This window comes from Ranitomeya variabilis, chromosome 4 (genome assembly GCF_051348905.1).
Source record: "Ranitomeya variabilis isolate aRanVar5 chromosome 4, aRanVar5.hap1, whole genome shotgun sequence".
Lineage (NCBI taxonomy): Eukaryota > Metazoa > Chordata > Amphibia > Anura > Dendrobatidae > Ranitomeya > Ranitomeya variabilis.
The window spans coordinates 581,009,250-581,153,428 of record NC_135235.1 but is presented as its reverse complement, the minus strand read 5'-3'; the positions used below and the strand labels follow the sequence as shown (position 1 = coordinate 581,153,428).

General features: G+C 44.8%; 2 protein-coding genes across 3 annotated transcripts; one reads left to right on the top strand and one right to left on the bottom strand.

The window, feature by feature from the left end:
* Positions 1-34,777: 34,777 nt before the first annotated feature.
* LKAAEAR1 (LKAAEAR motif containing 1) lies at positions 34,778-64,406 on the bottom strand. Its single transcript, XM_077252960.1, has 4 exons — positions 64,265-64,406; positions 47,151-47,501; positions 37,787-37,909; positions 34,778-34,965 (listed from the first exon to the last, which is right to left on the bottom strand). The coding sequence occupies exons 2-4, from the start codon at positions 47,457-47,459 to the stop codon at positions 34,903-34,905; spliced, it is 495 nt and encodes a 164-aa protein (XP_077109075.1). The 5' UTR covers positions 47,460-47,501; positions 64,265-64,406; the 3' UTR covers positions 34,778-34,902.
* Positions 64,407-64,510: 104 nt separating this feature from the next.
* LOC143765853 (uncharacterized) lies at positions 64,511-114,189 on the top strand. 2 transcript variants are annotated; one of them, XM_077252958.1, is made up of 3 exons: positions 64,511-64,606; positions 112,758-112,905; positions 112,992-114,189. In XM_077252958.1, coding segments are annotated over exons 1-3 (1,224 nt in total). In that variant the 5' UTR covers positions 64,511-64,605; the 3' UTR covers positions 114,067-114,189. The 2 variants fall into 2 exon arrangements, with proteins under 2 accessions (XP_077109073.1, XP_077109072.1); XM_077252957.1 differs by lacking the exon at positions 64,511-64,606 and having other exon boundaries at positions 112,296-112,905; positions 112,992-114,129.
* The last annotated feature ends 29,990 nt before the right edge of the window (positions 114,190-144,179 follow it).

Here is a 144,179-nt window from a genome sequence, read left to right as displayed (position 1 = left end):
TCCCCGATCGCCCCCCGATACTCACCCATCTCCCCCCGGTGCTCCTCGTGGTTCCCCATGGGCACCGCCATCTTTTTCCAGCAAAAATGGTGGGAGCATGTGCAGAGCGCCCGCCGGCACCCGGAAGACCTTTGGGGTCTCGGCTGCCGGGGGTAGCCGAGACCCCAAAGAACATGATTGGGATTGGTTTTTACTGACCCCTGTTTTGTGATCACTGGTAAATAACCGTTTACCGGCGACCACAAAAAAAATACGGTGTGTTATTCTCTGTCCTCTGGTGTGATCGCACATCAGAGGACAGAGAAATAGGGGGATCGGGGACCCTGTTATACTTACCGGTGTCCCTGGGTCCTCCTGCTTCTCCTGGCCGCTGGCATCTTCCTCTGGAAAGAAAATGGCGGGCGCATGCGCAGTGCGCCCACCGTGATCTGACGGCCAGCAGAGGAAGATTCTTCCTCTTGTTTTATTTTGGTCACTGTGAGATCCTATCACAGTGATCAAAATAAAAAAAATAGTAAATATTCCCCCCTTTATCACCCCCTTAGTTAGGGAAAAAGAATAAAATAAAAAAAGTATGCATTTCCATTTTTCAATTAGGGTTAGGGCTAGGGTTGGGGCTAAAGTTAGGGTTGGGGCTAGTATTAGGGTTGGGGCTAAAGTTAGGGCAAGGGTTAGGGTTGGGGCTAAAGTTAGGGTTGGGGTTACAGCTAAAGTTAGGGTTAGGGTTGGGGCTAAAGTTAGGGTTAGGGTTGGGGCTAAAGTTAGGGTTAGAGTTGGGATTAGGGTTGGCATTAGGGTTAGGGTTGGCATTAGGGTTACGTTTGGGATTAGGGTTAGGTTTGGGATTAGGGTTAAGGTTAGGGTTGGGATTAGGGGTGTATTAGGATTAGGTTTGAGATTAGGATTAGAGGTGTGTTGGGTTTAGGGTTTTGATTAGGGTTATGGTTAGGGTTGGGATTAGGGGTGTTTTGGGGTTAGGGTTGTGATTAGGATTATGGATTGTGTTGGGATTTGGGGTGTGTTGGGGTTAGGGTTGGAATTAGAATTGGGGGGTTTCAACTTTTCAGCTACATCAGGGGTCTCCAAACGAGACAGCCAATTTTGCGCTCAAAAAGTAAAATGGTGCTCTCTCCCTTCTCAGCTCTGCCATGCGCCCAAACAGTGGTTTACCCCCACGTATGGGGCATCAGCGTACTAAGTACTAGTTGGACAACAACTTTTGGGGTCCAGTTTCTCCTGTTACTCTTGCGAAAATAAAAAAAAAATTGGGGGCTAAAAAATAATTTTTGTGGAAAAAAAAATGATTATTTATTTTCACGGCTCTGCGTCAAACTTCTGTGAAGCACTTGGGCGTTCAAAATACTCACCACACATCTAGATAAGTTCCTTGGGGGTGTGTGTCTAGTTTCCAAAAATGGGGTCACTTGTAGGAGGTTTCTACTGTTTAGGTACATCAGGGGCTCTGCAAACGCAACAAAACGCCTGCAGACCATTCTATCAAAGTCTGCATTCCAAAATGGTGCTCCTTCCCTTCCGAACTCTGCCATGCGCCCAAACAGTGGTCCCCCGCACATATGGGCTATCAGCGTACTCAGGATAAATTGCCCAATACATTTTGGGGTCCAATTTCTCCTGTTATCCTTGTGAAAGTAAAAATGTGGGGGTGAAAAGATCATTTTTGTGGAAAAAATATGATTTATTATTTTCATGGCTCTACATTCTAAACTTCAGTGAAGCAGTTGGGGGTTCATAGTGCTCACCACACATCTAGAAAAGCTCTTTGGGGGGGTCTAGTTTCCAAAATGGGGTCACTTGTGGGGGGTTTCTACTGTTTAGATACATCAGGGGCTCTGCAAATGCAACGTGACGCCCGCAGATCATTCCATCAAAGTCTGCATTTTAAAACATCACTACTTCCCTTCCTAGCCCCGATGTGTGCCCAAACAGTGGCCCCCCCACACATGGGGTATCAGCATACTCAGGACAAATTGGACAACAGCTTTTGGGGTCCAATTTCTCCTGTTACTCTTGGGAAAATAAAAAATTAGGGGCTAAAAAAATCATTTTTGTGAAAAAAAAATATATATTTTCATGACTCTGCATTATAAACTTCTGTGAAGCACTTGGGTGTTCAAAGTGCTCATCACACATCTAGATAAGTTCCTTGGGGGGTCTAGTTTCCAAAATGGGGTCACTTGTGGGGGGTTTCTACTGTTTAGGTACATCAGGAGCTCTGCAAGCGCAACATAACTTCCACAGACCATTCTATCAAAGTCTGCATTCCAAAACGGCGCTCCTTCCCTTCCGAGCTCTGCCATGCGCTCAAACAGTGGTCCCCCCCACATATGGGGTATCAGCGTACTCAGGATAAATAGCCCAATACATTTTGTGGTCCAATTTCTTATGTTACCCTTGAGAAAATAAAAAATTGCGAGCTAAAAAATCATTTTTGAGGAAAAAAAAGGATTGTTTATTTTCACGGCTCTACTTTATAAATTTCTGTGAAGCACTTGGTGGTTCAAAGTACTCACCACACATCTAGATAAGTTCCATAATCTGTCTAGTTTCCAAAATGGGGTCACTTGTGGGGGGTTTCCACTGTTTAGGCACATCAGAGGCTCTCCAAACGCGACATGGCGTCCGATCTCAATTCCAGCCAATTCTGCATTGAAAAAGTCAAATGGAACTCCTCTTCCAAGCTCTGCCGTGCGCCCAAACTGTATTTTACCCCCACATATGGGGTATCGACGTACTCAGGACAAATTGCTCAACAACTTTCGTGGTCTAATTTCTCCTGTTACCCTTGTGAAAATAAAAATTTTGGGGCAAAAATTTTTGTAGAAAAAAATGTGATTTTTTATTTTCACGGCTCTACGTTATAAACTTCTGTGAAGCACCAGGGGGTTCAAAGTGCTCACCACACATCTAGATAAGTTCCTTAAGGGGTCTAGTTTCCAAAATGGTGTCACTTGTGGGGGGTTTCCACCGTTTAGGCACATCAGGGGCTCTCCAAACGCGACATGGCGTCCAATCTCAATTCCAGCAAATTCTGCATTGAAAAAGTCAAACAGCGCTCCTTCTCTTCCGAACTCTGCCGTGCGCCTAAACAGTGGTTTACCCCCACATATGGCGTATTCAGGAGAAATTGCACAACAAATTTTGTGGTTCATTTTCTCTTTTTACACTTGTGAAAATAAAAAAAATGGGTTCTGAAGTAAAATGTTTGCAAAAAAAAGATAAATGTTCATTTTTTCCTTCCACATTGTTTCAGTTCCTGTGAAGCACGTAAAGGGTTAATAATCTTCTTGAATGTGGTTTTGATCACCTTGAGGGGTGTAGTTTTTAGAATGGTGTCAAGTTTGGATATTTTCTGTCATGTACACGCCTCAAAGTGACTTTAAATGTGAGATGGTCCCTAAAAAAATGGTTTTGTAAATTTTGTTATAAAAATGAGAAATCGCTGGTCAACTTTTAACCCTTATAACTTCCTAACAAAAAAAAATTTTGTTTCCAAAATTGTGCTGATGTAAAGTAGACATGTGGAAAATGTTATTTATTAACTATTTTGTGTGACATATCTCTCTGATTTAAAGGCATAAAAATTCAAAGTTTGAAAATTGCAAAATTTTAATTTTTTTTGCCATATTTACATTTTTTTCATAAATAATTGCAAGTAATATTGAAGAAATGTTACCACTAACATGAAGTACAATATGTCACGAAAAATCAAACTCAGAATCAGCGGGATCCGTTAAAGCGTTCCAGAGTTATAACCTCATAAAGGGACAGTGGTCAGAATTGTAAAAATTGGCTCGGTCATTAAGTACCAAATTGGCTCTGTCACTAAGGGGTTAATGAACCTGAATATTTAAGAAAGTAAAAATGAGGTTTAGTTTTTCTTAGATTATCTATGAGTGCATAATAATTGGGCAACTATCAGTGTGCAGAAATGTTATGCAAGTAAATGAAAAATTAATTTTTTTCATTTAAATTGTTTATTTTCATCTGTTACAGTAAGAATAATAACCAAACAACTCAAAATGTCCAAAAATACATTTCAGACACTTCAAAATAATATCAGTGATCAATATAGCCGCTCTACTTTTCAATAGCAGTCATACATTTCATCAATGGTGTTTGTCAGTTTATTTGTTGCCGATCAGCACGAATCAAAGCCTCCCAGACACTGATCAGACAGATGTGTGTTTTCCTTCACTGTAAATCTCTTGTTTAAGAAGGGCCCACAAGTTCTCAGTAGGGTTTAGTTCGGGAGAGGAAGGGGCCATGTCATTATTCTTTCATCTGTAAGACCTTTACTGGCAGCTGGGCAGTAGTTTTCTTGAGAGATACAGACTTTTTCCTGTACCACTGAATGTAGAAAGTGTCATAAAATCTGGTACTAGGTTTGGGAGTTGATTTTGAGTCCATCTTCAACACAAAATTGTCCAGCTATTTCATCTTTAATAATACCAGCCTATAACACAAAAGGAATGGTACAAAGGCAAAGTCATTTTCTTCCTAACTCCCTGTCTATTTGATGTCGTAATCTAACTTATTTTCTAGGGGACAGAGCAAAGACCGTCCCCTGAAACCAATATCACTGATGATGTTTTGTTTCAGGGCTGTGACAGTGATCATAGCCTCTGCCTCCTACTAGACTGCACTGGGGGCTCTGAAACGAATAGTCATCAGTTAGTAAAAAATATAGAATAGCTATTAGAAAGTGTAGATAGTTAACAGTAGGGAATTTTTAAAACAAGTATGTTAGAAAATAGCTTAGATTGTGGCATCAGACAAGGATTTAGATAAAATTTACTTTTGCCTTCCGACCACCACTTTCCTTTGCCAACCACTACGGGCTCAAAGTTGCCCATTTTGTGATGCTACTTCAAAAGAACTTGGATAGAATATCATGAAACCCCAGTCTGCTTTGAAATCCTTGCTTGGGAGATACCTTAAAACCTACAAGAGAAAATGTAAGCAAAAACCCTGATGTAACTAAGTAAAAAAGCTAAAGTGCATTTAAATAACACAGAGTTTTTAGTAATACTGTTTTTTGATAAAAAAAAATAGCACAAAAGCCATTCCTCCGTGTCAAGGTGACTCTGATCGGGACAGTCACATGGTAAGGTTTTAATATTAGACAGTGTAGGGCTGTCCCGATCAGAGTTACCTTGACGCGGTGGGATGGCTTTTGTGATATTTTTTTTAATAAAAAAAACAGTATTACTAAAAACTCTGTGTTATTTAAATGCACTTTTGCTTTTTTACTTAGTTACATCAGGGCTTTTGCTTACTTTTTCTCTTGTAGGTTTTAATGTTTTGTGGCCAATGTGAACATGCCTAAGCTCAATTTTTGTGTTTTTTTTTTTTTTTTTTGGGGGGGGGGGGAGATACCTTGCTGAAGCTTGAGACTTGATGCTTTACTCAGTTTTGCCATGGTGTATGACATGAGACATGATAGTGTTACAATGTCCTGGAGGTTTTGATATGACCTACACTAAGCCCTGATCTTAACATTATCGAATCTGTTTGGTATTACAGGAAGAGATAGAAGGATTTGCACAAGCGACATCCACAGAAAATCAGCTGGTAGTTCTTCATGATGTTTACAACAACCTCCCTGCTGAGTTCTTTAAAGGGAATCTGTGACCACCCAGGGACGTTCTTCACCTATTAATATGGACATACATGTGATAGAATGGTTAAACTAGTCATACCTATATGTCCATATCTTCAATCTTGTTGAGAAATTGTCTTTTATTTCTTTATGCCAATGATTTCTTGCCTCCGGTCTTCATTTGCACACCACCACCCTCCGATGAGCGTCATAGTCTCCTGTGATGTGTTTTGGTGGTTCCGAAACCCTGCAGTAGCACGATTATACAGTACCTATTCCATTCTTCTATAGGCATTGGCTTCAGTGTTCTTCTGCGCAGGCGCCTGCGAGTCGTGCTTTATTGTATAGCATATACTATGGTCAGGGGCATAGATAGAAATCATGGGTCCTCATACCAACAGTTCATTTTGTGTTCTCAGTAGTGATGAGCCAGTGCACTCGTTGCTTGGGTTTTCCTGAGCACGCTCGGGTGTCCTCCGAGTATTTGTTAGTGTTCGGAGATTTAGTTTTCATCATGGCAGCGGAATGATTTACAGCTACTTCCCAGCCTGAGTACATGTGGGGGTTGCCTGGTTGCTAGGTAATCCCCACATGTAATCAAACTGGCTAATAGCTGTAAATCATGCTGCTGAGGAGATGACAACTTAATCTCCGAGCAGTCATAAATACTCGGAGATCACCCGAGCGTGCTCAGGAAAACCCGAGCAAGGAGTACGCTCGCTCATCACGAATCCTAAGGCCATGTTCACACGCTGCGGGTTCCTCTGCGGGTTAATCCCGCAGCGGAATTGAAAATCTGCAGGGCAAAACCGCTGTGGTTATCCCTGCAGATTTATCGCGGTTTGTTCCGCGGTTTCCGCTGCGGGATTACAGCTGTACTATTGATGCTGCATATGCAGCAATATGCAGCATCAATAGTAATGTAAAAAATAATAAAAATTGGCTATACTCACCCTCTGACGTCGCGATCTCCCCGGCGCTGCAAGCGGCTGTGCCGACAAGGACCTTCGTGACGTCACGGTCATGTGACCGCGGCGTCATCACGGTCATGTGACCGCGACGTCACCACAGGTCCTGTTCGGCACAGCAACTGAGACCGGACGGCTGCGGGCAGCGCTGAGAGGTGAGTATAGCTTCATTTTTTATTTTAATTCTTTTTTTTACACTATTTTATGGTTCCCAGGGCCTGGAGGAGAGTCTCCTCTCCTCCACCCCGGGTACCACCCGCACATTATCCGCTTACTTCCCGCAACGTGGGCACAGCCCCATGCGGGAAGTAAGCGGTTCAATGCATTCCTATGGGTGCAGAATCGCAGCGATTCTGCACAAAGAAGTGACATGCTGCGGGTTGTAAACCGCTGCGTTTCTGCGCGGTTTTTCCCGCAGCATGTGCACTGCGGTTTGCGGTTTCCATAGGGTTTACATGTTAATGTAAAAGCTATGGAAACTGCTGCGGACCCGCAGCATCAAAATCGCGGCGGTTCCGCGGTAAAAACCGCAGCGTGTGAACATGGCCTAATAGCCAAACTCAATTATTTACCAATCAAAAAATCAGTATATAGCAGCAAGGTAAACATATAGGTCTCAATTATTAAAAATGAACCTTTAATAGATCCCACTAAAATACCGTACGGTATTTTAGTGGGATCTATTAAAGGTTCATTTTTAATAATTGAGACCTATATGTTTACCTTGCTGCTATATACTCATCACTAGTCCTCAGCTTTCCAAAAAAGACATCTATTCAGCAGAGTAGGCGGGGTCAGGACACAGGCGTAGTCACAAAAGAGCATACATCAACTTTTAAACACAGGAAGAGGCACCTGTATTACAACACAGTATGAGCTCACCCACTATGATACCCCTTTCATAGCACCTATACACTATGTCACCTAGAAGGCCTCCCACACAGAGTATGATGCCCACAGTAAATTCTTCCACACAATTTGCCCCGACAATACCAATCAAACACACAAAATGATGACATCACAGCAAGCCCCCACAGCTTCATGCCCCCTCAGTCAACCCCAAGCAGATTAATCCCTACACAGTGGTCCCCACACAACAGTTTGATGCCCCCATAGCTCCCCCATCTACCTGTTTTGAAGCCCATAAAGTACATCCTCCACAGAATAATGTAAACACAGTGATCCACCCCACAGTATGATCTCCCCACAGTACATCCTCCATGCACTTTGATGCCCTGACAGTATATCCCTCACAGTATAATAGCCCCTCCAGTATGATGGACTCACAGTTCGTCTCTACATGGTATGATGTCCCCTACAACCCATGATGATGTACATATTGAAATTCTTGTCCCAATGGTGGCAGTGCGGTCTACCGTTTTGAATGGTGCGCCCTTGACTGTGGTTAATACACTACTTTTTCTTCCACAATTCAATTTTTTTGCTATGGTATTTAAGATGTCTTTCGTGTTCCACTAGTTCTCCGGAATGTCTTACCCTGGACAATCAGGCTAAAGGGATTTTACCAAAGCTATTTTTTTCTTTTGTTAAAAAGCAGGCAGCCGGCTCCAATGCAATAAAAAAATAAATGATACTCTCATTACTAATCTCTGCTGCTCCTCTTGTAACACTGCCAGATCTCAGTCTATAAATACTCTATAAATACTCTTCTGACCGTAAAAGACATGAGACTGCTGCAGGCAATCACTGGCCACAGCAGAGACTTGTTGATCTTTGCTTCAGACAATGATTAAATGCAGCAGTCAGAAGGAGAGTAACGGAGAACAACAATAGAAGAGTAATGTTGGTGATTGATAAGGAAAGTATATATATATATATTTTAAGACTGAGGCTAGTGATACCGCTGCTGCACCACTAAAACAAAAGTGCTTTTCAGGGCTACATACTGTCCTCTCTAGTAAAACTACTGTTACCTACATTCAGTGTAGGCATAGCTGGTGGACGAGGAATAGTATTGGATTAGAGGCATATACAGTAGACAGGGTTTATTGCCTTACAGCCCTTCTATAGGTATAAAACTGCTGCAACCTAAAAAAAAGTTTTCAGGGCTACATCTTGTCCTTTCTCTAATAAAACCACTGTCACCTGCATTCAGGGCTACATATTTTCTTTTCCCAGACATATAGTATATACCTAAAATATATTGCAGACATATAATATATACCTACTTTAAAATGCGCAAGCAAGGTGTGTGGTGCATGGACATGATGGTGCATACAGAAGTCGAGGCCGTGCTAGTTGCAGCATAAAAAAACACTTATCAACGAGAACTGCCTTTCTGTCCCACTTTTCAAGTGGGCGTGTGGCACTTTTGAAGCCAGAACAATGTGAACATGTGGTTGGCACCACCCTGTCTTCCACATGGTCCAGTCTCACAGAGTCTGGGCTGCATAATTCTCACCCTGATCCTCCCACCATGGCATATCCCAGGAGACAAGTGGTCCCACACTCGGACACTCCAAGGAGCTCTTCACATTTCCATTTATTGATTCTGGACTCTCGCCCCGGGACATTTTAAGGACAAGAGTAGATCGTGTGTAGTGATGCCCAAATATTTGAGCAGCCACGGTCAGAAGAAAATGACGATGAAGTCACTGACCCAACCTAAGAAGGTACCATGCAAAGTGAGGACAGCAGTGCAGAGGGGGAAGAATCCAAAGAACAGCAATAGGCAGAAAAAGGCAGTGGGGTCACCACAGGGAGATGGCTGGAAACTTGTCCCCAGGGCACCCATATGTGGCAAGTACCCAAGCTAAGGGTTATGTGTTCCCCAGACTGGCGCTTTTTTAAAGAAAGTGCGGACGATAAAAGACCGGTCATTTGCAACCTGTGCTGTACAAAGATCAGGAGGGGCCTGACCACTCACAGCCTGACCACCAGCAGCATGCTCAGGCACGTCATCAAGGCACCCGACTAGGTGGACCAAATACCTGTGTCCTCCATCAGTGTATGCGGGTGACACCACTGCCTCTTCCCATGTGCTATGTGCTTGCCAATCCAGTCTAGGAAATATATGTCGTTGCACATTCACAAGCACAATCAGCAACCATGACCAATTCATTATCTCAGAGCAGCGTTCAGCTGTCCCTACCCCAGGCATTGGAACACAAGCAAAAATACCGAGCCACCGACCCACAGGCCCAAACACATTGCCAGACTGCTTGCCCTGGAAATGTTGCCTTTTAGGCTTGTGCACACTGGGATGGTCCACTTAACGTTCAACATGTGGACAAGTGCTTGTGGTCAGAGACACTACATTGCCCTGAGAGCACACTGGTTAAACCTTATGGAGGCTGGGACGGAGTCAGACCATGGAATGGCACAAGTACTACTGACACCAAGGATTACGGGCTCTAGTTCCATCAGGGTTTCCTCCATCACCTAACACCAGTTCCTGCTCTCCCTCCTACTTCATCTCTGAATTGTCATCTCGGAGCACATCGTTCATATCAGTCGCAAGCTGGAAGCACTGCGGTACTATCTCGGTTGGTGAAGCGGCAACAGGTTCTGCTGAAACTAATTTGGTTAGGTGACAAACAGCAACCCCCCTGCAGAATTGTTGAAAGGTGTAATAGACTAGAGAGATCTTTGGCTATTGCGGCTGAACCTATAACCAGGCATGGTTTTCCTTAACTTGTGGTGGTTCTGAAGCTTGGAAAGCTCACACATGTACTGTGCCTGGCCCACATGCTCAACTTAATGGTTCAGGGGATTCTGAAAACCCACCCAGATTTGCCTGAGCTACTTGTATGGTATGCCGCATGTGCGCCTATTTCTGCAAGTCAGCTACAGTTGTCGCCGGTCTGGCAGTGTTGCAGTAGCGTTTGCAACTGCCAGTTCACCAGCTGGTGTGTGATGTGACCACGAGCTGGAACTCCACATTACACATGTTGGCATGGCTTTGTGAGTAGCAGAGTGCAATAGTTGAATACCAGCTACAACATGCCTGTTGGTATTCGGGTCAGCATTCGCACAAAACAACCAAAAGTGGATGTCTGACATCTGTTAGGTTCTCCAAAACTTTGAGGAATTAACCAAGATGGTGAGTGGCAATGACACTATAATCAGCGTAACCATCCAATTTCTGTGTCTACTCAAATGCTTGCCTCTCACAATTACAGTTCCAAAGGTTTTAGAGGGTCATCATGTGCCTCTGGCTCTTAATTTTTCAAGGGTGCGTATGAGGCCCTCCTTCATAATTTGTACAGGATGTGTTTGAGACCTACCTCTACAATTCTCATATCAATAAATGTATGGGTAAATGTTTTTCAGCCCTTGCACTTAGTGCATAAGTTTTACCAGTCTAGGAGTCCCACACCTTAATAATGGGAAAAAATGTTTTTCTACATGTCTTCCAGAGTGTACTGTAATCCATCCTTCTAATTTTGCACGCACTTAGTGAATAGGCTTTATAAGTCTAGGAATCTCACTACCTAGCAATTTTAACAGACTGTATAGAAGGCAATCCTTTATGTCTAAAACAGGCAGTATCAAAGTCTCTCTTCCTTCTAATTTTTGGCAGTTTGCATAGGCTTTTTGAGTTTCAGGGTCCCTCATATATTAAAAAAAGATGTGTCTGACCATGTCACACACACTACATGCCCAGATAAGGTTGTAAAATGTTAAAATTATATTTACCGGTGACTACCGGTGGGCGTAGTTTTATATCCTCCTCTACTACTGTAGTCATAGGTGATGGGGAAATAAAGTGAGAAATGGACCAGATACAGTATTAAGGGGAGGAGGAGGCATTTTTTTCCCTCTTTTCAATTTAGCTTTATACACAAGTCATTATAAATGAAATAATGTTTGCTAACATTTTATCTTCGGTTTTGTAAGCTTTATTATTGTCAGTAAAAGTGGAGTAATACTCTGACAACATTGTAGAGAGCTGGGAGACAGATGTGTCCATGAGTCTTCACCATGCTGTTCCTATTCCATTTGAGTGCTGTTTCCATCCATTTAAGCAATTTTCCTGGCTCACCAGCCCGACTATTAGGGTCTTCCAGAAAAATGAAAAATGTTCGAGTTTCCCATTGACATCTATTATACAAGTCGATACAATAGGACTTTAGAAAGGAAACATGAAATATTTAGTATTCAAAAACACGGAGGCAACACAAGCATGAAGGCCACTGGATGAATTCTTTTGGCACGTTCCAAAATCGTTTGTTTAACCAAAATATACATTTTTTTGGAAGAGTCATAATTTGGTGGATAGCCATTCAAATTCCAGGGATTTAAAGCTAGCGCAGAGTCACTGAGCGTTCTCTCTCCAAATATGCTATCCTTAGGAGTAATTCCACATTTTTCCAAAAGAGCACAAGAGATGCAATTGGCTACTGACTCCTTGGACATGTAGGCCAGAAAGGCGATTAACCACCATAATTTATACAAAATAGAGAAGGCTAATGGTTTAAGAAAATTCACCCATTGCACAGTTATGTTGATGATCACGTAAGAAATCCATACACACACATTTTTAGTCAAACTATTTGTCTGCATTTAGATTAGGGTTGATACGTAGAAGAAAAATTGAGTATGATGTAGAAACTACAGGGACACTACCAGAATATAGCTGTAAATTGCATCAAACAAAGTTCAGGATAACCAGGCTCTATATATTCATTAGTGTATCAGTGTAAAGAGGAAGGCAGATTTCAAGAGTGGCAATTTGCATTAACTCTAGCTTGATATGAAAAGTGGTCAGATGAATTTGCCAAAAAAATTGCAAAGTCATTACTTGCCATGCAAATTAAATCGATCACAAAAATCCCATTTTCACTGAATTTACAGGCTTGCCACAAAATGACCGGCTTACATAATTTCAGCTATCTTAAGCTAAGTTCACATTTGGGTTCGGGAGCTTTGCGGAGGGCTGCGTACATCCTCCGTTAAGCCCCGCCTACTTCTGCATACGTCCTGCGTACCTATCTTTAACATTGGGTACGCAGGACATGCGGATGCGTTTTGACGCGGCCGCCGACCGCACGGGAACACAACAAAAAACTACCACATATATATCTACATTCCTCAACATTGAAACTGGGACTTCAAGAAGGAAAAGTTAGGGAATTATGGAAATCACAGGATGGATAGACAGTTTAGTTAATGATATGTAAATGATGAAAAAAGGACATTTTTTTTAAAACATCTAGACTTATTCAGTATGGAGTATGTCATGTGCAGAAATCCCGGCACATCAGTGAGGTTTTTAATGGCTGTGCGAGGAAAGTTCTTCTGTGCTGAATGCACTCAAGAAAATCATCAAGATCCACTGCTGGCAGCTCCCTGTACAATTGCCACCCAATTACGTGGCACATGATATTAGACAAGTCCAGAGACGCTGTAGAGGCTACAGTGTAGACCATGGTTGCAAGTATAGGCCTCGACTGCTCACAGAAGCACGATGAACATGTGGTCTAGTGTTATATTGAAAATGTTTATGGTATATTTATATGGTTATTCCCCAAAAAGAAGTTATAAGGGTTAACTTGCTGCTGGTAGTTCGACCACTAAGACCCCCAATATCAGGGCACCGCAGTAAATAGTCTATGGCACTGCTGTAAATAGCTGAACGCTGTATTCGGCATTCCTATGGGCAACGAATGGAGCGGAGGTCAGGCATGTGCACCTCCACTCTATTCAGGATGGGCCTCATGACCTCCATTTTTTGGATTCCAGAGCTCCGATCTCAGGATCACTGCGGGTCTAGAGGATGGACCCCTCAGCGATCAGCACATTTCCTACATCCAATGGATAGGCAGTAACTTGATTTTTTGGGAGTAATCCTTTAATGGTATTACGTTTTACTTGGAGTTTCATTTTAAGTTGTTTGTAAATGTTTTAGTAGTGTCATCTAGCTCCACATCAGCAATATACTGATTATGATCTTTGTTAAGAACTTCCCAGGCTGTTTCTCTGTTCTACAAACTGTAACAAGTTATTAAAAAAACAAGAGCAGATCTTTATCTCTGCAGTGACCAGGGTCAGATTATATCTTCGCATTTCCTCTTTTTTCTTCCTGGATGTGTTGTGCTAAATAATGGACCCATGTTCAAAGTATCATCTGTATTTTAATTAAATATTCAGGATTTGGGGTGGTCGCTTATCTGCTATCCTGGTTGGGATGTGCACATTTTCTTAACGCCATGGATAACGGTCAACAACTAGCTGTTGTCATACTGGTGCAAGCCAGAAGTGACCATCTGACTAGTTACTATGACGTAGAGCAGAGAAGGTTCACTGTCACAGGGTGCTTCTCCGGTATCACACAATCAACAGAGCAACAGATGAGTGAAAAGATCCAATAACTTTTATTTAGGCAAAAATACGAAAGGTCCATATATCATCCACCACAAAAAGAATAAAATAGTCCAGAACCCGAATGCAGTTCAGTTACAGAATAAAGTCCAACAATCCAGCACAGAGGACAACAGTCCATATTCCATTCTTTCTCTCTCTCTGGAACCATGATGTGAAGACAGCACGTCACACAGGATGTGATCTGTGTCTCACCTCCCTCATTCACAGGTCAGGAGGGGGAAGGTCTCAGGGGCTCATTGTTTCAACAAGCTAGGTCAACATGTCATTAGCATATTAGCAAACAACATTATTCACTGACCCTGTGGAGAGATAACAATGCAGAACTGTGGGGAGAATATCACATGGCAAATAATTCATCCTACAAGAGAACCCCATGAAAATAAAATAGAAATATACACAAAAATGATACCCACATAGCATATCACACCATCACAACCTCTCCCCCCTCATAATAAGTGAGCACGCCATTAGGTCTACACAGACCTCTGGCCTGCTCACTTTAGTCCACTTTGCTCCACTGTTTATAGTTTCTTGTACAGTGGCAGGGGTTGCAATAATCATGAGCACTTGTCCATAAATTTCCGGGTCCTGGTTTTATGGTCATACCAGGCTTTTTGACTGGACTGGGCCATTCGGTGATGTTCATTAGCCAAGGTTGCTAGCTGGGCGAGACAGTCTCTGAACTCTAGAACGTAGGGAATGATGGGCGTTCCGGTGTCTGCGATATCTTCTTCCAATTGTTCTTTCAGAAGAGTGAGAGGCCCACAGACTTTCTGCTCCCACAAAATGACTTTGCAACTCCCCAATGTCATTTCCAAGGAGGATATCTGCAGGAAGTCCTCCCATAATGCCAATCCAACACAGTTTTTCTCCAAAACCATAATCCAAATGTACCAAAGCTCGCTGTATATATTTGCGGACACCCCCTGCCAGGACAATGGGAATTCCCGGGCCCTGGTGAATTGCCTTGGGTCGAACCACATGGGGGTCAGCGATAGTCATAAATGCCCCCGTGTCTCTAAATCCCGACACTTTGTATCCATCAATTAAGATATCCTGCAGGTGGCAATGCCGTTGCTCTGTATTTCTGATGGACAAAGGCCAGAGTCCATACACTCCAGGAGGGGTATCTATGGTGCCATGTTCGGTGGTCCACTCTGGTGGGGGTAGCTCTTCCTCAGGTGGGATGGAGTGCACAAAATGCACTGGACGAGGTTGGGCTGCGTGGGGCTCCCTCCGAATCTTTGAGGGACAGCCAAACTGCAAATGTCCAGGTTGCCCACACCTGTAACATCTCCTCTGTGATACCCCCAGGTCAAGGTCAGAACTGTTGGGGCCCAGGATTGTGAGCTGTGATTGTCATCGGCCTGCGGCTGGGTGGAGGGGCAGATATAATCGGAGGGAGACAGAGTGCGGGAGAAGGCCGTGGTTCATTGTCCAGAAGCCTCCACCATTGAGGTTGGATAGTAAGGGCTTCATCGGCCACGGCTGCAGCTCTATCCACGGTGCACGGCGTGCGTTCCCAGACCCATTCCCATACCTCTGCAGGGCACTTGGCAAGAAATTGTTCTATTAGGAACGCCTGTATAACATCTTCCACAGTAAAGGCGTTTTCTGCTTCCAGCCATCTCCGACATGCCTGGGACATCTTATGTGCATACATCCTAAACGATCCCCCCGTAGTGCATGGGAGGTCTCGGAACTTGGCCCTATATGAGTCTGGGGTGATAGCATGGTAATCCAGGATAGTCTGCTTTACAATGTTATAATCCCGATTCTGCTGTGAGTCAATGGTTCAGTAAGCCTCCGCCAGGCTACCGTTCAGGAGTCCCAGTAAGAAACGCATCCAGCCAGAGTGGGGCACCTCCATCACAGCACACTGCTGCTGAAAGTCCTTGAAGAACCCCTCCACATCTCCGGAAGCCTCATCAAATGGCTTAAACTCTGTCCGGGTGATCCGTACAGGCTCTCGGATCATTGGGTTTACATTCCACATTGCGTTACTCCCTCTTTCAAGCTCTATTGCTTCTTGTCTCTGCTGTGCCCGGCGGGCAGCCTCCTCCTTGTACTCGTGAGAGACGCCTGGGCCTAGAACCGCCATCTCTTCGTACCACATCACCCACTGGCTTTTTGGGGTGGGGGTCCTCGTCTCCAGTGCTCGTCCTTCAGACATATGGGAGGAGGGGGCCGGGCTGGCACCCACCAGTAGGTCAAGTAAGGCCTCTTTACTCAGTCCCTGGTAGTTCAGGCCCAGGTCTCTGGCTCTCTCCTGTAAACTGCATACAGTCCAATTTCTGTACTCACTCTGTGGGTGGTTCTCCATTAGGTTACGCTCTGTTGATCCCGCTGCTTGCCACCAGTTGTTATAGGGTCCTTCTCCGGTATCACACAATCAACAGAGCGACAGATGAGTGAAAAGATCCAAGAACCTTTATTTAGGCAAAAATATGAAAGGTCCATATATGATCCACCACACAAAGAATAAAATAGTCCAGAATCCGAATGCAGTTCAGTTACAGAATAAAAATCCAACAATCCAGCACAGAGGATAACAGTCCATATTCCATTCTTTCTCTCTCTGACTTGCTGTCTTCACATCATGGTTCCACACAGGATGTGATCTGTGTCTCACCTCCCTGATATTTGCAAGTCTCCCTCCTCATTCACAGATCAGGAGGGGGAAGGTCTCAGGGGCTCATTGTTTCAACAAGCTAGGTCAACATGTCCTTAGCATATTAGCAAACAACATTATTCACTGACCTTGTGGAGAGATAACAATACAGAACTGTGGGGAGAATATCAGATGGCAAATAACAACTCATCCTACAAGAGAACCCCATGAAAATAAGTAAAATAGAAATATACACAAAAATTATACCCACAGAGCATATCACACCATCACATTCACCATGACCATGTCCACTGATCCTGGCCTCTTTCCCTTGACAGAATGCCAGTGCTGTAAGTTGCATGCTTTCAATTGCCCCTGGCACGCTGTCTACGGAAGCTATGCATGGAGCCTTTTAATTAAAAGAATACCTTTTAGTTACCTTCTGACAAGTCATTATTGGCTTGTGAGCTAGGACCTTCTACTGAGTTCCAGAATAAAGGGAACATAGAGCAGTGCAAAGACCCCGAGACATTACATTACCTGTTGTCCCAACATTTTCTAGCATCTACATCATGGGTCCACTTTTCTTCCCATCTAGTGACTACATTGCTGGATTGGACCATCCCCAAAGATGGACCAATAAAACTTTAAGGGTTATTCCCTTTTGAGACACATTGACATTAGATGCCATAAACATCTGGTAAGATTTCAATTTCTTAAATATTTGGTAGGCCCGTGTTTTCTTCTATGGCACACTAGCAAAATGAGTCAAAGTGACATTCCACAAGTGCAACTACATCTGTTGTAGTTTGTGTATTACCACGTGCACCATTACTAGAGCACCAAATATAAAGAGGTCCCAAATGTTGGGGTGCCAGATCTCACTGGGGTATGCACAGATAGGAATGAAGGGACACATTGTCGCCCCTGTGTCAGTGTTGATGTTCAGTGCCAGTACTGAAGAGATTCAGACTGAGCAACACATTTCAGTCTTTCTGGGACTGAGCAGAGGGTCTCCATGAATGTCATCTTAATTAACGGTGTTATCCGCTTTAACTTAAACAAAGCAGGTATCCGCCCTCTCCGGTTCTAGCTGCAGCTCTGTGTTCCTGTCCATCTTAGTGCTTGGCTGCATTAGTGGCATCACATCAACAGCTCCCATCACTGTTGCAATCACTGAGCTCAGGAGCTCTGCTAATGTAGAAGGCATGAGTACCTGCTACATTTCTAAGTGAAAAAAAAACCCTTTAAGCCAAAGATTTGCATGCCAAAATAGTCATTTGCGTATGGAAATCTGATGCAATGTTTCAGCCAGGTGCCTTGTGGACACTTTGGATACTTTTGTGGTTTCTTTGATCACAAAGCCATAACTGTATTGTCACTGATGTAAAGGTTGCACACACGGCCGGCACAAGGAACCTGATAGCTCATTATGGAAATATTTTAGTATTTAGTTAAACAAATGATAGAACAAAGGGTCCCGCACAGTTGCTTTCCTTTCATGACTTTTGAGGGATCAAGCAAAAGGTAGATTAGATTGGGAAATTGATAGTGTAAGTGGAAATCTAGTATTAATCAAAAATGCAATTTGTCACTCATCTCAAAATTTTTACCTGGGACCTGGAATAGATATGTTGGGGGTTATTTTGTCCAGCAAGGACCTCGTTATGGATAGCCTGGTTATCTACACAAGAGCCTAATACTGCTGCGCTGTGCATAGGCAGAGGCCAAGATAACTTTGTTATTTCGGTAGTTACAGTGACAAATCATTCTCACCTTTTGTGCCCGCATAAGTAACCCTAGACGATCACTCACTAGTGAGCGAAATTTTGTTCCCTCATAGACTGGCCCAGTGGAACCGCAATGTTATGACTCAGACCCTGGGGCTTCAATGCAAAATCTGTAACATCTCCCCTTACAAACTAACTACTGCCGTTTACAATACATGGTGTTTTGGGTCCCCTTAGACACCATGTTTCATATGCAACTGCTATCACTGCGCCCCCAAAGCTATGCTCCCTGTAGCTGAAGTTACACATACAGCTAGACAGACACATTTTGAAGGCCACTGGCATGGAGAAAAAAGGCAGCAATCACAGTGGCCTATTTGTAGTAGGATCTCAAGCCACACTAAGGCTACTTTCACACTAGCGTCGGGAACAACCCGTCGCTGTGCGTCGGGCCGAGGTTCCCGACGCTAGCGTGGTCTCCGCCGCACAACGGGGGCAGCGGATGCATTTTTCCCACGCATCCGCTGCCCCATTGTGAGGTGCGGGGAAGTACGGGGAGGTGGGGGCAGAGTTCCGGCCGCGCATGCGCGGTCGGAAAAAGTGGACCGTCGGGAGCAAAAAACGTTACATGTAACGTTTTTTTCTCCCGACGGTCCGCTACCACACGCCCAAGCGTCGCAAAACGGACGCGACGTTTTGCAATGCGTCGCAAATGCGTCGCTAATGTTAGTCTATGACGAAAAAACGTATCCAGCAAGAACTTTTGCTGGATGCGTATTTTCGGCAAAACGACGCATTTGCGACGTATTGCAGTTAACGCTAGTGTGAAAGTAGCCTAATACCCTTCTAACTTTTGCCCGGAGTTACTTTTTAATCAGACAGCAAAAGTAACAAAACCATAACTTAGTTATTCATACCTTCACTGACGCTACCCACCAGTTTTGTAGGTTTGATTTTTGCCTCTTAATCCTCAAGACTGTAGAACACACCAGCTAATTCTACATATACTTCTACAGACTAGAATAGAAATTAACTATGTCTTGAATTCCTTTAAAGTACATGTATGTCCCAAATGTCCACATAGAAGGCCTAAATTGCCCGAACCACACCCCTAAGTCACCAACAAACTTAATTCAGTGCATTTCTACAATGTGAGTTAAGACAAAGATGCTACCTGGGCGGCTTGCAGGGCATGGGCAATGTTGGAGGATGATGGCTTCCGAGCAGGCACAAGTTTAGGCATTATCGTCCGAAAACCCACAGCTTGCTGTATGAGCGGCAAGGGTTAACGTTTGCAGCACAGGGGGCAGGGTACCCAATTCTTTTTCCACTTCCTCCTTCTGGCTTTATGTTTCTCTATATAGTTTCATAGATCAGCCACCTCAGCCAGTCATCCAGCCATGTGCCCAATCAGCTTTTTTTTGGTTTCTGCATTTATTGCAAAATTCATACATGTTTATTTCTCCAGCAACAGCAAAAATGCCTAAAGGTTATTCAGCACCAATCCCAGCACAGGCAGAACCCCACATTTTATATAATTTCACATTGATGCCGCAGATTTGTAGACTGGACAGGCTGCATTATCAATGATATATTAAAGAGCAATTCTAGTTACACATGAAAACTGTCATATCTGTAATTATAGTTATATCTTTATCCATAATAGACTGTATTATAGTAGTTATATCCTTGTACATGGGGGCAGTATTATAGTAGTTGTATTCTTGTACATAGGAGCAGTATTATAGTAGTAATATTCTTGTACATAGAGGACAGTATTATAGTAGTTATATTCCTGTACATAGGAAGCAGTATTATAGTAGTTATATTCTTGTACATAAGGGGCAGTATTATAGTAGTTATATTCTTGTACATAGGGGGCAGTATTATAGTAGTTATATTCTTGTACATAGGATCAGTATTATAGCAGTTATATTCTTGTACATAGGGGCAGTATTATAGTAGTTATATTCTTGTACATAGGGGCAGTATTATAGTAGTTATATTCTTGTACATAGGGACAGTATTATAGTTAACAAGAACTGACATTGCGGATATACATACATATATATATATATATATATATATATATATATATATATATATATATAATGTCTTAAATAAACCTGTTACTGACAGTGAGGGCTACTCCCAAGCATATATTAATCCTGTAAAGAAAAATGGAGCAATGATGCTCTCAATAATTGTGGTGAGTCCGGTGTATTTATCAAAAAGTATAAATTTTGTCACTCACTCACGAAAATATATTAGAATACCACAAATAAGTATACGGACAATAGAAAAGAGAAGGATTTTAGATACCAAACGTCTGGATCTAATTCCCTCAAAAATAGTTCTTACCCATGTGGGGGGGAGAAAATAGTGAATCGATGGTCAAAGACGTGTGTTTCGGTAGTCCCGACGTGCGTTTCGCGTATTCGGGCTTTCTCGGGGGGCAGTATTATAGTAGCTATATTCTTGTACATAGAGAGCAGAATTATAGTAGTTATGTTCTTGTACATAGGGGCAGTATTATAGTAGTTATATTCTTGTACATAGGGGCAGTATTATAGTAGTTATATTCTTGTATATAGGAGCAGTATTATAGTAGTTATATTCTTGTACATAGGGAGCAGTATTATAGTAGTTATATTCTTGTACATAGGGGGCAGTATTATAGTAGTTATATTCTTGTACATAGGGGGCAGTATTATAGTAGTTATATTCTTGTACATAGGGGCAGTATTATAGTAGAAAAGAAAAAGCAACAAAGATCAGGTCACCTCCTCTCAGTCCCATCGCGCGGATCATGCAGTGCTGCAAGTAGTATAAAGGTGAAGCAGAAGTCCAGCGTGGGTGATATCCATAAAAAATACCTTTTATTCCATTTTCATTAAAAGCACATAAGTCCAAAATCTATCTTTATATCCAGAGACACAAGAACGGGTGATTCCTACCAGTGACAGTCACAGGCTTAACGTGCATTAAAATCATACGTGTTTCAAAGGTTGTGCCGCCTTAGTCATTGTGACTATGTTTTTTAGATGAGACGCGCTTCTTCAAATTTATGGGTGGGCAAAAAGCGCACATATTGGGTGGACAAAAATACGGATATATTGCATTTGTTTTTTAACATAGGACACTATATTTTGGTCATGTACATTTTTTAAATAATTGAGATGTAAAAACAAAAGCCATGTGGATGGGAATAACGGAAGAAACACGATCGTTGGGATATTGCTGGAATGGCAATGGTGCAGAACATGCATATAAGGCTTTTTTATTTAAAACTGGTGGAATATACAGTACAGTGGGGCAAAAAAGTATTTAGTCAGTCAGCAATAGTGCAAGTTCCACCACTTAAAAAGATGAGAGGCGTCTGTAATTTACATCATAGGTAGACCTCAACTATGGGAGACAAACTGAGAAAAAAAATTCCAGAAAATCACATTGTCTGTTTTTTATCATTTTATTTGCATATTATGGTGGCAAATAAGTATTTGGTCAGAAACAAACAATCAAGATTTCTGGCTCTCACAGATCTGTAACTTCTTCTTTAAGAGTCTCCTCTTTCCTCCACTCATTACCTGTAGTAATGGCACCTGTTTAAACTTGTTATCAGTATAAAAAGACACCTGTGCACACCCTCGAACAGTCTGACTCCAAACTCCACTATGGTGAAGACCAAAGAGCTGTCAAAGGACACCAGAAACAAAATTGTAGCCCTGCACCAGGCTGGGAAGACTGAATCTGCAATAGCCAACCAGCTTGGAGTGAAGAAATCAACAGTGGGAGCAATAATTAGAAAATGGAAGACATTCAAGACCACTGATAATCTCCCTCGATCTGGGGCTTCACACAAAATCCCACCCCGTGGGGTCAGAATGATCACAAGAACGGTGAGCAAAAATCCCAGAACCACGCGGGGGGACCTAGTGAATGAACTGCAGAGAGCTGGGACCAATGTAACAAGGCCTACCATAAGTAACACACTACGCCACCATGGACTCAGATCCTGCAGTGCCAGACGTGTCCCACTGCTTAAGCCAGTACATGTCCGGGCCCGTCTGAAGTTTGCTAGAGAGCATTTGGATGATCCAGAGGAGTTTTGGGAGAATGTCCTATGGTCTGATGAAACCAAACTGGAACTGTTTGGTAGAAACACAACTTGTCGTGTTTGGAGGAAAAAGAATACTGAGTTGCATCCATCAAACACCATACCTACTGTAAAGCATGGTGGTGGAAACATCATGCTTTGGGGCTGTTTCTCTGCAAAGGGGCCAGGACGACTGATCCGGGTACATGAAAGAATGAATGGGGCCATGTATCGTGAGATTTTGAGTGCAAACCTCCTTCCATCAGCAAGGGCATTGAAGATGAAACGTGGCTGGGTCTTTCAACATGACAATGATCCAAAGCACACCGCCAGGGCAACGAAGGAGTGGCTTCGTAAGAAGCATTTCAAGGTCCTGGAGTGGCCTAGCCAGTCTCCAGATCTCAACCCTATAGAAAACCTTTGGAGGGAGTTGAAAGTCCGTGTTGCCAAGCGAAAAGCCAAAAACATCACTGCTCTAGAAGAGATCTGCATGGAGGAATGGGCCAACATACCAACAACAGTGTATGGCAACCTTGTGAAGACTTACAGAAAACGTTTGACCTCTGTCATTGCCAACAAAGGATATATTACAAAGTATTGAGATTAAATTTTGTTTCTGACCAAATACTTATTTTCCACCATAATATGCAAATAAAATGTTAAAAAAACAGACAATGTGATTTTCTGGATTTTTTTTTCTCAGTTTGTCTCCCATAGTTGAGGTCTACCTAAGATGTAAATTACAGACGCCTCTCATCTTTTTAAGTGGTGGAACTTGCACTATTGCTGACTGACGAAATACTTTTTTGCCCCACTGTATTATTTAAAAAGGGTCTTCCATGTAATGGACAACTCAATACTGATCATTCTGCCTTTTGCTACACGCAAGGATAGCACACTCATCGAAAATACATTCATCTGATCGAGGCCTTAGGTTAACTGCTTGGCTGTTGTTATATCCCAACTATTCTCACGGTGATTTGTACATTCGGACAAGTTTGTTTGGGTAGTATGGCTGCAATTTACTTGACTGAGTGACGCTGGTTCATCAGAACAATTCTTGACATCCTCCTCTGACCCATTCTACTGATGAATTTCTTATGTCCACCGAATCCACTTTCGCTGGATTGTTTTCCTCAAATCACACCTATCTTGCTATGCTCTTTGACCACTGCAGAAGGGAAACCCTAACAAAGTTTGCAGTTTTTGAGATACTAGCCCCAGCTAGCCTAGCACCATGACTATGCCTTGTTCAAAGTCCTTCAGGATAGAAAGTTTACAAGAAAAAATAGATAGAGCTCTCCTTTTCATGCTTGGTAACCTCCGTCCAAGAAAGGAGAGCTGGGCACTTGTGTGCCATCATCTCACCTTCAAGGAGCATTACTATCGGGGTAAGGCCGGAATCACACACAGCGAGATACGGCCGAGTCTCACAGGTTAAAAAGAAGCTCTGGCACCGGCACTCCAGAGCGGAGCGGGCGGCCGCATAGCAATACATGGAGCCGCACGCTCCGCTCCGGAGTGCCGGAGCTTCTTTTTAACCTGCGAGACTCGGCCGTATCTCGCTGCAGTGTGACTCCGGCCTTATGCTGGGTCTACACATGTAACAGCTGTAGGCCCTTCGTTCATTTTCAATGGTGAAAGTGAAAAAATGAAATTGCCATAGAGAGACATTGACACCTTGGAATATTCCTTCTAATGTCGGCCTATCATTGGAAGGAGAAGTTTACACCACCTTAATGAGCCCCCTTCATTATTAGTTTGGCTGACTGTTTAAAATTTGGCAGCCTGGTGTGGTCCAAATTAATTATTTGGTTGCCCCTGGTAAGTAGAAAAGAGGTAGGTCCTTTTAAAATGAAAATGCACTTTTCTTGTGCTGGGTTAAGCCACCAGAATCTCGGGAACACTTGTTTAATTCCCTTTGTTGTAGGTACAAAAGGTAAATTGACCTGTGGGGCCAGGACAATGATAAAAAAAGCAAAAGGGTATTGGAGATAAAAAAACAGCTTGGGCCCCTGTGTCTCATAGAGACACTTGGACTCTGCAATTATTTATTTATTTTAGAAGGATCAGTATTACATCTGTCGTAACATTATGCAAGTGTAAATGGCAGTAGCATGTTCCCTCATCCCTAGGCCCCTGCTGTAGGAATATTCCCGGCAGTGGATATTTCGCCGCTCACCCTTTAAATCAGTTGCTATTTTAACAATAAGAACTTTAAGTGTCCAGATAAGAGTCATCCAATTATAGACAACTTCCTGCTGGCCGAGTCCAGGAAAACATACGGTGTAGTCTCCGAAGGAATCCGAGGAAGTAGGCTACACATAATAGGTCTAGATCCTACAGCTCCGAACATAGCTTCACACATCAGGCGGAGAGATCAGAAAACAGGATCACACATGAAAGGCTTATGCTGACCATGCACTTTAGATACCTGTTGGCTGAAAACACGTTCAGCTGACAGCGAGATCTCCAGAGAGCGCAGGTGTTTGAGTATGCATACATTAGGAGTAGGAAGAAGGTAGTACGCTGCTGCAAGGCTCATACGGCGGCTGCTTACCCCCAAGAAAAATCAGATTGTTGCAATCAAGCTGCCTATCTTCCCAGACATCTGCTGTAGGAAAGTCAGGATGCACCCATACACATCAGATGGTCATCTGCTACTGCCAACATACATTGAAAGCACTACTCTGTTTCATTTTTGTTAATTTCACATCCCACAGTGGTATACTAATGCATATTACCTGTCCATACTAGATTACTTACCAGTAGGGTTGAGCGAAACGGATCGGACATTTTCAAAAGTCGCTGACTTTCAGCAAAGTCGGGTTTCATGAAACCCGACCCGATCTCACTGTGGGATCGGCCATGCGGTCGGCGATCTTCGTGCCAAAGTCGCGTTTCATACGACGCCTGCCCCGCCATTTTTTCAGCCAATGAAGGAGTGTGGACAGCGTGATTACATAGGTTCCGGCTTGCGGAAAACCGCCATCTTAACGTTTGGGATATAGCGATTTGCACAGTGAAACACGAGAGAGAGAGAGAGAGAGAGAGAGAGAGAGAGAGAGAGAGAGAGAGAGAAAAAAAATCCCCATTGACCTGCATTGGGTTTCGTGTTTCGGTTGGCCCCCGACTTTTCACAATAATCGGCCGATTTCACACGATCCGACTTTCGAGACAGTCGGGTTTCACGAGACCCGACTCGATCCTAAAAAAGCAAAAGTCGCTCAACCCTACTTACCAGCTGCCATCTTCTTCTGTTCTCGGCGCTGCTCCAGTCATCTTCTGATGTTTGCAACCAGCCAGCTCGCTCCAGTAATTCCTAGGCGAACCGGAGGTCACTTCTCAATGTAAGTCTATGAGATCCAGAAGGAGGCCAGAATGAAGCTCTCATAGACTAACATTGGGAGCTTGGGACCCTTGGCTGTGACGTCTGGTCACTCAGGAGCTTCAGTCATAGGATGGCGGAGTGGGATAGGAGTGGCGCTGGGAAGAACAGAAGACAGCAGATAGTAAGTATATTACTAGAAGAAGGGAATATGCGTTAGTAATACGATAATAAATAAAAAAAAATGCTGGAGTGATGCTTCAATATGTGTTCTTTAGGCCTCACTCAGACATCTGTGATTCACATACATGTTCTATTTATGCTTTTTACAGCTAGAACACAAAGCCATTATGGTCTGTGATGCTGTTCACATGTCGGTGTTTATTTGTCCACAAAAACAACAAAGACATGTCTGATTTTGTTCCGTTCTGTTGCACATTGGAGTCGATGGCCCTATAAAAAGCTCGGACAGCACACCGAGACCATCTGTGTTGTATCCGAGTGCTGTCCTTTTTATTTCCGTTGCACCATACCACGCTCTCGCTCGACTGGGAGATGTTCCTGCTGTGGACACCAAACACCCGTTGTTCCAAGCCACAATTCTGGGTGCAGCTTTAAATGTGATTGGAGAATACTATAAGGAAAATTACATAATCATTCAGTACTAACGGAAGTTCTTCGCAGCTTTTTTTGGCGATTTCAGTACTGATTTTCCAGATGTTTTTTTTTTTAAACTCCATTTAACAATGAAGACGCTGTTAGTGATGTTTCAAGCAAAAACACAGGTAAAATGATCAAAATAGCTTCCTTGCATTTTGTGAGCCTTCCCATTGACTTCTATTATAAAGTATGGAGCATCTTCAGAGTGGAAAACACCAGAAGAATGGTCAGGTCACTTCTTTTTACCGCTTTACCGCTTAGCGGCTTTGAAACCTTGAGCTAGTTTAAAGGACGCTGAAAAGCCTGAACATAAGAACAGAGAGTTGTTTTCATGTAGGACTTCATATGTTCATTCTTTTGGGCGATTTATGGGTTCGTTTTTAGACCTGCATGAAAAACATGCCATTGTGATCGATTCACCAAAGCTTAAACGCCACAAAAGTGTCGTAAAAGTTTTGAAAAGTTGCAGAATGTTTGTGCGACGTGGAATTGCGCAAGAATTTTGCGACTTGGCGATTTTATGCTAGTTTGGATAGTAAGGAATGTGGCCACGCGCGTCCGTCAAATGTGCCGGTGTTTTGTATGTCAAAAATGTTACTCCATTGCCTGACTGGAGTACCATTTCTGCCATGGTGTACTTCACCAAGAAGGGACACCAAATTTATTAAGTGGCATGCATCTCTTAATGAATTTGGCATCTTCTTCTTCAGCAAGACTTAGGGTACTGTCACACAGTACCATTTTGATCGCTACGACGGCACGATCCGTGACGTCGCAGCGATCGTATGAATATCGCTCCAGCGTCGTAGACTGCGGTCACACGTTGCAATCACGGCGCTGGAGCGATGCCGAAGTCCCCGGTAACCAGGGTAAACATCGGGTAACTAAGCGCAGGGCCGCGCTTAGTAACCCGATGTTTACAGTGGTTACCAGCGTAAAAGTAATAAAAAAACAAACAGTACATACTTACATTCCGGTGTCTGTCCCCGGCGTTCTGCTTCTCTCCACTGTGTAAGCGCCATAGCCGGCAAGCACAGCGGTGACGTCAGACGTCACCGCCGGGCTCGCTTTCCGGCTGGCAGACGCTCACACAGTGGAGAGAAGCTGAGACGCTGGAGGACAGACACCGGAATGTAAGTATGTACTGTTTGTTTTTTTACGTTTACGCTGGTAACCACGGTAAACATCGGGTTACTAAGCGCGGCCCTGCGCTTAGTTACCCGATGTTTACCCTGGTTACAAGCGAACACATCGCTGGATCGCTGTCACACACAACGATCCAGCGATGACAGCGGGTGATCAAGCGACGAAAGAAAGTTCCACACGATCTGCTACGACGTACGATTCTCAGCAGGATCCCTGATCGCTGCTGCGTGTCAGACACTGCGATATCGTAAAGATATCGCTAGAACGTCACGAATCGTACCGTCGTAGCGATCAAAATGGTACTGTGTGACAGTAAGGCAGTATTTGTGAAGTAAACCTTCTCTAAACTGCACAGAAATACATCTATAGAAGACTCTCTAATTTTCCAGGCTGGTCACTATGGGCATGGGCCTCCCGTTGCTTTCTGATGGGCCTCACATAAATCCCTACATTGCCTGATCCCATTTATCTTGGTGAAATAATCCTGGCCTGTCAATGTAAAGTCTTTATCTCATTATTAGCTGAAGACAACAGCAGCAGATCATTATCAGGCTGATTATAAAGGGTCAGATGAAAGACGTTGAGATGTTACATGGCTGAACGTTTCCTCTTGATGACAGAGCTGGGCAGGAGGGGGTTGTATTATCTCTAGTTATGGGGACAGGGTGATAATTGGATAACAGAGAAGCTGACGCACATATAGTTGTGGGGCTAATTTTGCATCCTCTCTTCTCCACATTCCACTACAGTTCTGGTAAAAATAATATGTCCTCAGGAACAAAATAAACAACAGTTTTGTTAAACTGCCAGAAATGTTCCAGAATAAACAGAATTTTAATGAAGTCGATTGTTTAGAACATGAACTTTAAGAGGAAACATAGCTTCTTTCCCCCAGCCATGGTACCACGCTTGTATACAGGTTGCATGTGGTTTTACAGCGGAGAACTATTTCAGACTCCGGTGTAAACCACATACAATTTGTAGACAAGTGCGGAGCTGCACCTGCAGGACAGTGGCCATGTTTTATAATCTTATACAAACCACTTAAGGGGGTCATCTACTTTGGACAATCCCTTTGTCATAAAGTGTACCTCCTCTGTACTGTAGGAAATCCCATCACTGAGTAGCATTGTAAACAATAGAATTGTCAGGATAAATGTCCATGTTTGCTGGTATGAAGCGATCTCTTCTTGTCATATAGCCATACTGAAAACTAGTCAGATCTGCCAGAATGGATGTTTTTTTTTTCATTTCAGATGATTATTGTCATACTCATACTTGAAGAGTTATTGCTTTGGATAAAATCACCCTTTTTGAAAAAACTTTGTAGCAATTGGTATGGTCTCCATTACCTTTCATCATACTGCAGGAATGTGGTCGGCTCCGAATGGGAGGGTGTAAAACATCTGCGGCGTTACCTTCATACAATCACTTTTCCTGTGAACATAGTCTCTCAAGCCATTAGCCGAATGTGTCTTCCTTGGATTCTTACTGCTCTGCCAGTACAAAGCTTGCACAATCCCTAAGTGGAAAGTGGACCATCAGTTCAAACTTGAGACTAAGGCCGGCCTCACACTCAGCGTATAAAAATACGGTCCGTTTTTTACGGCCGTAATACGCAGAAAAGTCCCCAAAATAGTGGTCCGTATGTCATCCGTAGGCAGGGTGTGTCAGCGTATTTTGCGCATGGCATCCTCCGTATGTAATCCGTATGGCATCCGTACTGCGAGATTTTCTCGCAGGCTTGCAAAACCGACATCTAATGGATTTATGTGCTCAAATGTTCGGTAAAAAATATATACAGTATATATATATATATATTCTGTTTTTATATTTAATTCAGCGCGATATATGTGAAAAGCCGGTAATTCAATTGCCGGCTTCTCATTTCTCCTTCCCAAACCCAACATGATATGAGACATGGTTTACATACAGTAAACCATCTCATATCCCCTTTTTTTTGCATATTCCACACTACTAATGTTAGTAGTGTGTATGTGCAAAATTTGGGTGCTGTACCTGCTAAAATAAAGGGTTAAATGGCAGAAAAAATTGGCGTGGGCTCCCGCGCAATTTTCTCCGCCAGAGTGGTAAAGCCAGTGACTGAGGGCAGATATTAATAGCCTAGAGAGGGTCCATGGTTATTGGCCCCCCCTGGCTACAAACATCTGCCCCCAGCCACCCCAGAAAAGGCACATCTGGAAGAGGCGCCTATTCTGGCACTTGGCCACTCTCTTCCCACTCCCGTGTAGCGGTGGGATATGGGGTAATGAAGGGTTAATGTCACCTTGCTATTGTAAGGTGACATTAAGCCAGATTAATAATGGAGAGGCGTCAATTATGTCACCTATCCATTATTAATCCAATTGTATGAAAGGGTTAAAAAACACACACATTATTAAAAATTATTTTAATGAAATAAACACACAGGTTGTTTTAATATTTTATTGCTCTCTCAATCCACCTGAAGACCCTCGCTTGGCAAAATAATAAACCAACAATATACATACCTTCTGATGAACTGTCACGTCCCACGAAGTAAATCCATCTGAAGGGGTTAAATCAATTTACAGGCAGGAGCTGTGCTAAAGCACTCGCTCGTACCTGTAAACCCCGGGTGCTGAAAGGAAAGCTGGGTGATCTGTACTTACATTGAGTCGCGGTGAGGCGCCCTCTGCAGGATGAACTCACATGAACTCGAGCGTGGGAACTTTTCCAAGGCTGCAGTTCATGAGAACATCCAGCAGAGGGCGCCTCACCGCGACTCAATGTAAGTACAGATCACCCAGCTTTCCTTTCAGCACCCGGGGTTTACAGGTACGAGCGAGTGCTTTAGCACAGCTCCTGCCTGTAAATTGATTTAACCCCTTCAGATGGATTTACTTCGTGGGACGTGACAGTTCATCAGAAGGTATGTATATTGTTGGTTTATTATTTTGCCAAGCGAGGGTCTTCAGGTGGATTGAGAGAGCAATAAAATATTAAAACAACCTGTGTGTTTATTTCATTAAAATAATTTTTAATAATGTGTGTGTGTGTTTTTTAACCCTTTCATACAATTGGATTAATAATGGATAGGTGACATAATTGACTCCTCTCCATTATTAATCTGGTTTAATGTCACCTTACAATAGCAAGGTGACATTAACCCTTCATTACCCCATATCCCACAGCTACACGGGAGTGGGAAGAGAGTGGCCAAGTGCCAGAATAGGCGCATCTTCCAGATGTGCCTTTTCTGGAGTGGCTGGGGGCAGATGTTTGTAGCCAGGGGGGGCCAATAACCATGGACCCTCTCTAAGCTATTAATATCTGCCCTCAGTCACTGGCTTTACCACTCTGGCGGAGAAAATTGCACGGGAGCCCACGCCAATTTTTTCCGCCATTTAACCCTTTATTTTAGCAGCTACAGCACCCAAATTTTGCGCATACACACTACTAACATTAGTAGTGTGGAATATGCAAAAAAAAGGGGATATGAGATGGTTTACTGTATGTAAACCATGTCTCACATCATGTCGGGTTTGGGAAGGAGAAATGAAAAGCCGGCAATTGAATTACCGGCTTTTCACTAACACCGCTGCGTATTTCTCGCAAGTCACACTGCTGGTCCGTGTGGAATCCGTATTTTTCTCGCCCCCATAGACTTTCATTGGCAATTTTTTTGCGCAATACGGTGACAAACGCAGCATGCTGCGATTTTCTACGGCCGTACAAGACCGTATATTACGGATGCGTAATATACGGCAGATAGGAGCTGGGCTATAGAGAATCATTGGGCCGTGTGTAATGCGATTTTTACGGACGTAGTTTATGCGCTCATACGTCCGTAAAACTCGCTAGTGTGAGGCCGGCCTAAAGGTACCTTCACACTAAGCGACGCTGCAGCGATATCGACAACGATGCCGATCGCTGCAGCGTCGCTGTTTGGTCGCTGGAGAGACCACACACATAGGTCACACAGACAGCTCTCCAGCGACCAACGATGCCAAGGTCCCCGGGTAACCAGGGTAAACATCGGGTTGCTAAGCACAGGGCCACGCTTAGTAACCCGATGTTTACCCTGGTTACCAGTGTTAAATGTAAAAAAACAAACACTACATACTTACATTCGCGTCCAACGGCGTCCGCTTTCCTGCACTGTGTGAGCGCCGGCCCTAACAGCAGAGCGGTGACGTCACCGCTGTGCTTTGCTTTCCGGCCGGCACTGACACATTCAGTGCAGGAAGCTCTGAGCAGCAGCGCGGACGCCGGGAGACGTGACAGACATCAGAAGGTGAGTATGTAGTGTTTCTTTTTTACTTTTACAATGGTAACCAGGGTAAATATCGGGTTACTAAGCGCGGCCCTGCACTTAGTAACCCGATATTTACCCTGGTTACCATTGTAAAACATTGCTGGCATCGTTGCTTTTGCTGTCAAACACGACGATATACGCCGATCTGACGACCAAATAAAGTTCTGAACTTTCAGCAACGACCAGCGATATCACAGCAGGATCCAGATCGCTGCTGCGTGTCAAACACAACGATATCGCTATCCAGGACGCTGCAACGTCACGGATCACTATCGTTATCGTTGTAAAGTCGCTTAGTGTGAAGGTACCTTTAGGCTACTTTCACACATCAGGTTTTTGCCGTAAGGCTCAATCCGGCTAAATTTCAAAAAATTTATGTTTTTTTTTTTCACATAGACTTGTATTAGTTCGGGATTGCGCCGGATGACATTGCGTTTTGTCCAGTTTTCGCCGGATCCGGCAAATCTGCAGTTTCTGGAAAAAAAGTCCATAGCAATGTTTTTTTGTCTCCGGCAAAAAAGCCTGAAGCGCTAGAATGGAAGCCTATGGGAGCCGGAAGTTGCTGGATACAGAAAATGACGGATTCCGTTTTTTTTAACGGAGCGTGCTCCAAATTTTTTTTTAATCCAATTATCTGGATATGCTAGTCGGATCTGTAAAAAAAAAACAGATCCGTTGCATAACTTTTTCACAATCTGCGCCGGATCCGTTTTTCCAACATTCGCCAGATTGATGCAAAAAACCTGATGTGTGAAAGTAGCCTAATACAAATTTTGTTTTTCAGAAAGTTTGCTACTTCGGTGTTTTTTGTTTTTTTTTACCCTTTCGTTAGATGTTTCTATGATTACTGAAGTGCAATCACCATTTCATATGTTTTTACATTTTTATTGACAAATACATCAAGTTTATGGAAAGGCTCAACATGTGGTATGACATGCTGGAGGGGAGGCTTAATCAGCAAAAAAAAAATGTTTGCAGGAAGTACATGGATTGCATGGCAGAGGACAGGGATAAGTTATTTTATCTGATGAAGCCCCTTCAGACTGTTTGGGACATCTGTATTAGGCTACGTTCACATTTGCGTTGCGTCGGGCGCAGGTTCGGCGACGCATAGCGGCGCATGTCTCATGCGCCCCTATATTTAACATGGGGGCGCATGGACATGCGTTGTCTTGCGTTTTGTGACGCATGCATCATTTTTGGCGCAAGAGTCAGGGCGCACAGGACGCTGCATGTTGCATTTTTTGTGTGCCGAAAATCAAGCCAAAATTGGACGCATGTGTCACAAAAAGCTGCGTTTTGCATGCGTTTTTGCATGCGTTGTGCGTTGCGAGTCGCCGACGCTGTGCCGCACAACGCAAATGTGAACGTAGCCTTAATGAGTGTCCAGAAAATAAAAGTTGAGCACTATAATGAGTCCTGTATCTGCCAACAGTAAAGCACCCTGAGACCATTCATGTGTTGGGGCTTCTCATCCATGGAGGGGCTCACTCACAATTTTGCCTATAAACACGGCCATGAATAAAGAATGAGATGTAACATCCTCCAAGAGTAACTTCTCCCAACCATCTAGGAGCAATTTGGGGATAAACAATGCTTTTTCCAGCAGGATGGAGACCATGTCACAAGACAAATGTGATAATTAAGTGGCTCGGTGAATAAAACATTGATATTTATAGTCCATTGGCAGGAAACTACCCAGATCTCAACCATATTAAATAAAACTTGCAGCATATCAAAGAACCCCCTGACTTCTAGATCATCTGAAATAATCCATATCTCCCCTACATGACTTCATTCTTAACTCTCTGATCAAAAGTGGCTGAAACATCAGAGAAACAACAGATATGGTTCTAATGTGACAAGCTGGACTTACCATTCATTCTCGAATCCCTCCATTTAGGCAAATATCCAGATGATTAATAATCTGGACAAGAGCCCGAGTTCTGTATTTACATCCAGAGATATTTTGCTAGGACTGGCAAAGGAAAAAAAATTCTATCCAGGCAAAATACATTGTGGGGTATTTTTTGCGATGCAGTTATTATTTCAATAGAGAGGGGAAGTGTTAAAAAGATGCAGGCGCCACTTATCTCTAGGATTAAGGTATATGATCCGCCAGGTTAAACTCCACCCAGCCACACCATGGTTTTACAGCAATGGGGGGTTGTCAGGCTGAACTCATCTATATCACATAGGTGGCAGATTGCGCTAAAATATTTGCTATAGGGCACACATTGAAATGGCTGGCAAAGGCAGCCGAAATGTTAGATTTCCACTAGTTTTCTCAATTGTTAGTCATATATAGTCAAATGTCAGATAACAGATCTATCCTCCAGCTCTTAGATAGACATAAAATGTGAACCAGCTCTATGTCCATCTATACTAAACCTATATAAATGATTAGATGTTGCCATCTTATTGCGGTCTCTGATTGTGCGGCTTCACTGATGTATTTCGCTGATGTATTACAGACCACTTTGCGGAGAATATAACCCTCTGGGGGAAGAAGTCCAAACAGTGAAGGAGGGAGCGTACAATGGGCTGTCATTAGAAAGTGAAGCAGTAGGTGGCGCTCAAGCCCAGAGTTACAAGATGCATATACTGTAGGTAACAGTTTAACTATGTAGCCCTTGTTCCTATAAATGGAGATCCTTAGGCTGTGACTATGCATATGAAAAATATATTTTATCCATATGTCAGTAAAAGTTTCCAGCTTATATCCGACAGAGAGCACGAGAGAGTCCTTGTGACCAACATCAGACCGTTTTCTTCAACTGTGCAAGAAATTCTGCGTTTCTACAGAGGGTCGCCACAAAAAAAAAAAGCATACCCTACTGTACACAACGGATCAGATATGCCACTGTGTGTCACAGGTATGCGTCTGGAAATCTATTTTACACGTCCACTGGGAAGACAGAATGCAATGTGCACAATGCCTTATCTACCATGGTAAGAACAACTCACAGAATGATCGCGGTACATGCAGGCTTTTATATGGAGCGGCTCCAGGCAGCACCTACAGGATGTATACGAGGGGTTACACACTATAGTGGGACATGTATGGATAACAATGCACGCCAGCTCCGGCCGGGTCACTCAGGGAATGCGGCTGGTCATCAGTCCTTCATCATCTTCCAGGAGACTTTCTACTCGCTCTCTCTGGAAAAGAGCACAGGACAATACTCACTTGTGTGTGGCTCTCTCTCCTCATCTTACACTAACCTACTATGACTGAAATATCTGGAGACAACACAAATGGACCTAGGTATTGAGCTGCAAGGATGTCATGGCTTCTCTGGGAGGGCTGGGATAATGCAGCAAAAAAAAAAATCCAAACTCATGAAAAATATATACTATTTAATAAAAGCTAGTTAGAACCCCCCCACCAAAAAAACAAACAAACAAACATGATAGCTCGTTTTTGCACTAATTGTTTCCTCCCCTTTAATAAGAGGGCTTATTTTTTTTGTGGGACGAATTGTAGTTTTGAGTTATACCATTCACTTTACCATATATTGTACTGAACACAGGGAGAAAATTGGGAAAAGAACTAGAAATGGTGGAAAAATCCCATGCTTGCGCAGTGTATCACACAGGCGCGCATGCACCGTGACGAGCGGCTCCCCACGTGTGCGCACTAAAGCAGTGTGTAGTACCAAGTGCAGGGAACCGATCGACACTGCGCAAGTGCGGCCCCAGGATACAGGATAACTGCGGGATTTTTCAAAGTGGATTTCAGTGACGCCGGCACAACTCCGGGGATATCATTCAAATTGCGTGGGCGACGCCAACCATGACGGAATAAAATGCAGCTCACCCCTACGACTAAATGAGCATGTACGATATAACGATATAAAGTGCTTTTTGCACATGATTAGACCACCGTCTTTTAATGAAAAACACATGCTAGTGATGTACATTGTATCACTAACAACGCACTGGGGACAGTTGACATCCTAAAAAAGACATGACAGGTTCCCTTTAAGTGGTTAAACAGCAGCGATCGCTGCTGTCAGAAGCAGATGCAGGCTGTAAAATACTGTGTCCAGTGCGGGCTCAGCTCAGGAGCCCGCTCTACACACGCACACAACATATGTAAGGGTTAATGCTATCTAAGCCTAGATTTAGGCTTTTATATTATCTTCTGACATTGCTTGTAAACTTTCCGCAACAAATTTCAGACTATGCCCCCATGTTCTTGTGTTTAGTTTATTCTAAAAAAAGAAAAAAAAAAAGTTACCCGCCTCCTCCTAAAATAAAACGCTAATCCTAATACACAGAGGTCTTGCAGTCTCCTGTTTTGCAGAGGATAGCAGCTGCAGTAAGCAGACCTCACAAAGCCCATTTAATGTGAAGCTCTGAAGTTGCTGCATAATTACATCATTTCCCGATGTTATCAGCCGCCCAAGCGAGAGAATGTCACTGATAGCATCAGCTCATAGTGGATAACGCAGATCATGTGGTATATTTACAGTGGCGGATAAGGAAAGAAGGAAGAAGGGAGATGGGCAGAAGCCCAGGAGCCCAAACCTGCACCTATGGCCCCTGATTCCAACAGATGTCTATCCCATTCGTTTTCAAAAGGCGGAGGGCCGGTGATTAGCGACTGCTGGTTATCTAATGGAGCAGAGTCCCCACACATCAGACTGCTTGGTAACAGTCATGATCCACTAAAAATATAGTGTGAGCCAGCAATAGATCTCCAGCTGTCACTGCTGGGCGACAGGTCCATGTACATATATCTGTACAGCCAGCATATCTCAGCAGGTAATATAGGTAGGCATTGTATGACTCTCTACACACTCTCTGTATTAAACATGAAAACATGCTTAGTATTTCATGCAGACATTTCTGCATCAAAAACATCTCGCTTGGCAATAAAAAATGCCTCAAAAACACACTTTTTTCTTCTTATTCGTCTTTTTTCTATTTATTAGAATGGGTGAAAACTGCTGAAAGAATTGACAGTGAAAACTGGTTCAAATCTGCAAGGAAAAAATAAGCGGCATGTGCATGCGATTTCAGAAATCTCATTCATTTCGCTGGGATAGTAAAATGCTGCATTTTTCTAGGCAAAAACACTTAGCCTAAGGCTACATTCCCAGGACAAGATTTTGGTGAGTTTTTGATGTTGTAGGTTTTCTGCATCATTTCTGCGCCTTTTAAGTAAATTAGGTTACTTTTGTTTTTTCAATGCGTTTTTGACGCTATGTTTGTTTGTCGCAGTCGAGTTTTAAATAAAGCTGCTTTGCTTTTGATACTTCCTGGTATTTGCCTTTTAAAAAACTTTATTGATATAGCTATGTGCGGAATACATGAGTTTTAGTGCGGAAACGCACTCAAACTCATGTGCGTTCTTTAAATACAAGTCTGGGGGAAAAATCTGCACATAAAATTCAGTTTACCTGACCTGTGCTGCCAAGAACGTGGCAGCCTATGAACTCTGATCGATCTACAGATCGCTTACTTCCCAACATTTAGCGCTGCTGGCCTGTGTGAACAGGCTACTTAAACGACAGCCGATCGATAAATAATTTATCGTTCAGTGGTCGTTTAGGGTATGTGCACACGCTGCGGATTTTGCTGTGGAACGGCAGCGTTTCCGCAGCTGCGGGTCCGCAGCGGTTTCCCATGAGTTTACAGTACAATGTAAACCTATGGGAAACGAAATCCGCAGTGCACATGCTGCGGAAAAAAACGCGCGGAAACGCAGCGGTTTATATTCCGCAGCATGTCAATTCTTTGTGCGGATTCCGCTGCGGGTTTACACCTGCTCCAATAGAAATCTGCGGGTAAAAACCCGCAGAGGAAACCGCAATAGAAACCGCGATAAATCCGCAGTAAAAACCGCAGCCGTTTTGCACTGCGGATTTATCAAATCCGCTGCGGAAAATTCCGCAATGGAATCCGCAGCGTGTGCACAAGCCTTTAGTGTTGCTGGTCAGAATGTGCAAATGGACCCGTATATGAACAGGCTCACCTCAAGTCGGCGTAAGGGATCACAGGTTTTGTCTGCATGTGGCCGGGGTGGCAGGAACACTTCCAGTCTGATGGCGTCACGAGCAGTCAACTGGCAGGAGATCAGATTATTTATCTCCTGAGCCTATAAAACAGTGTTAAATTAGTTACGAAGAAAAAAAATTAAAAAAAGGGGGTTTGGTATCGGGTTAGCCAGATGAAAAAAAGATTGCTCTCAGTGGGAAAAACAAATTAATCTTGTAGTTATGATACCTTTTAATGGCTAACAAAAATAAAATAAATGATGTTACAAAGCAAGCTTTCGAGACTTCTTATATGTCTCTTCCTCAGGCTTGGTATAACAAAGTTTCTGCAGAAACACAAATATATGCACAAAATAAAACAACAACAGAGGCAATGCATAATAATAATTTGTTACGAGGGTAACGTAGATATTATATATATATATAGAAATATATATATAGAAAGTCCTCGTCCCCTTTATTGATCCACTTTGGTGAGTTAAGGGCAAATCATACTTCTAGAATTAGGAATCCCCCCTCCCCCACGCCTCTGGCCCTGTAGGCATTGTTCCAGATCTAGGACTGGGCTACACACGGCCCCTGACACATTCCTGACCCTGTCTCAGTAAGAGGTATTTCTGGCTCTTGTGACATGAGATGGATGAGGATAAAAGCAGGGAGGGAGGCCTTCTTATTTTGGATATCTAAAAATAGCTCAGAGGGGATCTCGGAAGGAAATGTAGAAGACATTCCAGATGTTTTAGGAGATAGGGCTCAAACAATGTCACCCTGTGCTAAACCATGCCACAGGCGTTAACTGTTAGCTGGAAGGAAACTTAAGGAAGAAAGTTGTTAATGAAGACATGCTTTTCCCTACTACTTCAAATAAACTACTGTTCTACTGTTATAAGGACAAACACGAAGGGAAGACCATAATCGATTGTTGCAGAACCTCTTTGAATGAAAACATATGTTTGTCGATCACTATTTAAAAAAGAAATAATAATAATCTACAAATTACTCATGACTCTCAAATACCATCCATTATAAAATCTCATCAGATTATCAGGTCAGTAACTAGCCCTATTCTGCTCGACAAGCTCGTACAAGGGCTCTATCTTCTTGTAAAAAATGGATCTGATATAATGAGCTCAATTTTATGCAAGTCCCTGGAAAAAATGTTTGACCCTTAGGCTGCCGTCAAACTATCAGTATTTGGTCAGTATTTTACCTCAGTATTTGTAAGCCAAAACCAGGAGCGGGTGATAAATACAGAAGTGGTGCATATGTGTCTATTATACTTTTCCTCTAATTGTTCCACTCCTGGTTTTGGCTTACAAATACTGAGGTAAAATACTGACCAAATACTGATAGTGTGACGGCAGCCTTAAATTGTTTGGACATGAAGTAGTTAGAAAACTAAATCATGTGAATATGAATGACGTTTATGTGAAAACACAGCTACAGCCCATCCCAACTGCATTATAGGGGCACCAAGCAGGAATTTGAGGGATTACGGAAATCCTGAATCAACTTTGTAATGGTCAATAACCCCAAAAACTTCTAATAGAAATTTTGTATAAGGGGTGTAATTAACCTACTTTTGCAAACTCATGGTATTTTTCTGCAACTCTGAGAAAGTAGCACAGAAAAAATACATACGGTACATGGGCAAAGCAACCTTTCCTTGGACCCCATAAATAATTGTGGGGTACAAGAATAAGTTTTGGGGGAAGCTTCAATTGAAAGTGTAGCCCATTGGTGCCCGATTTTCCACCACACGCACAGTGCACCTAGTTTCCCAGATTCTCAGGAGCGTACAGACTAAGGCCGGCGTCACACTCGGCGTAAGACAATACGGTCCGTATTTTACGGCCGTAATACGGCCGAAATACGGTGAAATGTTCCCAAAATAGTGATCCGTAGTCAGGGTGTGTCAGCGTATTTTGCGCATGGCATCCTCCGTATGTAATCCGTATGGCATCCGTACTGCGAGATTTTCGCGCAGGCTTGCAAAACCGACATCTAATGGATTTATGTGCTCAAATGTTCGGGAAAACATATATACAGTATATATATATATATATGTCATTGAGACACATATATATATATTCTGTATTTAGATTTCATTCAGCGCGATATGTGTTAAAAGCCGGTAATTCAATTGCCGGCTTCTCATTTCTCCTGCACAAACCCGACAGGATATGAGACATGGTTTACATACAGTAAACCATCTCATATCCCCATTTTTTTTGCATATTCCACACTACTAATGTTAGTAGTGTGTATGTGCAAAATTTCAGCGCTGTAGCTGCTGAAATAAAGGGTTAAATGGCGGAAAAAATTGGCGTGGGCTCCCGCGCAATTTTCTCCGCCAGAATGGTAAAGCCAGTGATTGAGGGCAGATATTAATAGCCAGGAGAGGGTCCATGGTTATTGGCCCCCCCCGTGGCTAAAAACATCTGCCCCCAGCCACCCCAGAAAAGGCACATCTGGAAGATGCGCCAATTCTGGCACTTGGCCACTCTCTTCCCACTCCCTGTAGCGGTGGGATATGGGGTAATGAAGGGTTAATGCCACCTTGCTATTGGAAGGTGACATTAAGCCAGATTAATAATGGAGAGGCGTCAATTATGACACCTATCCATTATTAATCCAATTGTATGAAAGGGTTAAAAAAACACACACACACATGATTTAAAAGTATTTTAATGAAAAAAACACAGCGGTTGTTGTAATAATTTATTGTACTCTCAGTCCATCAGGAACACCCTCGCTTGGAAAAATAATAAACGCACAAGATACATACCTTCTGCTGTCAGATCAGGTCCCACGAAGTAATCCATCTGAAGGGGTTAACTAATATTACAGGCAGAGCTGCGATAAACCGCTCGCTCGTACCTGTAATCCCCGGGTGCTGAAAGGAAAGCAGTGATCTATACTTACATTCAGTTGCGGTGATGCGCCCCTGCTGGATGTTCTCATGAACTGCAGCCTGGGAACTTTTTCCCACGCTACAGGTCATATGAGGACATCCACCAGGGGGCGCATCACCGCGACTGAAGGAAATGTAGGTCATTGACCTACATTTCATTCATTCGCGGTGATGCGCCCCCTGGTGGATGTCCTCATATGACCTGTAGCGTGGGAAAAAGTTCCCAGGCTGCAGTTCATGAGAACATCCAGCAGGGGCGCATCACCGCAACTGAATGTAAGTATAGATCACTGCTTTCCTTTCAGCACCCGGGGATTACAGGTACGAGCGAGCGGTTTATCGCAGCTCTGCCTGTAATATTAGTTAACCCCTTCAGATGGATTACTTCGTGGGACCTGATCTGACAGCAGAAGGTATGTATCTTGTGCGTTTATTATTTTTCCAAGCGAGGGTGTTCCTGATGGACTGAGAGTACAATAAATTATTACAACAACCGCTGTGTTTTTTTCATTAAAATACTTTTAAATCATGTGTGTGTGTGTTTTTTTAACCCTTTCATACAATTGGATTAATAATGGATAGGTGTCATAATTGACGCCTCTCCATTATTAATCTGGCTTAATGTCACCTTCCAATAGCAAGGTGGCATTAACCCTTCATTACCCCATATCCCACCGCTACAGGGAGTGGGAAGAGAGTGGCCAAGTGCCAGAATAGGCGCATCTTCCAGATGTGCCTTTTCTGGGGTGGCTGGGGGCAGATGTTTTTAGCCACGGGGGGGGGCCAATAACCATGGACCCTCTCCTGGCTATTAATATCTGCCCTCAGTCACTGGCTTTACCATTCTGGCGGAGAAAATTGCGCGGGAGCCCACGCCAATTTTTTCCGCCATTTAACCCTTTATTTCAGCAGCTACAGCGCTGAAATTTTGCACATACACACTACTAACATTAGTAATGTGGAATATGCAAAAAAAAAGGGGATATGAGATGGTTTACTGTATGTAAACCATGTCTCATATCCTGTCGGGTTTGTGCAGGAGAAATTAAAAGCCGGCAATTGAATTACCGACTTTTCACTAACACCGCTGCGTATTTCTCGCAAGTCACACTGCTGGTCAGTGTGGAATCCGTATTTTTCACGCCCCCATAGACTTTCATTGGCGATTTTTTTGCGCAGTACGCTGACAAACGCAGCATGCTGCGATTTTGTACGGCCGTAGAAAGCCGTATAATACTGAACCGTAATATACGGCTAATAGGAGCAGCCCCATTGAGAATAATTGTGCCGTATGTTATGCGAGTTTTACGGACGTAGTTTCTGCGCTCTTACGTCCGTAAAACTCGCCAGTGTGACGCCGGCCTAAGGTTGCTGTGCAGAAAAACATTTGCCCTACATAGGATTGTATAGACTTTTGCTCAGGGATGAGAAAATCACTTCCACCATCTACTCTTGAAAACTACATTTATAGATCTGTGCAGTCGAAATATAATTGCTGTGCATTTAACTAAAAGCACTGAGACCTCTCTGGAAAGCACAAGAGCTGTATTCAATATAAACTGTGGGAAAAAGATGAAAAGCTCCGACATTCTCTGCAGCGGGGTTTTTGCTCTGTGTTGTGTAAATGGAGGAGGAACAGCCCTTACATGACCTGTCCGGTCTCCACTGTTGCTGACAATTAGAGATGAGCAAATAAGTTCGTCTCCCTCCTTATTCAGCAAGCTATAGCGCTTACCGAATAAGCTACAGAGGGAACCTGGATCGCTCTGATAATCAGCTGTTCGGCTCCGCAGCTGCATGTGCGCGGCTTTTTCACTGTCACAACACATGCATGGAGAGCCTGTGTGTTGTGACTGTCACAGAGTCGCGACACATGAAGCTGCGGAGCCGAACAGCTGATTATCAGAGCGATCCAGGTTCCCTCTGTAGCTTATTCGGTAAGCGCTATAGCTTGCTGAATAAGGAAGGAGACAAACATATTTGCTCATCTCTACTGACAATGTCTCTACACTATGGACAGCTATTCAACCAGGAGCATTAGATGTCTAGAATAACTAATATGGACCCCAAAAAGAGGAGGACCCCAGCCCAGATACCTCCATCTTCCCTTCCTCATGGTTTGCATGAATCTGAAGGCCCCCTTTAAATGCAAAATTTGGGAAGCAGTGACATCACCCACTTTCCTACCAAGTTGAGAAAAGGGTCACATTAAAAGGTGATGTCCAGTATGAAAAAAAAGTTATAATGTATGAAAAATTATAAAAAGGTGAAACTTATTAATAAACAGTTAGGTCCAGAAATATTCGGACAATGACCAAATGGTCGTGATTTGGGCTCTGCAGGCCGCTATTCTTTTTACTTAAAATTAAACAACTGAGATGCAATTGAAGTGTAGACCTTAAGGTTTAATTAAAGGGGTTGAACAAAAATATCCTGTGAAACATTTAGGAATTGCAAGAATCTTTCTAAGGCTGGGGTCCCACTGGCGATGAATACGGACGAGTGCTATGCGATAAAACATCACATAGCACTTGGACAAGCATTCATATATAAGCCTATGGGTGCGAGTGAGACCACGCACATCGATATCATCTGAGTGATGTGCGATATACGCTGACCCCGACAATGGAGGAGATGGAGAAATTCATTTCTCCGCCTCCTCTGCAGCTGTGCTCCGATCCGCTCTGTGCGAGAGGCTCGGATCACAGACGCATGACACTCGGCTCCCGCTCGCAGCAGCCGAGGGTCATTAGCATATCACATCTGATGCTCTCGCATCGGATGCCAAACGCTAGTCTGACCCCGGCCTAAAAAGCCTCCTCACTTCAAGGCTCAAAAGTAATTGGACAAGTTAGCTTTATCATAAATGAAATGTTCATTTGTAATACTTTGTACAGAATCCTTTGCAGGCAATAACTGCCTGAAGTCTGGAAGCCATGGATGTCACCAAACACTGGGTTTCCTCCGCATCCGACTTCAGTGGTTGGCTTGATTGTGGGTCTTTCTGCCTTAAGTTTTGCCTTAAATATGTGAACTGCATGCTCCATGGGGTTGAGATCTGGTGACAGACTTCTGGTGACTGACTTGGCCATTACGGAATATTCCAATTATTGGTCTTAAAAAACCCCTGGGTTGCTTTCGTAGTATGTTTTGGGTTATTGTCCATCTATGCTGTGAAGCACCATCCAACCGACTTTGCTGCATTTGGTTGAGTTTGAGCAGAAAGTCTCGCCCTGTACACTTCACAAATCATCCAACTTCTTCTGTCTTCAGTCACATCATCAATAAACACTACTGACCCAGCGCCATTGGAAGTCACGCATGCCCATGCGATCACACTGCCTCCACCAAGTTTTACAGAGGATGTGGTATGCTTTGGATCATGAGCCGTCCTAGTTTCAGCTGTCCAGAGAATGCTTTTTCAGGACTGGGCTGGCTTTTGTAGATTTTTTTTGGCAAAGTCTAATCTAGCCTTTCTATTTTTAAGGCTGATTAATGATTTGCCCCTTTTGGTGAACAGAGAGTGTTCTTCACTTGGGTGGATGTTGTGAAGGGGTTTTTCTTAACCATGGAAAAGATTCTGTGATCATCCACAGCTAATAATAATAATAATCTTTATTTTTATATTTTTATATAGCGCTAACATATTCCGCAGCGCTTTACAGGTTGCACACAGCTGTTGCCTTCCGTGGATTTCCAGGCCTTTTTAAGTTCCTGAGCTCACCAGTGCGCTCTTTGTTTGCAGAATGTACCAAACTGTTGATTTGGTCATTCCGAACATTTCTTCTGTCTCTGATGTATTTCTTTTTCTTTTCAGCCTAATGATGGTCTGTCTCTCTTACATTGAGAGCTCCTTTGTCCGCATGTTGTGGATTCACAGCAACAGCTTCCAAATTCAAATGCCACACCTGGAATCAGACCTTTTACCTGCTTAACTGATGATGGATTAACGAGGTAATAGTCTATTAAAGAGATTTTGAGATAACTATCCAACTACTTTTGGTCCCTTTCAAAAAAGGCAGCTAAAGAGCTGTAATTCCTAAACCCTAACAACAATTAGGATGTTAAAAACCTCAAATTAAAGCTCAGAGTCTGCACTTTAAGCCTATATTGATTATATAACTGTATCTCGAATATGTTTTGGTAAACAGCTAAAATGCCAAAACTTGTGTCACTGTTCAAATATTTCTGGACATATTTGTGTATGAATAAAGAAAGCTGTCCAGATCTTGACATATTAGGGTCAATCTCAGAAGCTCCATTTCTGGCTTTGCATTGACACGGGAGAGCAGGACTGTATATGAAGGGGAATTGCACACTGCTTATTTCAATAGCTAGGCCAACCCTGTTCTCTGGTTATAAATCAGCTGTGACAGAGAAAGGATCTGACTTAGGCTACTTTCACACTAGCATCGGACGACGCACTGCGTCGTTGCGACGTACCGACGCTAGCAGTGAATGCGCCGCACAACGGGGGCAGCGGATGCTGTTTTTCAACGCATCCGCTGCCCCATTGTGAGGTGCGGGGAGGCGGGGGCGGAGTTCCGGCCGCACATGCGCGGTTGGAAAAGACGGGAACGACGCACCAAAAAACGTTACAAGCAACGTTTTTTGGTGGCGACGGTCCGATGCGTGGCAATGCGTCGCACTGCATCGCTAATGCAAGTCAATGGAGAAAAAACGCATCCTGCAAGCACTTTTGCAGGAGGCGTTTTTTCTGCAAAACTACGCATAGCGACGTGCAGTGCACGACGCTCGTGTGAAAGTAGCCTAAGCTAATGAAATAAGTCCTGCAGCCAGTCCCGTTAATGCACATTTCTGGTCACAGTCTAACGTAACAGGCTTGCTCATGTGTTGAATGAAAGCTGGTAGTGGAGCTACCAAAAAAGGTGCCGATAGCTCTGGATTGGGGCAACTTTCTTAATTCAAGTGTAATAGTAAGTTTCAACTTTTTGCACTTTATATACATTTAGGGCTTGTTCACACTATCCTTTTTTTGTTGCGAATTTTTCAGCTGCGGATTTTGAAAAACCGCAGTGCAAAACCGCGGTGCTTTTCTCTGCGGTTTTTTGTGCGGTTTCTACTGCGGATTCCACTGCGGGTTTCCAACTGCAGTTTCCTATTGGTGCAGGTGGAAAACCGTTGCGGAATCCACAGAAAGAAGTGACATGCTACTTCTTTTTTTCCGCTGAAAATCCGCGCTGATTTTCAAGCGGAAAAACGCAAAGTGGGCACAGCGGTTTTTGTTTTCCATAGGGTAACATTGTACTGTACCCTGCATGGAAAACGGCTGCGGATCCGCAGCTGCAAATCCGCTGCGGATCCGCAGCGTGTGAACATAGCCTCAGAAGAACTTTTTTTTTTTAAATGTAAAGACACATTAAAGGGACTCTGTCACCCCCTCCAGCCGTTAGAAACTAAAAGAGCCACCTTGTGCAGCAGTAATGCTGCATTCTGACAAGGTGGCTCTTTTGGTGCAGTCAAAGCAGAAATAAAGCATTTTATAATTTCGCAAAAATACCTGTCTTTAGCCCTGGAGGCAGGTCTTAACCTCCCTGCTGCACACGCCACACTGCCGTCACTCAAGGGTTCTTCGGCGCCGGGAAACGCCCCCTCCGCGCTGTTTTCAAATCAAATCCAGCGCCTGCGCAGTTTTGTTGTGCCTGGGGCAGGCGCAGTGAACGCTGCCCGTCTGACCTCAGATGCAGTCTCGCAGACTGCGCCTGTGTGGCCGCCCTGCTTGTGAATCCCGGCCCCGCACTGTGCATAATGCATAACACACTGCGGGGCTGGGAATCACAGGCAGGGCAGCCGCGCAGGCGCAGTCAGCTGGACTGCATATGAGGAAAGACGGGCAGCGCTCACTGCGCCTGCACCAGGCAGGGGAAAAGAGCGCAGGCGCCGGCTACTTTTGAATACAGCGGTGAGGAGGAGGCGGCGCCCGGCGCCAAGAAGATGTGAGTGACAGCTGTGTGCTGTCTGAAGCAGGGGGGAAACGCCGGCCTACCTGACTGAACACCAGGTATTTCGGACAAATTATAAAACAGATTATTTCTCAAGTTACAGCACCCAGAACTAAAAGAGCCACCTTGTCAGAATGCAGCATTACTGCTGCACAAGGTGGCTGTTTTAGTTTGAAACGACTGGGGGGGGGTGGTGACCGGTTCCCTTTAAGGCCTGCCATGGATTGTGGTGGGACGACAATTTTTATGGTTCTGTATGCAAGTCCAAGTTCATTATAAAACAGTAGAAAAGCAAATAACATATGAAACCTCAGGATATCTCAGGATGGACAGTGTGATAATATGAACCCCTCCAATGGAGGGCAACTATTTTTACAGGACCCTGTGTTCACAGAATGATAGAGAAGCAGATAACATAGGAAACCTCAGGACATCTCAAGGGACATTTGTGTAAGTGGATCTTACTCGATTGAACTGAAAGCGAATTCTCAAGAGGCGTATACGGTTGCGAGCTTCGGCGGCTTTTAGCTGCCCTACCACCTTCTTTTGTCTTTCTTGTTCTGGGTCTAGGACTTGCTGTTTTGGCCCTGACACAGTCTTCAGAGCATGTTCCTTCAGTCGGTTTTGAGTCATGACCAAAGAAGCAGCTATCGCTTTGCTCGGTTGTTCATAAGCCATGTATCTTGCTTTCTGCATTGGATCCATTTTCTTGATATCTCCATGTCCACTAACCTTCTTGACCTGAAGCCCTGGTTTGCCATTTCCTGAAGCCATCAATATGAATTCTGACTTCTTTATTTCAGAACTCAAAAAAATCTGAAAAAGAACACAATAAGGTCAGAACTGGAGCTATAATAAACTTTGGGTGCCTCAATGTAGTAAGGAACCATAAGATGGAAAGAAGGGGAAAGGATAAACTCAAACTATTGCAGACTATGAAAGCAAGTTAAACACCTTTTCCAGTAGCTAAAAATATGCTCTTAAGCTGGTTTTACACTTGTTTAGGCTGTGTTTTTTCGGCCTGTTTTTGCAGCCCCAATGCATTTCTATGGGGCCGCAAAAACGGGCTGCAAGAATTCGAATATGATGTAAGGGTCATATTTACGGCCGTGAAAAAACATCGAGCTTGCTGGATATATTTCACGGCTTACGGACATGGGCCCCATTGAAAAATGGAAGGTTGTTTTTGCGGTGCGCTGTGACTTCCGGTTTTGCGGACCACCGTTTTTTTTGCTATAGTACTGGGAACCCAAAAAAGGGCGATCCGCAAGAACATTAATTTACATTAAAAATAAGCAATTTTCTAGGCACACTGCCTTTATTAAGGTAACCATATGTTACAGATGGAATTTGCATACATGTTTTGATTTTGGTCAGAATGGCCAACAAAAAGATAACCCACTGCTAGAGGTGTCTGACAGTAGCTTATTACTCACTACCGTTTGAAAAACACATGCCTAAGCTGAGAATGCATAAATATGTGGAATTATGAGGTAGTGGGGAAGAACAGTCGATTGACAACTATCTAAAGTGTATGGTAACCTTAACTGGATTTTTTTAAAATTCCAGCCAGTACGTATCAGCCTACACTTGACACCTTGCGGGACTGACTTGATGCCCCATACACATTAATGTTGGCTAAACCAAACAATATTGGCGGAACTGGACAACCATCTAATATGTATGGGAGCTTCAAGAATTACGTATTTCTCTATCTTTTAGTTACCCAGAATATAAGCTACTTAGTGTCAGCAGCATGGTCCACTCTCCTCAATGACCACATATTCATGCTTGCAAGCCTTTGGGAAACTCAGGAGGAATAGCTATCGGCCAAATGAGAATTTAGCCTTTGAAGGTGTATGGGCATCTTTTCCACATCAGGCACCAAAAAAAATCCACTGGTCATTTATTTTTCTTAATTGACACAGATGCTGAAGATAGGAACTACCATAAGAAAAGTAGAGTCACATTTCTCATTTTATGGGGTCAATCTTTCTTAAAGATAAAGGAGAAACTTTCCTCTTGTGGATACAGGAAACGTTTATGGATTTGGATTGCATTGGAATTCTTTTCAAAGACCAAATTGCTCTCAATAATAAAAAAATGAATTGCCTAAAGAACAATATTATTATTATTATTATTATTTATTTATTGTTATAGCGCCATTTATTCCATGGCGCTTTACAAGTGAGGAGGGGTATACATAATAAAAACAAGTACAATAATCTTGAACAATACAAGTCATAACTGGTACAGTAGGAGAGAGGACCCTGCCCGCGAAGGCTCACAATCTACAAGGGATGGGTGAGAATACAGTAGGTGAGGGTAGAGCTGGTCATGCAGCGGTTTGGTCAATATCGAGAATTCCACTGGGACATGTTCAGATTGCCTCATAGTTTGGATTTGCAAAATGCTGGAAGGAATATTTGTTACTGGAACAACAGATTTACCAGGACTTTCTTTTATACGGTTTTGCTTTTTGCAAGTATAAAGTGTAACCTACTCAGTATCTCTCTCCCTGTGCCCCCTGAGAACTAGCACTGAGCTGTAAACCACTCTGTATGCTGCAGCCAAACCATCACATGTGCGAGGCAAGGGAGGAAGGGATCTTACAGTGAACACACATCGGATCATTAAGAGAACAAAGTGCCTAGGTCTGAGTGTAGCCCGGGAGGCAACAAGCTAGGATCAAACTGGAAAAGCAAAACTAGCGCTATGGATCAGGGATAAATGCTGTCCTCAGTACACAACAGCAAAAGGTGATAGCAATGCAGCTCACTGTTTTTACTGTTAGGCAATACACTTAGATACTGCATTTCCATCTCAAAGTGGTCTATCGCTAGTACAGGTCCTTCTCAAAAAATTAGCATATAGTGTTAAATTTCATTATTTACCATAATGTAATGATTACAATTAAACTTTCATATATTATAGATTCATTATCCACCAACTGAAATTTGTCAGGTCTTTTATTGTTTTAATACTGATGATTTTGGCCTACAACTCCTGATAACCCAAAAAACCTGTCTCAATAAATTAGCATATTTCACCCGTCCAATCAAATAAAAGTGTTTTTTAATAACAAACAAAAAAACCATCAAATAATAATGTTCAGTTATGCACTCAATACTTGGTCGGGAATCCTTTGGCAGAAATGACTGCTTCAATGCGGCGTGGCATGGAGGCAATCAGCCTGTGACACTGCTGAGATGTTATGGAGGCCCAGGATGCTTCAATAGCGGCCTTAAGCTCATCCAGAGTGTTGGGTCTTGCGTCTCTCAACTTTCTCTTCACAATATCCCACAGATTCTCTATGGGGTTCAGGTCAGGAGAGTTGGCAGGCCAATTGAGCACAGTAATACCATGGTCAGTAAACCATTTACCAGTGGTTTTGGCACTGTGAGCAGGTGCCAGGTCGTGCTGAAAAATGAAATCTTCATCTCCATAAAGCATTTCAGCCGATGGAAGCATGAAGTGCTCCAAAATCTCCTGATAGCTAGCTGCATTGACCCTGCCCTTGATGAAACACACTGACTGTGGGTACTTGACACTGGACTTCAGGCATCTTGGCATTTCCTTCTCCCCAGTCTTCCTCCAGACTCTGGCACCTTGATTTCCGAATGACATGCAAAATTTGCTTTCATCAGAAAAAAGTACTTGGGACCACTTAGCAACAGTCCAGTGCTGCTTCTCTGTAGCCCAGGTCAGGCGCTTCTGCCGCTGTTTATGGTTCAAAAGTGGCTTTACCTGGGGAATGCGGCACCTGTAGCCCATTTCCTGCACACGCCTGTGCACGGTGGCTCTGGATGTTTCCACACCAGACTCAGTCCACTGCTTCCTCAGGTTCCCCAAGGTCTGGAATCGGTCCTTCTCCACAATCTTCCTCAGGGTCCGGTCACCTCTTCTCGTTGTACAGCGTTTTCTGCCACATTGTTTCCTTCCAACAGACTTACCATTGAGGTGCCTTGATACAGCACTCTGGGAACAGCCTATTTGTTGAGAAATTTCTTTCTGGGTCTTACCCTCTTGCTTGAGGGTGTCAATGATGGCCTTCTTGACATCTGTCAGGTCGCTAGTCTTACCCATGATGGGGGTTTTGAGTAATGAACCAGGCAGGGAGTTTTTAAAAGCCTCAGGTATCTTTTGCATGTGTTTAGAGTTAATTAGTTGATTCAGAAGATTAGGGTAATAGGTCGTTTAGAGAACCTTTTCTTGATATGCTAATTTATTGAGACAGGTTTTTTGGGTTATCAGGAGTTGTAGGCCAAAATCATCAGTATTAAAACAATAAAAGACCTGACAAATTTCAGTTGGTGGATAATGAATCTATAATATATGAAAGTTTAATTGTAATCATTACATTATGGTAAATAATGAAATTTAACACTATATGCTAATTTTTTGAGAAGGACCTGTATATTCAATCAATTTATGATTGGGGTCCAACCCCCATCAAAAGTGAGGACAAAGAGGCTACGGAGCTAATTTAGCACATTGTCCCTTTCTAATTTTTCCCTGCACAATAAGGGAGACCTCTGAGACCACCAATGATAAATTGACTGCATAACCTAACTTTACAAGATGGAAATAACCAATTAAATATGTTTTATATCCATACTTTTAAGTGGATATTAAAAAAAAAAACGCTTCACATGATTGCAAAACCCTTGCCAATTGCATAAAATGAAAGAGCATAAGGTCATAGCTCGGGAAGACAGGCTTGCAGACTTTCTATAGAGGTTGTCGTCACCTAACCCGTCTTCCCAAAGAGCAGTAATCTGCTGAGAGCTTCCGAACCCTTTATTTCAGTGATCATGGGGATCTCAGCACACAGACCTCTCCCACTGCATAATTTTGAGCCATGACTCCGATCAACAATGGACATCTCCATGATTTTTTGTATACACATGACTGGTAAAAAACCCACAAAACAAAAACATGGACATGTGAGAAGACCCATAGATTTTAATCCACGAAAATCAACAATAGAACACGTACATGTGAATGAGACCTTATTTCAAGTTCAAATGGCTGTATTATACGCTCTATATAAAGACTGCAATGCTCGAAATGACACCACGTGTCCTGACCTGAAATTACAGCCTGAAACAAATTGTTTCCAAGGTACCAGAGAGATAATTTAATTCCTTATTATCCAAAATGCATCATAAAAGCAACATTTCAGCCAACAAGCAGCCTTTTTCAAGCATAAGCAAAAATGGAAGATACAGAAATGACAGCCTCACATATGCCTGCAGTTGATCTATATACGGACTGTGAAATACAGCCATCTGAACCAAGCCTAAATATAGTTTTCAGACTTCAGGATCTGTACACTGGGTTAAGATGTGGTGAATGAATGGCATCTTCAGCATTGTGTTTTCTTAAAGGGAACCTGTCAGCAGGATTGTGCACAGTAACCTACACACAGTGTCAGGTCAGCGCCTTTATACGGATTAAAATGCAACCTTGGTTGATTAAATCCGTCTTGTGGTTGTTGTTTAATCTTTATTTTCAGTTTTGAGTTAATGATATGCTCAAGCTCTGGGGCGTGTGTGTGGGGTCTGCATGTGGTGCTCTGCTTAACTTTTCATAATGAAGACTGCAGACAGGTCAATGATCCCTCACTGACCTGCCCTCTAGTTTGCATAATGAATATTATATATACACTAGATGGTGGTCCGATTCTAACGCATCGGGTATTCTAGAATATGTATGTATGTACATTGCGCTTAGGACAGCCACGTAGTATATAGCACAGCCACGTAGTATACACCACAGCCACGTAGTATACACAACTCAGTGAGAGAAACTCACACTGTCACATAATGTCCCACAACTATATCAAAACCTCCCAAAAGTGGACATTAGACCAAGGTATCAGAAACCACTGTTTAAATAGCTTATTAGATATATTTTAAAATTAAAAAAATGGAGAAACTGACAATAGTCCACAATACATATCACTTTGCATGAAAACATCATATAGGGTACAGATCAACTAAGCATACTGGATAATAATCCCCAGTGAGACAAACCTACAAGTATATACATATATCATAAACGGTCTAAAAAGGACCAACTAAAGTGCAAGAAAAAAAGTCTCTGAACAAACATTAATACCAGTGAAAAGATGATCCGTGGTTCCCCTCCAGAAGCGTGCCGCAAACTTTGTCCCTCTTTCCCATCTTCAAAAGTTGGGAGTTATGTTAAAAGTAGTAGGGGCGCAACAAAATAGTTTCGCCTAGGGCACCGTAATCTCTTGGGCCAGCCCTGAACACAGCCCACGTAGTATATAGCAGTGTGGGCACCATATCCCTGTTAAAAAAAAGAATTAAAATAAAAAAATAGTTATATACTCACCCTCCGGCGTCCACCAAAGCCAGGGCCGGACTGGGACTAAAATTCAGCCCTGGCATTTGAAGTTACACAGGCCCACTTGTCACATGGTGACTGTATAATATCTTTGTACACTTGTAGGCAGGGCCGGTTTTAGGCAAAGTGGGGCCCTAGGCAAAGTTTAAAATGGGGCCCCAAATGCTAACATATTGCACATCACACAGAAGCCTTTCTGTTGTATTTACGTGCGCTGAGTTCAGGCCGCTAAACGAGTTTGATCGACAATACTGAAGTTGTTCAACGCTTGTTTCTCGGCCTCTTTCCACCAGCTGAGGAATAATGATGAGACAGAACGATCACTAATAGATCACCATACAGTATCATGTTTTCAGCAGCACATCTACAGTTTACACTGGCAATGTGCTGCTGACAACAAGGCTTTTTGTTCCAGCAAAAACAATCCGAATATGCAGCATTTTACTTGTTTAGTAAAATACACCCCATAGTCCTCCATATATTATAATGTGCTCCATAGTCCTCCATATATTAAAATACACTGCTCAGTCCTCCACATAGTATAATACACTCCTCATAGTCCTCCATATAGTATAATACAATCCTCATAGTGCTCCATATAGTATAATGCACCGCCACAGTCATCCATGTAGTACAATTCACTTCCCATAGTATAATGCACCCCATAGTTCTTCATATAGTATAACGTATTCCCCATAGTCCTCGATACAGTATAATGCAGCCCACATATAGTATAATGCAGCCACCCCAGAGTATAATGCAGCCACCCCAGAGTATAATGCAGCCACCCCACAGAGTATAATGCAGCCACCCCAGAGTATGTAACCCCCATAGAATATAATACAGCCCACCTCCCCATAATATATAATGTAGCCCCCCATAGAATATAATGCAGCCCCCCATAGTATATAACGCAGCCTCCCCCATAGAATATAATATACCCCCACAATAGTATATAACACAGCCACATAGTACATAACATGGCCTCCCCCATAGAATATAATATACTCCCCATAGTATATAGCAAAGCCCGCATATTATATAGCACAAACCGCATAGTATACAGCACAGCCTGCATACTATAGCACAGCTCGCGTAGTAGATAACACAGCCCACACAGCAGTATTCAGCACAGACCACACAGTAGCATACAGCACAGACCACACAGTAGTATACAGCACAGCCCACGTAGAAGTATACAGCACAGTCCACACAGTAGTATACAGCACAGCCCACAGAGTAATATATACAGCACAGCCCACAAAGTAATATATACAGCACAGCCCACAAAGTAATATATACAGCACAGCCCACAGAGAACTATATACAGCACAGCCCACAGAGAACTATATACAGCACAGCCCACAGAGAACTATATAAAGCACAGCCCAGAGTACTATATACAGCACAGCCCAGAGTACTATATAAAGCACAGCCCAGAGAGTACTATATACAGCACAGCCCAGAGAGTACTATATACAGCACAGCCCAGAGAGTACTATACACAGCACAGCCCACAGAGTACTATATACAGCACAGCCCACAGAGTACTATATACAGCACAGCCCACAGAGTACTATATACAGCACAGCCCACAGAGTACTATATACAGCACAGCCCACAGAGAACTATATACAGCACACAGTAGTATACAGCACAGAGCACAGCCCACAGAGAACTATATACAGCCCACAGTAGTATACAGCACAGAGCACAGCCCACAGAGAACTATATACAGCACAGAGCACAGCCCACAGAGAACTATATACAGCCCACAGTAGCATACAGCACAGAGCACAGCCCACAGATAACTATATACAGCCCACAGTAGTATACAGCACAGAGCACAGCCCACAGAGAACTATATACAGCACAGAGCACAGCCCACAGAGAACTATATACAGCCCACAGTAGCATACAGCACAGAGCACAGCCCACAGATAACTATATACAGCCCACAGTAGTATACAGCACAGAGCACAGCCCACAGAGAACTATATACAGCACAGAGCACAGCCCACAGAGAACTATATACAGCCCACAGTAGCATACAGCACAGAGCACAGCCCACAGATAACTATATACAGCCCACAGTAGTATACAGCACAGAGCACAGCCCACAGAGAGCTATATACAGCCCACAGTAGTATACAGCACAGAGCACAGCCCACAGAGAACTATATACAGCCCACAGCAGTATACAGCACAGAGCACAGCCCACAGAGAACTATATACAGCCCACAGCAGTATACAGCACAGAGCACAGCCCACAGAGAGCTATATACAGCCCACAGCAGTATACAGCACAGAGCACAGCCCACAGAGAACTATATACAGCCCACAGCAGTATACAGCACAGAGCACAGCCCACAGAGAACTATATATAGCAGAGCACACAGTAGTATACAGCACAGAGCACAGCCCACAGAGAGCTATATACAGCCCACAGCAGTATACAGCACAGAGCACAGCCCACAGAGAACTATATACAGCCCACAGCAGTATACAGCACAGAGCACAGCCCACAGAGAACTATATACAGCCCACATCTCTTCTCTTCCTCCCCTCACCTCCTCCGAGAATGGCCCCACAGTCCAGAAAAAAAAAAAAACTCTCCTCACCTCTCCTCGTGCCCAGCGTTGCTTCCTGGTTCCTGCTCCTGTCTCAGCAGCTGCAGTCTGCCCGGGACACAGCAGGTGCGCGATGATATGACGTCATCGCGCACCCGCAGTGTCAGAGGCAGAGCGGGGAATGATGGGAGAGGAGCGTCTGTAGACGCTCTCTCCTCCATCATTGCATTCAACTGTACCGGCGTCTATACGCCGGTATAGTTGAATGCGACGGCGGGGGCGGCGGATTGAGCGGCCCCCCACTGGCACCGGCCCTTCTGGCATTTGCCAGAAGTGCCCTATGGCCAGTCCGGCCCTGACCAAAGCTGTCCCGATGCGCGCGATGCGGCCGCCAGCTTCCGTTCCCAGCGATGCATTGCGAAATTATCCAGATAACTTAGCGGTCTCGCGAGACCGGTAAGTCATCTGGGTAATTTCGCAATGCATCTCTGGGAACGGAAGCTGGCGGCCGCATCGCGCGCATCAGTGGACATCGGAAGGTGAGAAGAGCACAAATTTTTATTTTTTTAAATTATTTTTAACATTATATCTTTTTACTATTGATGCTGCATAGGCAGCATCAATAGTTTAAAGTTGGTCCGGGATGGGGCGACACACTGGCACTGACTGGAGGGGAGTAGGGACAGACAGATGGAAGTACCCCTTAGACGATTATATAGATAGATATTGGAAAAAAATTAAAACCCTTCCGCAGGCAGGTGCCAGCCGTGGCACCTGCGCTGCAGCATGATCACATATGGACTGTGTAATTACCGTAATATATTTGAGGTTCTTCTGATAGTAAAAAAAAAATCCATTTGAAAATAATAGCAGCTGTTGGCGATCGCCAATAGCTGCTATTGCGCAGGCGGCACCATCTTGCTACATAAGAAAAAAACGTTTCCTCCTTCAAGATGTTGCCGCTGGTGTTTGCACAATAGCAGCAATCAGAGATCACCGGTAGCTGCAACTGTGCAGGCGCCATTTTCAAATGGATTTTTTTGAATAATAGAACCTCAAACATATTACGGTAATTATATACACAGTACCATATGCGATTATGCTGCAGCGCACGTGCCACGGCTGGTGTCTGCCTGCAGAAGGGTTTTTTTTTCAATATTATAATATTCATTATGTAAACTAAGGGGAAGTTCAGTGAGAATCAGTGACTTGTCAGCAGTCTGCATTATGAATACCTAAGCAGAGCACCACATGAAGACCCCCCACAGGCCGCCCCGGAGCACAAACATATCATTAACAGAAAAAAACGATTAAAACAACCATAAGATGGATTTCATCAACCAAGTTATCATTTTAATCAGTATAACGGCGCCAACCTGACACTGTCTGTAGGTTACTGTGCACAATCCTGCTGACAGGTTCCCTTTAATGGGGAAGTAAAAGATTTGCTGAGAATCCCACTGATTTCCATAACAAAAGGGACTGTGTGCACTGCAGTACTTTGCTCTGCCCTCAACAGGGCAAAGTACGTCTGCGCCAGAGCCGCAGCGTGAATACAAAAAGAGGACGTCATCTGATGAAGATAGGAGGCGCCGGACCGCGACACCCATCAAAAGAGGACGTCATCTGATGAAGATAGGAGGCGCCGGACCGCGACACCCATCAAAAGAGGACGTCATCTGATGAAGATAGGAGGCGCCGGACCGCGACACCCATCGGACTGGACCGGGACCACCCCTGGGTGAGTATAATACAACCTCTTTTTCTCATCTTTGAGGATACATCGGGGGCTTATCTACAGCATTACAGAATGCTGTAGATAAGCCCCTGATGCAGGTGGGCTTAGCTCACCTTCGATTTTGGGGGTGACAGGTTCCCTTTAAGCTCTATTTCAGGCGCATCGCTAGCGATGTGCCGTCATTGAGTGACGGACCCTGGGACGCGGGCTGCAGCGTTTCCGGGTCTGTCACCGCTAGCGCAGATAGAGCATCTGCTAGCTTTATCTGCGCTAGCGACATGACATGTTGGCACTTTAACGCATGTATTGAACGGGCTGCTTTGACGCAATGTGAACCTAGCCTAATAATAATATCCCAGCACAGGACCTCTCTCCGCTCCAAGTCTCATGCCAATACTTCTCCCAGTACTTAATCCCAGCACAGGACATCTCTCGGTTCTCTATCCCAGCACAGGACCTCTCCCATTTCTTTATCCCAGTGCAGGACCTCTCCCAGTTCTTTATCCCAGCACAGGACCTCTCCCAGTTCTTAATCCCAGCACAGGACCATTCACGGTACTTTATCCCATCACAGGACCTCTTCCAGTACTTTATCCCATCACAGGACCTCTCGCAGTTCTTTATCCCAGCACAAGACCTCTCGCAGTTCTTTATCCCAGCACAAGACCTCTCTCAGTTCTCTATCCCACCACAGGACCTCTACCAGTTCTTTGACCCAGCACAGGACCTCTACCAGTTCTTTATCCCAGCACAGACCCTCTCCCAGTTCTTTATCCCAGCACAGACCCTCTCCCAGTTCTTTATCCCAGCACAGACCCTCTCCCAGTTCTTTATCCCAGCACAAGACCTCTCGCAGTTCTTTATCCCAGCACAAGACCTCTCGCAGTTCTTTATCCCAGCACAAGACCTCTCGCAGTTCTTTATCCCAGAACAAGACCTCTCGCAGTTCTTTATCCCAGCACAGGACCTCTCTCAGTTCTCTATCCCAGCACAGGACCTCTACCAGTTCTTTGACCCAGCACAGGACCTCTCCCAGTTCTTTATCCCAGCACAGACCCTCTCCCAGTTCTTTATCCCAGCACAAGACCTCTCGCAGTTCTTTATCCCAGCACAAGACCTTTCGCAGTTCTTTATCTCAGCACAGGACCTCTCTCAGTTCTCTATCCCAGCACAGGACCTCTACCAGTTCTTTGACCCAGCACAGGACCTCTCCCAGTTCTTTATCCCAGCACAGACCCTCTCCCAGTACTTTATCCCAGCACAAGACCTCTCGCAGTTCTTTATCCCAGCAGAGGACCTCTCTCAGTTCTCTATCCCAGCACAGGACCTCTACCAGTTCTTTGACCCAGCATAGGACCTCTCCCAGTTCTTTATCCCAGCACAAGACCTCTCGCAGTTCTTTATCCCAGCACAAGACCTCTAGCAGTTCTTTATCCCAGCACAAGACCTCTCGCAGTTCTTTATCCCAGCACAAGACCTCTCGCAGTTCTTTATCCCAGAACAAGACCTCTCGCAGTTCTTTATCCCAGCACAGGACCTCTCTCAGTTCTCTATCCCAGCACAGGACCTCTACCAGTTCTTTGACCCAGCACAGGACCTCTCCCAGTTCTTTATCCTACCACAGACCCTCTCCCAGTTCTTTATCCCAGCACAAGACCTCTTGCAGTTCTTTATCCCAGCACAAGACCTCTCGTAGTTCTTTACCCAGCACAAGACCTCTCGCAGTTCTTTATCCCAGCACAGGACCTCTCTCAGTTCTCTATCCCAGCACAGGACCTCTACCAGTTCTTTGACCCAGCACAGGACCTCTCCCAGTTCTTTATCCCAGCACAGACCCTCTCCCAGTACTTTATCCCAGCACAAGACCTCTCGCAGTTCTATATCCCAGCAGAGGACCTCTCTCAGTTCTCTATCCCAGCACAGGACCTCTACCAGTTCTTTGACCCAGCACAGGACCTCTCCCAGTTCTTTATCCCAGCACAGACCCTCTCCCAGTACTTTATCCCAGCACAAGACCTCTCGCAGTTCTTTATCCCAGCACAAGACCTCTCGTAGTTCTTTATCCCAGAACAAGACCTCTCGCAGTTCTTTATCCCAGAACAAGACCTCTCGCAGTTCTTTATCCCAGCACAAGACCTCTCGCAGTTCTTTATCCCAGAACAAGACCTCTCGCAAGTCTTTATCCCAGAACAAGACCTCTCGCAGTTCTTTACCCCAGCACAGGACCTCTCTCAGTTCTCTATCCCAGCACAGGACCTCTACCAGTTCTTTGACCCAGCACAGGACCTCTCCCAGTTCTTTATCCTAGCACAGACCCTCTCCCAGTACTTTATCCCAGCACAGACCCTCTCCCAGTACTTTATCCCAGCACAAGACCTCTCGTAGTTCTTTATCCCAGCACAAGACCTCTCGCAGTTCTTTATCCCAGCACAGGACCTCTCTCAGTTCTCTATCCCAGCACAGGACCTCTACCAGTTCTTTGACCCAGCACAGGACCTCTCCCAGTTCTTTATCCCAGCACAGACCCTCTCCCAGTACTTTATCCCAGCACAAGACCTCTCGCAGTTCTTTATCCCAGCAGAGGACCTCTCTCAGTTCTCTATCCCAGCACAGGACCTCTACCAGTTCTTTGACCCAGCACAGGACCTCTACCAGTTCTTTATCTCAGCACAGACCCTCTCCCAGTACTTTATCCCAGCACAAGACCTCTCGCAGTTCTTTATCCCAGCACAAGACCTCTCGCAGTTCTTTATCCCAGCAGAGGACCTCTCGCAGTTCTCTATCCCAGCACAGGACCTCTACCAGTTCTTTGACCCAGCACAGGACCTCTCCCAGTTCTTTATCCCAGCACAAGACCCCTACCAGTTCTTTATCCCAGCACAGGACCTCTCCCAGTTCTTTATCCCAGCACAGGACCTCTCCCAGTTCTTTATCCCAGCACTGGACCACTCCCAGTTCTTTATCCCATCACATGACCTCTCCCAGTTCTCTATCCCATCAGAGGACCTCTCTCCCAGTTATTTATCCTAGCACAGGACCTCTCCAAGTTCTTTATCCCATCACAGGACCTCTCCCAATTCTTTATCCCAGCACAGGACATCTCCCAGTTCTCTATCCCAGCACAGGACCTCTCCCAGTTCTTTATCCCAGTACAGGACCTTTCTCCCAGTTCTCTATCCCAGCACAGGACCTCTCTCCCAGTTCTTTATGCCAGCACAGGACCTCTCTCAGTTCTCTATCCCAGCACAGGACCTCTCTCCCAGTTCTCTATCCCAGCACAGGACCTCTCCCAGTTCTTTATCCCAGCACAGGACCTCTCCCAGTTCTTTATCCCAGCACAGGACCTCTCCCAGTGTTTTATCCCAGCACAGGACCTCTCTCCCAGTTCTCTATCCCAGCACAGGACCTCTCCCAGTTCTTTATCCCAGCACAGGACCTCTCCCAGTTCTTTATCCCAGCACAGGACCTCTCCCAGTTCTCTATCCCAGCACAGGACCTCTCTCCCAGTTCTCTATCCCAGCACAGGACCTCTCCCAGTGCTTTATCCCAGCACAGGACCTCTCCCAGTTCTTTATCCCAGTACAGGACCTTTCTCCCAGTTCTTTATCCCAGCACAGGACCTCTCCCAGTTCTTTATCCCAGCACAGGACCTCTCTCCCAGTTCTCTATCCCAGCACAGGACCTCTCCCAGTTCTCTATCCCAGCACAGGACCTCTCTCCCAGTTCTCTATCCCAGCACAGGACCTCTCCCAGTTCTTTATCCCAGCACAGGACCTCTCCCAGTTCTCTATCCCAGCACAGGAGCTCTCTCCCAGTTCTCTATCCCAGCACAGGACCTCTCCCAGTTCTTTATCCCAGCACAGGACCTCTCCCAGTTCTTTATCCCAGTACAGGACCTTTCTCCCAGTTCTCTATCCCAGCACAGGACCTCTCCCAGTTCTTTATCCCAGCACAGGACCTCTCTCCCAGTTCTCTATCCCAGCACAGGACCTCTCCCAGTTCTCTATCCCAGCACAGGACCTCTCTCCCAGTTCTCTATCCCAGCACAGGACCTCTCCCAGTTCTCTATCCCAGCACAGGACCTCTCTCCCAGTTCTCTATCCCAGCACAGGACCTCTCCCAGTTCTTTATCCCAGCACAGGACCTCTCCCAGTTCTCTATCCCAGCACAGGACCTCTCCCAGTTCTTTATCCCAGTACAGGACCTTTCTCCCAGTTCTTTATCCCAGCACAGGACCTCTCCCAGTTCTTTATCCCAGCACAGGACCTCTCTCCCAGTTCTCTATCCCAGCACAGGACCTCTCCCAGTTCTCTATCCCAGCACAGGACCTCTCTCCCAGTTCTCTATCCCAGCACAGGACCTCTCCCAGTTCTTTATCCCAGCACAGGACCTCTCCCAGTTCTTTATCCCAGCACAGGAGCTCTCTCCCAGTTCTCTATCCCAGCACAGGACCTCTCCCAGTTCTTTATCCCAGCACAGGACCTCTCCCAGTTCTTTATCCCAGTACAGGACCTTTCTCCCAGTTCTCTATCCCAGCACAGGACCTCTCCCAGTTCTCTATCCCAGCACAGGACCTCTCTCCCAGTTCTCTATCCCAGCACAGGACCTCTCCCAGTTCTCTATCCCAGCACAGGACCTCTCCCAGTTCTCTATCCCAGCACAGGACCTCTCTCCCAGTTCTCTATCCCAGCACAGGACCTCTCCCAGTGCTTTATCCCAGCACAGGACCTCTCCCAGTTCTTTATCCCAGTACAGGACCTTTCTCCCAGTTCTTTATCCCAGCACAGGACCTCTCCCAGTTCTTTATCCCAGCACAGGACCTCTCTCCCAGTTCTCTATCCCAGCACAGGACCTCTCCCAGTTCTCTATCCCAGCACAGGACCTCTCTCCCAGTTCTCTATCCCAGCACAGGACCTCTCCCAGTTCTTTATCCCAGCACAGGACCTCTCCCAGTTCTTTATCCCAGCACAGGAGCTCTCTCCCAGTTCTCTATCCCAGCACAGGACCTCTCCCAGTTCTTTATCCCAGCACAAGACCTCTCCCAGTTCTTTATCCCAGTACAGGACCTTTCTCCCAGTTCTCTATCCCAGCACAGGACCTCTCCCAGTTCTCTATCCCAGCACAGGACCTCTCTCCCAGTTCTCTATCCCAGCACAGGACCTCTCCCAGTTCTCTATCCCAGCACAGGACCTCTCCCAGTTCTCTATCCCAGCACAGGACCTCTCTCCCAGTTCTCTATCCCAGCACAGGACCTCTCCCAGTGCTTTATCCCAGCACAGGACCTCTCCCAGTTCTTTATCCCAGTACAGGACCTTTCTCCCAGTTCTTTATCCCAGCACAGGACCTCTCCCAGTTCTTTATCCCAGCACAGGACCTCTCTCCCAGTTCTCTATCCCAGCACAGGACCTCTCCCAGTTCTCTATCCCAGCACAGGACCTCTCTCCCAGTTCTCTATCCCAGCACAGGACCTCTCCCAGTTCTTTATCCCAGCACAGGACCTCTCCCAGTTCTCTATCCCAGCACAGGAGCTCTCTCCCAGTTCTCTATCCCAGCACAGGACCTCTCCCAGTTCTTTATCCCAGCACAGGACCTCTCCCAGTTCTTTATCCCAGTACAGGACCTTTCTCCCAGTTCTCTATCCCAGCACAGGACCTCTCCCAGTTCTTTATCCCAGCACAGGACCTCTCTCCCAGTTCTCTATCCCAGCACAGGACCTCTCCCAGTTCTCTATCCCAGCACAGGACCTCTCTCCCAGTTCTCTATCCCAGCACAGGACCTCTCTCCCAGTTCTCTATCCCAGCACAGGACCTCTCCCAGTTCTCTATCCCAGCACAGGACCTCTCCCAGTTCTTTATCCCAGTACAGGACCTTTCTCCCAGTTCTTTATCCCAGCACAGGACCTCTCCCAGTTCTCTATCCCAGCACAGGAGCTCTCTCCCAGTTCTCTATCCCAGCACAGGACCTCTCCCAGTTCTCTATCCCAGCACAGGACCTCTCTCCCAGTTCTCTATCCCAGCACAGGACCTCTCCCAGTTCTTTATCCCAGCACAGGACCTCTCCCAGTTCTTTATCCCAGTACAGGACCTCTCCCAGTTCTTTATCCCAGTACAGGACCTCTCCCAGTTCTCTATCCCAGCACAGGACCTCTCTCCCAGTTCTCTATCCCAGCACAGGACCTCTCCCAGTGCTTTATCCCAGCACAGGACCTCTCTCCCAGTTCTCTATCCCAGCACAGGACCTCTCCCAGTTCTTTATCCCAGTACAGGACCTTTCTCCCAGTTCTTTATCCCAGCACAGGACCTCTCTCCCAGTTCTCTATCCCAGCACAGGAGCTCTCTCCCAGTTCTCTATCCCAGCACAGGACCTCTCCCAGTTCTCTATCCCAGCACAGGACCTCTCTCCCAGTTCTCTATCCCAGCACAGGACCTCTCCCAGTTCTTTATCCCAGCACAGGACCTCTCCCAGTTCTTTATCCCAGTACAGGACCTCTCCCAGTTCTTTATCCCAGTACAGGACCTCTCCCAGTTCTTTATCCCAGCACAGGACCTCTCCCAGTTCTTTATCCCAGTACAGGACCTCTCCCAGTTCTCTATCCCAGCACAGGACCTCTCTCCCAGTTCTCTATCCCAGCACAGGACCTCTCCCAGTTCTCTATCCCAGCACAGGACCTCTCCCAGTTCTTTATCCCAGCACAGGACCTCTCTCCCAGTTCTCTATCCCAGCACAGGACCTCTCCCAGTTCTCTATCCCAGCACAGGACCTCTCTCAGTTCTCTATCCCAGCACAGGACCTCTCTCCCAGTTCTCTATCCCAGCACAGGACCTCTCCCAGTGCTTTATCCCAGCACAGCACATGCGGTTCCTGAGCAGCGGCACACATCTCCCCCACCGCTTTACCTCTCCTGGCTTTCTCTATCTTAGGACGGCATCTCCAGCGTCTCACACTCAGGCAGCGCGATCTCTCCCGTCAGTCCACAGTGACGTGATTCTGTTGTCAAAACGTTACCAAGGAGATTTTTTTTTTTTTTTTTTTAAAAGTCACTGTTCGATCACGTGATCTGCGGCCGGCATCCAATAGAAACGCGCATATGCTTTCCCGCCTTTTTGGCACTTGAGCCACTGCTGTCAATAGGCAATGCGGAACGGAGAGCGGCAGAGCGCATACATGCCAGCTGGATTAATCACGTGGTTCGCTGCAGCCAGTAGAGTGGCGCGGGTGACGGCGTTTCTGACAAAAAAGTGAGTTCAGGTACTTCCGTGTCTGACGGTGCCTGGTGCCTGGCGCCTGGAGAAATGGACCAGCCAGCGGCACTGCTGTGTTACAACACGTGGACGACACTGTTATCCTGTTATGGTAGATGCTCCCCAGCCCGTGTTGTGAGGCGCACACTACTCTGCTGGAAACAGCTAGGCCTGTGGAGATTGCTGTAGCTTCCTGCATGTGAGGGCACACACGGTTTTTAAGAGCTTGTTCACACCCCGTGCTGTTTTGAGGCACATTGTACACCTGTAGGCCGGCGTCACACTGGCGAGTTTTACGGACGTATGAGCGCAGAAAATACATCCGTAAAATGCGCATAACACACGGCACAATGATTCCCTATGTCCCAGCTCCTATCAGCTGTATTTTACTGATCCGTATTATACGGTACTCTACGGCCGTACAAAATCGCAGCATGCTGCGTTTGTCACCGTATTGCGCAAATAAATCGCCAATGAAAGTCTATGGGGGTGAGAAAAATACGGATTCCACACGGACCAGCAGTGTGACTTGCGAGAAATACGCAGCGGTGTTAGTGAAAAGTCGGTAATTCAATTGCCGGCTTTTCATTTCTCCTGCCTAAACCCGACATGATATGAGACATGGTTTACATACAGTAAACCATCTCATATCCCCTTTTTTTTTGCATATTCCACACTACTAATGTTAGTAGTGTGTATGTGCAAAATGTGGGCGCTGTAGCTGCTAAAATAAAGGGTTAAATGGCGGAAAAAATTGGCGTGGGCTCCCGCGCAATTTTCTCCGCCAGAATGGTAAAGCCAGTGACTGAGGGCAGATATTAATAGCCAGGAGAGGGTCCATGGTTATTGGCCCCCCGTGGCTACAAACATCTGCCCCCAGCCACCCCAGAAAAGGCACATCTGAAAGATGCGCCTATTCTGGCACTTGGCCACTCTCTTCCCACTCCCTGTAGCGGTGGGATATGGGGTAATGAAGGGTTAATGCCACCTTGCTATTGTAAGGTGACATTAAGCCAGATTAATAATGGAGAGGCGTCAATTATGACACCTATCCATTATTAATCCAATTGTCTGAAAGGGTTAAAAAACACATTATTAAAAAGTATTTTAATGAAATAAACACACAGGTTGTTTTAGTATTTTATTGCTCTCTCAATCCATCCGGAACACCCTCGCTTGGCAAAATAATAAACCCACAATATACATACCCTCAGATGACCTGTCACGTCCCACGAGGTAATCCATCTGAAGGGATTAACTCAATTTACAGGCAGGAGCTGCGCTAAAGCACTCGCTCGTGCCTGTAACCCCTGGGGAATGAATGAAAGCTGAGTGATCTGTACTTACATTGAGTTGCGGTGAGGCGCCCTCTGGTGGATGAACTCATGAACTGGAGCCTTGGAAAAGTTCCCACGCTCGAGTTCATATGAGTTCATCCACCAGAGGGCGCCTCACCGCAACTCAATGTAAGTACAGATCACTCAGCTTTCATTCATTCCCCAGGGGTTACAGGCACGAGCGAGTGCTTTAGCGCAGCTCCTGCCTGTAAATTGAGTTAACCCCTTCAGATGGATTACCTCGTGGGACGTGACAGGTCATCTGAGGATATGTATATTGTGGGTTTATTATTTTGCCAAGCGAGGGTGTTCCGGATGGATTGAGAGAGCAATAAAATACTAAAACAACCTGTGTGTTTATTTCATTAAAATACTTTTTAATAATGTGTGTGTGTTTTTTAACACTTTCAGACAATTGGATTAATAATGGATAGGTGTCATAATTGACACCTCTCCATTATTAATCTGGCTTAATGTCACCTTACAATAGCAAGGTGGCATTAACCCTTCATTACCCCATATCCCACCGCTACACGGGAGTGGGAAGAGAGTGGCCAAGTGCCAGAATAGGCGCATCTTCCAGATGTGCCTTTTCTGGGGTGGCTGGGGGCAGATGTTTTTAGCCACGGGGGGGCCAATAACCGTGGACCCTCTCCTGGCTATTAATATCTGTCCTCAGTCACTGGCTTTACCACTCTGGCGGAGAAAATTGCGCGGGAGCCCACGCCAATTTTTTCCGCCATTTAACCCTTTATTTTAGCAGCTACAGCGCCCAAATTTTGCACATACACATTGCTAACACTAGTAGTGTGGAATTTGCAAAAAAAAGGGGGATATGAGATGGTTTACTGTATGTAAACCAAGTCTCATATCCTGTCGGGTTTGTGAAGGAGAAATGAAAAGCCGGCAATTGAATTACCGGCTTTTAACATATATCGCGCTGGATTAAATATAAATACAGAATATATATATATATATGTGTCTCAATGATATATATATATATATATATATATATATATATATATATATATATACTGTATATATGTTTTAACGGACATTTGAGCACATAAATCCATTAGATGTCGGTTTTGCAAGCCTGCGAGAAAATATCGCAGTACGGATGCCATACGGATTACATACGGAGGATGCCATGTGCAAAATACGCTGACACACCCTGCCTACGGATCACTATTTTGGGAACATTTCTCCGTATTACGGCCGTATTACGGCCGTAAAAAACGGACCGTATTGTCTTACGCTGAGTGTGACGCCGGCCTTAGTGTGAGAAAAAATGCACCCGTTTTACCTTAGTTACAAAATTCACGAGGTTTGTAAAATCTCGTTCTCACACTATGTCGTTTTCCTTTTGTGTGCGCGTTTTTTCTTTATTGTGATCAAAAATGACTTTGCATTAAAAGAAAAAAAGCACAATAAAAGTATTTTACACTGCAGAAAAAAATGCTACGTATAACATATTTTTTGGGGAGTGGTGGGGAGTTTCTATATGTGAAGAGAAGACGGTAGATGATCAGGTCTCAAGCAAGTCTGGATGAGTGCAGCTGCCGACCTGACTGTGGGACTGATCCTGAAAAGGGATGAGCTGATGAATACGTAGAAAATGTGAAGGTAGTTCCAGCTCCTTGCAATTAAAAGTCCTTTATTGATCCATAAGATATAAAATCATCCCTGCACAAAATAGAATGTGAACAAGCGGCAAAACCTGCTAACAGCGACGCGTTTCTATCTGTACGATCTTCATCATGGCTATTATATACATGAATACTAGGGGAATATATGTGTAGTTCATTGACCTATCACAATGAGAACTCCCAGTCACATCTAATCGCAGGTCCTGTTGCACAAGAAACCAAACATATAATGACATTAAATAACATTAAAACAGCATAATTAGATTAAAATTTCAACAGTAATGGTACATAATTTCGTTCCTTTTATTTAGTCCCAAAGGCTTTGTACATTATAAATCCAGTACGCCTCCCTTGTAAGGAGGCGTCTTTTAATGTCTCCTCCGCGAACAGACCGCTTTATCTGCTCAATCCCTTGAACAGACATGGCAGAGGTATTCCCCCCATGCGATGTATCTGCCATACCTAAATTTATGGAATACATTAATGATAATTTGTGCGGCATCAAGTTTACTTACAGATACGATAAAAATCAAATTACTTTTCTGGATTTGGAATTGAGTGGGACTGGAGGGGAGATAATAAATAGTAAAACATATTAAGCCCATTAGTGGCAATACAGTTTTACATGCTAAAAGATCATGTGATTGGGAGTTCTCATTGTGATAGGTCAATGAACTACACATATACTCCCTTAGTATTCATGTATATAATAGCCATGATGAAGATCGTACAGATCGAAACGCGTCGCTGTTAGCAGGTTTTGCCGCTTGTTCACATTCTATTTTGTGCAGGGATGATTTTATATCTTATGGATCAATAAAGGACTTTTAATTGCAAGGAGCTGGAACTACCTTCACATTTTCTACGTCTTCAGCTTAAGGTACGTCTGTGTCAGGACGAGTTCACGTGCTCCTGTTTCTGTTGGTGAGCTGACTGGGCTCTAGTAGCCCCCACATTTCTTTGCTTATTTTACTAATGAGCTGATGAATCCCTGCCTAGCATGTTTGGCACCTGTTACATAGCCAACAAGTATGTGGGGATTGCCTCTTAGGCCTCTTTCACACTTCCGTCGTTTGGCCAACGTCGCAATGCGTCGCTTTGGAGAAAAAACATCCTGCAAAGTTGCCTGCAGGATGCGCTTTTTCTCCATAGACTTGCATTAGCGACGTATGGCCACATGTCGCATCCTTCGTGCAACGGATGCATCGTGATTTTGCGGCCCGTCGTGACGAAAAAACGTTCAATGTAACGTTTTTTCGTCCGTCGGAACCGCCATTTCCGACCGCAAATGCGCGGCCGGAACTCCGCCCCCTCCTCCCCGGAACTCATAATGGGCAGCGGATGCATCTGAAAACTGCATCCGCTGCCCACGTTGTGCACTATTTGCACATCGTCCGTCGGGCCGATGGAAATGTGAAAGAGGCCTAAGGGTATGTGTCCACGTTCAGGATTGCATCAGGATTTGGTCAGGATTTTTCATCAGTATTTGTAAGCCAAAACCAGGAGTGGAACAATTGGAGGAAAAGTATAATAGAAACATATGCACAACTTCTGCATTTATCACCCACTCCTGGTTTTGGCTTACAAATACTGATGAAAAATCCTGACCAAATCCTGATGCAATCCTGAACGTGGACACATACCCTAAGTCACCGTAATGCTGTAGCCATCTTGGTAGTGGCAATACTGTGACTGGCTTTCTGTATGACATCGGAGGTTATAAATGAACCGGCGTCACCGCGCTTGGCACACTAGCGCCATTGCACAGCTCAGGGACAGTTATTGTAGGGAGAGAATGCGTGCCCAGGGCTGTGTGCACAGTTTAACGAATCGGAGTCCTCTAGTGTTGATACTTGTGATTCTGAACCATCATAGTAACCCCGTTGCAAGAGCTAAATCTGTGCTTTGTGGATTGTATCAGATACATTCTGCATTAAGCGTATGGAGGGACAGTTGCAGGAGTAGGGAGAGTGGCAGAATATAGTCGTCAGGGTTTGCAGTCAATTGCCAAATATATATCTTGGGCACTTGACTACGTTTTATTTTTATTACATGCTTTGTGGTACAATAGATTTATGTGGTATATAACACAACAAAAAAAAAATTTGAAATTTTTTTCTGCATTCAGTTATTCATCCATAGAGTATTACGTGCTTTGTGGTACATTTTGGGCTATACAACGGTACAAAAAAAGCGCTGAATTCAATTACTCATCCATACAGTATAACGTGCTCTGTGGTACATTTCAGTGGTATATAACACTCCAAGAAGTTGGATTCAGTTAGTCATCCATACAGTGTAACATGCTTATAGGGCGACAAAGGTGGCAGAATCACGCAAGACTCTCGAAGGAGTGACCGGTGGAATATTGGAGCCAGACCAATGTGGCGCAATAGCGGAGGTGGCAGGAGCCTGTGATATGGAAACGGCAGTTTTCCTGGAACCACCAAGCCCCGATATTATTTTTTATGCTGTACATGAGAAAGGGGTTACATATAGTTATAGATATTGTTTACAGTAAACACATTTACAATGACAAACTGGTGCAGAGGGGAGAGGGCCCTGTCCTTGCGGATTTACATTGTATGGGATAATGGGGAGGAGACAGAAGGTCAGGGGTGCAGCAGTTGTGAAGCTGCAGCTCTGGTGGTGGTGAAGCTGCAGGTTGGGTTTTGGTGAGGCGGCGAATGGTTATTGCAGGCTTTCTTGAAGACATGGGTTTTCAGGTTCTGTCTGAAAGATCCGAGGGTGGTGGATAATCGGACGTGTTGAAGCTTGGAATTCTAGAGGATGGGGGATTTTCGGGAGAAATCTTGGAGGCGGTTGTGTGAGGAACGAATAAGTGTGGAGGAGAGTAGGAAGTCTTGGGAGGATCGAAGATTAGGTGAGGGAAGATATTGGGAGATTAGTTCAGAGATATAGGGAGGGGACAGGTTGTGGATGGCTTTGTAGATCAGTGTTAGTAGTTTGAACTGGATTCGTTGGGGAATTGTGGAGGGAGAAAGCAGAGGGGAGAAGCAGGGGAGTAGCGAGGAGATAGGTGGAGGAGCCTAGGAGGGAGATGGGAGGCTCGAGGATAACGAGAAGAATCAGGGTACTCAGCGAGGACCAGACAGGCAGATCAGCCACAGAGAAAACCCGGAACTCAGGACACGACAGGTTCACACAGAGGGTACCGGATCCTGGACGGAACAGATCACGCACTGGAGGAATACTGGGACTGAGCATAGCTGACCACGCACTGGAAGCATAGAGGGATGGATCAGGGTATGCACACACTGGGAGCGTACAGGGACAGCAGAGGACGCACTGGAAGCGTACATGGATGGAGCAGAACACGCATGCACTGGAAGCATACAGGGATGGAGCAGAGCACGCACTGGAAGTGTCCCGGGGACTAAGAGCACGCACTGGAAGCTTACAGGGACTGAGCAGAACACGCACGCACTGGAAGCGTACAGGGATGGAGCAGAGTATGCACTGGAAGCGTACAGGGACTGAGCAGAGCACACACACTGGAAGTGTACAGGGACCTGACGTACAGAAACCAAAGTGGACCTGGAGGGAGCACGGAAAGGCACAGTAACAATCAGGTGCTTCCTCTAGCAGGAAGCGACCTGATATACCCAGCGGCTGCTGCCCAGGCAGGACAGCGCTTCCAGGTCAGTACAACCTGGCATCATAAAGAATCTGGGAGAGCGTGTGACCGCAGTGTAGCGCATATGCGTGGGGAATGGGATCCCCAGCGCGGCTGAGGACTCGGCAGAGGAGGAAGGAGGCGGCGAGGGACCCGGGAAGCAAGGGGAGTATCTCCGTACACCATAATAGTACCCCCTCCCTTACATCCCCCTTTCGTAAGGCTGGTAGGAAATCTCAAGATACGAGAAGCGTTGATGTTCTCCCGTGGTTCCCATGACCTCGCCTCAGGCCCATACCACCTTCCAATCAATCAAGAGGAAGGTTCTTTCCTTCTAACCTTTCTCCTGGGTAGTATATCTCTTACTTCAAAAACATTATTAGTGCTAACAGGTGGCAGAGAAGAACCAACAGAAGAATGATGGCGTTAAGGACCACAGGTTTAAGGAGAGACACATGGAAGGAGTTGGATATACGGAGCGAGGCAGGCAACCTCAAATTGTAGGCTATGTCATTGACTCGAGCCAGGATCTGAAAGGGACCAATGTAGCAAGGACACAATTTATAGGAGGGAATCTTAAAGGGAACCTGTCACCACGTTTTTGGAAGATGGGATAAAAATAGCGTTAAATAGGGGCAGAGGTGGGCGTTACATTAGTGTGTTTGTTATGCGTTTATTACCCACCTAAGTTGCCGAAATACCTTTGCAAAGTCTCCGTTTTCGCCTGTCAATCAGGCTGGTCTGGTCAAAAGGGCGTGTTGTCTTCCCCCAGATTTTGCGTAGTTTTCCGTTGGTGGCGTAGTGGTGTGCGCATGCCCAAGGTCCCGAATCCTCTGCCAGGGGATTTAAAAGAGCGCGCTGTTCGTTATTTCATTGGTGATCGGTGGGCGCGGCCATCTTCCTTTGGCCGCGCGTGCGCAGAAGCGGCGCTCTGCTGGCCGCGGCTTCAGGAAAATGGCCGCCGCGATATCCATCTGCGCACGCGCGGCATCCCGCGGCCATTTTCCTGAAGCCGCGGCCAGCAGAGCGCCGCTTCTGCGCACGCGCGGCCAAAGGAAGATGGCCGCGCCCACCGATCACCAATGAAATAGCAAACAGCGCACTCTTTTAAATCCCCTGGCAGAGGATTCGGGACCTTGGGCATGCGCACACCACTACGCCACCAACGGAAAACTACGCAAAATCTGGGGGAAGACAACACGCCCCTTTTGACCAGACCAGCCTGATTGACAGGCGAAAACGGAGACTTTGCAAAGGTATTTCGGCAACTTAGGTGGGTAATAAACGCATAACAAACACACTAATGTAACGCCCACCTCTGCCCCTATTTAACACTATTTTTATCCCATCTTCCAAAAACGTGGTGACAGGTTCCCTTTAAGATGGATATACTTGGACAAAAGCCAGACCTTATCGCCAGGTTGATAAGGAGGAGCATCCAAACGCCTTTTGTCAGCATGCTTTTTCATCCTAATGCAAGACCTCTCAAGTGCATCCTTGGTCTCCTCCCAAATCTTAGAGAATTCGGGATCGGGACACTGGGATCAGCTCCCTTGCGAATAAGTGACGAGAGGTGCATGGTCAGCAAGGAGAAGTGGGGCATGATCTGCCTGTAATAGTTCACAAAACCGAGGAATCTTTGGATGGCCTTCACCCCGAGGAGTCACGGCCAGTTGAGGATGGCGGACACCTTCTCGGGATCCATCTTTAAAACGGAGTCAGAGATGATGTACCCCAAAAAAGGCAGGGATGTCTTTGAAGATACACTTTTCGCACATGGCATAGCGATGGTTCTCTCAAACAAATTAACACTTGATGAACATGCTGTCTATGGGTAGGTAGATCTGGAGAAAAAACAAGCATGTTGTCGAGGTACACCACAATGCAGGAATACAAGAAGACGTCATTTATAAACTCCTGAAACACTGCAGGAGCATTGCAGAGACCGAAGGGCATGACCAGATATTCGTAGTGCCCATCCCGTGTGTTGAATGTGGTCTTCGACTCATCTCCAGCACAGACATGGACCAAATTATAGGCCCCATAGAGGTCAAGCTTAGAAAAGATTCTCACTCCTCGTAGGCGATCAAAGAGCTCAGGGATGAGTGGCAGTGGGTACTTTTTCTTGATGGTAATTTAATTGAGCCCTCTGTAGTCAGTGCAATGACGAAGTGAGCCATCTTTCCTTTTGACGAAGAACAATCCAGCGCCAGCAGGAGACGAAGACTTTCGGATAAAGCCTTTGGCCAGATTCTTCTCAATATACTCCGACATTGCTTGCGACTCAATTGGAGAGAGCGGATAGATTCTACCTCTGGGAGGCGTAGAGCCAGGAATGAGTTCAATTGGGCAGTCATATGGCTGATGCGGGGGAAGACTCTCCGCCTCCCTCTTGCAAAAGACATTCGCAAAGGACTGGTAATGTGGCTGGAGGGAAGATGAGATGAGAAATTTTGACTGGGCGAACTGCTAACAGGCATTGATCATGGCAGTGCTGAACCCAACAAAGAACCTTCCCCGAGCGCCATTCCAGGATAGGTTCAGGCGCCTTCAGCCAAGGTAGCCCGAGAAGAATTGCATGGGACAAATTGGGCAAGACGTAGAACACGATACTCTCGTCATGCAGAGCCTCCACCTGCAACTCCACCTCTTCCGTAACCTTCGTGACGGTCTCTTGTAAAGGCCTTCCATCCACAAAGGAAATTAGACGCGGCTCCTTCAGAATCCTGACCGGAATCCGGTGCTTCTTGGCCACCTCCAACATTCTGTAATGCTGTAGATAAGCCCCCAATGTATTCTGAAAGATGAGAAAAAGAGGATATATTATACTCGCCCAGATTTGAACTGGCCGTGAAAATATTTTTCTTGCGTCTTTATGAACGCAAGTAACACTGGCAACTTGGATGAATTTCAGAGTACAGATTACTGTAAAAAAAAATGAATCGGTGAATGACTCCATGGAGGGAAGCAGCATCAGGAAGGCTTAGAATTTATCAAGCAATAATCCCTGACTAGAAGCCTGTCATATACTATACCTACTGCCACACCTCACCCTACACGAATTGCCGATAAGAGGGGTATTATAACAGAATAGAATCTATTTGAATTAGCCCTGAAAAAAAATACACAAAAAAGACAAAATCCTGAAGTGTATACAAAGGTTTGGGTGGGAAGGGGTGCATGGGAATACACAAAACAAAAAAAACCTCTGCATTTCATTTTACGTTCCGCTGCTGTAATCCGGTGGTGTACAGAAATCTGGACCAATGCAGCCCTTATTCATTTTATTAAGGGTTAGACTGTCAGCATTTTTAGGGCCATCTCGTACTGCAACATTTTATTAGACCTCACCATCATGGGAAGGAGAAATGTAAAGTTCTTCTAGAGTGGGTCTAGAAGGGTGACCAACAAGTTATTAGTGTTGGCCAAAATGTGTACAACGCGAGGGTCATCTGAAAGGCAGCAGAACATAAACTCAGTCATGTGTAAGAGACTGCCAACAGCCAAGACTTACCTGTCCTCAACAAGAGGGCAACTGTCCATGTTATCCTCTTCACCCTCCTCCCTCTCCTTGTTTTCAGGACATCCACGCTGAACAGACAGGATTAGGTGGTGTGGGTACTGTCATCTGTAGTGCAGGCAACTAGTTCCTGCTTGTCCTCTTCATTATAAAAAAAATGCAGCATTACAATGGCAACAAAATTTGCCCACTTCAGATGGACGTATAAGACTGCAGTAGCAATATGGCAATGCTATTTGTAATAAAATATTTGTTTTGGGGGGTGGGGGGTTTGAGGCCCAACTATAGCACGATAAATGTTGTACAAAATGTCACTGCAGAAAAAAATTGCAGTATTACAATGCCAGTAAAACATGCCAACTTCAGATGGACGTATAAGACTGCAGTATCAATGCAATTTAACAATTTTTTTTATTTTTGGGGGGGTCTTGAAGCCCAACGGTAACATGCTAAAAGCAGTACAAAATCTCACAGTTCAAGCAAAATGCTGTATAACAATGGCAGGAATATTTGCACTTATCAGATGGACGTATGAATCTGCAGTGTCACTACTCAGATGTTGGGTGACTGTTGTGATCCGCTTTTTGGCTCCCCTGGTGGTGGCTGGTGGTACTGGAGACTTGTGTGTGCTTTTCTGCCTCAGCTCACCTGCTTCCATCAGTTTTGGGAGTTCCCTATTTAGCCTTGCTCTCCAGTCACTTCCTTGCCGGTCATCATTGTAACCTGAGTCATTCAGTTGCATGTTCCTGCTACTAGTCTGCTGATCAGCTAAGTGGACTCTTGTCCTTATTGTTTTGTTTTTCTTGTCCAGTTTACAGTTTTGTCATTTCCTGTTACTGGAAGCTCTTGTGGACTGAAATTGCCACTCCTGTGTCATGAGTTGACACAGGAGTCTTAAAGTAATTTCAGGATGGGTTTTTGAAAGGGTTTTTCAGCTGACCGTGAAGTCCTCTTTTGTATCCTTCCTCTATCTAGTAAGTGGACCTCGCTTTGCTAAATCTACCTTCATACTGTGTATGTCTTTTCCTCTGAACTCACCGTTAATATACGTGGGGGCTACTATCATCTTTGGGGAATTTCTCTAGAGGTAAGCCAGGTCTGTTCCTTCCTCTTCCAGGCGTAGTTAGTTCTCCGGCTGGCGCATGGCATCTAGGCAGCCGTAGGAATGCTTCCTGGCTACTGTTAGTTGTGTGGTAGATTTAGGTCACGGTCAGCTTGAGTTTCCATCACCCGAGAGCTAGTCTGTTATTTTTGTGTTTCTGATGTTCCCATGCCATTGGGGAATCATGACAGTATGACCGGCCACTGTTAAAGTAATTGGCAGAAGAAAGGAGAGTAAAAGAAGTCTGTAGATTTTTTTTTTTTTTCCTCTCATGTTTGCTACTTAGTTGGCTCAGTTGTATTTCTGCTCTATTTACAGCCTTGCCTTTCTCTCCTTCTAATCCTTGAATGGCTCTGATCTCTCCGGTTTAAGGATGGACCCTCAGAGTTTGGCTGCAGGTTTAAATAATCTTGCTACGAAGGTTCAGAATTTACAAGATTATGTTATACGTACTCCTATTTCTGAACCTAAGATTCCTACACCAGAGGTATTTTCCGGAGATAGATCTCGGTTTCTGAATTTCAAATGTAATTGTAAATTATTCCTTTCTCTCAGACCTCACTCCTCTGGAGATCCTGTTCAGCAGGTTAAGATTGTGATTTCTTTGCTGCGAGGTGACCCTCAAAATTGGGCATTTTCATTGACACCAGGGGATCCTGCGTTGCTCAATGTGGATGCGTTTTTTCTGGCTTTAGGGTTGCTGTATGAGGAACCTAATTTGGAGATTCAAGCTGAAAAAGCTTTAATAGCCCTGTCTCAAGGGCAAGATGAAGCTGAGATATACTGCCAAAAATTTCGTAAATGGTCTGTGCTTACTCAGTGGAATGAGTGTGCCCTAGCGGCAAATTTCAGAGAGGGCCTTTCTGATGCCGTTAAGGATGTCATGGTGGGGTTTCCTACGCCCACAGGTCTGAATGAGTCCATGACAATGGCGATTCAGATTGATCGGCGTTTGCGGGAGCGCAAACCCGTGCACCATTTGGCGGTATCTTCTGAAGGGACGCCAGAGAAAATGCAATGTGACAGAATTCTGTCAAGAAGCGAGCGGCAGAATTATAGGCGCAAAAATGGCTTGTGCTTCTACTGTGGTGATTCCGCGCATGTTATATCAGCATGCTCTAAACGTACTAGGAAGGTTGACAAGTCTGTTTCTATTGGCACTTTACAGTCTAAATTTCTTCTGTCTGTAACTCTGATTTGTTCATTATCAGTTATTACCGTGGATGCCTATGTGGACTCTGGCGCCGCTCTGAGTCTCATGGATTGGTCCTTCGCCAGGCGCTGTGGGTTTGATTTGGAGCCTCTGGAAGTTCCTGTACCTCTGAAGGGTATTGATTCTACACCTCTGGCTTGTAATAGACCACAGTTCTGGACGCAAGTGACTATGCGTATGACTCCAGACCATCAGGAGATGATTCGCTTCCTCGTGTTGCATAATTTACATGATGTTTTAGTGCTTGGATTACCATGGTTACAATCTCATAACCCAGTACTGGACTGGAAAACTATGTCTGTGTTAAGCTGGGGATGTCGGGGGGCTCATGGGTACATACCTTCGGTTCCTATCTCGTCATCTATTCCCTCTGAGATTCCTGCATTTTTGTCGGATTTTGGGGATATTTTTGAAGAGCCTAAAATTGGTTCTCTCCCTCCCCACAGAGAGTGTGATTGCGCCATAGATCTGATTCCAGGCAGTAAATTTCCAAAGGGTCGTTTGTTTAACCTATCTGTACCTGAGCATGCTGCCATGCGAGAATATGTTAAGGAGTCCCTGGAAAAGGGAGATATTCGTCCTTCTTCATCACCTTTAGGAGCTGGGTTTTTCTTTGTCTCTAAAAAGGATGGCTCGCTGAGGCCTTGTATTGATTATCGACTCCTGAATAAAATTACTGTCAAATATCAGTATCCGTTGCCGCTGCTTACTGATTTGTTTGCTCGCATAAGGGGGGCTAAGTGGTTCTCCAAGATTGATCTCCGTGGGGCGTATAATTTGGTGCGAATTAAGCAAGGGGATGAGTGGAAAACCGCATTTAATACGCCTGAGGGCCACTTTGAGTATTTAGTAATGCCTTTCGGCCTTTCTAATGCGCCTTCAGTTTTTCAGTCCTTTATGCATGATATTTTCCGTGAATATCTGGATAAATTTATGATTGTGTATTTGGACGATATTTTGATTTTTTCTGAGGACTGGGAGTCTCATGTTCAGCAGGTCAGGAGGGTTTTTCAGGTCTTGCGGGAGAATTCTCTGTGTGTAAAGGGTTCTAAGTGTGTTTTTGGGGTTCAAAAGATTTCCTTTTTGGGGTACATTTTTTCCCCTTCTTCTGTTGAGATGGACCCTGTCAAGGTTCGGGCTATTTGTGACTGGACGCAGCCTACTTCTCTAAAGGGTCTTCAGAAGTTCTTGGGCTTTGCTAATTTTTATCGTCGATTTATAACTGGTTTTTCTGGTGTTGCTAAGCCTCTTACGGATTTGACTAAGAAGGGTGCTGATGTTGCCAATTGGTCCTCTGCCGCTGTGGAGGCCTTTCGGGAACTTAAGCGCCGCTTTTCGTCTGCCCCTGTGTTGCGCCAGCCCGATGTCTCTCTCCCCTTTCAGGTTGAGGTCGATGCTTCCGAGATCGGAGCGGGGGCGGTTTTGTTGCAGAAAAGTTCCGATTGCTCAGTGATGAGACCTTGTGCGTTCTTTTCTCGAAAATTTTCTGCCGCCGAAAGAAATTATGATGTCGGTAATCGGGAGCTTTTGGCCATGAAGTGGGCATTTGAGGAGTGGCGTCATTGGCTTGAGGGTGCTAGACATCAGGTGGTGGTTTTGACTGATCACAAGAATCTGATTTATCTTGAGTCTGCCAGGCGCCTGAATCCTAGACAGGCGCGCTGGTCGTTGTTTTTCTCTCGGTTTAATTTTGTGGTCTCATATCTACCAGGTTCTAAGAATGTGAAAGCGGATGCCCTTTCTAGGAGTTTTGAGCCTGATTCCCCTGGTGATTCGGGACCTACAGGTATCCTTAAGGATGGGGTGATATTATCCGCTATTTCCCCAGATCTGCAACGTGCTTTGCAAGAGTTTCAGGCGGATAGACCTGATCGCTGTCCACCTGGTAGACTGTTTGTTCCTGATGATTGGACCAGTAGAGTCATCTCGGAGGTTCATTCTTCTACGCTGGCGGGTCATCCTGGAATTTTTGGTACCAGGGATTTGGTGGCTAGATCCTTCTGGTGGCCATCTCTGTCTCGTGATGTGCGTGTTTTTGTGCAGTCTTGTGATGTGTGTGCTCGGGCCAAGCCTTGTTGTTCTAGGGCTAGCGGGTTGTTGTTGCCCTTGCCTATTCCGAAGAGGCCTTGGACGCACATCTCGATGGACTTTATTTCTGATCTTCCTGTCTCTCAGAGGATGTCTGTTATCTGGGTGGTGTGTGACCGTTTTTCTAAGATGGTTCATTTGGTGCCATTGCCGAAGTTGCCTTCCTCGTCTGAGTTGGTTCCTTTGTTTTTTCAAAATGTGATTCGCTTGCATGGTATTCCTGAAAATATCGTTTCTGATTGGGGTACCCAGTTCGTTTCTAGATTTTGGCGGGCATTCTGTGCCAGGTTGGGCATTGATTTGTCTTTTTCGTCTGCCTTCCATCCTCAGACTAATGGCCAGACGGAGCGAACTAATCAAACTTTGGAGACGTATTTGAGGTGTTTTGTGTCTGCGGATCAGGATGATTGGGTTGCCTTTTTGCCGTTGGCGGAGTTTGCTCTTAATAATCGGGCCAGTTCTGCCACTTTGGTTTCCCCTTTCTTTTGCAATTCGGGGTTTCATCCCCGTTTTTCTTCTGGTCAGGTGGAGTCTTCGGATTGTCCTGGAGTAGATGCTGTGGTGGATCGGTTGTATCGGATTTGGGAACAAGTGGTGGACAATTTGAATTTGTCCCAGGAGAGGACTCAGTGGTTTGCTAACCGCCAGCGTCGGGTTGGTCCTCGCCTTCGTGTTGGGGACTTGGTGTGGTTGTCTTCCCGTTTTGTCCCAATGAGGGTTTCTTCTCCTAAATTTAAGCCTCGGTTCATCGGTCCCTATAGGATTTTGGAGATTATTAACCCTGTTTCCTTTCGTTTGGACCTTCCGGCATCTTTCGCTATCCATAATGTGTTCCATCGGTCGTTGTTGCGGAGATACGAGGTGCCGGTGGTTCCTTCTGCTGGGCCTCCTGCTCCTGTGCTGGTTGAGGGTGAATTGGAGTACGTTATAGAGAAGATCTTGGACTCCCGTATTTCCAGGCGGAGACTCCAGTACCTGGTTAAGTGGAAGGGCTATGGTCAGGAAGATAATTCTTGGGTAACTGCCTCTGATGTTCATGCCTCGGATTTGGTTCGTGCCTTTCATAGGGCTCATCCAGGTCGCCCTGGCGGTTCTTGTGAGGGTTCGGTGCCCCCTCCTTAAGGGGGGGGTACTGTTGTGATCCGCTTTTTGGCTCCCCTGGTGGTGGCTGGTGGTACTGGAGACTTGTGTGTGCTTTTCTGCCTCAGCTCACCTGCTTCCATCAGTTTTGGGAGTTCCCTATTTAGCCTTGCTCTCCAGTCACTTCCTTGCCAGTCATCATTGTAACCTGAGTCATTCAGTTGCATGTTCCTGCTACTAGTCTGCTGATCAGCTAAGTGGACTCTTGTCCTTATTGTTTTGTTTTTCTTGTCCAGTTTACAGTTTTGTCATTTCCTGTTACTGGAAGCTCTTGTGGACTGAAATTGCCACTCCTGTGTCATGAGTTGACACAGGAGTCTTAAAGTAATTTCAGGATGGGTTTTTGAAAGGGTTTTTCAGCTGACCGTGAAGTCCTCTTTTGTATCCTTCCTCTATCTAGTAAGTGGACCTCGCTTTGCTAAATCTACCTTCATACTGTGTATGTCTTTTCCTCTGAACTCACCGTTAATATACGTGGGGGCTACTATCATCTTTGGGGAATTTCTCTAGAGGTAAGCCAGGTCTGTTCCTTCCTCTTCCAGGCATAGTTAGTTCTCCGGCTGGCGCATGGCATCTAGGCAGCCGTAGGAATGCTTCCTGGCTACTGTTAGTTGTGTGGTAGATTTAGGTCACGGTCAGCTTGAGTTTCCATCACCCGAGAGCTAGTCTGTTATTTTTGTGTTTCTGATGTTCCCATGCCATTGGGGAATCATGACAGGTGACCCAGGGCTCCTTCCCTGTCTCTAACGCTAGGGGGCACCCTAGCTCACCGTTTCCCAGATAACTTCTGAAGGTGAAAATGCCCGGCCAGGAACCTTGCCTTCTCTCCTGTATCCGCCCTCCTCGTGTTCCCTTCCCCCACCCAGGGAAGAGGGGAGCAGCCCTGCACCGCAGTACACCAACCAGATGAATAAGGCAACACGAACAAGGGTACCTGAGAATACCAGGCATACAAATATTCACTCACATATAATAGAGGAATGCACTGGGGAGTGGAGGATGGGGAGAAAAAACAAAAAGGAGGAAAGGGAATTATCACACAAACACAAGCAAGAGTCACAGATAAATCCACCAAACTCCTTCCAATATAACCAACAAACAACTATCCTCCCAGCCATGCAGCATAATCTAGCTCTGACGATGTGTTTCAGTCAGAACCCAGATTATACAGGGGATAAGAGTGGCTAACCGTGCTCAGTTGAGAGCCAAGACTCCCAGAGCTGCCAACATGGCCGATTAACCCCTGTACTGCCAAAATAAATTTACAGAAGAGGTAAAGTGCTTCTTTTCAGACCAGGAGCAGGAGCAAACAGACGTTGCTGTCTTTGGGCTCCTTTTTGTTGCGGTAACCTCGAGACATGCAGCATAAATGCGATTTATTTATTTTTTAACAAATTATTTTTTTGGGGAAGGGGGGGTTTGGGGCCCAACTGTAGCACAATAAATGCTGTTTAAAATTTCACAGCTCAAAAAAAAAGCAGTATTACAATGCCAGGCACATTTGCCCATTTCAGATGGACATTTGAGACTGCAGTATCAATACTATTGGGATCTAACCACTTCTGGCTGTATGCTTTTGACGCACAACTACCACAGTAAAAATGAAGTATAATATTACCCTGCTCAGAATACTTTGCAGGATTAAACGTAAAAAGAATATTATTAGCCCTGAGAAGGGGTTTTGGTATCAGTTGCAGTCTGCAGCATAAAGGACATACAATTTAACCTATCTTGCCCTACATGATCTCTTCAGCACAATCTCTCCCTAAGTGCTAACAGCAGTATTACTATTTATTATTATTAGACCTAAGAAGGGTTTGTTTTATACGTAACAGAAATATATATATGTTTGACTCCCTGGCTAATACGCAGCTACAATTCTGTCCCTCTCATCAGCACCTCTCCCTACACGGCCTGTGTCTGGGGTACAGTGTGCCGAGCATGGCTTCACGGGTCTTATATAGACCAGAAGACGTTATGCGGCCACCCAATCACAGTAATGCCACAACCAACATGGCTACAGCATTACAGTGACTCAGGCAAGCCTCACATGTTCATCGGCTGTCTAAAAAGCGTAAAACAAGCGAGGCGGATATGCAAGCTCCAGCTCAATCATTCAAACAAATACTCGCCAAGTAATGAACATCCCGAGCACACAGATACTTGAGCAAGTAGTGACGAGCATGCTCGCTCATCACTAAATATCAATAACAACATGTGGGATAATACAAAACCAAGGATAAATGTGTAATAAATTCTTACAACAAAAGGAATGAGCACATATCAAATTGATGCATAGAGGATCAGAAAGCTGGTAAATATATACATGTGCATAAACCAAAATCAAGTATAATACATATACAGGTGCTTCTCACAAAATTAGAATATCATCAAAAAGTAAATTTATTTCAGTTCTTCAATACAAAAAGTGAAACTCATATATAGAGTCATTACAAACAGTGATCTATTTCAAGTGTTACTGTTAATGATGATTATGGCTTACAGCCAATGAAAACTCAAAGTCATTATCTCAGTAAATTAGAATAAATAACAAGAAACACCTGCAAAGGCTTACTAAGTGTTTAAAAAGGTCTAAAGAACATCTCTAGAATCTGCCCTTTTCTCACCATGGAAACAACAAAAACCCTCACTATCGCCTTGATCTACTCCCGCCTGGACTACTGCAATGCTCTATTAATTGGCCTCCCCGTTACGCGACTTTCTCCTCTCCAGTCCCTCCTTAAGGCCAGTCTCACACGTCCAGATAATTCCGGTACCGGAGTTATCCGTGTCCGTATGTCCGTGTGCTCACGTGGCACATCAGTGTGGCACACGTGCGGCAGCCGTGTGCTGCCCGTGTGCCGACTGAGGACCACACGGACCGTGCAGGAGACAGCGCTACAGTAAGCGCTGTCCCCCCCCCTGCGTGTGGTGCTGAAGCCGCCATTCATTCCTTCTCCCCAGCAGCGTTCGCTGGAGAGAAGGAATGAAAAATCATGTTTTTTTTAATTTTTTTTTTTTAAATAAAGTTCCCGGTCAGCTCCCGCCTCCCACCCCCTGTGCGCCCGCCCGCTTGCATTAAAATACCCAGCTCCCGCGATGCTTCCTCTCAGCGCCGCAGCTTATCCTGTATGAGCGGTCACATGGTACCGCTCATTACAGGGATGAATATGCGGCTCCACCCCTATGGGAGGTGGAGCCGCATATTCATCACTGTAATGAGTGGCACCACGTTACCGCTCATACAGGACAAGCTGCGGCACTGAGAGGAAGCATCGCGGGAGCTGGGTGAGTATTTTAATGCCAGTGGGCGGGTGAACAGGAGGTGGGAGGCGGGAGCTGACCGGGAACTTTATTTTAAAAACAAAAAAAATAAAAAAAACATGATTTTTCATTCCTTCTCTCCAGCGAACGCTGCTGGGGAGAAGGAATAAATGGCGGCTTCAGCACCACACGCAGGGGGGACAGCGCTTAACTCTAGCGCTGTCTCCTGCACTGTCCGTGTGGTCCTCAGTCGGCACACGGACAGCATCCGTGTGCGGTACATGTTTACACGGACCCATTAGACTTTAATGGGTCCGTGTGATCTGTGCGCTCCCACGAACACTGACATGTCTCTGTGTTTTTCAAACGGACACACGGTCCGTGAAAACACGCTGACATGTGCAGAGACACATTTATTTTAATGTGTCTATGTGAGTCAGTGTCTCCGGTACGTGAGGAAACTGTCACCACACGTACCGGAGCCACTGACGTGTGAAACAGGCCTAATGCACCAGCCAGGGTTGTCCATCTAGCTAATTGGTATTCAGACATGTCCGTTCTTCGCCAGTCATTACACTGGCTTGCCCATTCATTATAGAATCCAATTTAAAACTAGATGGGCATTTCCTGAAGGAAATACATGGTGCTTGAACAGCGCTGCCAGCTTTACAGCAGCACTTTTCACACACGGGACTGGGGGGCCACTTACTTTTCCACACTCGGGACCAGGGGAGCACTTACTTTTCCACACCCGGGACCGGGGCGCACTTTTCCACACCCGGGACCGGGGCGCACTTACTTTTCCACACCCGGGACCGGGGCGCACTTACTTTTGCACACCCGGGACGGGGGCGCACTTACTTTTGCACACGGGGCCGGGGGCGCACTTACTTTTGCACACGGGGCCGGGGGCGCACTTACTTTTGCACACGGGGCAGGGGGCGCACTTACTTTTGCACACGGGGCCGGGGGCGCACTTACTTTTGCACACGGGGCCGGGGGCGCACTTACTTTTGCACACGGGGCCGGGGGCGCACTTACTTTTGCACACGGGGCCGGGGGCGCACTTACTTTTGCACACGGGGCTGGGGGCGCACTTACTTTTGCACACGGGGCCGGGGGCGCACTTTTGCACACGGGGCCGGGGGCGCACTTACTTTTGCACACGGGGCCGGGGGGGCACTTACTTTTCACACACGGGGCCGGGGCGCACTTACTTTTCACACACGGGGCCGGGGGGGCACTTACTTTTCACACACGGGACGAGAGGGTGTCACAGTCACTTTATTCTGATGTTTGACTTTGATAAATGATCATGTCCTAAAATGGACACCGTACATTTGCATAGCTGCCATCTTTGGAAGGTCAAGTTGGGGGTAATGGAAAGTTCGCCATTATTTCCTATGGGAAATTTTTTTAAAAAAATACGATTTAAAAAAAAACTACATATCGGATCGACTATAAAAGTCATAGCACACCTGTCCCCACCGAGGCCTTCGAAACGCCGCCTGAACGGGGTCTCTGCGCCGAGCGGTTCGGGCCGCACTAATTGCGGAAAACGCGGAGAAGAATAATAATAACTAGATGGGTATTTCCTGAAGGAACTACAGATAGTGCTTTGGAATGGTGCCCGGGTTGCCCCAGCAAGACTTTCACACTTGTGTGCCCCTCAGGCGCTGGTTTGGTAGTTGTAGCCACTCTGGGTCCGATTTGGCGGGCAGCGCCACTCTGGGTCCGATTTGGCGGGCGGCGCCACTCTGGGTCCGATTTGGCGGGCGGCGCCACTCTGGGTCCAATTTGGCGGGCGGCTCCACCCTGGGTCCGATTTGGCGGGCGGCGCCAGCCTGGGTCCGATTTGGCGGGCGGCGCCACTCCGGGTCCGATTTGGCGGGCGGCACCACACTGGGTCCGATTTGGCGGGCGGCGCCACTCCGGGTCCGATTTGGCGAGCTGCGCCACTCCGGGTCCGATTTGGCGGGCGGCGCCACTCTGGGTCCGATTTGGCGGGCGGTGCCACTCTGGGTCCGATTTGGCAAGCGGCGCCACTCTGGGTCCGATTTGGCGGGAGGCGCCACTCTGGGTCCGATTTGGCGGGCGGCGCCACTCTGGGTCCGATTTGGCGGGCGGCGCCACTCTGGGTCCGATTTGGCGGGCGGCGCCACTCTGGGTCCGATTTGGCGGGCGGCGCCACTCGGTCCGATTTGGCAGGCGGCCTAGTGCTTTGGAATTGTGCTGTGCTATCACTTTAAGAGCTGATATTATCTGGCAAAACTGTGCTGGTGTGGTCATGTACAGTTCGCAGGCGTTGGCATAGTAACTGGGCCTGACTGCGCATATCAATGAGCTAATCAGCCAGGTGGCAGGTACATTTCAAATTGCCTCAGAAACCCGGCCATTATAACCTATGGGAAAATTTCCCTATTGAAATGCATTACAATGAGGGGAAAAAAAAATTTCAAACGCAAATTGCGCCAAAACTACAAATCCGATCGACACGAAAAATACTTAGCACACCTCTTGGGGACGCTGGCTTCGAAATGACACCTCACTGGAGTCTGTGAGTGAAGCGGTTCGGGCCGCATTACATGCGGACTGAATAATAATAACTAGATGGGTATTTCCTGAAAGAACTACAGATAGTGCTTTGGAATGGTGCCCGGGCTGCCCCTGCAAGACTTTCACACTTGGGTGCCCCTCAGACGCTGGTTTGTTAGTTGAGGATTTGGTGGGCGGGGCCACTCTGGGTCCAATTTGGTGGGCCGGGTCACTCTGGGTCCGATTTGGTGGGCCGGGTCACTCTGGGTCCGATTTGGTGGGCCGGGTCACTCTGGGTCCGATTTGGTGGGCCGGGTCACTCTGGGTCCGATTTGGTGGGCCGGGTCACTCTGGGTCCGATTTGGTGGGCCGGGTCACTCTGGGTCCGATTTGGTGGGTCGGGTCACTCTGGGTCCGATTTGGTGGGCCGGGTCCCTCTGGGTCCGATTTGGTGGCCCGGGTCACTCTCCGTCCGATTTGGTGGGCCGGGTCACTCTGGGTCCGATTTGGTGGCCCTGGTCACTCTGGGTCCGATTTGGTGGCCCGGGTCACTCTGGGTCCGATTTGGTGGCCCGGGTCACTCTGGGTCCGATTTGGTGGCCCGGGTCACTCTGGGTCCGATTTGGTGGGCCGGGTCCCTCTGGGTCCGATTTGGTGGCCCGGGTCACTCTCCGTCCGATTTGGTGGCCCTGGTCACTCTGGGTCCGATTTGGTGGCCCGGGTCACTCTGGGTCCGATTTGGTGGCCCGGGTCACTCTGGGTCCGATTTGGTGGGCCGGGTCACTCTGGGTCCGATTTGGTGGGCCGGGTCCCTCTGGGTCCGATTTGGTGGCCCGGGTCACTCTCCGTCCGATTTGGTGGGCCGGGTCACTCTGGGTCCGATTTGGTGGGCCGGGTCACTCTGTGTCCGATTTGGTGGCCCTGGTCACTCTGGGTCCGATTTGGTGGCCCGGGTCACTCTGGGTCCGATTTGGTGGCCCGGGTCACTCTGGGTCCGATTTGGTGGCCCGGGTCACTCTGGGTCCGATTTGGTGGGCCGGGTCCCTCTGGGTCCGATTTGGTGGCCCGGGTCACTCTCCGTCCGATTTGGTGGCCCGGGTCACTCTGGGTCCGATTTGGTGGCCCGGGTCACTCTGTGTCCGATTTGGTGGGCCGGGTCCCTCTGGGTCCGATTTGGTGGCCCGGGTCACTCTCCGTCCGATTTGGTGGCCCGGGTCACTCTGGGTCCGATTTGGTGGGCCGGGTCACTCTGGGTCCGATTTGGTGGCCCGGGTCACTCTGGGTCCGATTTGGTGGGCCGGGTCCCTCTGGGTCCGATTTGGTGGCCCGGGTCACTCTGGGTCCGATTTGGTGGCCCGGGTCACTCTCCGTCCGATTTGGTGGCCCGGGTCACTCTGGGTCCGATTTGGTGGCCCGGGTCACTCTGGGTCCGATTTGGTGGCCCGGGTCACTCTGTGTCCGATTTGGTGGGCCGGGTCACTGGTTCCGATTTGGTGGCCCGGGTCACTCTGGGTCCGATTTGGTGGCCCGGGTCACTCTGGGTCCGATTTGGTGGGCCGGGTCCCTCTGGGTCCGATTTGGTGGCCCGGGTCACTCTCCGTCCGATTTGGTTGCCCGGATCACTCTGGGTCCGATTTGGTGGCCCGGGTCACTCTGGGTCCGATTTGGTGGCCCGGGTCACTCTGGGTCCGATTTGGTGGGCCGGGTCACTCTGGGTCCGATTTGGTGGGCCGGGTCACTCTGGGTCCGATTTGGTGGGCCGGGTCCCTCTGGGTCCGATTTGGTGGCCCGGGTCACTCTCCGTCCGATTTGGTGGCCCGGGTCACTCTGGGTCCGATTTGGTGGCCCGGGTCACTCTCCGTCCGATTTGGTGGCCCGGGTCACTCTGGGTCCGATTTGGTGGCCCGGGTCACTCTGGGTCCGATTTGGTGGCCCGGGTCACTCTGTGTCCGATTTGGTGGGCCGGGTCACTGGTTCCGATTTGGTGGCCCGGGTCACTCTGGGTCCGATTTGGTGGCCCGGGTCACTCTGGGTCCGATTTGGTGGCCCGGATCACTCTGGGTCCGATTTGGTGGGCCGGGTCCCTCTGGGTCCGATTTGGTGGCCCGGGTCACTCTCCGTCCGATTTGGTTGCCCGGATCACTCTCCGTCCGATTTGGTGGCCCGGGTCACTCTGGGTCCGTTTTGGCGGGCGGCGCCACTCTGGGTCCGATTTGGCGGGCGGCGCCACTCTGGGTCCGATTTGGCGGGCGGCGCCACTCTGGGTCCGATTTGGCGGGCGGCGCCACTCTGGGTCCGATTTGGCGGGCGGCGCCACTCTGGGTCCGATTTGGCGGGCGGCGCCACTCTGGGTCCGATTTGGCGGGCAGCGCCACTCTGGGTCCGAATTGGCGGGCGGCGCCACTCTGGGTCCGATTTGGCGGGCGGCGCCACCCTGGGTCCGATTTGGCGGGCAGCGCCACCCTGGGTCCGATTTGGCGGGCTGCGCACCTCGGGATCCGATTTGGTGGGCGGGTCACTTTAAGAGTTGATATTATCTGGCAAAACTGTGTCTTGGTACAGTTCGCAGGCGTTGGCATAGTAACTGAGTCTGACTGCGCATATCAATGAGCTAATCAGCCAGGTGGCAGTTATTTTTAGAAATTGCCTCAGAAATCAGGCCCATTATAAACGTTTGGGAAAATTTCCCTATTGAAATGCATTGAAACACTTTTTTCAAACGCAAATTGCGCCAAAACTACAAATCCGATCGACACGAAAAATACTTAGCACACCTCTTGGGGACGCTGGCTTCGAAATGACACCTCACTGGAGTCTGTAAGTGAAGCGGTTCGGGCCGCATTAACTGCGGACTGAATAATAATAATAAGAAGTTAACCACGATGGAATAACAGTATAGTGCTTTGTTCCAAAGCACTATAAATATAAGAAATCGGATTACAATATGTTGCTTGAACCTAGAGGGTTCAAGCACCATAAAAATACTTGTCACCCACAAAGCGCTCCACAGTGCGGCACCCCCTTACATCTCCTCCCTCATTTCTGTCTATGGCTACGTTCACATTTGCGTTGTGCGCCGCAGCGTCGGCGCCGCAGCGCACAACGCAAACAAAAACGCAGCAAAACGCATGCGCAACGCTGCGTTTTGCGCCGCATGCGTCCTTTTTTTAATTGATTTTGGACGCAGCAAAAATGCAACTTGCTGCGTCCTCTGCGCCCGGACGCGGGCGCCGCAGCGACGCATGCGGCGCAAAACGCAAGTGCGACGCATGTCCATGCGCCCCCATGTTAAATATAGGGGCGCATGACGCATGCGGCGCCGCTGCGGCGCCCGCCGCGAATGTGAACGTAGCCTATCGGCCTAACCGACCACTGCGCTCTGCAAACGACTTTCGACAACCTCTGCATTAATCCGTACCTCCCACTCCCAACTTCAAGACTTCTCCTCCCAGCCATGACCCATTATTAACCCCTTCATGACCCAGCCTATTTTGACCTTAACCCCTTCCCGACATGTGACGGAATAGTATGTCACATGTCGGGACCCCCGCTTTGATGTGCGCTCCGGCGGTGAGCGCACATCAAAGTCGCGACATGTCAGCTGTTTTTTACAGCTGACATGTGCGCGCAATAGCGGCGGGTGAAATCGCGATCACCCGCCGCTATTAACTAGTTAAATGCCGCTGTCAAACGCAGACAGCGGCATTTAACTACCGCATCCGGCCGTGCGGCCGGATATGAGCGCATCGCCGACCCCCGTCACATGATCGGGGGTCGGCGATGCTCCTCCATTGTAACCATAGAGGTCCTTGAGACCTCTATGGTTACTGATTGCCGGTGGCTGTGAGCGCCCCCCTGTGGTCGGCGCTCACAGCACACCTGCATTTTAGCTACATAACAGCGATCTGATGATCGCTGTTATGTAGCAGAGCCGATCGGGCTGTGCCTGCTTCTAGCCTCCCATGGAGGCTATAGAAGCATGGCAAAAGTAAAAAAAAAAAGTTTTTAAAAATGTAAAAAAAATATAAAAGTTTAAATCACCCCCCTTTCGCCCCAATCAAAATAAATCAATAAAAAAAAACCCCAACCTACACATATTTGGTATCGCCGCGTTCAGAATCGCCCGATCTATCAATAAAAAAAAAGCATTAACCTGATCGCTAAATGGCGTAATGAGAAAAAAATTCGAAACGCCAGATTTACGTTTTTTTGGTCGCCGCGACATTGCATTAAAATGCAATAACGGGCGATCAAAAGAACGTATCTACACCAAAATGCTATCATTAAAAACGCCAGCTCGGCACGCAAAAAATAAGCCCTCACCTGACCCCAGATCACGAAAAATGGAGACGCTACGAGTATCAGAAATGGCGCAATTTTGTTTTGTTTTGTTTTTTGCAAAGTTTGGAATTTTTTTTCACCACTTAGGTGAAAAATAACCTAGTCATGTTAGGTGTCTATGAACTCGTAGTGACCTGGAGAATCATAATGGCAGGTCAGTTTTTGCATTTAGTGAACCTAGCAAAATAGGCAAGCAAAAAAAGTGTGGGATTGCACTTTTTTTGCAATTTCACTGCACTTGGAATTTTTTTCCCGTTTTCTAGTACACGACATGCTAAAACCAATGATGTCGTTCAAAAGTACAACTCGTCCCGCAAAAAATAAGCCCTCACATGGCCAAATTGACGGAAAAATAAAAAAGTTATGGCTCTGGGAAGGAGGGGAGCGAAAAACGGAAACGGAAAAACGGAAAAAGCTCCGGGGGTGAAGGGGTTAATGACCTGGCCATTTTTTGCAATTCTGACCAGTGTCCCTTTATGAGGTAATAACTCAGGAACGCTTCAACGGATCCTAGCGATTCTGAGATTGTTTTTTCGTGACATATTGAGCTTCATGTTAGTGGTACATTTAGGTCGATAATTTCTGCGTTTATTTGTGAAAAAAAACGGAAATTTGGCGAAAATTTTGAAAATTTCACAATTTTCACATTTTGAATTTTTATTCTGTTAAACCAGAGAGTTATGTGACACAAAATAGTTAATAAATAACATTTCCCACATGTCTACTTTACATCAGCACAATTTTGGAAACAAAATTTTTTTTTTGCTAGGAAGTTATAAGGGTTAAAATTTGACCAGTGATTTCTCATTTTTACAACAAAATTTACAAAACCATTTTTTTTAGGGACCACCTCACATTTGAAGTCAGTTTGAGGGTTCTATATGGCTGAAAATACCCAAAAGTGACACCATTCTAAAAACTGCACCCCTCAAGGTGCTCAAAACCACATTCAAGAAGTTTGTTAACCCTTCAGATGTTTCACAGCAGCAGAAGCAACATGAAAGGAAAAAATGAACATTTAACTTTTTAGTCACAAAAATGATCTTTTAGCAACAATTTTTTTGTTTTCCCAAGGGTAAAAGGAGAAACTGGACCACGAAAGTTGTTGTCAAATTTGTCCTGAGTACGCTGATACCTCATATGTGGGGGTAAACCACAGTTTGGGCGCACGGCAGGGCTCGGAAGGGAAGGAGCGCCATTTGACTTTTTGAATGAAAAATTGTCTCCAATCTTTAGCGGACACCATGTCGCGCTTGGAGAGCCCCTGTGGGTCTAAACATTGGAGCTCCCCCACAAGTGACCCCATTTTGGAAACTAGATGCCCCAAGGAACTTATCTAGATGCATAGTGAGCACTTTAAACCCACAGGTGCTTCACAAATTGATCCGTAAAAATGAAAAAGTACTTTATTTTCACAAAAAAATTATTTTAGACTCAATTTTTTCATTTTCACATGGGCAACAGGATAAAATGGATCCTAAAATTTGTTGGGCAATTTCTCCTGAGTACACCGATACCTCATATGTGGGGGTAAACCATTGTTTGGGGGCACGGCAAGGCTCGGAAGGGAAGGCGCGCCATTTGACTTTTTGAATGGAAAATTAGCTCCAATCGTTAGCGGACACCATGTCGCGTTTGGAGAGCCCCTGTGTGCCTAAACATTGGAGCTCCCCCACAAGTGACCCCATTTTGGAAACTAGACCCCCCAAGGAACTTATCTAGATGCATAGTGAGCACTTTAAACCCCCAGGTGCTTCACAGAAGTTTATAACGCAGAGCCGTGAAAATAAAAAATAATTTTTCTTTCCTCAAATGATTTTCTAGCCCAGAATTTTTTATTTTCCCAAGGCTAACAGGAGACACTGGACCCCAGAGGTTGTTGTCCAGTTTGTCCTGAGTACGCTGATACCCCATATGTGGGGGTAAACCACTGTTTGGGCGCACCGCAGGGCTCGGAAGGGAAGGCACGCCATTTGGCTTTTTGAATGGAAAATTAGCTCCAATCATTAGCGGACACCATGTCGCGTTTGGAGAGCCCCTGTGTGCCTAAACATTGGAGCTCCCCTCAAGTGACCCCATTTTGGAAATTAGACCTCCCAAGGAACTAATCTAGATGTGTGGTGAGCACTTTGAACCCCAAAGTGCTTCACAGAAGTTTATAACGCAGAGCCATGAAAATAGAAAAAAAAAATTCTTTTCTAAAAAATTATGTTTTAGCCCACAATTTTTTATTTTCCCAGGAGAAATTTGACGTCAATGATGTTTTGAAATGCACACTTTGATGGAATGCTCTGCGGGCGTCACATTACGTTTGCAGAGCCCCTGATGTGCCTAAACAGTAGAAACCCCCCACAAGTGACCCCATTTTGGAAACTAGACCCCCAAAGGAACTTATCTAGGTGTGTGGTGAGCACTTTGAACCCCCAAGTGCTTCACAGAAGTTTATAACGCAGAGCCGTGAAAATAATAAACAAGTTTTCTTTCCTCAAAAATAATATTTTAGCCCAGAATTTTTTATTTTCCCAAGAGTAGCAGGAGAAATTTGACCTCAAAAGTTGTTGTCCAGTTTCTCCTGAGTACGCTGATACCCCATATGTGGGGGTAAACCACTGTTTGGGCACATGCCGGGGCTCGGAAGGGAAGTAGTGACGTTTTGAAATGCAGACTTTGATGGAATGCTCTGCGGGCGTCACGTTGCATTTGCAGAGCCCCTGATGTGCCTAAACAGTAGAAACCCCCCATAAGTGACCCCATTTTGGAAACTAGACCCCCAAAGGAACTTATCTAGATGTATGGTGAGCACTTTGAACCCCCAAGTGCTTCACAGAACGCAGAGCCGTGAAAATAAAAAATCATTTTTCTTTCCTCAAAAATAATTTTTTAGCCTGCAATTTTTTATTTTCCCAAGGGTTACAGGAGAAATTGGACCCCAAAATTTGTTGTCCAGTTTCTCCTGAGTACGCTGGTACCCCATATGTGGTGGTAAACCACTGTTTGGGCACATGTCGGGGCTCGGAAGGGAGAGAGCACCATTTGACTTTTTCAACGCAAGATTGGCTGGAATCAATGGTGACGCCATGTCGCGTTTGGAGACCCCCTGATGTGCCTAAACAGTGGAAACCCCTCAATTCTAACTCCAATACTAATCCCAACACACCCCTAATCCCAACCCTAACCCCAACACACCCCTAACCCTAGTCTTAACCCTAATTCCAACCCTAACTGTAATTCCAACCCTAACCCTAAGGCAATGTGCCCACGTTGCGGATTTGTGTGCAGATTTTTCCGCACCATTTTTGAAAAATCTGCAGGTAAAACGCACTGTGCTTTACCTGCGGATTTCCAGTGGTTTTTGTGTGGATTTTACCTGCGGATTCCTATTATGGAGCAGGTGTAAAACGCTGCAGAATCCGCACAAAGAATTGACATGCTGCGGAAAATACAATGCAGCGTTTCCGTGCTGTATTTTCCGCACCATGGGCACAACGGATTTGGTTTTCCATAGGTTTATGTGGTACTGTAAACGTGATGGAAAACTGCTACGAATCTGCAGCGACCAATCCGCTGCGGATCCGCAGCCAAATCCGCACCGTGTGCACATAGCCTTATTCCAACCCTAATTCCAACCCTAGCCCTAATTGTAACCCTAACCCTAATTGTAACCCTAACCCTAATTGTAACCCTAATTGTAACACTAATTGTAACCCTAACCCTAATTCTAACCCTAATTCTAACCCTAATTCTAACCCTAATTCTAGCCCTAGCCCTTAGTGCAACCCTAGCCCTTAGTGCAACCCTAGCCCTTAGTGCAACCCTAACCCTAAGTGCAACCCTAAGTGCAACCCTAGCCCTAAGTGCAACCCTAGCCCTAAGTGCAACCCTAGCCCTAAGTGTAACCCTAGCCCTAAGTGCAACCCTAGCCCTAAGTGCAACCCTAACCCTAAGTGCAACCCTAAGTGCAACCCTAGCCCTAAGTGCAACCCTAGCCCTAAGTGCAACCCTAGCCCTAAGTGCAACCCTAGCCCTAAGTGCAACCCTAGCCCTAAGTGCAACCCTAGCCCTAAGTGCAACCCTAACCCTAAGTGCAACCCTAACCCTAAGTGCAACCCTAACCCTAACCCTATCAGAAAAACAAAAATGAATATATTTTCTGTATTTTATTATTGTCCCTCCCTATGGGGGTGATAAAGGGGGGGGTTTATTTACTATTTTTTTTATTTTGATCGCTGGGATAGAACCTATCACAGCGATCAAAATGTACAGGAACGAATCTGCCGGCCGGCAGATTCAGCGGGCGCACTGCGCATGCGCCCGCCATTTTCCAAGATGGCGGCGCCCATGCGAGAAGACCGAGGACACCGGGAGGGATACTGGGACTAGGTAAGTATGGGGGGGTGCGATCGGACACCGGGGGGGCGGAGGGGAGGACGGGGGAGGGGCGGAGGGGAGAGGAAGGCGCTTAGGACAGGACAGAGGGGTAGGGAACACTGACGGCGGCTGCAGATCGCCGCTGTCAGTCGGTGCGGGGGCTAGATCGGGGTCTCCAGCCATGGCTGATGCTATTGCAGCATCGGCCATGGCTGGATTGTAATATTTCACCTATTTTCATAGGTGAAATATTACAGATTGCTCTGATTGGCTGTTGAAAGTGAAACAGCCAATCAGAGCGATCGTAGCCATGGGGGGGGGCGAAGCCACCCCCCCTGGGCTAAAGTACCACTCCCCTTGTCCCTGTAGGTCGGGTGAAATTGGAGTTAACCCTTTCACCCGATCTGCAGGGACGCGATCATTCTGTGACACAGCATATGCGTCACAGGTCGGATTGGCACCGACTTTCATGACGCATACGCTGTGTCAGGTCGGGAAGGGGTTAATGTCCTGGAGGAGGGAAGGAGGTTGTCACTCAGGATTTTACAGTTCATGGCTCCATCCATTCTCCCATTGATGCAGTGAAGTAGTCCTGTGCCCCTGGCAGAGAAACACCCCCAAAACATAATGTTTCCATCTCCATGCTTCACAGTGGGGATGGTGTTCTTTGTGTCATAGGCAGCAATTTTCTTCCTCCAAACACGGCGAGTTGAGTTAATGCCAAAGACCTTAATATTTGTCTGCTTCCCCCATACTCTGGAACTCTCTACCCCAACACACCAGACTCTCGCCTACCACGGAAACCTTCAAAAAGAACCTGAAGACCCACCTCTTCCGACAAGCCTACAACCTGCAATGATACAACCGCCACACAACTAGCTCTACCCTCTCCTAGTGTATCCTCGCCCATCCCCTGCAGATTGTGAGCCCTCACGGGCAGGGCACTCTCTCTCTCTGTACTTATGTGTGCCTTGATTGCTCATGTTTATCGTACTTGTCTATAATTGCCCCTTCCAAATGTAAAGCGCTATGGAATAAATGGCGCTATAAAAATGAATAATAATAATGTTGTGTCTGCATTATAAACATGACAAAGCGACCAAATGAAAAAAAGTACAAAGTTAGTGGGGATAAAAATATGTACCGTATGTAAAAGATAGGGAAAAAGAGAGGGGGAGGGGGGGAATAGTGGGGAAAGGAGAAGGGAATTATAAGTGACCAATACATTAACTGATTTAAAATCAAAATTTTATTAATATGTATATTAAAAGCATAAATGGTAGACTGGTTAAAATAAGGGATTTTAGTAAACACCTATAAAATTAAATAAAAATACATATGCAAGCAGGCGTGTACACATATATGCGCATGCCCACGTCCATCGTGCGGGACGTATATAAGATCTATTAAATATAGTTATATCTACCCATACTGTTGCAACCATTAAAAACATATGTATATGGAGGTGTTGCAACGTCTAAAATGGTCCATATGTGTTTTGTTTGAATATACTCATATTCACGGACTCGCAGTGATTAGTCGAATTAAAATGCAAATACTTCCAATTCCTGATTCAGGCCTTTCGGGGCCAAATTCCAGGGTGAATATCCATTGGGATTCAGCCCTGGACATAAGTTTAACCATTTGGATGCCAGTAAAAGAGACCCCTTTTATGGATTTGTTGTGTTTTTCTTTAAAATGGGGCAAAAGTGGATGTCCAATATTGTCTTTTTGAATGTTAATTAGATTCTCTTTAATTCTTACCATCAGACGCCGTTTTGTGCGCCTTACATATATTTTTTTGCAGGGGCATTGGATCACATATACAACCCCCGTTGAAAAGCATGAAATATTATCTCTAATTTTTAATTCTTCCCACACCACTGTAATCAGCAAACGTAACTCATCAGGTTTTTTTAAAAGAGGTATGTATGCAACAGTAACAACTGCCGCAAGGCACGAAACCCATGTTTAGTCCTCTGGATAAGGTAGCTGGCTTGGTCTTATCAGAAATGGCCCACTTGGTGGTAGGGGCTATGAGCTTGCCCAAAGATTGTGCTTTTTTTATACACAAATTTTGGGGAGGGCGGTAAGTACTCTCCCACCAGTTTATCCCTTTGTAAAACCGCCCAATGATCTTAAACTGCTTGTATCCAGTGTGGAACTGAGTAATAAATGGTACTGTAATTGGCATATTTGGTCCTGGATATTCGAGGTTCCGGGGGTTATAGGTTTTATATTATGTTCCAATGTGCTCCTTGTTAGAGTTTCCATTTTAATTATTCCTTGGTCCAATAATGATTTTGGGTAGCCTTTGTCGAGGAACTGTTGTATTAGGTAATCCGATTCCCTATGGTAGTCATCGATATTGGTGAAATTGCGTCTAACCTCGGTAAACTGACTTCTGGGAATGTTTGAGAGCCATACCGGGAGGTGGCAGCTTGTTATGTGGATAAAGCTATTACAAAGGGATAAACTGGTGGGCGAGTACTTACCGCCCTCCCCAAAATTTTTGTATAAAAAAGCACAATCTTTGGGCAATCTCATAGCCCCTACCTCCAAGTGGGCCATTTGCGATAAGACCAAGCCAACTACCTCATCCAGAGGACTAAACATAGGTTTCGTGCCTTGCGGTAGTTGTTACTGCTGCATACATACTTCTTTTAAAAAAAAAAAGCAAAAAACGACAAGTTATGTTTGCGGATTCCAGTGATGTGGAAGAATTTAAAATTAGAGATAACATTTCATGCTTTTCAACAGGGGGTTATATATGTGATCCAGTACCCTGCATAAAACTACATGTAGGGCACACAAAATGGCGTCTCATGGTAAGAATTAAATAGCATCTAACATTCAAAAAGGCCATATTGGACACCCACTTTAACGCCATTTCAAAGAAAAAAACTAGTGATGAGCGAATATACTCGTTACTCGAGATTTCCTGAGCATGCTCGGGTGCCCTCCGAGTATTTTTTAGTGCTCGGAGGTTTAGTTTTTAGCGCCGCATCTGTTAGCCAGCATAAGTACATGTGGGGGTTGCCTGGTTGCTAGGGTCACAAGGGTTACAGGAGAAAATGACCATATATTTTGCTGTGCAATTTTTCCGGAGTGCGCAGATATCCAACATGTGGGGGAAATCTACTGTTTGGGCGCACAGCCGTTTTTTAAATGGAAGGAGCGCAATTTGACTTTTTGAATGTAAAATATGCTGGCATAATTAGCGGTTGCCATGTTGCATTTGGACAGCCACTGAGGTGCCTAAAAAGTGGAAACCCCCCACAAGTGACACCATTTTGGAAACTAGAACCCTTAGGGAACTTATCTAGATGTGTATTGAGCACCTTGAACCCCCAGGTGCTTCACAGAAGTTTATAACGTTAAGCCGTGAAAATTAAGAAAAAAAAAACAAATCACATTTTTCTCACAAAATTTTTTTTAGCTCCAAATTTTTCATTTTCATAAGGGTAACAGATGAAATTGCTCCATAATATTTGTTGTGCAATTTCTCCTGAGTACACCGATACCCCATATGTGTGAGAATACTACTGTTTGGGCGCATGGCAGGGCTTGGAATGGAAGGAGCGCTATTTGACTTTTTGAATTTAAAATTTACTGGAATAATTAGCGGATGCCATGTTGCACTTGGAGAGCCCCTGATGTGCCTAAACAGCGAAAACCCCCCTTAAGTGACCCCATTTTGGAAATTCTAACCCTTTGAGAATTTATCTACAGATGTAGTGACGATTTTGACTCCATGCGTGTTTTCCAGAAACAGGCAGCAGTTGCTGAGTAAAAATTGCAAACTGCCATTATAGTGACCAGTACGTTATAGTGACCAGTACGTTGTAGTGACCAGTACATTATGCCCAGCTCATGCTTCTTGGGCCACGCACCTATAAGGGTATGTGCACACGTTCAGGTTTTTTCTCGTTTTTTCGCGATAAAAAACGCGATAAAAACGCATACATATGCATCCTATCATTTAGACTGCATTCCGCAATTTTTGTGCACATGATGTTTTTTTTTTCCGTGAAAAAAACGCATCGCGGTAAAAAAAGCAGCATGTCCATTAATTTTGCTAATTTTTTGCATTTTTCCCGTTATCTAATGCATTGGGAAAGCTCCGGAAAAAAACGCATGTGGATTTCTGGCAGAAATGTCCGGTTTTTGTCAGGAAATTTCTGCAAGAAATCCTGAACGTGTGCACACATCCTAAATTAGGGCTCTCTTCACCTCAGAAATGCCAAATGTGGGCACTAAATGTTGTTTAGGCACATTAGGTCTCAGAATTGAGGGGGCATTTGGATTTGGGAGCGGAGGATTTGCTGAATTTCTTTTGGCGGGTGAGGAACCATTTTGTTTTTCCAGAGCCTTTGTGCTACCAGTAACGTGGAAGCCCCCAATCTTTCCGTTAACAGATGACAGACCTGAGTGGGGACTTGCTTTTTTTGTGGATGGAATTGAAGTTTTTATTGGGAACATTTTACATAACGTTTGGGATCACATTTATTTAGCGCGCTGACCACTTACTTTGGGGTTTCCACGTAAATCTCTGAATGACGTGACAGATGAAACCCTGAGGGATCCATTCAGCATAATGAGGCAGCAGATTTACTCTGGACTCCGTCTGTTCACCGATGCACAAAACTGTGCAATCCTAAAAAGACACACCACCGATCACAGGTCATATGGAGTCCACAGTGACTCTATCTGCCTCATTATAGGAAATTTTCTGCTGGGGGTTCTGTCTGAATCACAGATTTACAGGGAAACCCCGGTACAAGCGCTCAGCGCAGAGCGCAGGATAAATGTGCTCCAAGACTTTGGGAGGCAGAATGAAAAAATCCACAGCATGTGAAGAATTAGTTTTATTTTTTACGCCATTCCTCATGCGGTATAAGTGATTTTTGAACGCCGGTTTTGAACAGCTGACATGTGCCTGCAATAGCGACGGGTGGAATCGCGATCCACCTGCCGCTATTAACTAGTTAAATACCGCTGTCAAGCGCTGATTTAACCGATTCTTCCGGCCATCGGGCCGGAAATGAGCGCATCGCCGACCCCCGTCACATGATCGGGGGTCAGTGATGCTTCGGCATAGCAACCACCTCTATGGTTGCTGATGCCGGCTTGCTGTGAGCGCAACCCTGTGGTCGGCTCTCATAGCAAGCCTGTAATTCAGCTATATAGGAACGATCTGATGATCGCTGCTATGTAGCAGAGCTGATTAGCTTCTAGCCTCCCATGGAGGCTATTAAAGCATGGCAGAGGTACAAAAAAAAAAATTTTTAAAATGAAAAAAAAAAAAAAGTTTAAATCACCCCCCTTTCGCCCCATTCAAAATAAAACAATAAAAAAAAATCAAACCTACACATATTTGGTATCGCCGCTTTCGGAATCGCCCGATCTATCAATAAAAAAAAGCAATAACCTGATCGCTAAACAGCATAGCGAGAAAAAAGTGAAATAACGGGCGATCAAAAGAACATATCTCCACCAAAATAGTATCATTAAAAACATCAGCTTGGTATGCAAAAAATAAGCCCTCACCTGACCCCAGATCACGAAAAATGGAGACCCTACGAGTATTGGAAAATTGCGCAATTTTTTATTTTTTTTTTTGTAGCAAAGTTTGGAAAAAATTTTTACCACTTAGATAAAACGAAATATGGTGTCTATGAACTCGTAATGACCTGGAGAATCAAAATGGCAGGTCAGTTTTAACATTTAGTGAACCTAGCAAAAAGGCCAAACATAAAACAAGTGTGGGATTGCACTTTTTTTGCAATTTCACCGCACTTGGAATTTTTTTCCCGCTTTCTAGTACACGACATGCTAAAACCAATGATGTCTTTCAAAAGTGCAACTTGTCCCACAAAAAACAAGCCCTCACATGGCCATATTGACAGAAAAATAAAAAAGTTATGGCTCTGGGAAGGAGGGGAGCAAAAAACGAGAACGCAAAAACGGAAAAGGGCAAGGTCTTGAAGGGGTTAAATAAAGATGGGTGTCGTCTAATTCTGATTTTTAGCTGATTGGAGATACAGCCAACAGAGGGTAAGTAAGTAAATATATGACATACACACTGTTACAATTGATGAACCTGTTAATTTTATATGCTATTTTTAGTGACGGCAGAAATGAATTCCGTGGTATTCTCAGTATGCCTACAACATATACAAACTCTATGTCCACATTTGAAGAAACCCACTGTATCGAGCCAAGTTTTCTCTTTAAGATTTTGATTTAAGTAAAGGCTTGAGGACAAAAGATTGCCAAGAGTAGGTGTATCTAATTGGATTATTCAAAAGGTTTCTGAGTTTATCGTCCTGATGTAGAGTAGGAATATATTTTTTAATAATATTTTTAAGCCTTGAGAATTGTGGCCTAAACTGAGTTACACAAGCAATGTGATTATGTTCTTTTAGAATGGTTCTGTTTTTTTCTTTTAGCATCACCTGTCTGTTGCTATGAACAACTGAATCCATAGCCCTATCCATATTATATATATATCCCTTTCCCTTCATCTATTATTAACCAAGGTAACCTCTTTGTGGTACGTAGTGTTTAGGGTAGTATTTTGTCTGGTGCATATTAATTCACCACACTAAATTGTTTGCTTAGGGTGACAAGATGTTTGGGATGCTCTGAGTCAATGTATATGATGGCGTGTTCAAGTTCCAGTCAATATCCAACAACTTCACACCGCTATTGAAGAGGAGAAGACCAACATTCCACAGGCCACAATCAACAACCTGATCAACTGTATGCAAAGATGTGTTGCACTGTGTTCTGCCCCTCTGAATAGAGGCAATATGTTCGTGTTTATGTGCTATTGGTTGCTTTATAGCACCATCTAGTGGTGGCTAAATTTGTAGCCTGTGTCTTCAACAGCAGATAGAGGGTTGCATTGTGGGATTAAAGCAAGGTAAGCTGGGTAGAAGAAACTCCATTTTCCTCTATGTACTTCCTGGGACACACGTGTTTATTTTCCCTCCTGTAACTGCTCCAACTTGAGTTTGCTTTCTGGTGAAGCATATCTGGTAAGATTTATATCTATGTGCTTGCATTGCAGTTTTGTACAGAAATGTGATTAACTGTATAGCAGCCAGTACATAGCAGATGTGATTATTAGAGATCTCTGTATTTCCATGTTCAAGTTTGCATCACGCTGTATACTTTCCTGTTGATTGTAAAGTGTCAGCTGTGTGATTTATTTGCCCAATACTTACCTATGTTGTATCTATTCTTATAGCTTTACCGCATGTTCTATACTTGTTCACCAATAAACAAGTTAGACTATGGAGAACGGTTTGCTTGTTTGGAAGACAGAAGTGGTTTATGCTGCATGTTAAATTGCATACCTTATCAACGTGTATGAAGACATAATACACTGCGTGAGGCAAATGGTGGTCACGCCAGATACTGACTAGTTTTCTGACTCCCTTGGACCCATCCAATACTGTACAACTTCACATTTTAGAGTGGTCTTTTATTGTGGCCACCCTAGATTTTTGTGCTTGTTTACTATCTTCGTTAGAAAAGGGCAGGTAATTCAAATTTCCCAGCTGTATAAAATCCATACTCCTCTAACCTTGTGCCCAATTCTTCAGCCATGGATTCTTTTAAGCAGCAGCCTAGCACTCTGAAAATGAAAATGGTGGGGGCCCACAAAGCAGCAGAAGGCTATAAGGAGATAGCGAGGCATTTTCAAGTTGCCCTTTTCTCAGTTTGAATTGTAATTATGAAATGACAGTTAACAGGAACAGTGGATGTCATGATAAGGTCTGGAAGACAAAGCAAAATTTCAGTGAGAGCTGCTCAAAGGATTGCCACAGTGGCAAATCACAACCCCCTATTGACTGCAACAGACCTTCAGAAAGATTTAGCAGACTCTAGAGTTGTGGTACATTGTTCTGCACAAATATGGTCTTCATGGGCAGAGTCATCAGATCAGAAGAAAACCTCTCCTGCGTCCTCACCATAAAATTCGGATATGATTAGTACAATATTGGGTGCACTACTAGATCAGGCAATAATAAGGTGCTGCATATTGCATGGGAAGTAATACGTTTGTCAAGAAAAAAAATGTGAGAGCATGGAGACCACCCTTATGGCTGATGTTAGTATACAGTGATTTGACATCACAAGTCACTAGTAATACTGAGTCCGGCAGGGTGACATTCCGACAAACTTGAATAAAGTGAGAGGAATCCCTGATGTATGAAGGTAGTGAGGAGGCAATTGGCTGCAAAAAGAAATCCTCGTAGGTACAGGCCCGTTCACATAGCCTGCCAATGCTGGATACTATGGGGCGGCCAGGTGGTGTATTGGTATTCTTATGTGTCTTGGGAAGCATGTAAAATGTGGACGTCACAAGATGCTCAACCAACATATATTTTTTCTTATCTGGGAAGATAATGCCCAAGTCCTGTGCTCGATTGAGAAGTCCCAACAGTTTATTAGCTAACTGCTCTTTTGGGTCCGATGGTAACTTAGTGTAAAAATAGGAGTTCCCTAGCTGTTTGCGGGCTTCCTCAAGATACTTGTTTTTTTGGCCTACAAAAAAATACAGGAAATGAGAGAGATGGAAGTTGTCACAAGGCCCTATGCAGATGCAAGATGGATTTTCCGTCTACAGTCAATCCCTATGGCTTGAATGAAGAATTGCTCTTCACTGGATTTCTGGGCTGATTACATCTTAAACCTGTAGGTATACCCCACTTTGAAGGATGATTCTTTAACTGTATCTCTTCTTTCTATTGGACTCCAACTTCAGCTTATTGTTTAAATTGACCATATCCATATGACTGTTTGTCTTACCTTGGTCAACCATTCCGATGCTACATCTGGGCTTTGACTTTAGACATCCAGGTCATTACTTGTATCCATTTATATCTTCCAGCGGATATGCTGTGATCTTGGACTGTTTTCTAACTCTCTTTATATATTTTTTGGCATTACATATCACTAGGGATCATTTTCTCTTTACTCTTGTTATATTTACATATGTGACATCATATTTAGCGTATCTAGATCAGAAGTTTATCTATGAGGTGTCTTGTTAATAAATTATATGGACAAGCACAACTCTTGGTGTTTACATTAAAAGTTTTTCTATAGTCTTGCATGCTCTCATCCACGGTTTTGTTACTTTTTCTTTAATATTTATCTTGATTCATGGGTAATGGGTGTCAGCACCCCTTCTCTTTGTCATTAACCAGGTAACCTGACCTATTTGGTCAATCATTTATTCTGTATTTCGTCCACTATTTTCCTCAGCCTTGCAAATACCGTATTTTGCAGATTTTAAGACGCACCCCAAATTTTGAGAAAAATAGAAAAAAACTGTTTTTTTACTATAATGGTGGTGCTTCTTATAATCCATGCTTCTTATTGCTTACCGGAGGTGGTGTCTGCGGTGAAGTGAGGTCCCAGGGGCGCTCCTGGAGGAGGCAAGAGTGGAGTGTTTCTGCAGGCTGGTATGAGGGAGAGTTCGGATGTGCGGTGTGCCGCTGAGGGTGTTCGGTGCTGCATGGGCTCTACCAACATTTTGTGAAAGCCTAGAGCTCCCGCAGTTACATGGTTTCCTATGCGGTGGACTCAGGGGAAAATGGCTTCTGGGGGTGGTGCATGTGCAAATGGAGATCTCGGGAGATCTCAGTGCTGAGATCTCATCTCACAAGATCTTGGAGATCTCGCTCCATCTGCGCATGCGCCGTCCCCCGGCAGCCATTTTCCCAGAGTCCACCGCATAGGAAATCATTTAACTGTGGGGGCTCTGGGCTTTCAGAAAATGTTGGTAGAACCCCCGCAGCACCAAACACCCGCAGCAGCTTGCCTCACATCCAAACACCCCCTCATCCCAGCCTGCAGCAACACTCCACTATTGCCTCCAGCAGCGACCCTGGGACCCTGCTCCACCGCGGCAGGTAAGGTATATCTGCATTATAAGACGCACCCCCATTTTCCCCCAAAATTTTGGGAAAAAAAGCGAGTCTTATAATCCGAAAAATATGGTAAACAATACAGATTCCAAAATTGATGTGTTTTTTTTCTTTCAATTCTGATTTCCAAAAAGTGGAATAAAAATTGTCGTACATAACACACAATTGTCCAAATTAATATTTTTTTCAAACAGTGTAATGTGCAAAAGTAGTAATGCCTAAAATTATAGAAATTTGGTATCGCTTTAGTGTTAAATTTTTAAATGTAAAAAACCTGCTAGAATTGCTTTTTTTTTGCTCTATGTGAAAATTAGTGATAGAATTTTCAATAAAAATGTGAGTTTGTTAATTTTTTGGCTATTTTTGACTCCTGTTTCTCCTGTTTACTACTAAAGTGTTAATAAAAGTTTTGTTAATAAATTATATGTACCCTAAAATGGTGACACTGATAAATGCTTGTCATTTTATGTTAAGTTCCAATATAAAAAAGAGGGCAAACGATACCCATATGTTTGTACATCTGTGTGTGGAGTAATGCAAATAATATACTTCGGAAAGGCTTCTTATACATTGGTGCTATGGTCAATATATTTTAGATTATATACTGGTCTCAAAATTTAAAGGGCCACTGTCAACCCCCTCCAGCCGTTGTAAACTAAAAGAGCCACCTTGTGCAGCAGTAATGCTGCATTCTAACAAGCTGGCTCTTATAGTTTTTGGTTCAAGTATTCCCAAAATAAAGCAGATCCTGTAAGGCGGGGGACCTGGGTGACAGGCTGACACACGCAGTGCGCATGCCCAGGAATCCTAGCCCCGCACTGTGCATAATGCATAACACACTGCGGGGCTGGGATTCCAAAGGTGGGTGGCCGCACTGCCCGCCTGCGCAGCACAGTAGTACACAGCACAGGCACCGGTTTTGAAGCGTAAACAGCGCTGAGGGGGCGGCGCCGAAAGCCCCTGAAGATTGGAGTGACGGCAGAGTAGCGGTTCAAGCTGGGGAGTGAGGACCTGCCTCCCTGGCTAAAGACAGGTATTTTGGATAAGTTTCAAAACGCTTTATTTTGGGAATACTTGAACCAAAAACTAAAAGAGCCACCTTGTTAGAATGCAGCATTACTGCTGCACAAGGTGGCTCTTTTAGTTTATAACGGCTGGAGGGGGGTGACAGTGGCCCTTTAACATATAACAACATATTTGATAAACATGTAATTAGAACAAAATGCAGAATAAATACAAATACATTAAAACATTATGTAAAATTGTTACACAAACCAAAAATACTTCATGATGAAATTTAGCAATTTTGCTATTCCTTTAGCAGATTTTTATATCGAGGCCTAGAACGCAGGTGTGGACAGAGATGCAACAAGAATTTATTTGGTTTTCAAATACTACTAGAAAGTTAATTTGGAAATATTCCAGAAGACATCCAGAGCATATTGCGTTTTGATAAAAAGGGCTACTGACGAAAAACTTTGCTTGTAGTGCTTTCATATTTTACTATAGACTTGAAAGGAACACCCGCTATTAAACAGGCCACAAAAAAAGCTACAAACCTCAGTGTGTAATGTTACCCTTAGAAGGGTTTTGCAACAAAAGTTCATTTTAATCAATAGATTTTGGAATAATAAGTTCCACAACTGGATGTGTTTAACCCCTTTACCCCCAAGGGTGGTTTGCATGTTAATGACCAGGCCAATTTTTACAATTCTGACCACTGTCCCTTTATGAGGTTATAACTCTGAAATGCTTCAACGGATCCCGGTGATTCTGACATTGTTTTCTCGTGACATATTGTACTTCATGATAGCGGTAAAATTTCTTTGATATTACCTGCGTTTATTTGTGAAAAAAACGGAAATTTGGCGAAAATTTTGAAAATTTCGCAATTTTCCAACTTTGAATTTTAATGCAATTAAATCACAGAGATATGTCACACAAAATACGTAATAAGTAACATTTCCCACATGTCTACTTTACATCAGCACAATTTTGGAACCAAAATTTTTTTCCGTTAGGGAGTTATAAGGGTTAAAAGTTGACCAGCAATTTCTCATTTTTACAACACCATTTTTTTTAGGGACCACATCTCATTTGAAGTCATTTTGAGGGGTCTATATGATAGAAAATAACCAAGTGTGACACCATTCTAACAACTGCACCCCTCAAGGTGCTCAAGACCACATTCAAGAAGTTTATTAACCCTTCAGGTGTTTCACAGGAATTTTTGGAATGTTTAAATAAAAATTAACATTTAACTTTTTTTCACAAAAAAATTACTTCAGCTCTAATTTGTTTTATTTTACCAAGGGTAACAGGAGAAAATGGACCCCAAAAGTTGTTGTACAATTTGTCCTGAGTATGCCGATACCCCATATGTGGGGGTAAACCACTGTTTGCGCATGGCAGAGCTCGGAAGCGAAGGAGTGCCATGTGACTTTTCAATGCAAAATTGAATGGAATTGAGATGGGATGTCATGTTGCGTTTGGAGAGCCCCTGATGTGCCTAAACATTGAAACTCCACCACAAGTGACACCATTTTGGAAAGTAGACCCCCTAAGGAACTTATCTAGATGTGTGGGGAGCACTTTGACCCATTAAGTGATTCACAGAAGTTTTATAATGCAGAGCTGTAAAAATAAAACATATTTTTTCACAGAAATGATATTTTCACCCCCAATTTTTTATTTTCCCAATGGTAAGAGAAGAAATTGGACCCCAAAAGTTGTTGTACAATTTGTCCTGAGTACGCTGATACCCCATATGTGGGGGTAAACCACTGTTTGGGCGCATGGGAGAGCTCAGAAGAGGAGTGCCGTTTGACTTTTCAATGCAAAATTGACAGCAATTGAGATGGGACACCATGTTGCGTTTGGAGAGCCACTGATGTGCCTAAACATGGAAACCCCCCACAAGTGACACCATTTTGGAAAGTAGACCCCCAAAGGAACTTATCTAAATGTGTGGTGAGCACTTTGACCCATTAAGTGATTCACAGAAGTTTATAATGCAGAGCTGTAAAAATAAAAAAATCATTTTTTCACAAAAATGATCTTTTTGCCCCCAATTTTTTATTTTCCCAAGGGTAAGAGAAGAAATTGGACCCAAAAAGTTGTTGTTCAATTTGTCCTGAGTACGCTGATACCTCATATGTAGGGGTAAACCACTGTTTGGGCGCATGGGAGAGCTTGGAAGGGAAGGAGCGCCGTTTGACTTTTCAATGCAAAATTGGCTGGAATTGAGATGGGACGCCATGTTGCGTTTGGAGAGCCACTGATGTGCCTAAACATTGAAACCCCCCACAAGTGACACCATTTTGGAAAGTAGACCCTCTAAGGAACTCATCTAGATGTGTTGTGAGAGCTTTGAATCCCCAAGTGTTTCACTACAGTTTGTCAGGACTCTGAACATTTTTTATTACCTTTTGTGCATTACTGCCCTTTTCCAAGATGGCGTCTTTGGTCTCATGTGCACTGTGTCTTCCTGCTATAAAATTCCACCCCAGCCTTCAGTCTGTGCTAGAGTATTCTGCCTTGCGTCCAGCTCCTGACCCTGGTGACTCCCTGGCTATATACCTGCTCTTGTGAACCTGTGTGGTTATCCTGCTACTCTGCTCCGAGTTCCTGCTGCATACACCAGTTTCCAGTAATCCTCCATCTGCTGCTCGTGTTTACTTCCATCTGCATTTGCTGGACATGTAAGCTGTTGCTGCTCTGCAAAAACCTGAGACTATTACCCAGGCCTCCCTGGTTGAGCTAAGATATTATTTGAACTGCCTTATAAGCATATATATCTGTGTTTGGACTAAACAAGGACTTATTCGTGTCAAGTATCCTCAAATATCATTGTGCTTCATAGACTTTCTGCATGATTGCATTTTCCTCTGAAGTTTCCTATAGACTGTTTAAGCTGCATTTGATATTTGCACCAAGTGTTGTGGACTTGAGTTTCTCTCTGCACCTGTTTGAATCACCGTGTGATAATATAGACTTTACCACTTATAAGACTGTGTCCTGTAGTTGTCTTGTTCCACGCAAAGAGTCTCCTGAGTTATCCCCTATAATTATTACACAGTTTATAACGTAGAGCCGTGAAAATCGAAAAAAAATTTTTCCACACAAATTATTTTTTAGCCCCCAGTTTTGTATTTTTCCAAGGGTAACAGTTGAAATTGGACCCCAAATGTTGTTGTCCAATTTGTCCTGAGTACGCTGATACCCCATATGTGGGGGGGAACCACCGTTTGAGCGCATGGCAGAGCTCGGAAGGGAAGGAGCGTCATTTGGAATGCAGACTTAGATGGATTGGTCTGCAGGCGCCACATTGCGTTTGCAGAGCCCCTAATGTACCTAAACAGTAGAAACCCCCCACATGTGACCCCACATTGGAAACTAGACCCCCCAAGCAACTTATCTAGATGTGTTGTGAGAACTTTGAACCCCCAAGTGTTTCACTAAAGTTTATAACGCAGAGCCGTGAAAATAAAAAATCTTTTTTTTTTCCACAAAAATTATTTTTTAGCCCCCAGTTTTGTATTTTTCCAAGGGTAACAGGAGAAATTGGACCCCAAAAGTTGTTGTCCAATGTGTCCTGAGTACGCTGATACCCCATGTGTTGGGGTAAACCCCTGTTTAGGCGCACGGTAGAGCTCGCTCTGTTTGATTTACTTTTATAGCGCGTTTTTTAGCGGATTTTTATGATTGGCAGCCGTCACACACTGAAAGACGCTTTTTATTGCAAAAAATATTTTTTGCTTTACTACATTTTGAGAGCTATAATTTTTCCATATTTTGGTCCATGTGAGGTCTTGTTTTTTGCGGGACGAGTTGACGTTTTTACTGGTAACATTTTCGGGCACGTGACATTTTTTGATCGCTTTTTATTCCGATTTTTGTGCGGCAGAATGACCAAAAACCAGCTATTTATGAATTTCTTTTGGGAGAGGCATTTATTCCGTTCCGCGTTTGGTAAAATGGATAAAGCAGTTTTATTCTTCAGGTCAGTACAATTACAGCGATACCTCATTTATATCATTTTTTTATGTTTTGGCGCTTTTATACGATAAAAACTTTTATAGAAAAAATAATTATTTTTGCATCGCTTTTTTCTGAGGACTATAACTTTTTTATTTTTTCTTTGATGACGCTGTATGGCGGCTCATTTTTTGCGGGACAAGATGATGCTTTCAGCTGTACCATGGTTATTTATATCCGTCTTTTTGATCGCATGTTATTCCACTTTTTGTTTGGCGGTATGATAATAAAGCAATGTTTTTTGTCTCGTTTTTTTTATGGTGTTCACTGAAGGGGTTAACTAGTAGGACAGTTTTATAGGTCTGGTCGTTACGGACGCAGCGATACTAAATATGTGTACTTTTATTGTTTTTTTTATTTAGACAAATATTTATAGGAATTTTTTTTTTGGGGGGGAGATTTTTTTTAAATTTTTTTTACACATGTGAATATATATTTTTTTACACTATAACATTGCCCCGGGGGGGGGGGGGGGGGCATCATGCTATAGTGTAAGATCACTGATCTGACACTTTGCTGCTGTGCACTGTGTCAGATCGGTGATCTGACGTGCACTCCTGGAGGCTTCCCGACGCTTGCTCTGAGCAGGTGCTGTGAAGCCACCTCCCTGCAGGACCCGGATTCAGCCCCGTGGCCATTTTAGATCCAGGCCTGCTGCAGGGAGGAAGAGGTAAGAGACCTCGGAGCAACGCGATCACATCGCGTTGCTCCGGGGGTCTCAGGGAAGCACGCAGGAAGCCCCCTCCATGCGCGATGCTTCCCTATACCGCTGGAACACTGCGATCATATTTGATCGCAGTGTGCCGGGGGCGGTCCGTGACCGCTCCTGGCACATAGTGCCGGATGTCAGCTACGATAGCTGACACTCGGCCGCGCTCACCCCGTGAGCGCGGCCGATCGCATATGACGTACTATCCCGTCGGTCATACGGGCCCACCCCACCTCGACGGGATAGTACGTCTAATGTCAGAAAGGGATTAAATAAATTGTTCCTGCGTTGAGATCTTATAAATGTTCCTCTACTGTGTAATGTCTGTGTCTGACCGTACAGGGACATGGTCTGATCATACCAAATCTCCTGGGCAGTGGGGGAAGCAAAAATACTGACATAGCATGGGATCGCAGCCAATTCTTTTTGTGAGGCAAAACATTTCACTGTTTTACTTAAAAATAGAAGAATTTGTGATCCCATGCTGTAATGTCTGCATACTCCTCCCTGCCCAGGAGCTGTGGTATGATCAGACCATGTTCTTGCACGGTGAGACTCAGCCATTACACGGTACATAGCAGGGGCACTTATAAGATCATCTCAGCACAGGAAGAATATATTTAAACACATCCAATTTTGGAAGTGTATTGCAAAGTTTTTAACACTAAGGGCTCATTTCCACTGGCGAGGAAAACGGACGAGTGCAATCCGATAAAAAATCGGATTGCACTCGGACCAATGTTAGTCAATAGGTGTCTTTTCATTTGCGTTTTTTTTCTCGGCCGAAATCGGACTGAGAAAAAAATCGCAGCATGCTGCGATTTGCTGCGAGTCTCGGACGAGACTCGCCAATGCAAGTCAATGGGTGCGAGAAAAAAAACGGACGGAAAACGGATGGTCCGTATTCCGTCCGTATTTTACGGAACACAAGACTTAAAATGTCTCAGAAAGTTGAAAAAAAAACAAACCAGGAAGTGACACACAGGGAAGTGTGCAGAGGGATTGCATAAAAACCAGTGAGAGCGAGCCTTGCATGAGACCCACCTCCACGGAGTTGATTTCTCAGCTTCTTTCGCCATGTCCAGACCAATCAATGTGGAGCTGATGTTGGTGCTTATCCAAGAGATGCCTGAATTGTGGGATCCCAGAGATCCGAACTATCAAAACCGTACGTTACGGGATGCATCATGGACATATATCTGCCGCCAATTGTTTTCAAATTATTCAGAAAGTTCCCCGGATATTCAGCTTGGAATGAGTAAGTTTAATAATGCCTTTTCATCTCTTTGCAATTTTTGGGGCCAACACCCTTGTTTATTTGGTAAATATGTTTAAATTATTGTGGCTGCGTTTAATCGAGGGTCCTACAGTCGCTGATGGAGGAGGCAAGAGTAGAGCATTTGCGCAGGCTGTGATGAGGGTGTGTTCGAAAGTGTGTCACACTGCTGCAGGTGTCCTGGTGCCAATGCTGGGCTTTTTACCCAAGTTTTGCTGCTGCGCTCTGGCCACTGTCCATGGTATCGTTGTGTTGCTGTGCTAGGTCTATGTTATTGCGGGTTGCTCTTACGACATTTTGGTTGATAGGGCAGAGCAACCTGCAGCAACAGGAACAGAGCGCATCAACGCACCGCCACCATGGACACAGCACACCACTGCCACTCCAGAAAACAGCGCGGCCTCGGCACCACGACATCCTGAGTGGCACGCTGAGAAGGTAATTCTGCATTATAAGACGCACCCACATTTTTTGGCCAAAAATGTGACTGGTATATTTCTTTTCATTCCCCACAGCTGCATGATTAACGGCTGCTAGCCAGATATATTACATGTGGGGATTTGGTACCAACAGGGCAACCACCACATGTCCTCAGGCTGGGTTGCATCCGAAAATCAGGCAGCTGCGACCCCACAAAAATATATAACACCAGCCACAATTCTTACTCAGACACCACCCAGCCAATGAGTATCATCCTGCTCATCATCAGTTAAAACTAAAATTTCTAAATGTAAGAACACTCCTGTTTAATCCTAGCTATTTGTACCATGGGTTAACCAGCACCTTTTCTTACATGTCATATTTCGGCCTTAATTATTTGATCTTGCTGCCATAACACTGTTTTGTTGCGTTAAAATGGATGCTTCAAACACCAACATTTTATCTTTAATTTGGCATTGTCTTAGGCGGAATACTTTTCACAACAATGATTTTAAGGTTTAGCCATTTTGATGTCTTAACATTTTCTTTTGCTTTCCAATTACAGTGAATGATGTTCAGCGAAGATGCTGCCGGGATCAATATAGAAGGGAGTGGCAAAGTCGGCAGAAAAGTGGTTCCGCAGCACCCAAAAAAAGACCATATATATATATGAGCCGTCTTAATTTCTTGGCTCCTGTAATGGATTTAAGAACGTAAGTGATTTGTTAGGATACGAAATGTAAATGTGGGAAATAATTTCAAACATAACTAAACTAACAAGTATGTGTCTGCATTATAGAACCGAATCTAACTTAGTGGAAACCGAGCCAGCGTCTGAGGTGGAACCTGCAAACACTGAAAATGAAGAAGCAGGAACAGCAGAGGAGGATGCTCCAGGACCATCCAGGGCTGAAAGGGCCATTCCTGGTTCACTAGGTCAACTCCCAACAGAGCAAGAGGAGCCGCCAAGAAGCAGCAGCCCTACCCTGGCCCTTGATACCTCACCCCAAGCTACTACTGTTGCACGCAATATACGAAGAAGGAGAGAGCACCAAAGTCAAGTTATACGACGACAGGTTGACAGTCGTGTGATGGACTACATACAACGCACAATCTCGGATGATGGTGAGGAAGCATTTGGACGAAGTTTGGCCCAGCACCTGCGCCAAATTCCTACACAATTACGCCTGCCAACAAAAACAGCCATATTACAGCTTTTAACTTCGGCAATTCCACCAAATAACCCACAAGCCATATTTGACTGTATTCAAAGAAGGTACCAAACACAAATTATCAGCCAAATCACAGACAGTTCTGTTGCAACAGCAGGAACAATATCCACAGCATCAGGACATACACAAACAACCACTGATCAACACACTCAGACAATAAACACTGGAAACATTAGTGAACATATTGACAGACGTAATACTACTACCATAGATCAAACACATTACCAACAACATCATCAGCTCTATGGCCAACACACATCAAGGCCTATGCATAGCTACACAGAAATGCCAACATCCTCTGCTGCGTCACAGTTTTTGAGTGAGTGGTACCACCATGAACCACAAACTAGTTTTTCAAATGCTTATGGCCATGGTCAATTTGGGCAGCAAGTACCACAACACCAAGGGCCTTTAGCCCAATGCAGACCAAGAGTATCCTGGCCTTCGGAAAATGCTCCGGGTTGGACACATGGTCCACATGATGCATATAGCCAGAGTCAGGAAGCCAGAACCCAACATCATATACCCACCCAGGCACACAATGTTCCTTTGCCTACAAACACTCAACAGCACTCTGAAATACAAACAACACAAACACCAACCTCACCAGCAACATCCCATCATTCTTTCTTGGACTTGTAATGTTTTTTTTTTGTTAAATGACACAAGCATTGCAAAGTTGGGCACGTTGTTATTTACCTCAAAATGTAGGGTGATTTCTGTTTCTATGTTGTTATAATAAAACAAATACTTTGTTGGTTACTCAAAACATGTTTTATATTTTTTTGGAAAAATCAAACCATTGTTGGGATAACTAGATAAACAAAATGTAATGTTAATTTTCACACACCTGAAATTAAGACAGAAGCAAATGAAATAATCATATGACAACATCTTGTTGCCAGGGTACTGCTCCCTCTGGTGATACAAAATAATTAGTGAACAGATTACGAACTCTGAGGCCTGACAGCTGGGTGGCCATGGGCAATGCCTGGGCGATGTGTCCACGATTGGTTGCTAATCCCACATCGCCATCCTGAGGACCCGAGACATCATGTTGACGTGTAAAGTTATGCAGGATGACACATGCCTTTATTACAATGTTGACATTGTTTGGGCTTAACTGGAGGGCACTGAGTAAGACCCTCCATTTAGCTGTCAAAATTCCAAATGAACATTCCACAAGACGCCGAGCTCGAGTTAGTCTGTAATTAAAAATTTGTCCCCGTCTGTCCAGACCCCGTCGTGGAAAAGGCCTCATAACATTCCGTGTAAGTTGAAATGCTTCATCAGCAACAACTACATAGGGCATAGGTTCACCACCAGAGGAAGGAAGACTCCTTGGGGGTGGCACACCCAATTCATTGGCCTTCAGCCGCCGACCCATAATGGAAGAATTGAAGATTCTTGAAACTCCAGTTCTTCCATAGGCCCCTATATCTACAATTATAAAATTGTACTTGCTGTCTACTAATGCCAACAAGACAATGGAAAAATAACCCTTATAATTGTAGAATAGGGACCCTGAGTTCGGCGGCTTCTTGACCCGGATGTGCTTGCCATCGAGAGCACCCAGACAATTTGGAAACTGACACGTGTCATAGATCCCATTAGCTATACGTTCCCAATCTTGAGTTGTGGGCTCCGGCATAACTTTGTCCTTTAGGCAGAACCATATTTGAGAGCATGTGTGCTTCACTATATTTGAGATCGTGGTTATGCCCAGAAGATACTCTAGATGGAGTGAAGCATACGATTGGCCGGTTGACAAAAATCTAAAAATGGAAAGACAGATACAAAATAAGATAAAGTTAATATTCATGTATATCAGACGATGGGTAAAGCAAAAACATTTACATGCCCCACAAACAAGACTGCCCGCTCGCTCTCTCCATCTGCACTGACTGCGTAGGTTGAGGAGGGGTCTCTGGCCACTTCATGCACAAATCAGCATGTGAAGCAGCTGGCACAATGATGTTTTATCAGCGCATCAACTGTGTTCCGCGTAGAGTGAGCACACCAGAGACACCAAGACAGGAGCATAAACAATGAGGAACCTGACCGAGGGGACTTGTGCTGTGATTTACTAAAATATGTATTGGATGTTAGTTTGTGCATGTGGATGATATGTGTTTGACATGCAGCACATGTGTACACTGTGGGCTCATACAGTCTATATAGTCATGGGCTGGACACTGGTTCAAAATATATAGCGGGATGTGAGCAGACTTCATTATGAGTAATCTTAATCGTTCGAAATGAGAGTATTCCGTTTAAACACATCATAAGCTCATAATATTAATAATGTTGTATCACGTGGCCCAAGATTAAAAGTATTTTGGCACACCTGATGTCCAGGAATGGCAAACATTATAATTACATTTGTTTAGTCTCATTACCACATACCACATGTTAGTCCCAGATCACATTCATTTTTACATGTGTCAAATTAGACACAGGTTATTTTTCTGGGTTCAATATCCACATGCATATAAGTTTACAATATGCATAACTAAAATGTTACGATACCTCAAGGTTAGCAGAAGCCGTTGTTCAGCTGAAATGCAGGGACGCCAATTGGTAGTTTTGAACGTGATGGCTGGACGAAGTTCAGCAAGTAGAGAGTCAAAGGCCTCAAGTGACATCCTTGTGTAGGCATAAAATGTATCACGATGCCTCCGCAAATGTACATACAGCCGTTCAAAATGTCCTTTTCTCGGACGCTGTGTGAGTAGCGGATGAATCCAAAATCGACGCCGCCTCCTCGGAGCGCCAACATATCCCACACCATATTCCCGGGATAAAACCCAGTTAAACAGGAGCTCCTCAGTAGGGTCAAGACTCAGATTTCTTCTTGATGCCATGCTTAGTGGAAATCCCAAAATACACACTCCAAAAGTCACACCAAGCAATCACACATGTTGCTAAATGCCTTTATATAGGTCTTGCACAAATGTTGTCTGATTGCTTGTGGCTTTACGTAAAAAACAGATGAAATACGGATGAAAAACGGACGTAAAACGGACACAAAACGCATGACACTCGCATGGCAGTCGCATGATTATACTCCGTTTTTTCGGCACGTAAAACGGACCGATTTGTCTCTCGCATGTGGAAATGAGCCCTAAGGCTCAGATACAGCTTTAAAGAAGGCTACTACTACTAATACAATTTTATTTCACAGTACTAAATTAAAGGAATAGTCAAAATGACGCATGCGTAAGCATCCGTATACAGCCGCACGACCTGTGTACCTAATGGAAAAGATAGGTACGCAGGCCGCATGCAGAAGTAGGCGTATCTAGCGGCTGAGGTGCGGCCGAGGGCGGGGCTTCACAGAGGAAGTCCGCAGCCCTCCGCTGCTCCACAAAAAGCTAATGTGAAACCAGCCTTATATAGCGGTTTGCACTATGTGTAAGTCTGGTTCAATCTTGCCCTCAAGTGGCCAGCCTTTGGGATTAGGTGAATCAGAGATACGAGGCAAACATCAGAGAATGGGGCAATAAACCCACACAATTCAAAAACTCCCAAAGATACCATAAGGCTATGTGCACATGATGCAGATTTGCTGCGGATCCGCAGCGGATTTTTCCACGCAGAAAGGCCGCAGATCCGCACTGATGTACAGTACAATGTAAATCAATGGGATAAAAAAATAGCTGTGCAGATAGTGTGGAAAAATCAGTGCGGAATTGCTGCGGATTTCAAAGAAGTGCATGTCACTTCTTTTGTGCGGATCTGCAGCTTTTCTGCACCCCTCCATGTAAAAACCGCACAAAATCCACATCAATTCTGCATAAAAACCGCACAAAATACGCATAAAAACCGTGGCAAATCCGCAGCTGCGGATTCTGCCAGGAGATGCGGATTTTGTGCAGAAAATTCTGCACCTCTTTTCCTACGTATGCACATAGCCTAAGTTCCCAACAGACAGAGGTTAAATCAACCCTAATGTTTTACAATAACAAACATATAACTATTTGTGTCTCAAGATTTTGTCACTTTGAATATTGTCTGTTTGTAAATGTCAGACCAGTAACGCTGTTCTGTCATCGTGTGCATGCATTCTCTATATATTTCAATATGGACTCAAATTATCAATTCTTATGTTCACACTACAGGAAGTTATTATTATTCCAAAATCTATTGATTAAAATGACTTTTGTTTGTATGAAAACCCCTTTTGGCTAGAGACACATTAGCGATTTTAAAATCAGTCCGATTTTGATGCAGGAGAGTCAGACGAGTGTAATGCAAGTGTCATGCGTTTTTTTTATGCAAGTACAATCTGATTTTTCACACCTAGCATCTGATTTACATCCGAATGCAGTGCGATTGCTATCATACTGCAATTTGATTTTAACATGAGCATTTACATAGAGAAATTCTCTAAGTCATTTACACTTCATTTTCAAAGGAAATATTCTTCAAAACAGAAGAAAAGCCGGCAATTCATATGCGGGTACAGTAAAATCACACTGACAGGTTACAATGGAATAGATATATACTGTACACATAGAATACATATACACAGCTCTGGCAAAAATTAAGAGATCACTACATCAAATCCCTGTCATGGGCAGCCCAATCTGCAGACCTGAATCGCAAAATACTGATTTCTGAACTCTTCGTGAGTTAAAACATTAGTATTGTTGTTTCTAAATGATTATGAACTTGTTTTCTTTCCATTATTTGAGGTCTGAAAGCAATGGATTTCTTTTTTGACCATTTTTCTTTGTCAGAAAAAAAATACAAAACTTATTGCTTGGAAACTCGGAGACATGTTGTCAGAAGTTTATAGACTAAAAGAACAAATTACATTTTACTCAAAAATATACCTATAAAGAGAAAAATCAGACAAACTGAACATTTTGCTATGGTCTCTTAATTTTTGCCAGAGCTGTATATTGATGTCAGTGACATATATATATATATATATATATATATATATATATATATATATATATATATATATATATATATATATATATATATATATGTCGGGGTCGTCACGACAATAACCCTCATTCACCAGTCATTCCAAATTAAAGTATGAGCCGAGCATCTGGTACCAAGTAAGAATGAGTCAGACAGGTAGCTGGTTCAATCTCAGCTAATGCCCGTGCGTCCACACGTGTCTGCAACGGTCACAGCAACTGGGTTTATTTTCAAAATATACAGTACTATATTGTTCCTACAAAAAGGAATGCAATAGGCGGGGTTTATGCAGTATACATCTAGTGTCCAGTCTCTCTCTCCGATTCGTCAGAACGTCTCCCGGTGGTTACTTCTTTCTTCACATTCCTGAGTTATCTTTTCAGGAGAAATGAAACTTAACCCTTCAGATTCTAAACTGAAGTGAAGAATGAACACTGGCAGCCATCTTTAATACAGTTACATTTGCATTAGCAAGGGAAAACTTATTGTTTCACAGTATAAGATATATAAAAGTACAAGGTATATAAGAAAGTATATTTTCACCTTGACAATCCCCCCTAAACACTAAGTTTTTCCCTTAAAGAAAGATCCTTCGAGACTGTCCATGTGATGGGAAAAGGGGAGGTGGATTTCTTCATCCAGACACCTCGGAAGCTCTCCCCTTGCGAGAGGCCTCCAGGCAGCTGAACCCTTCACTAACCTCACATGGAGTTCTCCCACTGTCCCTAAACTAGGTCTCTCAGAATCATCTGAGAATAGGGGGTTTTGTCTACTCTCTTGAGGGGGACATACTTAGGAATCACCCCTATATCAGTACCATCGTACTCTGGTAGATCTACTTCTTGATTGAGGAAGGTGCCAGTCGGAATTGCTTTGGCAATAACCTTTTTATACAAGGGAATAACACAACAGAGAATTATCGATCCAATTATAAGGAGGGCAGTCAGTACCAGACAAACTTATTGAAGGAATCCCTTGATCCCACCTAACCAATTGGAGAAGAAAGATGTGTCTGCTCCAGCATACATGACACGTTGTCTTATTGTCCTAATTTGTTCAACTTCTTTAGAAACCTTCAGGTCTTTCGGATCTACATTTCGCCATTCAGGTCTGGCTGTCTATATTTCGTCTCGTAAGTCTTTGGTCATACCGTCAATGAATGTATTTACCAATACTCTAACATCAAGTGGGTTTATGGGACTGTACTCCATGTCTTCCCATTTCAGCTGTAACCGTCCAAAGTATAGCTCTACACTCTCTCCTTTGTCACATCTGTAGAAAATCTTAATTTGTGTCCTAGCACGTCACCTGTTTTTGTGCTCACTAACTACCTAGGCCTGCCTAGGTGCACTTATACGTCTATCATATAATCATTATTTGTCTGTAGAATGAGAAAGGTTGGTTCTCAGGGTCAGCCAATTGTTTTGCGTAGCTAGCTAGTCAGAGGGCCTCCAGGGATAATACTCCTGTATCTGTCTTACCCTACCTGATGTGGTTGGTTCTCTGGTGGTGGGGAGTGACATGACATGCTGGTCTACAGCTCCTTCCCAAAAGATTTACTGTCAGCATACTCCTAAAAGTTAATGTCCCCACTATCCGCCAACCACAATCCTGTGTCAGCTTCTTATGTCACTACATGTGATCATGTCTGGACAGGATTCAGTGTAATTCTCTTAGGTCGGGTTGCAGCACGGGTCATACAAGCGTTAGGGCCCAAGTCCTCAACTATATCCTGAAAGGCATCACAGCTATAATTAACAAATCTTTGTTCTCTGTAATATATATATTATTGATCCATTCAACATTTTTATTAATCTGCATCTGTGGTACTATAGAAGCAAAGCCGGCATAGATCTGGTTCTGGGCTTTAAACTGGTCAGGCACCCCCCTTGGCACTCCAATGGCATCAATATATACTAGTGGATCTTCTTCATAACTCATGTGGAGCTGATCGAGACTTCTCCTCTTTCTGGTAGGTTCATCAGGTATCTTTGGATCCCAAGGTAAAATCTTGAATTGCATAGCCAGTCTAACAAGGGTGCATTGGCCTATCCAGGCATTAGGCAACCTAGGACGGAGCTTACCATCTCCACATAACCAATAAATGTCGTACATATATTGTGTATGTTTGATTAGCAAGTCAGTATCTAAGGAACTGTTCTCCTTGCAGAAACCTGTCTCGGAGATTTCTACTGGTGTACCTGTAATGTCGTGGGAATTATAGCAGGTGTAATTGTCAGCTAATACGGTTACTTCTCCTGGGACCTTTAGTCTGGGTTCCTTATAAATTAGTGGGACGTAGTCTGGGCAGTCAGTGGACTTCAGACCTTTCAACAGATTCATGACACAGGCAGTGGTGTTGTCATCAGGAAAAAGCAATGCATGTGTGTATAGGTGTGTATTCGCAGCAGCACAAGCAATACATCCTACAGAGATATTCTGGACTCTTACATTGTATCTCACTCATTCTAACCATAGGTTTTTCCTTGGAGCTGTTTGTGTTTCTATGGAGAAAACCTCTTGCCAACTGAGACCTGGAATGGGTATCACTTCATTAACTACATTTTGCAAACGCTCACCTGGGCCTGCTTTAACTGTACTGGTAACAGGGGCCTTGGTTGGTCTGAAACTAATATCCTGGAGCTGTACATGGCCTAAATTCCCATAATATCCACTACTAAATACATAATTAAAATGCCTTCCTAGTACAAACGTCTGCAGATCAGCAGATTGGGGGTTTTCAAGATTCAGGAGGAGGGGGTGACAACTTTTACCCCATTTACAGCCTCTAAGTGGTTGCAGAAGGGCTGTTTGGTTTACCCAGAGAATAGTGGGACCTTAGTATTTTCATTTACATTAGGGGCCGAAAAGGTAGGGGCGAGGATGGCCCCCATTTCCAGGACCAAAAAAACAGCAACATTTCCCTTCAGTCACTACTGTGACTAAACACTGGTTCTGTCTCTTTTACAGTGTGAGGCGTGGATCCAGGTGCTCTTTCCTTCAAGTTTTACTGCAGTGGGGGTGACCGGGATCACCGTGTGAAGTCCTTCAAATCTTGTCTGGAGACAATCTCTGCCCACAAACTTTTTCACATACACCAGGTTTCCTGGCACAAAGGGATGGTGTCCAGGAACCTTGTCTGGGTCTGGAAGAGAACTGAAGACAGTTAAATGCACTTTGGCAAGGTGTCCATGTAAGGCCTGCACATAACTAGTCAAGTCCTGGTACTTGAGTTGCAACTGTTGTGGAAAGAAACATTCAAAATTGGGGCTCCTGCCAAACAGAATCTCATACGGTGACAGTCCTATCTTCCTGTTTGGGGTATATCTTACTGAAAACAAAGCTAGAGGAAGGCATTCTGTCCATGGTTTACCAGTCTATGCCATTGCCTTCTGGATTTTAAGCTTAAAAATTCCATTTAGTCTCTCCACTCTTCCACTACTCTGCGGATGGTATGGCGTATGCAATGCTTGACTTACCCCCAGTGCTGCCATTACCTCTGACATGATCTCTCCAGTAAAATGGGAACTCCGATCGCTTTCAATGACTTCAGGAACTCCATACCTGCATATGATCTCAGCCATCAGTTTCTTCGCCGTTGTCTTAGCCGTAGCTTTGGCAACTGGGTAGGCTTCTGGCCAACCTGAAAATAAATCAATGCAGACCAACACATACTCATACGTCCCTACCCTGGGTAACTGAATATAATCATTCTGCAGTCTCTGGAATTGGTTAAAGGGACGGGGAGTGTGCTTGGATGGGGTTTTCACTGTCCTACTCTGATTATGTGTGGCACATATCATGCAGCTCTGTACCTGCCTTTCTGCGCAGGTGGAAAACCCCGGGGGCAATCCATTGTTTCTGTAGGGTGTCACACATGGCCGTCTTCGAGTGGTGCACATTCCCGTGCAGAACCTGTGCCATCATTGGGTACAGTACCTGTGGTAGGCAGACCTTTTCACCCCTCCCCCATAGTCCAGTGACGGTATCAGAGCAAGCCCCTATCTTTTGCCACCTACTTTTCTCCTCCTTACTTGCCTTTTCTTGTAACCGGGCTAAGATGTCTTTCAACACAAGTGGAGATGGTGGGGTGTCTAGGTGATGTACTTGAGAGGCTACAGGAGTGCTTGCTGCTTTCTTGGCAGCCTGGTCTGCCAGTGCGTTACCCTTTGTCCGTCCATCAGTGCCTTTGGTATGTGCCTTTACCTTTATGATGCCTGCTTGGGTGGGAAACTGTAGTGCATTCATAAGTTGCTGGACTGCCTCAGCATGTTCAAAGGGGTGGCCATTTGCTTTCAGGAAAGCCCTGGCTCTCCAGATAGGCCCATAACCGTGTGCAATGCCAAAAGCATACCTGGAATCAGTGTAGATATTTACAGTCTTACCTTCTGCTAGTTTGCACGCTTCTGTAAGCGCCTTGAGCTCTGCTTCTTGTGCAGACATATGAGCTGGCATTGACTCTGCCTTGATTACCTCATGTTCTGAGGCCACAGCATATCTGGTACAGTAGCATCCTCGGTCATCTTGGTGACGGGATCCATCTACAAAAAGCTCAAAATCAGCATTAGAATAGGCACACTAGAGACCAGCCGTTTCCTAAGACATCAATTCTAGACAATCATGTGGTTTGGAAACCTAATCTTGTTCCTCTGGATCCATTCTAGAAAGAAAAAGAGTGTCCTTGCTCATGTCACCTACTCCTCCCCCCTTTGGATCCAGGGGAACTAGGAGAAGAGTAGCGGGGTTCAGGACAGTGCACCTTTTCAAAGTCACATTAGTAGGCATGAGAATAGCACACCAAAGTCGCAGCTGTCCAGCCATAGACATGTGGCTAGATTGTACCTGGTTAAAGATACTATGTACATCGTGTGGGGTGTGGACCATCAGTGGGTAATCCAAAACAATCTCTGAAGATTTGTGTAGCAACAGCTGGACAGACAACACAGTCCAAACACAGGAGGAACTTCCTCTTGCCACCGTATCCAGGCGGCCGCTGTAATAAGCAACAGATCTCTGTTTGTTTCCATAAAACTGAATCAGCACACCTGTAGCATGCCCTTCATAGGTGAGCTCTGTCTGCAAGGCAGTCTGCAATACTGTACAGCAGTGCTCGGGTGTCTTGAAATCATATACGGGGCCTGCAGTGTGTAACACTATATCACAGGGCAAATTCCCTCTTTGGGTGGACATAGCATCTCCTGGATACAAGGGGCCATAAGTGGCAAGGTAGGCCTGATACTCTTGGGCTATGACTGGGCTTCCCTTTTCTAGCTATCTGTTGGGCCAAACAACCTCTATGTGACAGGGTAGAGTTAGCTGGGTTCACTATGGCTCCTATCTGGTGGGTAATTATGTCCCCATACCCCACTGAGAAAAGAACCTGGGATTCCTGAGGTGTGATGTAGTAGCGTGAATGACAGGGAACCAAACTTCAGATTCCTGGAAAGTCTGGCCTTGTAAGTGTGAAGGTTTCACGGGAAGAGGAGATGTAGGGGCCTTTCCGGGCTGGGGGGGTCCGCCATTTACACCAATTAAAACAAACTCTTAATCTGAAAATTGACATAACGAAGCTAGGGAGGGACCATATTATCCAACAGGGAGCCCCCCTGTTGATCTTCAATTTGCTATATATAAGCAGGTAAATCTTTTACCAATCTTTCAATTACTTACAAGTTTTCCTCTAAGACCAGGCACAGGTCTATTTCACTTCCAATTTCATACAGTACTTATTGCTTTAAACACAAATCTCTCAGCGTGTACTAAACCAAGGACAGAGAAAACTTTGGAATGCAATACATAGCCCCCCTTCCTCTAGCCCACAGCACCGAGAGGAGAAATTTCAAGCAGGTCGCGCAGGGGCTCACACGCCCCTCCCCTCTCCTACACAGCACTGATACAAGGCTCCGTATCTTCTACACAGTCACAAATTGCAGCAGTTTTCAGACTTAATTTCTACAAAACTTTCCTATGATCCTCAGTGGTCTGGGCGGAGCCCCAAGGACGGCCCGTACACGCACACGCGGCAGGTCTCCACCCAGGTTGGATTCTGCACAACACAAACAGGACACACCTACGCTTCTGGAAAGCTCGTTCCGCCGCCATTACAGGGCGGTGGCTGGGACTGCATTTTCATCATCAGTGGCACGGCGGCCATTTTACAATCTGTAAAATCACAGTTCAAAGGCATTTTATAACCAAACACGGGTTCTACATTGTCTGATCCTCCCTCTCCATCAACCTATTTTCATCCTTTGTTCTTCAAGCTTTGCGCAACTCGCAGATGAGCTTGCGCTTGTTCTAACAATCCTTTATCTTTCAACATGCCTCTTTTGTTCTCTGAGATTGTGCCATGTATACGGCTGCAATCTCCCTGACTAGGGCAATCCAACATGCTTATACAACCTCTCAACATTCTTGACTGCCTTCTTTCCCTCCCGTGACTCCACTATTGCCTTGACTTCCACAGCATCCTCATCTAACTTGTGGGGCACGGACTTCTTCTGCTTTAAGATACCCAGCATGACTCTTACAGAATACTATGGTTTTCTTCAGTAAACCACTGGTAGCGATATCAACACTTTGTTCTAAAAACACGGAGCCTCTCGCTCAACGTATTAGAAAAAGAGCCTCGCGCTCAATATTTTCTGTCCCTAACCTGAACACCAGTGATTAACAGACTATCCTGCCACGATATTCTAAACAGTCGGGAGGCGGTCTCCTAGTGAGAGCCCTCCACAGAAATACAGGTGGTCCCTGCTCGGGACGTCTTAATTACCTAGCTGGTACAATATCACAGAGGCTGCGTCTCCTATCCCTTTTTCTAAGCTGCCCCACAATCTACAACTAGCTCAATCTTTCACTCCACTTCACTACTAGACAATAGTCATGGGTAGGGTGGTTGAATACAGTACAATGACCGGTGGAGGAGGTGTGGTGTACATGAGGACGCGCCGGATGCGACGTCTCTCAGTTGCTGGTTCAGAGCGTGGCACAGGATCGCGCTCGGTCTCACCACTCGACCAGTCACTCCCCAGACCCAAGGAGACCACAGACAAACCAATAACGGCTGAGACACTAGCAAGTGTGACACATACAGTGTATATGATCACCACTTACCGTGTTCGGAGGGTGATCAGTCCTCGAGGTCAGCCACTAAGGGTATCATCCACAGACATCCAGGCATGGGTCCAGGGAGTCTCGGATCGCTGTCCACGCCCCACGTTGGGCGCCAAATTGTCGGGGTCGTCATGACAATAACCCTCATTCACCAGTCATTCCAAATTAAAGTATGAGCCGAGCATCTGGTACCAAGTAAGAATGAGTCAGACAGGTAGCTGGTTCAATCTCAGCTAATGCCCGTGCGTCCACACGTGTCTGCAACGGTCACAGCAACTGGGTTTATTTTCAAAATATACAGTACTATATTGTTCTACAAAAAGGAATGCAATAGGCGGGGTTTATGCAGTATACATCTAGTGTCCAGTCTCTCTCTCCAATTCGTCAGAACGTCTCCCGGTGGTTACTTCTTTCTTCACATTCCTGAGTTATCTTTTCAGGAGAAATGAAACTTAACCCTTCAGATTCTAAACTGAAGTGAAGAATGAACACTGGCAGCCATCTTTAATACAGTTACATTTGCATTAGCAAGGGAAAACTTATTGTTTCACAGTATAAGATATATAAAAGTACAAAAGGTATATAAGAAAGTATATTTTCACCTTGACATGTATACATACATACATACTGTACATACATACATATATATATATATATATATATATATATATATACACACACTAGATGGTGGCCCGATTCTGACGCATCGGGTATTCTAGCATATGCATGTCCACGTAGTATATTGCACAGGCCACGTGGTATATTGCCCAGCCACATATGTCACGGGTTAAAAAATTAAAAATAAACATATACTCATCTTCCGAGGGCCCCTTGTAGTCCTTCCGGTTCCAGGGTTGGTATGAGCGCAGAACCTGTGATGACGTCGCGGTCACATGACCGTGACGTCATGGCAGGTCCTCGCGCAGGGCCTGTGATGACGTCGCGGTCACATGACCGTGACGTCATGGCAGGTCCTTCGCGCATACCATCCTTGCCAACGGAACCTGTAGCTTGCATGTGGGAAAGGCGGTGGAAGGTGAGTATGTAATGATTTTTTCTTTTTTTTATTATTTTTAACATTACATTTTTTTACTATTGACGCATAGGCGGCATCAATAGTAAAAACTTGGTCACACAGGGTTAATAGCGGCGGTAACGGAGTGAGTTACCCGCTCTATAATGCGGTCCATTACCGCTGGCATTAACCCTGTGTGAGCGGTGACTGCGGGGAGTATGGAGCGGGCGCCGGGCACTGACTGCAGGGGAGTAGGGAGGGACTAATCGGACTGTGCCCGTCGCTGATTGGTCGTGGCAGCCATGACAGGCAGCTGACCAATCAGCAAATGAATATCCGTGACGGAAGTTGCCGACAGAAAGACGGAAGTACCCCTTAGACAAATATATATATACTAGATTGTGGCCCGATTCTAACGCATCGGGTATTCTAGAATATGCATGTCCCCGTAGTATATGGACAATGATGATTCCAGAATTCGCGGCAGACTGTGCCCGTCGCTGATTGGTCGAGGCAACCTTTATGACATCATCATCGCCATGGCAACCATTATGACATCTACGTCGATACTGTGCCCGTCGCTGATTGGTCGAGGCGAATTCCAGGACAGACAGACAGAAAAACCCTTAGACAATTATATATATAGATAAAGCTGAATGTGTGTGCGTGTATGTATGTATGGGTTTATGTCCGGGATTGGCATCTGCACCGTTGCAGTTACAGCCACAAAATTTTTCACAGTCACACGTCTGGACCCCAAGAGCGTCATAGGCTATGTTGTGAGGCGAAATAAGAAAAGGAATTCCATGGCTCGAATGTCAGCTGATGCGAAAAGAAAAGCTGCATTACGGGCCAATGAAAAATGTGAAGACAGAGAAACAAGGCTGACACATATGAGAACAGCAGCTGCTTCCTCAAGAGCTAATGAACTTTCTGAGCAGAGGGAAGCGAGGCTTGCAGACAAGAGAACAAGAGCTGCTTCCTCAAGGGCTAATGAATTTTCTGAGGAGAGGGAAGCGAGGCTTGCAGACATGGAAACAAGATGAAATATATGTTGTGAAATGCTTCTATTTGCCTAGTTTTTGCCTTTTAATAATTACATTTCTATCTATTTGTTTTGTGTTTTTTGTGTGCAGAATAACTTTGTTAACACATTCTATTTTGCTAACAGCAGTTATTAACCCGGGCGAAGCCGGGTAGTACAGCTAGTGTGTGTGTGTGTGTATGTGTATATATATATATATATATATATATATATATATATATATATATATATATACAGTGCCTAAAAGTAGTATTCAACCCCCTGCAGATTTAGCAGGTTTAATAAGATGCAAATAAGTTAGAGCCTTCAAACTTCAAACAAGAGCAGGATTTATTAACAGATGCATAAATCTTAAAAACCAAAAAGTTTTGTTGCTCGGTTAAATTTTTATAAATTTTAAACATAAAAGTGTGGGTCAATTATTATTCAACCCCTAGGTTTAATATTTTGTGGAATAACCTTTGTTTGCAATTACAGCTAATAATCGTCTTTTATAAGACCTGATCAGGCCGGCACAGGTCTCTGGAGTTATCTTGGCCCACTCCTCCATGCAGATCTTCTCCAAGTTATCTAGGTTCTTTGGGTGTCTCATGTGGACTTTAATCTTGAGCTCCTTCCACAAGTTTTCAATTGGGTTAAGGTCAGGAGACTGACTAGGCCACTGCAACACCTTGATTTTTTGCCTCTTGAACCAGGCCATGGTTTTCTTGGCTGTGTGCTTTGGGTCGTTGTCTTGTTGGAAGATGAAATGATGACCCATCTTAAGATCCTTGATGGAGGAGCGGAGGTTCTTGGCCAAAATCTCCAGGTAGGCCGTGCTATCCATCTTCCCATGGATGCGGACCAGATGGCCAGGCCCCTTGGCTGAGAAACAGCCCCACAGCATGATGCTGCCACCACCATGCTTGACTGTAGGGATGGTATTCTTGGGGTCGTATGCAGTGCCATCCAGTCTCCAAACGTCACGTGTGTGGTTGGCACCAAAGATCTCGATCTTGGTCTCATCAGACCAGAGAACCTTGAACCAGTCAGTCTCAGAGTCCTCCAAGTGATCATGAGCAAACTGTAGACGAGCCTTGACATGACGCTTTGAAAGTAAAGGTACCTTACGGGCTCGTCTGGAACGGAGACCATTGCGGTGGAGTACGTAACTTATGGTATTGACTGAAACCAATGTCCCCACTGCCATGAGATCTTCCCGGAGCTCCTTCCTTGTCCTTGGGTTAGCCTTGACTCTTCGGACAAGCCTGGCCTCGGCACGGGAGGAAACTTTCAAAGGCTGTCCAGGCCGTGGAAGGCTAACAGTAGTTCCATAAGCCTTCCACTTCCGGATGATGCTCCCAACAGTGGAGACAGGTAGGCCCAACTCTTTGGAAAGGGTTTTGTACCCCTTGCCAGCCTTGTGACCCTCCATGATCTTGTCTCTGATGGCCTTGGAATGCTCCTTTGTCTTTCCCATGTTGACCATGTTTGAGTGCTGTTCACAAGTTTGGGGAGGGTCTTAAATAGTCAGAAAAGGCTGGAAAAAGAGATAATTAATCCAAACATGTGAAGCTCATTGTTCTTTGTGCCTGAACTACTTCTTAAAGGGCCACTGTCACCCCTTCCAGCCCTTATAAACTAAAAGAGCCACCTTGTGCAGCAGTAATGCTGCAGTCTAACAAGGTGGCTCTTTTAGTTTTTGATTCAGTTATTCCCTCAATAAAGCGTTTTAAAATTTGCCCTAACTACCTGTCTGCAGACCTGGAGGCGGTCCGAAGCGTCCTCTGTGAATCTCTCAACGGCCGTCACTCTTCTCTTCTGGGGATGTGGTCGCCGCCCCCTTCGTGCTGTTTCTTCTTAAATCCGGCGCCTGCGCTGTGCGTGCCTGCCTGGGGCAGGCGCATTCTTCATTGTCCTTCATAGCTCAGATCCAGGGTGCCTGACTGCGCCTGTGCGGGCAGTGCGGCCACCCTGTTGCTGAATCCCCGCACTGTGTTATTCATTATGCACAGTGCGGGGCTGGGGTTCCTGGGCATGCGCACTGCGCTGTTCAGACGCTCCCCGGTCCCCCGCCTTCCAGCGTTGCCGTAATATACAGGTTTCCTTGCCAGCATTTGGAATGAAGCAGCCGCAAATAACAACGCTGGAAGGCGGGGGAGCTGGGGGAGCGTCTGAGCTGGGGGAGCGTCTGACTAGCGCAGTGCGCATGCCCAGGAACCCCAGCCCCACACTGTGCATAATGAATAACACACTGCGGGGCGGGGATTCAGCAACAGGGTGGCCGCACTGCCCGCACAGGCGCAGTCAGGCACCCTGGATCTGAGCTATGAAGGACAATGAAGACTGCGCTTGCCCCAGGCAGGCACGCACAGCGCAGGCGCCGGATTTAAGAAGAAACAGCGCGAAGGGGGCGGCGACCACATCCCCAGAAGAGAAGAGTGACGGCCGTTGGGAGATTCACAGAGGAGGCTTCGGACCGCCTCCAGGTCTGCAGACAGGTAATTAGGGCAAATTTTAAAACGCTTTATTGAGGGAATAACTGAATCAAAAACTAAAAGAGCCACCTTGTTAGACTGCAGCATTACTGCTGCACAAGGTGGCTCTTTTAGTTTATAACGGCTGGAGGGGGTGACAGTGGCCCTTTAATACTTTAGGGGAACCAAACAGAATTCTGGGGGGTTGAGGGGTTGAATAATAAATAACCCTCTGAAAAAACTTTTCACAATTTAAAAAAAAAATAAACAAAGAAATAACATTCTTTTTTGCTGCAGTGCATTTCACACTTCCAGGCTGATCTACAGTCCAAATGTCACAATGCCAAGTTAATTCCAAATGTGTAAACCTGCTAAATCTGCAGGGGGTTGAATACTACTTGTAGGCACTGTGTGTATATATATATATATATATATATATATATATATATATATATATATATATATATATATATTGTACAGTACAGACCAAAAGTTTGGACACACGTCATTTAAAAATTTGTCTGTTTTTTCATGACTATGAATACTGTACATTCACACTGAAGGTATCAAAACTATGAATTAACACATGTGGAATTATATACTTAAGAAAAAAGTGGGAAACAACTGAAATTATGTCTTATATTCTAGGTTCTTCAAAGTAGCCACCTTTTGCTTTGATGACTGCTTTGTACACTCTTGGCATTCTCTTGGTGAGCTTCAAGAGGTAGTCACTGGGAATGGTCTTCCAACAATCTTGAAGGAGTTCCCAGAGGTGCTTAGCACTTGTTGGCCCTTTTGCCTTCACTCTGCGGTCCAGCTGACCCCAAACTATCTCGATTGGGTTCAGGTCTGGTGACTGTAGAGGCCAGGTCATCTGACGTAGCACCCCATCATTCTCCTTCTTGGTCAAATAGCCCTTACACAGCCTGGAGGTGTGTTTGGGGTCATTGTCCTGTTGAAAAATAAATCATGGTCCAACTAAACGCAAACCGGATGGAATAACATTCCGCTGCAAGATGCTGTGGTAGTCATGCTGGTTCAGTATGCCTTCAATTTTGAATAAATCCACAACAGTCTCACCAGCAAAGCACCCCCACCATCACACCTCCTTCTCCATGCTTCACGGTGGGAACCAGCCATGTAGAGTCCATCCGTTCACCTTTTCTGCATCGCACAAAGACACGGTGGTTGGACCCAAAGATCTCAAATTTGGACTCATCAGACCAAAGCACAGATTTCCACTGGTCTAATGTCCATTCGTTGTGTTCTTTAGCCCAAACAAGTCTCTTCTGCTTGTTGCCTGTCCTTAGCAGTGGTTTCCTAGCAGCTATTTTACCATGAAGGCCTTCTGCACAAAGTCTCTTCTTAACAGTTGTTGTAGAGATGTGTCTGCTGCTAGAACTCTGTGAGGCATTGACCTGGTCTCTAATCTGAGCTGCTGTTAACCTTCGATTTCTGAGGCTGGGGATTCGGATAAACTTATCTTCATAAGCAGAGGTGACTCTTGGTCTTCCTTTCCTGGGGCAGTCCTCATGTGAGACAGTTTCTTTGTAGCGCTTGATGGTTTTTGCCACTGCACTTGGGAACACTTTCAAAGTTTGCCCAATTTTTCGGACTGACTGACCTTCATTTCTTAAAGTAATGATGGCCACTCGTTTTTCTTGATTTGTTGCTTTTTTCTTGCCATAATACAAATTCTAACAGTCTATTCATTAGGACTATCAGCTGTGTATCCACCAGACTTGTGCACAACACAACTGATGGTCCCAACCCCATTTATAAGGCAAGAAATCCCACTTATTAAACCTGACAGTGAACACCTGTGAATTGAAAACCACTCCCGGTGACTGCCACTTGAAGCTCATCAAGAGAATGCCCAGAGTGTGCAAAGCAGTCATCAAAGCAAAAGGTGGCTACTTTGAAGAACCTAGAATATAAGACATCATTTCAGTTGTTTCACACTTTTTTGTTAAGTACACAATTCCACATGTGATAATTCATAGTTTTGGTGACTTCAGTGTGAATGTACAATTTTCATAGTCATAAAAATACAGAAAAATCTTTAAATGAGAAGGTGTGTCCATACTTTTGGTCTGTACTGTGTATATATATATATATATATATATATATATATATATATATATATATATATACAGTATATACGGGGTGTGATCCGAATACTGATTACATTCGCAGCATGCTGCCATCTTTTTTTCCAGTCCGATTGTGATCCAATCCGAGCTGGAAAAAAACGTAGATGAACACACAATCATAGAATAACATTGGTCCGAATTCAATCCGATTTTTTTTTTTTATCGGATTGCATTCAGCCGATTTCATCACAACTGGGAATGAACCCTTATGGTGAATTCACACAATGCCAAATTGCTGTGAATTTTACAGGTATGTTGACAAGTATTGTATATGCAGCAGGTTTTCTATTCAGAAATGTCTTTCACACATTGCAGAGAAAATCGGCAGCATAAATTTACCAGTGCTGCAGAGTTGACATCCACAGCATTATAATTTTTGCTGCAGAGTTTGCCACGCCTCCTGATGAAATACTGAGAAGAAACGTGCGTTGGAGCAGTGGGGACACTTTTGTAAGTTTAAATCCTTTGTAAGTAATGGTCTCATGCTGTAGTCTGTCTGGCTAAATGGTGGTGGATGTTTTACCCCATGTACTTTTGCCCTTGTTGATTTACATGATGTGATAAAAACTTTACTATGCTTTATTTGCACCATTTAGCATCCTCCAATATTTACTGTCCTGTGGTGTCCTTGTTTGTTTCTATTCTGTTTTTAAATATGTTATCTAATATATAAAGCTGAATGTGTGTGTGTGTGTGTGTGTGTGTGTGTGTATGTAGTACATGCCTGCACAAGGCAATCTTGCCTTACGCAGGCGTGTACTATGGAGGACAGAGAATGAACTTCAATCCAATATTGCAGCCAGCATGCAGCCAGCGGGTAAGGAAAGGGTGAATCAAACACCCGAAAACCCCGCCCCTATGGCTGAAAATTGTTCCCTCCAAATTCAGGTGACAGAGTCCCTTTAATCTGAGCTCTGATTGGTTAATATAGGCAGCAAGGAGCATTCTCAGTATAACAAAGCTTGTGTGAGGTAATAGCATGTCAGTTAGGGTGTGTTGGTGGAAAGCCTGATGTCAGTCACATTACCTCTATGTTAGAGGATATAGAAACTGCCAGTTACAGACTATTTTTACCACAATAACGCCTCAATAGAAAAGGAATTCCATGGTACGAATGTCAGCTGATGCGAAAAGAAAAGCTGCATTACGGGCCAATGAAAAATGTGAAGACAGAGAAACAAGGCTGACACACATGAGAACAGCAGCCGCTTCCTCAAGAGCCAATGAACTTTCTGAGCAGAGGGGAGCAAGGCTTGCAGACAAGAGAACAAAAGCTGCTTCCTCAAGGGCCAATGAACTTTCTGAGGAGAGGGAAGCGAGGCTTGCAGACATGAAAACAAGATGAAATATATGTTGTGAAATGCTTCTATTAGCTTAGATTTTGCCTTTTTTAATAATTACATTTCTATCTATTTGTTTTGGTTTTTGTGTGCAGAATAAATTTTTGTTAACGCATTCTATTTTGCTAACAGCAGTTATTAACCCGGGCGAAGCCGAGTAGTACAGCTAGTATTAAATAAAAATGATTTTTTAATAGGTGTATACTCTTTGGTTATCTATTTAACCTTTTTTCATGCTTAGAGTTTGCAGTTCCTAGGGTGAAATCTGTGGCAAATGAGCATCAATATCTGTACTAAAAAAATAAAAACTGCAATGTGAGTGATGCTGTGACATTTTTTTCCACTTCTCTTTTGACTGCTAAGAATAGCAGATCTAGAGGATTGTTTTTTTTTTCTTTCTTGGTATGAAAACCAGCATTGTAGGAACTGCCAGACACGACTAGATTGCTCCCATAGAGACACAGACAGGCTATGTGCACACGTTGCGTAAAATTTCTGCAGCTCTTGGCAGGAAAAATGTAGCTAAAAAAATAGTGCATTTTTGCCTCTGTTTTTTTGTGCTTTTTTTCCCCTGCGTTTTTGACTGATTTGAGGGAAATCAATGGTGAAAATCATAGGGCCAAAGCGCACAGAAAGTTGGCATGCTGCAGATTATTTTCTGCACCAAACACCATGCACCATGACACTTGAGGTTTCTCATTCATTTTGATGGCATCAGGATTACTTCAGGTTTATCTAGAAAATCTACATGGAAAAAACACCAAAAACACACTAATATTGCAATGTGTGTGCACACGGCCTTCCAATTGGCTATATAAGCTACATTATGGACCTATGATTTGTTCATAACTGATGCTTGAATGACTAGAGTAATGGATCATCTGTCTCGGAGGACATATGGACAGCATTATGTTTATTTTGGGCGACTGCATTGATGTCTGCGTAGGAGAGAAGGAGTCTTAATATATGGCCTCTTTATGCTATACAAACTGATGCTTTCAGTGTGTTTTTGGTAATCAAATGATATTCTGCCCATAAAAGAGAGCGGGTTAAAAATAAAATGTACAAATCCTGAAAGAAAGGCAGAATACTGGTCTGTAAGTTTAATTAAAAAGATTTCTGATATTCTGTCCATATTTTGTTTAGCCATTGTTCCATTAATTTAATTAGATTCCTGCTGATACATAATTTAATAAATATGAATTACCATCTATTCATATGCAGTATTAGTGGATGCCATTCGCAGCCATCCAATTAAAGCCCTGGCTCTTATATTACATCCAGCTGAATAGCAGGAGATACGGGACAATATTCCTGATATGAGGATATTGTTCATGTGACAGGCTCCGGGCATTTTAATAGAGCTGTTCGGCAAAGCAAAGGACACACTGTTTTAGCCCTCTCTTGGAAACTAATAATGTGCTTTGCCGAGGTGAGATATTATCTATTAATGAATGAGAGAAAGCTCCATGTTGCTTTGATGGCATAGGATTTTCTGTTAAATCATTCTGCAAGATAGGATCTAATCCTTCATAATCAGTCACTGTCAAATCCGAATAAGGCTACTTTCACACTAGCGTCGAGCACTGCACGTCGCTATGCGACGTTGCAGCGCATCGACGCTAGCGTTGAAAGCGCCGCACAACGGGGGCAGCGGATGCAGTTTTACATCACATCCGCTGCCCCATTGTGAGGTGCGGGGAGGCGGGGGCGGAGTTCCGGCCGCGCATGCGTGGTCGGAAAAGACGGGAACGACGCACAAAAAAGTTACATGTAACTTTTTTTGTGCCGATGGTCCGACGCAACACGACGCAACCGTCGCACGACGGTTGCGACGTGTGGCAATGCTTCGCACTGCGTCGCTAATACACGTCTATGGAGAAAAAACGCATTCTGCAAACACTTTTGCAGGATGCGTTTTTTCTCCAGAACGACGCATAGTGATGTGCAGTGCACGACGCTAGTGTGAAACTAGCCTAAGGGGGAGGTGGGAATAATCTCAAGTACTCAAGTGAAAAGAAATGTACAGATTGTATTCAATACAGTGACATGCAGTGCCTACTGTATGTTAACAAAGTCTATACCATGCAGTATAGGTTTTTAGACCATTTTATAGGATACCGTAATGTGCCAGTTGCTGTTTTGGACTTTGAGCACATAAACTTGGTGTTGCAATGACTGTGGTGTGGTTCATTCCTTATTCCTCTGTGTGTTGCCAGGCAGGGGAGAAAGGTCTCCAAAGAAAAGTGGGTTTTGAAATGACTTGATACTTAGGCGAGTCCCTTCAGTGTCTTTCAGCTTACCCCTGGATGGTCATTTATAATTGTGGGCAGCCTGCTATGATTATGTGTGACTGTGAATCTTTCTCCAAAATCAATGCCAACCTCACCCTCTGGTGTAAGATTTGGAGGTAAGATACTTTGATTATATTAAGAGGACTTTCCATTACATTAACAGTGAAGCTCCATATGTCCAGGGGATTGTAAACCAGCACAGGTTTTCTATTCAAATTGAATAAGCTGAATGGAGCCGATCAAAGACTGCTTATTGACTGCAGTCATCACATGAAGGCCTCAATGGATGTTAAAAATGCCAGCAGTTTGACGAGGGGCACAGTTGTCAGCCCGCAGGAGTGATAGTCATCAGAGAAGTGAGTAGAGTTTTAATTACAACCCCTTGAGCCCTTTGAACTTTATTCCACCATATCAGAACCAGGAGATGCCTTTGCAGCGCCCCAGAGACCTGGTCGTTGCAGTACTGTCGCTCCGCCACTAAGGGGAGTGATGGTACGTCTGATGGCACTAAAGGAGTTCACCTGACCAGGTATCACAGACACACATTACACTTCACACTCCAGCCGCCAGGGGGAGCAAAAGGTCCTATCTATTAGGCCACTCCTCACACATGGGTCAAACTGGGGGTTGGATAGGAAGTTAGTCAGAAAGTAGCTAGGGAGAGGTCGAGAGAGGACCTGTCAGGGGTGGGATCCTGACAGCGGCCTAGCACAGACAGATTGTTACGGAGCCATGCCTGTGCCTTATAGCGGCAGACTCCTAAGAAAGGACACGAAGCGAAGCATATTGTGGAGAAGTGAGAAACGGGATCACAGTACAAAGGAGATAGAACCAGAAGGAGTCGTGCCTCAAGATCAGCAACATCCTTCTGAGGCGCGTAGCCGGCGGCCGGAACGCCGAGGAAGTAAGAGACTCTACGCATTACTTTGAACTGCGGCTGGGCAGTTAACTTTAGGTTGGCTGTCTCACCTTTACACCTAACGAAGACAACGGAGGCAATTGTGGGAGAGGGGCGTCTCTAGGGTCCCTATAAAATAACTCCAGGCCTACCCCGTCATACGGGTGCGTCCTATCCATATCATCTGGGGGACGGAGAGAAAGAACAGAAACATACACGACAGTTGTGAGGACTATCCCGTGGTGCTCAGCAGGGAAGTACTACAACACCCAGGCGCTAGTAGGTAGGCAACTGATTTCCTTCGGACCGGCCGGTCTCAGCCAGCCCTGTTAGCAGTGCTCTAGACTGCGGATGCTGAAGCCTTCAGTAAAGAGGTAAAGAGACTGCAACCTTGTGTCCTCGTCATTTACTGCCACCTACATCTGCACCTACATCTTTAATTGGGCGCCCCTTAGCAGGGCCACGGACCGGGTCAGGCCACCGTGACATCCCTAGCACCGAGGGATAGACCCGGTACCGAGTACCCCGCTGCCCTGCGTCTGGGGGCCGCTCCACCTTTTCATGCATTCAAGTTTTATTTTTTCCCTATATCTGTAAAATAGTATTATTTGTGTCTTATCTGGTGGCAGTGATAAAGGTGTCTTGAACAAATAAAATGGTACACATATTGGGGCCAAAAAATGTTGCCCCTTGTACTTGCAGATTTCTAGGAAGTTGGAAGGCTGAGGCGTGGTGCACTCCTGAAGATAGATCGTGGGACAAATGTTTTTAAAGGGAGTAGAAAAGGAAAAAGACAACATATGATGAGTCACAGACAAAGTAGTCTCTAAATGGCAATTACTTGCCTGATCTGTTATTTGTGAATAATTCCCCTTTAGTGATGCTGGTGTACTGGTTGCAGTTACTCCTCTATTCTATTCTCCACTATATCCTCCGAATATTCAGCTCCTAGGCTGCAGAGCTCTGTAATACCTCACATTTGACACCTCCGGCACCTTCCTACATGAGGAAAATACAACCTCTCAAAGTTTTAGTTTTAAGGTTGAAAGAAGACAAACAAGTCTGTCAAGTTCCACTTATGACTTCATATGTTGATCCTGATGAAGCTAAAAGATTCATGAGACAGATGCTAATTGTCCTATTTAAAAAATGTCCTTCCTGACTTCAGTTATTGTAATCAGTCTGGTTCTTCGGATCAATGTCCCATCTCCATACCCCTAATCTTTAATATGTTTTTCAAGACAGGCATTCAGGCTTTCCTTGAATTTGTTTAGTGAATCGACCAGTAAAACATGTCTGCTGAGAGTTCCATAGTCTCACTGATCACAGTAAAGAATCACCATCTGTGATGATGATTACACCTTCTTTACTCTAGACATAGATGATGTCCTCTTGTCACTGCTGCACGCCTAGGTGTAAAATATCATTGTACACAGTATTCTAAGTGTAGCCGCACTAGTGTCTTGATGTCACAATGGAGTCACGTCCCCATAGAAGACCTGGAGTTTGACAGTCATGGTGTGTAATGAATCACAGGTCTATTTTAGAGATGGTGTGATTTGTGTCCCATATTAAATAGATTGTTTCCTCTGGTGATGAAGAGGTTAACGACCCTTTCTATGCAGGTCAGAAACATGCAGCTCCATTTCATCTGCTTCTGATCGGGTCATTACCTCTTCCTATAAAAACTGGTCAGACCTTCTTGCCCCTGTGAGTTAAAGATTAGTCTTCCTTTGCTGTGTGTTAAAGCTAAGTGGTTGGAGTAGATACAGTATGTAGTAGTGTTCTGTGGTTTGCTGAAGTACGTGTGTATTTATCTCCTGGTCACTGTTCACATTTAGTTTATTCCTCCTTGTCCCTATCCTCATCCCTATTGTTGGTTAGTGCTTTTGTATGATAGAGGTTTTCTGTTATCCCTGTTTTGTCTATGTATCTTGTTTACCTTACATTTCTGTCCCATGCGTCATGGGGTGGGGGGAGGGTACAGAGTATGATCGGAGACTCGGGCCTCTCTTCCTTTAAGAGTGCCCCCGGCACAGGGATAGTTGGGTCCCAGTTCCAGGGACAGTTTGAAGCCCCACTTCCTTACCAAAGACCGTCACAGCGTGACACTTGAATAGAGGCAAAACTATGTTCTTTACTTAATCTATGCGTCTTTTAAGGCATCCCTTGATTTTATTTGCCTTGGCAACAGCTGCCTGACACTGGCACTAAACTTCAGCTTGCTGAAAACCTATACATCCAAGTTTTTAGTGATAGCTTTACTCAGGGTTTTATTACTTAATACGGTATCGATTGTATTTTTTCCTCGTCTCAAGCGCTCAATATTATATTTACGTATGTTAAACTTCAAGTTCCATTTTTCTGTCCGTGTCATCACAGCTTCAATAGGACGTATCACTGGGACAAAAGTGGCCAGTTTTTGCTCATTCTCCTGAGTAATATTTTTTATATCCAGATTCTATCATAACCGATCTGTAACACAGGACTGGATCATAGCAAATAGCCAGGAAACTATATGCCTGTAAGTTTAACCTCCGCTGTTGGCAAAATGTTTGAAGGTTTTCTAAGAGATGCTATACTTATATATGAAAAAGCTTAAAACGTTTTGGAAGAATGTTCTCTGGTCAGATGAGACAAAAGTAGAGCTTTTTGGGCAAAGGCATCAACATAGAGTTTACAGAAAAAAGGCATTCAAAGAAAAGAACACGGTCCCTACAGTCAAACATGGCAGAGGTTCCCTGATGTTTTGGGGTTGCTTTGCTGCCTCTGGCACTGGACTGCTTGACCGTATGCATGGCATTATGAAGTCTGAAGACTACCAACAAATTTTGCAGCATAATGTAGGGCCCAGTGTGAGAAATCTGGGTCTCCCTCAGAGGTCATGGGTCTTCCAGCAGGACAATGACCCAAAACACACTTCAAAAAGCACTAGAAAATGGTTTGCGAGAAAGCACTGGAGACTTCTAAGGTGGCCAGCAATGAGTCCAGACCTGATTCCCATAGAACAATTGTGGAGAGATCTAAAAATGGCAATTTGGAGAAGGCACCCTTCAAATATCAGGGACATGGAGCAGTTTGCCAAAGAAGAATGGTCTAAAATTCCAGCAGAGCATTGTAAGAAACTCATTGATGGTTACCGGAAGCGGTTGGTCGCAGTTATTTTGGCTAAAGGTTGTGCAACCAAGTATTAGGCTGGCCCATTTTTGGAGTTTTGTGTGAAATGATCAATGTTTTGCTTTTTGCTTCATTCTCTTTTGTGTTTTTTCATTTAAGACAAATTAAATGAAGATAATAATACCAAAGAATTTGTGATTGCAATCATTTTCAAGAAGAAACTGAGTATTATCTGACAGAATTGCAGGGGTGTCAATACTTTTGCCACAACTGTACATTAGTTGCACACAACGATACATTTGTTATTCTTTCTGCCTAAATGTTAAAATTAAACCCCTCTAGTTGGCTTGAGCATTATTTGTGACAGGTAACTGACCTTTACTATTCTCAAAAACCTTTTCCCTTCGCTAAACCTGCATGTTTTTGCCCCCCAATTTTTAACGAGGTAGCTGGAGACCCCATAATAATCTGTTTTGATGTGGTACCTCATCTATTTGCTTTGAGTATATTTTCTGTTGCTTTCATTATTTTTGCTGACTTTTAAAGAACCCCCTAACATTCCTTTCACCTACTGTATAACGACTTTACATTTTTAATTTACCTCACATATGTTATCATGGAGAATGAGTTTTAAGGAAGATTTTACATATGAGCAAACCCTTCACTTACCGTATATACTCGAGTATAAGCCGAGATTTTCAGCCCCAAAAAATGGGCTGAAAGTGCCCCTCTCAGCTTATACTCGAGTCATGGAAGGCGGGGGGGTCGGCGGGTGATGGGGAGCGACGCCTGTCAAATACTCACCTACTCCCGGCGCTCCTGACGCGGTCCCTGCATGTCCCACGGTGGCGCGGCAGCTTCAAGTTCTTCCCCTCTTCAGCGGTCACGTGGTACCGCTCATTAAAGTTATTAATATGGACTCCACGCCCACAGGGGTGGAGCCGCATATTCATTACTGTAATGAGCGGTACCATGTGACCGCTCACTACAGGAAGAAGCTGCCGCGCCGTACACCGTGGGACATGCAGGGACCGTGTCAGGAGTGCCGGGAGTAGGTTAGTATATTTACCTTCCCTCGTTCCACCGAAGCTCCGTCTTCCCGTGCTCTTGCACTGACTGTTCAGGTCAGAGGGCGCGATGACGTATTAGTGTGCCGCCCTCTGCCTGAACAGTCAGTGCGGAGAGACGGGACGCTGAGGAGCAGCGGGCAGCGACGAGAGGTGAGTATGTGATTTGTTTTTTTTTAGTGCAGCAGCAGCATTACATGTGGCACAATGCTATATGGAGCGTCTATGGGGCCATAACTGCATGGAGCATTATATGGAGCATCTATGGGGCCATAACTGCATGGAGCATTATATGGGGCATCTATGGGGCCATAACTGCATGGAGCATTATATGGGGCCATAACCACATGTAGCATTATATGGGGCATCTATGGGGCCATAATTGCATGGAGCATTATATAGGGCATCTATAGGGCCATAACTGCATGAGGAGCAGCGGGCAGCGACGAGAGGTGAGTATGTCATTTGTTTTTTTTTTAGTGCAGCAGCAGCATTACATGTGGCACAATGCTATATTGGGCATCTATGGAGCATTATATGGAGCATCTATGGGGCCATAATTGCATGGAGTATTATATGGGGCATCTATGGGGCCATAATTGCATGGAGCATTATATGGAGAATCTATGGGGCCATAACTGCATGGAGCATTATATGGGGCATCTATGGGGCCATAACTGCATGGAGCATTATGGGGCATCTATGGGGCCATAATTGCATGGAGCATTATATAGGGCATCTATAGGGCCATAACTGCATGGAGCATTATATGGGGCCATAACTGCATGGAGCATTATATGGGGCATCTATGGGGCCATAACTGCATGGAGCATTATACGGGGCATCTATGGGGCCATAACTGCCTGGAGCATTATATGGGGCCATAACCACATGTAGCATTATATGGGGCATCTATGGGGCCATAATTGCATGGAGCATTATATAGGGCATCTATAGGGCCATAACTGCATGGAGCATTATATGGGGCCATAACTGCATGGAGCATTATATGGGGCATCTATGGGGCCATAACTGCATGGAGCATTATATGGGGCATCTATGGGGCCATAATTGTATGGAACATTATATGGGGCATCTATGGGGCCATAACTGCATGGAGCATTATATGGGGCCATAACCACATGTAGCATTATATGGGGCATCTATGGGGCCATAATTGCATGGAGCATTATATGGGGCATCTATGGGGCCATAATTGCATGGAGCATTATATGGGGCATCTATGGGGCCATAACTGCATGGAGCATTATATGGGGCATCTATGGGGTCATAACTGCATGGAGCATTATATGGGGCCATAACCACATGTAGCATTATATGGGGCATCTATGGGGCCATAATTGCATGGAGCATTATATGGGGCATCTATAGGGCCATAACTGCCTGGAGCATTATATGGGGCCATAACTGCATGGAGCATTATATGGGGCATCTATGGGGCCATAACTGCATGGAGCATTATATGGGGCATCTATGGGGCCATAACTGCATGGAGCATTATATGGGGCCATAACCACATGTAGCATTATATGGGGCATCTATGGGGCCATAATTGCATGGAGCATTATATGGGGCATCTATAGGGCCATAACTGCATGGAGCATTACATGGGGCCATAACTGCATGGAGCATTATATGGGGCATCTATGGGGCCATAATTGCATGGAGCATTATATGGGGCATCTATGGGGCCATAACTGCATGGAGCATTATATGGGGCCATAACCACATGTAGCATTATATGGGGCATCTATGGGGCCATAATTGCATGGAGCATTATATGGGGCATCTATGGGGCCATAATTGCATGGAGCATTATATGGGGCATCTATGGGGCCATAACTGCATGGAGCATTATATGGGGCATCTATGGGGTCATAACTGCATGGAGCATTATATGGGGCCATAACCACATGTAGCATTATATGGGGCATCTATGGGGCCATAACTGCATGGAGCATTATGGGGCATCTATGGGGCCATAATTGCATGGAGCATTATATGGGGCATCTATAGGGCCATAACTGCATGGAACATTATATGGGGCCATAACTGCATGGAGCATTATATGGGGCATTTATGGGGCCACAACTGCATGGAGCATTATATGGGGCATCTATGGGGCCATAACTGCATGGAGCATTATATGGGGCCATAACTGCATGGAGTATTATATGGGGCATCTTATGGGGCCATAATGAACTGCATGGAGCATTATATGGGGCATCTCATGGGGCCATATAATGCTACATGTGGTTATGGCCCCATATAATGCTCCATGCATTATATGGGGCCATAACCACATGTAGCATTATATGGGGCATCTATGGGGCCATAATTGCATGGAGCATTATATGGGCCATCTATAGGGCCATAACTGCATGAGGAGCAGCGGGCAGCGACGAGAGGTGAGTATGTCATTTGGTTTTTTTTAGTGCAGCAGCAGCATTACATGTGGCACAATGCTATATGGGGCATCTATGGGGCCATAATTGCATGGAGCATTATATGGGGCATCTATGGGGCCATAATTGCATGGAGCATTATATGGAGCATCTATGGGGCCATAACTGCATGGAGCATTATATGGGGCATCTATGGGGCCATAACTGCATGGAGCATTATGGGGCATCTATGGGGCCATAATTGCATGGAGCATTATATGGGGCATCTATAGGGCCATAACTGCATGGAGCATTATATGGGGCCATAACTGCATGGAGCATTATATGGGGCATTTATGGGGCCATAACTGCATGGAGCATTATATGGGGCATCTATGGGGCCATAACTGCATGGAGCATTATATGGGGCCATAACCACATGTAGCATTATATGGGGCATCTATGGGGCCATAATTGCATGGAGCATTATATGGGGCATCTATAGGGCCATAACTGCATGGAGCATTATATGGGGCCATAACTGCATGGAGCATTATATGGGGCATCTATGGGGCCATAACTGCATGGAGCATTATATGGGGCCATAACTGCATGGAGCATTATATGGGGCCATAACTGCATGGGGCATCTATGGGTCCGTAACTGCATGGGGCATTATATGGGGCATCTATGGGGCCATAACTGCATGGAGCATTATATGGGGCCATAACTGCATGGAGCATTATATGGGGCATCTATGGGGCCATAATTGCATGGAGCATTATATGGGGCATCTATGGTGCCATAACTGCATGGAGCATTATATGGGGCCATAACTGCATGGAGCATTATATGGGGCATCTATGGGGCCATATTTGCATGGAGCATTATATGGGGCATCTATGGGGCCA

What these genes read in the sequence shown, in the direction of transcription:
- LKAAEAR1 (XM_077252960.1), bottom strand. Translation starts at nt 47,459, where the DNA reads ATGGCTTCAGGAAATGGCAAACCAGGGCTTCAGGTCAAGAAGGTTAGT. An exon ending in TTCGCTTTCAGTTCAATCGA is followed by an intron (nt 37,910 to 47,150) that starts GTAAGATCCACT and finishes ACTGTTTTATAG; the next exon opens with GCTCAGGAGATAAATAATCT. An exon ending in ATCCCTTACGCCGACTTGAG is followed by an intron (nt 34,966 to 37,786) that starts GTGAGCCTGTTC and finishes GCTCTTTTCCAG; the next exon opens with AGAGAGCGAGTAGAAAGTCT.
- LOC143765853 (XM_077252958.1), top strand. An exon ending in CCTGTAATGGATTTAAGAAC is followed by an intron (nt 112,906 to 112,991) that starts GTAAGTGATTTG and finishes TCTGCATTATAG; the next exon opens with AACCGAATCTAACTTAGTGG.